The sequence below is a fragment of the Eschrichtius robustus genome, chromosome 12 (assembly GCF_028021215.1).
Source record: "Eschrichtius robustus isolate mEscRob2 chromosome 12, mEscRob2.pri, whole genome shotgun sequence".
Classification (NCBI taxonomy): domain Eukaryota; kingdom Metazoa; phylum Chordata; class Mammalia; order Artiodactyla; family Eschrichtiidae; genus Eschrichtius; species Eschrichtius robustus.
Window position 1 is genome coordinate 81,014,799 of NC_090835.1, and position 144,179 is coordinate 81,158,977.

The 144,179-nt window shown below is 37.9% G+C and overlaps 3 protein-coding genes and 1 non-coding gene across 4 annotated transcripts; all 4 read right to left on the reverse strand.

The window, feature by feature from the left end:
- Positions 1–24,767: 24,767 nt before the first annotated feature.
- LOC137774380 (U6 spliceosomal RNA) lies at positions 24,768–24,875 on the reverse strand. Its single transcript, XR_011075900.1, has one exon. It is a non-coding gene; the product is annotated as a U6 spliceosomal RNA (small nuclear RNA).
- Positions 24,876–26,749: 1,874 nt separating this feature from the next.
- RHAG (Rh associated glycoprotein) lies at positions 26,750–47,339 on the reverse strand. Its single transcript, XM_068559197.1, has 10 exons — positions 47,177–47,339; positions 37,713–37,896; positions 36,983–37,133; positions 35,116–35,263; positions 34,760–34,926; positions 32,490–32,627; positions 31,823–31,944; positions 27,830–27,903; positions 27,548–27,621; positions 26,750–26,830 (listed from the first exon to the last, which is right to left on the reverse strand). Exons 1-10 carry the CDS (start codon positions 47,337–47,339, stop codon positions 26,750–26,752), a joined length of 1,302 nt encoding a protein of 433 aa, XP_068415298.1.
- A 13,807-nt stretch (positions 47,340–61,146) lies between these two features.
- CRISP2 (cysteine rich secretory protein 2) lies at positions 61,147–77,918 on the reverse strand. The gene is made up of 7 exons (XM_068558094.1): positions 77,850–77,918; positions 73,355–73,471; positions 72,476–72,563; positions 68,548–68,693; positions 67,721–67,818; positions 63,409–63,497; positions 61,147–61,157 (listed from the first exon to the last, which is right to left on the reverse strand). The coding sequence occupies exons 1-7, from the start codon at positions 77,916–77,918 to the stop codon at positions 61,147–61,149; spliced, it is 618 nt and encodes a 205-aa protein (XP_068414195.1).
- A 34,420-nt stretch (positions 77,919–112,338) lies between these two features.
- PGK2 (phosphoglycerate kinase 2) lies at positions 112,339–113,592 on the reverse strand. The gene has a single exon (XM_068558341.1). It carries the CDS (start codon positions 113,590–113,592, stop codon positions 112,339–112,341), a length of 1,254 nt encoding a protein of 417 aa, XP_068414442.1.
- Positions 113,593–144,179: the final 30,587 nt, after the last annotated feature.

The following is a 144,179-nucleotide window of genomic DNA, read 5'->3' on the forward strand; positions in this document are numbered from 1 at the left end:
CCTTATTTTCAGTTTAGAGCTTGACAGGCCCTCAAATATCATCTGATCCACCTCTTGCCTCTTGGCAGACAAGATAGGTAAGATATGTCCCTATTTTACAGTTGAGCCAACCTAGGCCTAGAAGCCATGTGGCTTATGTAGGTCACAAAGCTAGTTACTGCATATGCTTATTAAGTAGATAAGAATATGATCATCTCCCTCCTAAAAGTTTGGGGATGCCTTTAGGACTTACTTCTAGGGAGTCAAAAGATGAGTGAGGGCAGCCTAGGTTTTCTGACTCAGTCAGTTATGAGAAATACTAAGATCACCTTGATGTCCCTGAGTCTGGCCAGACCTGTGGGCTTGAGATTCACCACTAGCAGTTCTCAGGCCAGTGTGATCCTCACTTGAGAGAGGAATTCAGCACCTGAGCTCATCTGTGCTCAAAACTGCTTGGTAGGTAGAAAAGGTAATACAGGCTCCATGAAATGAATGATCTTTTCATCCAACAACGCTGCCTGGCTCCAGTGTGAGGTTAAACTTCTTGGCAGACAAATTTCAGACCTGACTCAATAAGTTCGGTTGTTGTGAGTCAACATATGCCCCATGTGATAGAGCTTTGAATAGAGACAAGAAAAGCCTCTTTAAAGTTGACCAAAAACAGTAGGGGCATTCTGTTGCCCTCCCTATGGAGCAAACTCAGGACTTGAGCTACTTGGGTTCACAAGCACTCCACCTCTTACTACTGTGTGACATTGGGCAAGTGTTTCACCTCTCTGTGCCTCTGTATCCTTATTTGTTAAATAGGGATAATAAATAGTATCAATCTTACAGGGTTTTTCCTAGGATTAAGTTAGATGAAAGATATTTAGATCAGTGCTTGGCATATAATAAATGCTCAAAGTGAGCGATTAGTATTATTAGTATTATCGTTATTGTTTAGTTCACTTTCATCCTAACTAGGCTTTAGGGCTTTATTTAATAAAAAGCAGCAGAAGGCATACAACACAAGAAATCTTATAGAACCCAAACCAGTGGTTTTTATGGACTTTTTTCTGCATTCTTGAAACAAAAGTCTTATTTCTAGCTTTTCCCAACATTTAATGGATCAATAAATTTAAATTCCTTAGATTCCTTAGTAATGACACTGCCCCCCCCCCCCCCCCCAGCTTGTGATAGGATTCATCCTAAGTTTAAGAGGCCTAAGGTACACCATGTTTGACAATCTTTGAAGAGGTTTCTCATACTGCTTTGTTCCCCTTGGCAGGTAGGAGCTTGGAGTACTTTCTTTAGGACCTGTCAGGTTAGTTTGTTTGCCCTCTGGGATTTTAAATCTGATGCCCTTGTCATCTCAGAAAAGCAGAATAGGCACAATTAATTTTCATTTCATCTCCTTTCTGTCAAAAAAGTATTCAAGTCAGCTGGACTCCTTTAATCCAAATACGTTTGGGTTAATTTTCTTTCCTTTAAGTAAAAATTATTTTTAAAGCACTTAACACCCCTGCTAACTGCCTATAATGTGCTTATACATGTTCTATAAACAGATGTCTCCCCGATGCAAAAAGTAATAAGTTGAAGTCTACTGAATTTGCTTCACAAATTTTCCCAATCCAAGCAGAACCCTGCTGTGGGAGGAAGCTGAGGAATCTTTTCCCAATTAACAGTGTCCTGGGGGCTTCCCTGGTGGTGCAGTGGTCAAGAATCCGCCTGCCAGTGCAGGGGACACGGGTTCGAGCCCTGGTCTGGGAAGATCCCACATGCTGCAGAGCAACTAAGCCCATGCACCACAGCTACTGAGCCTGTGCTGTAGAGCCCGCGAGCCACAACTACTGAGCCCGTGTGCCACAACTACTGAAGCTTGCACGCCTAGAACCCGTGCTCTGCAACAAGAGAAGCCACCGCAATGAGAAGCCCACGCACTGCACTGAAGAGTAGCCCCTGCTCACCGCGACTAGAGAAAGCCCATGCATAGCAACGAAGACCCAATGCAGCCAAAATAAATAAATAAATAAATTTAAAAAACAAAAAGAAACCAAACAAACAGTGTCCTGGGAGTGAATCTGAAGGGAAGCCTGGGCATCCTCAATACCAAGAAGTCTCTGAGAATGACTGGGTCTTGGCTCTTTGGTCTTACCTCCACTTCACCAAAAGTGTGATCATCTACAATTGTCTTATGTGGATGAATCACAGCAAGGACTTTGGAAGCCAGCTGACCACTCAAGTGACCATAAGACACATATTATAGTCACATAACTGCCATGGATCAAGCAAGTGTCAACCTCTCTTAACCTTTGTCCACAGCCTCCATCACCTTTGAGAGTCATTACATTTGACTCGCTGACCTTATTCTTGTTGGTCATCACCAGCACTTGATGTGCCTTTCTGCTTAAAAACAAAAAAGAAAGAAAGAAAAAAGGGGAAAGAGAAAAGGCTTTCTGTTAACAGAAAAAGTTATATTCATTGCAAAAAAATTTGAGGAAATGTTATTTTGTGAGGAAAAAGAAAAATGGAATAAAAGAAAACAAAAACTCGCCCATGACCCCAAATCTCTTTTAGTAATTGGTATGTTTCCAGTCTGGCTTTATTTATTTGATTTTTTAATGTGTATATACATACACTTTTCTGATCATAAACTGTATATAAAATCTGAGTATTGTCTTTATGTAAACTAACGTATACTGATGCTATTCAAGGTGGGGTCTGTGAACCAGAAGCTTGGGCATCTCCAAGAATGGTTTTTTAAGAAATGCAGAATTCCAAGCCCCACTCTAAATCTGTTGAATTGGAATTCACATTTTGACCAGATCCCTGGGTGATTCACATTAAAGTTTGAGAAGCATTGACATATATGCTATATTTAGTTCTGTATCCTACTTTGTCACTTACAAAAACTTAAAAGTTTTTCTTTTTCTATATGGAAAACAGTGCCATGGTAATAACACTTTGTAGAATTATGAAAACATTTAGAGATCACAAGAGTGAAACATATATTGATTTGTGAATTGGCAAAGAGATCTCTAAAAAGCTTCGCAGTGTTTTTTTAAAGAGCCTTATTATTCTAAAGTTTTCCTAATGAAAGGTTGATTGGTTATTGGAGTTCAAACTATGTCAGAAATGTGGTTCTTTTATTGTGTAAGAATGTGAAACAATACTTACTTAAAAATCCCCTTAAGGGAAGAGGGCAGGAAGTCAATAAAGAAAGCCCGATTACAACACTTGCCGGCTGAGTCGAGACTCGCCAGCCACTTGTAATGAATTGCCAGGGGTTGGGGAGAAAGGTGAATTTCTGAATTTGAATCAACAGATTCAGATAAGAAAGCAGGCCTTGACTCTTGAACACCCTGACATTCTTATAACTCTGGTCAGTACTTTGCTCTTTCATTAGGGAGGGCAAATCTTTGTAACTTTTTTTCTGTAGATGAAGATAAGAAACAGTCCAATTTACTTTGGAAAGAATAAGGAATTATAATCATTTATTAGGCACAATGTAGCTAATAGTTAACAAAACATACGACTTGGTTAGCTTTAAAGCAAGGAATAAATTTAAATTCAAACTCAGATTTCTAAGTATAAGATAGAATGACTACTTTTAGGAGGCTGCAGGCTTCACAAAAATAGGACAAACAGATGCTGTTTATTCAGAGCTTGGTTATAGAAGGGGAGTCAGCCAGCATCACTTGCACTGGGCAAGGGAGCAAAGGCAGGCAGGGCAGTGGGAAAGTTTTATAGTGACCAAGATGATCTTAACTTTATTCTCAGCTCAACTAAACCTTAGGTTTCTTCCTGACAATAGCTCCTGAGCTCCTTAGAGCATTACTTGAGAAAACTTGCAATTGTAAATTTATTTCTCTATCCCTTTGAGATATAAATCTCCCAACGTCTTGCCAGTTTTACAACCCAGGAACAGGACCTTCTTTCTCAAGGATCTGGAAGCCATCCCTTTGAAATGTAATCTAGAAAGATGGGGGCTCCTGACTCCTAGTCTCTGCAAGGGTGGGACAGAACCCAACTTCATAAGCCTTAGCTAGCAAACACGGATGGCTTAATGGCTTTGACCAACCTCCCCGCTAAGGTCCTCTAGTACTTCTCCACTAGATCACCCCAGTGCTTAAAAGCTGTCCCACCTTTTGTTTCAAAGGAGTTGAGTTCAGTCTCTCTCCCCTATTGCAACAGACTTGAATAAGGTCTTCCTTGCCTCTTTAACTCGGTCTAGTACAATTTTTGTTTGTCAACAGTGAAGAAAGGAGGGGTTTCATGTATGCTCTGATTGGAAGCTACTAGCATGGGAAAGCTAGAGGTGGGCTATCAAGAGGGGCTTCTTATATAATGGTTTAGGGCTGTCTCTGGTAGGTCCTGAGTTGGAAGGTGCAAAAAAAAAAGAAAAAAGAAAAATAGGGAAGCTGGCAGTCATTGACCAAGTAAGTCCTGGTCTTTCTGGGCTGATTGCAGCAGAGGCTGTGGTTTGCCTTCCCAGGCTAGTTGCTCCAGGGGTTGTAGATTCAAGTTTTACAACCTGGTAAATAGTATCAGCCTCAGGATTTTTTTCTAGGAGTAAGTTTAAACTACTTAGAACAGTGCCTGGTATACAATAAATACTCAAAATTATTATTATTGTTACTATTGTTGTTATTGTCTATTTTAATTTTTATCCTAACCAGCTTTAGTTTTGTTTGTTTGTTTGTTTTTAAGAGCAAAAGGCATACAACACAAGAAACCATATCAAACCCAAACCAGTGGTTTTTACTAAGACTTTTTTTCTGTTAGAAACTAGAAGTTAGAAACTAGAAGACCCAGTCACAGAATTCTGGAAGGTCCAGTCACAGAATTCTTTTTTGGAGAAAATCACGTTATAATTATTTCTTAAAAACATTCAGAATGCAGCACTGCAAGTAGTTTCTTCATGGGGTGAAATATGCTTTGGCATAGTTCAGCCCTGACTGTTGGCACCCAAAATGCTATGTAATGGACTAGTGCTACCTTACTGAGAGAAAAGTAAGGGTTCACCTAGGAATTACCCAGTGATCACTGAGGTTGGTTAGTGCACAAGCCTAATCTTAAGGCTGGTTTGTTGGACAACCTGCCCCAGGCTTGGAACCATGAGTGTTAAAGCTGATTTGTGTGCCTGTTGGATCATCCTTAGGCACATGTCTTACTTCTAAAAAATCTTGTGACTTTGAGCTTATTTTGAAAGCCTGCTTTTCCATGGAAAAACGGGTACAATTGAATAACCGGAATTCAACTTACTTGGGAGAGGGACAGGGAGGTATACGGGGCACCAGGTAATTTTTACCAAATCAAAAGAACTTGAAGGGGAGGGCTTGTGAACACAGTCACCTTGTGTAAGGATTCTCTGACCACTGATGTCCATGTTTCAGAGAGAAACCCTGTGCAAGCCTATGGACTTCCCAAGCCAGCCTCAATATTGACCCAGATTTCTGAGGTTATAGGTTCAGGGTTTACAGTCTTTTCATCCCAACATAACTGGATGGGAAAATGTGCAAACTTACAAGTGAAATAATATTAAATCAAAATACGGGAGTAGAAGAAAGGAGGTTCTGTGACCTGTATTCAGTGGCAGGGTTATATTTAGGCAATGGGCAGGGTTTGCCCCAAGAGTGAAAAATAAGCAGTACAACATCTTCAGAGATTAAAAAAAAATGATAATGCTGGACTAAAAGCCTGTCTGCTTTTTATCATCACCATGGACTTAGTAATAAAATAATAAAATAATAAAATACTTGTCTCTGAAAAAAATCTATTGTTGATCTAAATTCTAAAAAATTCCTGTGATTACTGTTTGAACTTTAATAATACAGAGGTAAGCCTCCAATGAGCACATTTTCATTTTCCTTTATTATTTTTTTTCTGTGTGGAAGATAATTTAAAGAACTCTCAGTGTTGCCCCGCAAGCCAATCTCTCTCTCCCTCTCACTCTCTCTCTCTCTCTCTCTCTCTGTCACACACACACACACACACACACACACACACACACACACACAGAATCAGTTACATGCATTCATTTAGAGAGTAAATTCCTAAGAGTTCAGAACCTTTCTTACTCACTTGGAATGCACTTTGTGTCTCCGACCCCTATATATTCCTGCATTTTAAGAGTAGATTCAGGGACTTCCTTGGTGGCGCAGTCGTTAAGACTCTGTGCTCTCAATGCAGGGGGCCTGGGTTCAATCCCTGGTCAGGGAACTAGATCCCACACACAAAGCGCAACTAACAGTTTGCATGTAGCAACTAAGAGGTTTGCATGCCACAACTAAGGAGCCCACCTGCCGCAACTAAGACCCAGCGCAACCAAATAAATTAATTAATTAAAAAAAAAAAGAGTAGACTCAATATAAACTGTAACCCAGTGGTTGTAGTGATTTAGAAAAAGAACTCGAGTTACTTCAATTCTGACATTATATGTGACATGTATAAAATTTTAAATAGGGAAACAGCGAAATGTAATATTTTTTGTTCAATAATTTAGTAACTTACAATTAATATTTATATGACTTAAAATAAGTTCTATGTATCCAGAGTATTTTGCACATTATACCTGTGGTCATAGATATATGTACTTAGAGGTTAGATGAGACATAAAAACAATTTGGCTTTATAGTCAGAGCTATCAATCTAAGTGTTTTGCTTGCAAAATCCCAGGTGATTCCAGGTCAAACTAATCTGGTTCAATGTAGTATACTAAATTTACTACTAACGTTTCCTTGTAGCATCAGAATAATTCTGTTTTAAATTTTTAAAAGGCTGACTGTCCATAGGTCTCACAGAGCAGTACCACTTAAATCCAATATTCCCTGACCATTAAAAAGTTCACTGTGTGCTAAATTTAGTGTGTTTGTCAGTGTATTCATTTTCTGAGAGACACGCTTTATGTTTTTGGTCAGATTCACAAAGGGGTTCCTAACCGACCCCACCCCAGATGACTTAATAAATACCAGAGATAAAAGACCATGCTTAAAATTAGTCATCATAGGGACATCCCTGGTGGCGCAGTGGTTAAGAATCTGCCTGCCAATGGGAGGGACACAGTTTCGAGCCCTGGTCTGGGAAGATCCCACATGCTGTGAAGCAACTAAGCCCCTGCACCACAACTACTGAGCCTGCGCCCTAGAACCCACGAGCCACAATGGCTGAGCCCGCGTGCCACAACTATTGAAGCCCTCGCGCCCAAGAGAAGCCACTGCAATGAGAAGCCTGAGCATCACAATGAAGAGTAGCCCCCGCTCACCGCAACTAGAGAAAGCCCGCGCGCAGCAACGAGGACGCAACGCAGCCAAATAAATTAAAAACAAAATTTTTTAATTAGTCGTCATAGTTGTCCGACCTAGTGTTCTCTAGCACGTGTATTTAGAGTAAACCTGCGGTTTTATGCTAACAGAGTCCAAAGTGAAATAATATGGTCGATTGTCTGTAGTATTATTGAAAAATGGGAATTGACAAGGCTCCTTTTTCTTACATTCTAGAAGATAGCAACTTCACTTGCAAATGTAAAAAATTGAATTGCAGCACTATTGTGCATTGACATGGCTCAGAATAAATACTAAGGTTTTATTTAGTGCTTTATAATTTTTGTGATAACTGACAGTCCTCTTTTGTTAAAATTCAATTTCCTAAGTGGATTCCTCTGAGCACCCCTTGCTCACTCATGGCTTATCCACATTGCGTGCATAACAAGTGGAACAGGTGAAAGATGAGAAAGATGGTAAGAATCTACTAAAGCCATATAATGAACTATTTACTGGTGTGATTCACAATCCCTGCATTGTAAGATACTTGATGCAGTAATCTGTGATGGGAGAATGATCAGATCTCTTAACCAAGCAGACTCGTCACGTCTCTAATACTAAGAATGTTCCAGAAAGTGTACGTTTTTAAAAAAAAGAGTCCTCTTTTTTTTAAAAAAGTCCTCTTTTTTTTAAATTATTTTTTTAATTAATTTATTTTTTGGCTGCCTTGGGTCTTCATTGCTGCATGCGGGCTTTCCCTAGTTGCGGCGATCGGGGGCTACTCTTCGTTGCAGTGCGAGGGCTTCTCATTGTGGTGGCTTCTCTTGTTGTGGAGCATGGGCTCTAGCCGCGCAGGCTCCAGTAGTTGTGGCACTTGGGTTCTAGGGCGAGTGGGCTCAGTAGTTGTGGTACACGGGCTTAGTTGCTCCGCGGCATGTGGGATCTTCCCGGACCAGGGCTCGAACCCGTGTCCCCTGCATTGGCAGGCGGATTCTTAACCACTGTGCCACCAGGGAAGTCCCGGGAGGTAAATTTTAAAGAAGAAAAATGGTAGACAGAGCTTAGGGAGAAGTGGGGAGAACACATTTCATAGGTGAAATTAGCACAGAACAATAGTACAGAGGTGGGAATGAGACAAAAAAATGAATGACTAAGTAGTAAAGAGATTAGGCAGGTTAATATATAAGCAAAGGACAGAAATATTGAGGAAACAAACACACATGATTGGGGCATATGGAATTAGATGAAGGACAGTATTGAAAGAAAGTGTTCTTCTGAGGAATTAACCTTTGTGTTTTGTGACTTTTGAATGTAGGAAAAAAAGCCATAAAGTAGTTTCAGAAGATCAGAAAACTCAAGTCCTGGTTTTTTAGTTATTAAATAAGTCAATCGCTTTGAGTCGCACTTATATGTAAAATTGAGATAAAAATATCATCCCTATTTTCCTCCTAGGGTGGCTGTGAGAAGTAAGTGGAATCCTAGCAGCCCTTTGTAAAATAAAGACTACAATACAAATATGAAATGTTATTATTATTATGTTGCCCATTGAGGTAAAGTACTGGTCTTCTCTTCAGTATATCTCCTGCTAGGCTTTTCAAACTAGGAAGTTATAGAATATAGCAGAACTCAATTTAAAGTATCTGCCCTTTAGAACTTAAAAATTGAAATTTACAGCCAAATCCCAAATATAAATTTCTCCTCCCCCTCCCTCTTCCCTTCTTCCCTTCCTTCCTTCCTTCCATCTTACCCTACAGTCAGGAACTCTAAAATCTTTGAAGTGGAAATTGGAGAAAAATTGGTCTAGTACGTTGTCTACCACTTTCATTTTACAGATAAGAAAACAGAGACCAACTATTTACATAAATTCACACAGCTAATTAATGGCAAGCTCAAAACTAAATTCTGGGTCTCAGTTTCTGGGGCCATGCTATCAGTTGTGACATTTGAACACACTGTTTTGAGTTTAACTAAAAATTTCTAGAGTAAGACTATGATCACAGCTCAGTTCCTTCATAGTCGGGTGTATATGAAATATGTAGATTGAAATAGTTGAGACAAAGTTCGCAAGTCATAAATACGTTAGGATAAAAATACCACTTTAAATAATAGAAATAGATTTACTAGTATTTTATATATACAAATTTTAAAAAGTAAAAATTAAATTTTAAGCAGCTCTATTAATTTTGAATCTTATCTAATTACCTCATTATATATACTGTATATGAAGCAGTTTTAAATACATACATGCTAATAAACCCACTAGGGTAAAAATGATTTAGGAAATTATAAACATGAATTAAATGAAAAGTTATTTATTTGTTTACCTCCAGCATGGTTTGATATGGCCTCTTCAGATTAAGGATGTGCAGATTTCCAATAATTGTTAAAGGTCTGGGTCCTGGAGGAAAATGTCGCTTGGAAGCTTTGGTCATGAAGATTTTTTTTTTTTTTTCCATGAAGATTTTAATATTTAAGATAAAAATAAGAATCAGGCTCAGAATTGGAAGTATGAAAGAAGATTCAGGTCCACTCATTATCTTTAAGTAGAAGTATTATTTAAAAAAATAGAAATCTTTGTGACTGCAACCAGACAAAACCAGCAGTTTTCAATGCAAATCACAAACGTGAAAGTGTTGCTAATAGTATTTGTTCTGTGCTATAGCCAACCACCTATTTTTATAATTAACATGAATTAAGCCCTACACTTTAAGCTTGCCTTATGTGAGCTTCCTTCCCTTTTCTCCCTTTCGCTTATCAGTTCCATCTGTTTTATTCAATAAAGGCTGGAGGGATTTTCTTTTCATGTAAAACAGGGATTAGTCTTAAAATTTCAGAGAAATACAACATGTTTAATCCTCAATGTGAAATCTACACTTTTACAATACAACTACTGGTATTTGGTAAGATACACCATGATCTGTGTCTGGTTGGTCACATAACAGTGTCACACCAAGAATTTCAAGGTTCTTATACAATGATGAGCTCATACTTTTCCACTCTCTTAAAAGAGTTTCAGGGAAAGAGCACTGATTCTTAACTTAATGAGAACTGCGTGCAGATCCTAGCACAGACCTTCAGCATGTTACTCAACCTCTTTGAGCCTTCATTTCTTTATTTTAAACTGAGGAAAATAGTAATAATACATAAATGGTTGACTTGTGACGAGTTAAGAATGAACAGATACACAGCTCCTGAAATATACTTAGAATTATACCTGGCATTTCTCATTTTTTTCCCCTCTTTTGTTCCCTGACGAGCATTTTCATTTGTTTATGTCCCTATCCCCTTCTGTCAGAGCTGACTCTTTCATTTTGCTGTCACTAAATTTTCTACCTTTTTATGCTACTGACTTTTGACCATGCATCTGGGAGATAGCTCATTCTAGCTGACTTGATCAAGAAAGAAATATCTTTCCCTTTTGTGTTAGAATGACTATGAAAAAGGAACTATATTAATAGCCTGGATTGAACAATCTTTTACATATTGCCTTCTTGATAACAATATTTCCTCAAGTTTTTACTGGTTGCCGTTATATTATATATTTACCTTTTAGTGTATCATTCTTTTTCTCCAAGGAATTAAAAATTCTTGAAAGCAAGGACTCTTCCCCTGACCATTCCTACCCGCTGCCCCCAGCTATGGAATCCCCAATGTCTAGAACAGAACAGCTCCTGGCACTTACTGAATTGAAACTGGTCAATAAATGCAGGAGTAAATGAATGATTGAAGTCTTCTGAACATTTTGTTTCTAGAGAGTCATTCCTAGTAACATAGAATTTGCGGAAACTGAGTGACCATGAGTATCAAATTCTGTCATTTCATGGGTAATGCAATTTAGACCCAGAGAGTTCAGGTTTGGTAAGGGTCATGCACTTCTTCCTAATAGAGCTACGATTAGGACTTAGGTCTGCTCCTGCTGCAGTGTTCTTTACAACACGTGGCTTCATGCCATGATACTAAATATACACAACTACTTGACTCCTCTGCTTGGCATGACTTTGGCTTGCTGGAACACAATCCCAGATAATCCTGTCTGGCAGGCACTAACAAAAACCTTCTTGAGCCAAGTCTAAAAGAGGCAGCTGCAGGCACAGAACAAAGGGCTGTATTTCTTTGCATAGAAAATGATATCCTTTCCGTGATATCCACACTTAACAGTGTTCCCATCAACTAAACTCTTTTTCTAAAACAAAGGACGGAGGGAGAGACAAAAAAGAGATTCCAATCAGACCAAATGGAGTGTGTCAGGGATTAAAATGACTTGTATCTGATTCAAATTGTTACATAATAATAGGTAATGCAATATGTAATAGATCCTAGTGATGCTGTTATTATCCCAATATTACAAATGAAAAAAATGAGGCTTTAAGAAGTTAACCAATCTGCCCAAGGTCATGTATTTATTAAGTGAGAGAATTCAAGTTTCCCTGATTCCTGGGCTATTAATTTCTTTAATATATTGCTACTTCCCAGTATTGATTCACACATCTGGCTCTGATTAATATAGCACCTGGAAATGATGATAGCTGACCAGCAATCAAATGTTTCTTGATTGCTCTGATTCTGACTGTATAAAGAAAATTGCTGGATGTACTCAACCTTATCTCCTAAGATCTGAGTGAAGAAAGCTGGGGATTTTCTGTCTATAGCTGTTAACTATTGAGAGAGGAGTAATGATTTTTCTGACCATAATTGTGGATTTACCTATATCTCTTTGCAGTTCTATCCAATTTTGCTTCATGTATTTTGAAGTTTTGTTATTAGGGGCATAAATATTTAGAATTGTTATGTCCTCTTGATTAATTGTTTTATTATTATGAAATTACCTTTTTTATAACTAGTTATATTCTTTTTTCTTAAATCTACTTTGTCCAATATTAATACAGCTCTCCCAGCTTTCTCATGACTAGTGTTAGTATGGAATATCTTTTCCTCATCCTTTTACTTTTAAGCCTATTCTTGTCTTTATATTTAAAGTGTATTTCTTGAAGGCAGCATATATTTGGGTTTTGTATTGTTTATTTAATCTGACAAGGATAAGTCTTTTAATTTGAGCCCTTAGCCCATTTATATTTGTTTGTTTTTTTTTTAAATATCTTTATTGAAGTATAATTGCCTTACAATGGTGTGTTAGCTTCTGCTTTATAACAAAGTGAATCAGTTATACATATATAATATGTTCCCATTTCTCTTCCCTCTTGCATCTCCCTCCCTCCCACCCTCCCCATCCCACCCCTCTAGGTGGTCACAAAGCACCGAGCTGATCTCCCTGTGCTATGCGGCTGCTTCCCACTAGTTATCTATTTTACATTTGGTAGTGTATATATGTCCATGACACTCTCTTACCCTGTCACATCTCACCCCACCCCCTCCCCATATCCTCAAGTCCATTCTCTAGTAGGTCTGTGTCTTTATTCCCGTCTTGCCACTAGGTTCTTCATGGCCTTTTTTTTTTCCCTTAGATTCCGTATATATGTGTTAGCATACTGTATTTGTTTTTCTCTTTCTGACTTACTTCACTCTGTATGACAGACTCTAACTCCATCCACCTCATTACAAATACCTCCATTTCATTTCTTTTTATGGCTGAGTAATATTCCATTGTATATATGTGCCACATCTTCTTTATCCATTCATCTGTCGATGGACATTTAGGTTGCTTCCATGTCCTGGCTATTGTAAATAGAGCTGCAATGAACATTTTGGGACATGACTCTTTTTGAATTATGGTTTTCTCAGGGTATATGCCCAGTAGTGGGATTGCTGGGTCGTATGGTAGTTCTACTCTTAGTTTTTTAAGGAACCTCCATACTGTTCTCCATAGTGGCTGTATCAATTTACATTCCCACCAACAGTGCAAGAGTGTTCCCTTTCCTCCACACCCTCTCCAGCATTTATTATTTCTAGATTTTTTGATGATGGCCATTCTGACTGGTGTGAGATGATATCTCATTGTAGTTTTGATTTGCATTTCTCTAATGATTAATGATGTTGAGCATTCTTTCATGTGTCTGTAGGCCATCTGTACATCTTCTTTGGAGAAATGTCTATTTAGGTCTTCTGCCCATTTTTGGATTGGGTTGTTGGTTTTTTTGTTATTGAGCTGCATGAGCTGCTTGTAAATCTTGGAGATTAATCCTTTGTCAGTTGCTTCATTTGCAAATATTTTCTCCCATTCTGATGGTTGTCTTTTGGTCTTGTTTATGGTTTCCTTTGCTGTGCAAAAGCTTTTAAGTTTTATTAGGTCCCATTTGTTTATTTGTGTTCTTATTTCCATTTCTCTGGGAGCTGGGTCAAAAAGAATCTTGCTGTGATGTATGTCATAGAGTGTTCTGCCTATGTTTTCCTCTAAGAGTTTGATAGTGTCTGCCCTTACACTTAGGTCTTTAATCCATTTTGAGTTTATTTTTGTGCATGGTGTCAGGGAGTGTTCTAATTTCATACTTTTACATGTACCTGTCCAATTTTCCCAGCACCACTTATTGAAGAGGCTGTCTTTTCTCCACTGTATATGCTTGCCTCCTTTATCAAAGATAAGGTGACCATAGGTGCGTGGGTTTATCTCTGGGCTTTCTATCCTGTTCCATTGATCTATATTTCTGTTTTTGTGCCAATACCAAACTGTCTTGATTACTGAAGCTTTGTAATATAGTCTGAAGTCAGGGAGCCTGATTCCCCCAGCTCCATTTTTCATTCTCAAGATTGCTTTGGCTATTTGGGGTCTTTTGTGTTTCCATACAAATTGTGAAATTTTTTGTTCTAGTTCTGTGAAAAATGCCAGTGGTAGTTTGATAGGGATTGCACTGAATCTGTAGATTGCTTTGGGTAGTAGAGTCATTTTCACAATGTTGATTCTTCCAATCCAGGAACATGGTATATCTCTCCATCTATTTGTATCATCTTTAATTTCTTTCATCAGTGTCTTATAATTTTCTGCATACAGGTCTTTTGTCTCCTTAGGCAGGTTTATTCCTAGATATTTTATTCTTTTTGTTGCAATGGTAAATGGGAGTGTTTTCTTAATTTCACTTTCAGATTTTTCGTCATTAGTGTATAGAAATGCAAGAGATTTCTGTGCATTTATTTTGTATCCTGCTACTTTACCAAATTCATTGATTAGCTCTAGGAGTTTTCTGGTAGCATCTTTAGGATTCTCTATGTATAGTATCATGTCATCTGCAAATAGTGACAGCTTTACTTCTTCTTTTCCGATTTGGACTCCTTTTATTTCTTTGTCTTCTCTGATTGCTGTGGCTAACACTTCCAAAACTATCTTGAATAATAGTGGTGAGAGTGGGCAACCTTGTCTTGTTCCTGATCTTAGTGGAAATGGTTTTAGTTTTTCACCATTGAGGACAATGTTGGCTGTGGGTTTGTCATATATGGCCTTTATTATGTTGAGGAAAGTTCCCTCTATGCCTACTTTCTGCAGGGCTTTTATCATAAATGGGTGTTGAATTTTGTCGAAAGCTTTCTCTGCATCTATTGAGATGATCATATGGTTTTTCTCCTTCAATTTGTTAATATGGTGTATCACATTGATTGATTTGCGTATATTGAAGAATCCTTGCATTCCTGGGATAAACCCCACTTGATCATGGTGTATGATCCTTTTAATGTGCTGTTGGATTCTGTTTGCTAGTATTTTGTTGAGGATTTTTGCATCTATGTTCATCAGTGATATTGGCCTGTAGTTTTCTTTCTTTGTGACATCTTTGTCTGGTTTTGGTATCAGGGTGATGGTGGCCTCGTAGAATGAGTTTGGGAGTGTTCCTCCCTCTGCAATATTTTGGAAGAGTTTGAGAAGGATAGGTGTTAGCTCATCTCTAAATGTTTGATAGAATTCACCTGTGAAGCCATCTGGTCCTGGGCTTTTGTTTGTTGGAAGGTTTTTAATCACAGTTTCAATTTCAGTGCTTGTGATTGGTCTGTTCATATTTTCTATTTCTTCCTGGTTCAGTCTCGGCAGTTTGTGCATTTCTAAGAATCTGTCCATTTCTTCCAGGTTGTCCATTTTATTGGCATAGAGTTGCTTGTAGTAATCTCTCATGATCTTTTGTATATCTGCAGTGTCAGTGGTTACTTCTCCTTTTTCATTTCTAATTCTATTGATCTGAGTCTTCTCCCTTTTTCTCTTGATGAGTCTGGCTAATGGTTTATCAATTTTGTTTATCTTCTCAAAGAACCAGCTTTTAGTTTCATTGATTTTTGCTATTGTTTCCTTCATTTCTTTTTCATTTATTTCTGACCTGATCTTTATAATTTCTTTCCTTCTGCTGGCTTTGGGGTTTTTTTGTTCTTCTTTCTCTAATTGCTTCAGGTGCAAGGTTAGGTTGTTTATTCGAGATGTTTCCTGTTTCTTGAGGTAGGCTTGTATTGCTATAAACTTCCCTCTTAGCACTGCTTTTGCTGCGTCCCATAGGTTTTGGGTCGTCGTATCTCCATTGTCATTTGTTTCTAGGTATTTTTTGATTTCCCCTTTGATTTCTTCAGTAATCACTTCGTTATTAAGTAATGTATTGTGTAGCCTCCATGTGTTTGTATTTTTTACAGATCTTTTCCTGTAATTGATATCTAGTCTCATAGCGTTGTGGTCGGAAAAGATACTTGATACGATTTCAATTTTCTTAAATTTACCAAGGCTTGATTTGTGACCCAAGATATGATCTATCCTGGAGAATGTTCCATGAGCACTTGAGAAAAATGTGTATTCTGTTGTTTTTGGGTGGAATGTCCTATAAATATCAATTAAGTCCATCTTGTTTAATGTATCATTTAAAGCTTGTGTTTCCTTATTTATTTTCATTTTGGATGATCTGTCCATTGGTGAAAGTGGGGTGTTAAAGTCCCCTACTATGATTGTGTTGCTGTCGATTTCCCCTTTTATGGCTTTTAGTATTTGCCTTATGTATTGAGGTGCTCCTATGTTGGGTGCATAAATATTTACAATTGTTATACCTTCCTCTTGGATTGACTCCTTGATCATTATGTAGTGTCCTACTTTGTCCCTTGTAATAGTCTTTATTTTAAAGTCTATTTTGTCTGATATGAGAATTGCTACTCCAGCTTTCTTTTGATTTCCATTTGCATGGAATATCTTTTTCCATCCCCTCACTTTCAGTCTGTATGTGTCTCTAGGTCTGAAGTGGGTCTCTTGTAGACAGCATATATATGGGTCTTGTTTTTGTATCCATTCATCCAGCCTGTGTCTTTTGGTGGGAGCATTTAATCCATTTACATTCAAGGTAATTATCGATATGTATGTTCCTATTCCCATTTTCTTAAATGTTTTGGGTTTGTTATTGTAGGTGTTTTCCTTCTCTTGTGTTTCTTGCCTAGAGAAGTTCCTTTAGCATTTGTTGTAAAGCTGGTTTGGTGGTGCTGAACTCTCTCAGCTTTTGCTTGTCTGTAAAGGTTTTAATTTCTCCATCGAATCTGAATGAGATCCTTGCTGGGTAGAGTAATCTTGGTTGTAGGTTTTTCTCCTTCATCACTTTAAGTATATCCTGCCACTCCCTTCTGGCTTGCAGAGTTTCTGCTGAAAGATCAGATGTTAACCTTATGGGGATTCCCTTGTGTGTTATTTGTTTTTTTTCCCTTGCTGCCTTTAATATGTTTTCCTTATATTTAATTTTTGACAGTTTGATTGATATGTGTCTTGGCGTGTTTCTCCTTGGGTTTATCCTGTATGGGACTCTCTGTGCTTCCAGGACTTGATTAACTATTTCCTTTCCCATATTAGGGAAGTTTTCAACTATAATCTCTTCAAATATTTTCAGTCCCTTTCTTTTTCTCTTCTTCTTCTGGGACCCCTATAATTCGAATGTTGGTGCGTTTAATGTTGTCCCAGAGGTCTCTGAGACTGTCCTCAGTTCTTTTCATTCTTTTTTCTTTATCCTGCTCTGTAGTAGTTATTTCCACCATTTTATCTTCCAGGTCACTTATCCTTTCTTCTGCCTCAGTTATTCTGCTATTGATCCCATCTAGAGTATTTTTAATTTCATTTATTGTGTTTTTCATCATTGCTTGGTTCCTCTTTAGTTCTTCTACATCCTTGTTAAATGTTTCTTGCATTTTGTCTATTCTATTTCCAAGATTTTGGATCATCCTTACTATCATTATTCTGAATTCTTTTTCAGGTAGACTACCTATTTCCTCTTCATTTGTTAAGTCTGGTGTGCTTTGACCCTGCTCCTTCATCTGCTGTGTGTTTTTCTGTCGTCTCATTTTGCTTATCTTACTGTGTTTGGGGTCTCCTTTTCACAGACTGCAGGTTTGTAGTTCCCGTTGTTTTTGGTATCTGTCCCCAGTGGCTAAGGTTGGTTCAGTGGGTTGTGTAGGCTTCCTGGTGTAGGGAACTAGTGCCTGAGCTCTGGTGGATGAGGCTGGATCTTGTCTTTCTGGTGGGCACATCCACATCTGGTGGTGTATTTTGGGGTGTCTGTGGCCTTATTATGATTTTAGGCAGCCTCTCTGCTAATGGATGGGGCTGTGTTCCTGTCTTGCTAGTTGTTTGGCATAGGGTGTTCAGCACTGTAGCTTGCTGGTCATTGAGTGATGCTGGGTCTTGATGTTGAGATGGAGATCTCTGAGAGATTTTTGCCGTTTGGTATTACGTGGAGCTGGGAGGTCTCTTGTGGACCAGTGTCCTGAAGTTGGCTCTCCCACCTCAGAGGCACGGCCCTGATGCCTGGCTGGAGCACCAAGAGCCTTTCGTCCACACGGCTCAGAGTAAAAGGGAGAAAAAATAGAAAGAAAGAAAGAAAGAAAGAGGCTATAATATAGTGAAGTAAAATAAAGCTATTGTAAAGCAAAGCTATACAGACAAAATCTCACCCAGAAGCATATACATATACACTCACAAAAAAAAAAGGAACAGGGGAAAAATTAATATATCCTGCTCCCAAAGTCCACCTCCTGAATTTGGGATGATTCGTTGTCTATTCAGGTATTCAACAGATGCAGGCACATCAAGTTGTTTGTGGAGTTTTAATCCGCTGCTTCTGAGGCTGCTGGGAGAGATTTCCCCTTCTCTTCCCTGTTCGCACAGCTCCTGGGGTTCAGCTTTGGATTTGGACCCGCCTCTGCGTGTAGGTTGCCTGAGGGCGTCTATTCCCCGCCCAGACAGAACGGGGTTAAAGGAGCCGCTGCTTCGGGGGCGCTGGCTCACTCAGGCCGCGGGGAGAGAGGGGTACAGAGGAGGCGGGGCGAGCCTGCGGCGTCAGAGGCCGGCGTGATGTTGCACCAGCCTGAGGCGCGCAGTGCGTTCTCCCGGGGAATTTGTCGCTGGATCATGGGACCCTGGCAGTGGCGGGCTGCACCAGCTCCCGGGAGGGGCGGTGTGGAGAGTGACCTGTGCTCACACACAGGCTTTTTGGAGGCGGCAGCAGCAGCCCCAGCGTCTCACGCCCGTCTCTGGGGTCCGCGCTGATCGCCGCGGCTCGCGCCCTTCTCTGGAGTTCGTTTAGGCGGCGCTCTGAATCCCCTCTCCTTGCGCGCAGCGAAACAAAGAGGCAAGAAAGAGTCTCTTGCCTCTTCCGCAGCTGCAGACTTTTTCCCGGTCTCCCTCCCAGCCAGCTGTGGTGCGCTAACCCCTTCAGGCTGTGTTCACGCCGCCAACCCCAGTCCTCTCCCTGCGATCCGACCGAAGCCCGAGCCTCAGCTCCCAGCCCCGCCCGCCCCGGCGGGGGAGCAGACAAGCCTCTCGGGCTGGTGAGTGCTGGTCGGCACCGCTCCTCCGTGCGGGAGCCTCTCCGCTTTGCCCTCCGCACCCCTGTGGCTGCGCTCTCCTCCGTGGCTCCGAAGCTTCCCCCCTCTGCCACCCGCAGTCTCTGCCCGCGAAGGGGCTTCCTAGTGTGTGGAAATCTTTCCTCCTTCACAGCTCCCTTCCACTGTTGCAGATGCCGTCCCTATTCTTTTGTCTCTGTTATTTCTTTTTTCTTTTGCCCTACCCAAGTACGGGAGGAGTTTCTTGACTTTTTGGAGGTCGGACGTTTTCTGCCAGCGTTCAGTGGGTGTTCTGTAGGAGCAGTTCCACGTGTAGATGTATTTCTACTGTATCTGTGGGAAGGAAGGTGATCTCCGCGTCTTACTCTTCCGCCATCTTCTCTCCTCCCCCTAGCCCATTTATATTTGATGTCATATTGTTAAGCTATTTGTTTTCTATTTATGTTACGTGTGTTTTGCTCTTTTTTCCTGTTTTTCTCTGTTCTTTTGGATTATCTTTTTTTTTAATATAAATTGATTTTATTGCCTTTGTTGGCTTATTAGCTATAAAACTGTTTTGTTATTTTAGTAGTTGCTTTAGGGTTTTAGTACACACCTTTAATTTATCATTCTCTATCTTCTAGTGATATTACACCACTCCTTATGGTATAAAAACTTATAATAGTATATGTCCATTCCTTTTTCTCTGGTCTTTATGCTACTGTTCTTACACATTTTACTTTACATATATTATAAATACCAGAGTACATTGTTATTTTGTTGTTGTTGTTTAAGCATTTAATTATCTTTTAAAGCACTTAAATAGTAAGAAAATTTTTAAAAGTTGTATATTTATCCAAATAATCACCATTTCAAGTGCTCTTCATTCCTTTGTGTATTATGTTTCCATCTGGTATAATTTTCTTTCTGCCTGAAAGACTTCCTTTAACATTTTTTGTAGTACGGACCTTCTGGTGATGAACTCTTCTAACTTTTATTCTTTTCAATTTATCTAAACTAAAAATACCAAGAAAAAAAAAAACAAACCAAAAAAACCCACCCAAAAAATAGTTCACCTATTTCTCCTACTCTCTACTCCCTGCTTCTGGCAATCACCAGTCTGTTCTCTGTATCTATGAACATAGTTTTTTGGGGGTTTTTTTTGGTATATATATTTTTAGATTCTACACAAGGAGAGATAATATGTTATTTGTCTTTCTCTATCTATTTTCACTTAGCATAATGCCTTCGAGTTCTGTCTATGTTGTTGCAAATTACAAGATTTCTTCCTTTTTTAAGTCTCAACAATATTCCATTGTATACATATACCACAATTTCTTTAGTCAATAATTAAAAACTAATCTCTCAGATTTAAGACATGAACCAGAAATAGAAAGAATTCCAGAAATAGGCCATCTGAGTAGAGTTTGAGATTTTTAATCAAATTGTCCAATCAATCTAAATGGTGTTATTTACTACTTTAAGTGATTTTGGAATGGATAAGGTGTAAACACACCAAAAGCATTCAGTGCCTCAGAGCTGGGCTATGTTTTAGGGGTGGACCTCAGGGAGAGGGGCTTTGTGCCCTGTGCCCAAGCCTGAGATTAAAAGGGCATGGAAAGCATGAAAGGGGGGCAAGGAAGGGCAGCATTTGGCTGACAACTGGGTAGTGACTCAAAAAAAGCAGTAGAGGGGAGAGAGGCCTTCTAGTCTGTAAAAGAGGAAAAGAAAGAGAAATAAGGAAGAAAATTAGAAAGAAATAAAGAACAGACAGAAGGAAAGAAAGAAAAAATATTTTAGGTTCATAGATAGACATACTATATATATAAAATATATACATATAACATTTTTAGATTTAAGAATATTCACATGACAAAAACATATATTTATATACATATTCAGCTAAAAATCCCCTGAGAATCTTTAAAGCAAATGAGTGGGTCCCTAACTTCATTTTCATATTCACTCTTGAACTTTACCTTATTTTTCTTGCCTCAGTGTGAATTTTAACCTAGTTTCCCTTACATAAATGTAACCTATAATCTATATAGCCCCAACATTTAGTCACATCTGTCAAATAAAAAACCAACTGAGAAAGCGGAGACTTAGTTCAAAAGGATTATTGCAAGGCAGGGAAAGGGACTATTGTAGTAGGGTGAATGCTGCGATCATAATGAAGTCCGCAAGCATCTTAGGAGTACAGAGAGGGGTGAACAAGGCCAGGAAGGACAGGGTGCGTGGAAGCGGGGTGACAGGTGGGATAGTGTCAGAGAATGTTCACACCTCCCACCCTAAGCCAGCCTATTCTGAGCAGGGTTGTCTGCTGGCTCATGCTGGGTGTGGGCCAAAGTTCAGGGCTCTGGAGGAAGGAGAGAAGCTTAACCAGTCTGTCTAACAAGCGTTTTGTTCTGATTGGTCAGTGAAATGAGTAGTTTAGGAAATAAGTTATGAGGCAAAGCATAGGAATTTGTGCCTGGCCTTGTCACAGGTAAACAAGGGGTTTTGTGAGTCTTATCTAATCATATGCGGAAAGGCTTTTTTTTTTTCTTTTTCTTTTTTTCAGTGAACTGTGAGGTTCCTTTAAACTTCCCTGTTCCCAGAAGCACAGGGCTTAGGTAAAATTCAACACTGTCAAATCCCTATTATCTAATGTTTGACATATTATTGAAAAAAATTGCTAAAAACTGAAAAAAAAGGATTAGAGAATAAAGATCCACACACATGCATTCATTCACCAACTTTTTGTGGTAAAGTCAAGGGCTTACCCTCGGGTCTGCTGATTGAAATTTCCTATCTTCTTCCTGGCATAAATTACACAAAAAGTGCATTGTCTAAGATATTCAGCTTCAGATTCTTTAAATAACAGAAAGAAACTAGACAAGCAATCTGAATGAAGAATCTTTCTAGATTTTTGTGTTGTTTACTTCCCAGTCTTGATTGTTGTCTTGTTTATTTTATTTTATATGTTGCTCTTGTCTGATGCAATAGCAATTTCTTTGTTTCTTTTTGTTGTTGTTGTTTTAGCAACTTGTCTTTATAGTCTTTCTAATTTAGCCAATCTAGAAATGACCACTTTCATTCATTGCACTTATAAAACAAGTGAACATTGAGTTGGATGTTTTTGAAAGGTCCTATATAGGCAAGTTACTAAAAATGCGTCATTCAAATAAGGATTAAGTAAACTGATAACATATAATTGTTTGAGGTCTGGCCTTTGCTCTGAGCTTCTGGGTGGTAATCCCTGAACCTTGGAATATCCTGCTTGATAAAGTGTATTTGTTTACCTGGGAACCTTGGGCCACCTGGATGGTCTCTGGTAATAATATGGTTTATGGTGTGGTCTTTGGCTGTGTGGTAATAGCTGGTCTCTGGAGGGTAAACACTAAGGTCAGACACGTGGGTGACCAGCCAAGTGTATGTGACAAAGCCCAAATAAAAACCCTGGGAACCAAGGCTGGGTGATCTTTCTTGTTGCCAGTACTTCATGCACATTGCCACACATCATTGCTGCTAGTAAGCCCAGTCTGCTTGACTCCACTGGGAGCGGACCACTGGAAGACTGTGTCTGGAACTTTCTTAGACCCTGTCTTATGTGCTGCTTCTTTCACCTGATTTTAATCTGTATCCTTTTGCTATTATAAACTGGAACTGCAGGCATAATAGCTTTTCTGAATTGTGTAAATCTTTCTAACAAATTATTGAAACTGAGTGTGGTCTTGGGAACTCCCAAACTTTGCACTTTCTGATAAAGTCAGCATAGAAATTACCACTCACATTAAGTGCACTTGTAAAACATGAATAAGTATTGAACTGGGTGTTTCAGAAAGACTCCATATTGGCAAACTGCTAAAATTGCATCATTCAATTATTAAGTAAACTGGTAACATATACTTGTTTGAATAATATGATTACAGTAATAGAACAGACAGTTTGCTTAATTCCATGAGTTGAGTAAAATGGATGTCAGTAAATAGAACTACTGTATGTTAGTTAAGGAAATGATGGCGGCCACTGGCCTTCCTATTTTTTTATTTATTTTATTTTTTTATTTTTGGCTGCGTTGGGTCTTCGTTGCTGCGCACGGGCTTTTCTCTGGTTGCGGCGAGCAGGGGCTACTCTTCGTTGCGGTGCGTGGGCTTCTCAATGCGGTGGCTTCTCTTGTTGTGGAGCACGGGCTCTAGGTATGTGCTTCAGTAGTTGTGGCCCACGGACTCTAGAGCGCAGGCTCAGTAGTTGTGGCGCACGGGCTTTGTTGCTGCACGGCATGTGGGATCTTCCTGGACCAGGGCTCGAACCCGTGTCCCCTTCATTGGCAGGCGGATTCTTAACCACTACACCACCAGGGAAGCCCCTGACCTTCCTATTTTATTCTACAAAATAACTGGCCTATAATCTTCAAAAGTGTCAAGGTCATAAAAGTCAAAGACAGACTGAGGAACTGTTACAGACTAAGGGACTAGAGAGAAATGACAACTAAAGGCAAAAATGTGATTCTGAACTGGATCCTTTTGCTGTTTAGGGCATCATTGGGACATTTGGTGAAACTTTAATTGGGTCTCAGGATTTGATAGTTGCTATGGACTGAATTGTGTTTCTCAAATTCATGTTGAAGCCCTAACCCCCCAGTGTGACTGTATTTAGAGACAGAGATTTTAGGAAGTAATTAAAGTTAAAGGAAGTCATAAACGTGAGGTCCTAATCTGACAGGATTGGTTTCCTTATAAGAAGGCAAAGAGCTTTCTCTTGTTTCTCTGTGCTCACACAATTAGGAAAGGCCATGTGAGCACACAAAGAGAAGGCAGACATCTACAGCCCAGGAAGAGGGTTCTCACCAGAAACCAAATTGACCAACACCTTGATCTTGGACTTCCAGCTTCCAGAGCTATGGGAAAATAAATTTCTGTTGGTTAAGCTTCCCAAACTATGGTATTTTGTTATGGCAGCCCGAGCTAACAATGGTCATAGTTTAGCAATGTTAATTTCCAGATTTTGATGATTATATTCTGGTTGAGAGAATATTTGTTAATAGGAAATACATACTAACATATTCAGGGATAATGAGGCCAGAAACTTAAAAGGTTCAGGAAACAAACAGTTCCTTGTACTCTACTTCTAACTTTTTCTGAAAGCTTGAGATTGTTTCAAAATAAAAACTTGTGGAAAGTCTAGTTATTTCAAAGAGGCATTGAGCAAAATATCCAAGTATTTTCTGAGGACATTTGGTCATACTTTAATAGGTTTCATTTTAGGAGGATACCAATAAAATATGCAGAAAGCTGACATTTGAATTTATGTTGATGAAACAATTTACAAAAATATCAAGGAGCCGCTTTATTGAAGTATAGTTGATGTACAGTATTATATGTCACAGGTGTACAATATAGTGATTCATAATTTTTAAAGGTTATACTCCATTTTTAGTTATTATAAAATATTGGCTGTATTCCCTGTATTGTACAATATATCCGTGTAGCTTATTTTATACATAATAGTTTGTATCTTTTTTTTAATGTAATTTTTTTTTGGCCACACCACAGAGCTTGTGGGATCTTAGTTCCCCAGCCAGGGATCGAACCCGTGCCCCCTGAAGCATTGGGAGCACGGAGTCTAAACCATAGGACCGCCCAGGAAGCTCCATGCATCTTTTTTTTTTTTTTTTTGTATTTTGGCTCTGCCAGGTCTTAGTTGTGGCACGTGGGATCTTCATTGAGGCATGCAGGATCTTTAGTTGAGGCATGTGGGATCTAGTTCCTTGACCAGGGATCGAACCCGGACCCCCAGCTTTGGGAGCACAGAGTCGTAGCCACTGGACCACCAGGGAAGTGCCCGCCCCCCTTTTTATAAAATAGGGAATGTTTCATGAATTTGAGTGTCATCCTTGTGCAGGGGCCATTGCTAATCTTCACTATATCATTCTAATTTTAGTATACGTGCTGCCCAGTCGAGCATTCAAGTAGCCACTTTAGAATAAATGTTTTTTTTGAAACCTATTGACCTGCATATCCAAATGAACTCTCTGGAGACCCTCTGAATGTTGCCTTATGATCAGAGGAACAAGGAGGACTTGGGACATCCTGGTGTCGAAAATGATTCTTTGTGATGATCAGCAAGAGTGGGGACAGTGGACTTTTATAGGTGAACTTTTTCAAAAAGCCCATTTGAAAGAGAAACTGATGCAGGTTTGAAAGAAGTCACCTATTTATCTAGTAAAATATTTAGGATCTACAAATAAATTACACTATTTTCCCAGAGCAATAACATATTAAATAATTAATTGTTATTATAATTTTTCAGTTCTAGCATCTAGGAATTGAAGTCCTGTTAATTATGGCAGGGCCTCACTGATACTTAAGCGCATCCTGGCAAGAGACCAGGACTCCAGAAATAGAAGAAAAATCTTCAGCATTAACAGAGAGAAAAAAATTTTATGTTATTTCCCTAGAAATGGTTTTGTATGACTATGTCAGTTACCTTTTTCTAAAACTGAGTTCTTCAAAACGTACCCTATAACATGAGACATTAACTTGATTATTTTTGCAGTGAATACATAGTAAAAATTTATTTGAATTGAGTATGGACTAAGTATGAGGAATGTGTGTGTACGTGTGTGTAATGTGTGTGTGTGTGCTTGTTACTAAAATGAATTCTAACCACCAAAGAAAAAAGACAAATGCTTTATTTTATAATAAGATTTAATCCACTGAAATTTTATACAAAACAGACATTGGTCAGATAGCATTTGAGCTCTTGTTGCAAATAGTAAACATGCAAAAGAAGTTAAGCATAAGAATATTCAAACTGTGAATGAAACATGTCGCCTGCCATATCAGTAAACAAAGGATGTTGCAGCCATTAGCCACTACCTGTTCTCTTGAGGGTGAGCCCTGAAGGAGCTCAGGATGCAAACAGCAGGATGCCTACCAGCAAGCCCTCAGGCACTGCAGCCACCCCCAGCGGTGCACCTGAGGGGACTCAGGATGGGGAAGAACAGGCTACTGGCCCCAGATAGCTGAGGTGCACATCAAAGGAATGATTTCAGTGAGCCCAGACTCTTGCATCTTCCCATACATAGAAAAGTGCTAAATTCATTAACTTGAGATGCCTGGTTTTCTTTCATTAACAGAAATCTTTTGATGTTTGCAAAACTCCTGTATATCCTGGTTCCTCCCTTACCTCTTCCAAGCAGTCCCTCAGAACTCTCTGAGAGGCTGTCTCCCGGGCTTATGTCCTCGGAAAGTCTACCAAATAGAACACGATTCTCAACTTTTAGGTTGTGCATTTTTTTTTAGCCGACAAAACAAAGACATAACATTACTAACTAGACCATTTTTAAAATCAAGAGAGCTTAGTCAAAAAACAATCATATTACTGCTTTACATACATACATTTCTTCCTTATTTCTTATATAGATTTCTTACATAAATTATTGTTTCATTGGCTTCGGTTTTATAATCTTTGGGATTGAAGACATAGTACGTACATTAAGACATGATTAGAAAATGTTGGTCTCTTTGTAAATTTTCCTCTATGTGGAAAAAAAAAGATACTAGAAAATACATGGAACGTTCACCCTGTACCTACCCACTGGCAAGAGTAATCTGGGAGTCCTGAATAGAATCCATTTGACCATCTGTTGTATGTCACATTTCTTCAACTAAACGATCATTGATGCCAAGAGACAGCACCAGATTATGTTAAAACATTTTCACACTGGACATTTGGGGCTCAGGATCTATCCATTCTGGTCCGTATTCTCACTGGATGCTGCCATTTTATTTCAAGTCTAGACAATGGGAAAAGAGGCGGAGGCACAGGAATGGTTTTTAGGCTTCAGGTTCTAACTGGTTGTGGTTGCCGTGTTCATGGAAACGACTGAACATGTCCAGTTCTGTCCTCCTAGGGACCTTAAAAAAAAGAAGAGATTAGGGCACTTTTGTTAGTTTCTTTCACTGGGCTTGTCAGAGGTTAGTATTGAAACAAAGATTTTCTGTAATTATTATTCAAGCTTAGAAAAAACTGGAAATAAAAATTGTTTGAGTTGGGAAAAAATAATAAAACAAAAATATTTATCCCACCCACCCTGACTACATTCGCTTTCCCAAACCTGTTCTCTTTGAAAATCCCATGGAACACATCCAAATATCTATCAGTCTTAAGCTTTGCAGGAAATAATTTCGGAGAAAATGTCAATGAAATAAAGAGGTAGAAACCGGAGGATGGAAAGAAGCTGATGTTTTGTTAGTCCTAGAACCTCTTGTGTACTCACTGAAATTCTTCAACCTTGCGTGCTCCACCTGTTTCGTCTACTTTTATATGTGGGGTAAAATCTCACACCACTGCCCAGGATTCTTATAGTTTTATGAGGAGCTTTTTTATTGCTCTCGGAGGAGTGAAAGGGCACTTGCCAACTAAAGTCTGTCTTTTCTTCATCTAGTTTCTGCTTTGGAAAATATCATAGCTTCTGATTTTATCTTTCTGGGCACATTTTCTCAATTTCTCTCTATAAATAGGGAGTTCAACCAATTTCATCATAGGGACGCCACACAGACATCTAGACATGAGGTGAGCAAAACTTTCCCTGGTGTAGTCATCATGTACATCCTTAGAACGCTATATAGTACCTCCCAATAAACAGAATCATCGTAGCAGTCCTGGTCAGCTGGTTGTCCCCAGATAGGTATCTTTAGAATCAGACCTGTGAAAGTGGGGAGAAAATAAGTCATGTTATGATGCTGAAGAGGAAAATCAATTTGCAAAGTAATTAAAATACTGTTGTAAAGTCATCCCCTTGAGCTTACATGATTACTGTCAGAAGTTTAGAAAAATTTTAAATTTACCAATGTTTATTATCATCTATTATGCTGAGAGCATGAGATATAAACATGTTTACTTTTTATGCTCACCTGTGACTAGCCCTCCAACAAGTGCTGTTCCGATGGAAGAACCTAGCGCAGCTGCCTGCATGGCCATGGCAGACCTAGGAGGCCAAAAAAATTCCATTGTTTTTCCAAGCCAGCAAACAAAGCTCATCTCCTGAGGGCATGCATGCCTGCCCCTTTCAGGCCAGAGTGCATCATTACATACCAGCAAACAAACATTTGTTACAATTTTTCTTTTATCTCATATATTTATTTTCTTTGAAACTCTTGATCAACGTTCACAAATTCTTATAAGCACTTAAACAGGAACTACCTTTTTCTTCAGGAATGATGAAAAGATCTTCCTCAGATTCCATATATATGTGTTAGCACACGGTATTTGTTTTTCTCTTTCTGACTTATTTCACTCTGTATGACAGACTCTAGGTCCATCCACCTCACTACAAGTAACTCAATTTCACTTCTTTTTATGGCTGAGTAATATTCCATTGTATATATGTGCCACATCTTCTTTATCCATCCATCTGTCGATGGACACTTAGTTTGCTTCTGTGTCCTGGCTATTGTAAATAGTGCTGCAATGAGCATTGTGGTACATGACTCTTTTTGAATTATGGTTTTCTCAGGGCATATGCCCAGTAGTGGGATTGCTGGGTCATATGATAGTTCTATTTTTAGTTTTTTAAGGAACCTCCATATTATTCTCCATAGTGGCTGTAGAGAATGGACGTGAGGACACAGGGAGGGGGAAGGGTAAGCTGAGACGAAGTGAGAGAGTGGCATGGACATATATACACTACCACATGTAAAATAGATAGCTAGTGGGAAGCAGCCCCATAGCGCAGGGAGATCAGCTCGGTGCTTTGTGACCACCTAGAGGGGCGGGATAGGGAGTGTTGGGAGGGAGACGCAAGAGGGAGGGAATATGGGGATATATGTATACATATAGCTGATTCACTTTGTTATACAGCAGAAACTAGCACAGTGTAAAGCAATTATACTCCAATAAAGATGTTTAAAAAAAAAAAAAGATCTTCCTTAGAGGGTTTAGTATTTTCTAAAAATGTGGTACAAGGTTCTGACTGGCAATCTGATTCATTCAACAACTACTTATTGGGTACTTGCTCTGTGCCAGCTTCCCTTCTAGGCACTGAGGATGGAGCAATATACAAAACAAATGTGAGCAGCCATCTCTCCTTACTTCATCCCCCCAAAAAACAATTGTGATGAAATTAAAAATCAGGAAAGCTAATTTTAACATGTATTGTAGGGACAACTCACTGAAAATATTAAAGTGTATCTATATCTTAGAAGTAGTTACCTTAAAATGAAATGAGTGAAAAATTCCTTATAATTTGGGGAATAGAAGAATGTGATAAAAAGCTATAGAAATGCATAAGGGTATCAAATGAATTAGGAGTGTGGGAATCTCCTTAGCACAGTGCCTCACTCTTAACAGGCAATTAACAAATAGTTGAGTTATTGCAGGAAAGCAAACCATTGAACTAGGAGAATGTGTTGTTTCTTCCTCATCCTTCAGGGAAAAGAATGTACTTAACTCAGATTCCTTTTTTTCTCTTTATTTGAAGGGTTTATGATTTTTTTTCTACTAAAGAAAGAATTGTACGAGTAATATGTGATCATTGTAAAAATTTCAAAATCACTAATTAAGAAAAGAAGGGAAAAAGTTTAATTTCCCTCCAATCTTATCAGTATAAACATGTAAAATATAAGCAAGTATTTTTATAAAAATACAATCATGTCATGATACTGATTTTCCCATTAAACCTTAATGTTTTTTCATGTCAGTAAATGGAGATCTGGATCATAATTTTAATTGCTAGAGTATTACACTGTGCAAATATACTGTAATTATAGTTCTATAGGTTGGATATTTAGGTTGCTTCTGATGTTTCATATTTTTAAATATGCTGTGAGAATATATCCTCTTAGGAACATGCTTATGGACTTGTCCAATAATTTCCCTAAAATAAAACCTATCTAGAAATAGGATTATCAGTAAAGGTTTATATTCTTCTTAAGGGCGTTTCCAAATAGGACCTTGTACAATTTATATCCCCATTTTTCCACTTTAGCCACCATTCAATATTATAATTTATTAAATCTTTATCAATTTGATAACTGAAAAATGGATAACTTGTTTTAATTTGCATTTCTTTGATTACTAGCAAGGTTGAATATTTAATATGTATTTACTCATCTGATTTTCTTCTTTTGTAAGCTGCCTGTTAATTTTACTAGAATTTGCCAAGATCTTTTACAAGGTATTAAAAGATGTTTTTGATGAAAGTTATTCCATGATAAAATAGGCTTGGAAAACACTGAGTTAGACAAAATTAACAGCACTATTAGAGTAAAGCTGCCATAACTTGAAAAAATGTCCCTTAAGTATATTAACTTCTCCTTGTTCTATGCGTACCAAGAAACTCGATTTGCATTTTAATATTCTGAATAGACACATGTGAGTAAATAGATTTGGCTCTTGTACAAAGGTATTTTATCTGCTGTGTGAAATATGTGTGAATTTTACCCACACATGTGAATGGGCCTTCCAAGGCTTGCCCCCCTCAACGCCTCCTGAGTAAATTAAGAAGTTGCTAAGCCTGTATACCCAAGGACTAGACTCTTAACCATGAAACCTACCCCGAATCTGGCCACCCAGCAAGACCCAGCCTTTGAGAGCCAGACAGACTAGTTTTATTGCATCTATGGAACTGATCCAGGCATGATGCTCAAGAATTCCTCTATTTCTAATCCTGAGACACCTCTTAAGTGTGTGTGCAGAACATTTACACACTATAATACTTAGGAGTTGAACTCTTTAACTCAAACTTTTGTCACGCTTGATTTGCATTAAAATACATTAGTGTTTGGTCTCAACACTCTGTTGGGTCCTGGAAAGAACTAAAAGAAGATGTGATATCTCTAGGGTTGTCCTCCAAATTTACAAAAGTAGTAAAAAACAAAAAAAATACAGAAGAAATGGGTCACCTATACACATGAAGAGGAAGCAAATTTTCTATTCAGTAGAAAATACGATGAAGCAGGTTTTTCAAATATTTATCATTACTGGTCTTAAAATGGTAATACTTTAATCTGCTAAAATGGAAGAGAAACACTTTCTTTTCATATTATATAACTCCAGCCAGTGGTTTGTTGAGACATCATCAAACACATTCACCTTTTCCTCATGTTTTCAATCAAAAATTGAGCATTTTGTTTCCTCCTTTCTTACTCCCTGAGTGATCTGAACTCTACAATTTTCCTAGCGGTTTTGCATGGATGACATTCATATCAAATTGTTCCAATCTTGTTGCATAAAATTACGACTGATGGCTTATGGCATCACTTCCATTCTCCTAAATTTGACTGATGGCTGTTCTTTCTCTGGCCACTTGGGGAAGAATCTAGGTCTGTTATAGCCTAGAAGGGATTTCAGAGAATAAATAGTACAAGTCTCTCATTTTACAGATGAGAAGACTTAGAACCAGACATGCTGAGTGACTTGTCAAAAGCTACTTAACTAGGTAGCAAAGTTGGAACCATACGCCAGTCTTTCTGATTCCCCAGATCCAAATGCTCTCCACATTATGCTAACTCATTCTTCTTTGTGTGGATTGGATGCAGAGGTTGCCAGTTCATCACATATGCCCCATATGCTTGATTTTGGTAGGCCTAAGTAAAAGAGTAAGCCTACTGTAATCTGAATGTGATGATCAAATTGTCCTATCTGCAATGAGACAGTTGCCTATGGTAGAGAAATTTGAATTAACACGTTAATTAAACAAAAAAAACCATTAATAATGCTGGTTAAGAAACATCTTCCAATACAATTCTTTTATCTTGGTTGTGTCTCTTTGGCTTCAGTAAGAACAGTACTTACGAACTGTGGTCTGGACTGCTAAAGAAAAAGCTCTCTCATCACTGGGTTTCTCTAAGAGTAAGAGAAAACAGCACTTGACCTTGGGGAACAGGAAAACCCATTCTTTCACTCACCTGTCAGCTGTCTCCAAGGCTATGAACACAATGCTGGCGAGGCCTCCTATCACACCAGGTAAGCCGTGTAGGTTATGGACCCCACATGTATCGTGGATCCTCAGTTTAGTAGTGAAAAATGGCTAAAATTGTAAAAAGAGGAAGCTTTATTATTTTGTTAGCTATAGAGAGCTGTGTGACTGAAGTCAATGACCATGCAGGAAAATTTTTATCTGCAGGCCAGTTCCCCATCTTCATCTGAAACCTGCTTACATCAAAGAATCTGAATACACTGATGGCAAAACTGCTCATTTCAGTCTTAGGTAGATAGATTTGAAGGTGAGTGACTTTAACTCCTACTCATTCTTACCCACTGATGGTATCCTAAATCCCCCGAATAGGGCTCAGAGTCCTTAATTATACAAAACAAACATCAACAACAACAAAACCTTTAATGGAACTGCCCTGAGGAAAGTAATACAAGTATGTTCAGTTCATACTGTTATAAGTAACTGATATAAACAAAAGAAAGCAAGAAAGAGTAGAAACCACTGGAACACTGACATGTTGAATGACCGAAGGAGAGGTGCTTAGGAAAGGACTTTTCATAGCTTTTTTCTGCTGGTGGGATGTGAGAAGATGATGCAGCAGATCCAAAGTTTGACTCAGAGTATCTGTTAATACTTACAGTCAGAAACTTGAACCCAAACACGGAGACCATTCCTGCAATGCTCCCAATGATCATAGCATAGTATGGGGTATTTGCCATGTCTGCACTAGTGCCTATAGCCACTCCTCCAGCAAGGGTTGCATTCTGAATGTGAACCTGTGTAGGGCACAGAAATGTGAGTGAGGTGAGAGGAAGGAGGAGGAGTTCAGAAGGACTGTAGCAGTCGTGGATTCAGTGGATTCCACACACCACACATTCTTCAGTTGGAAGGGTTATGGATTCGTTCTTTATTTTTTTTTAATATTATTGGGGAATGGACTTTTTATTTATTTTTAAAATTTTTATTTATTTATTTATTTGGTTGCACTCAGTCTTAGTTGCAGCAGGCAGGCTCCTTAGTTGCGACTCAAGGGCTCCTTAATTGTGGCATGCGAACTCTTAGTTGTGGCATGCATGTGGGATCTAGTTCCCTGACCAGGGATCGAACCCAGGCCCCCTGCACTGGGATCGTGGCGTCTTAACCACTGTGCCACCAGGGAAGTCCCAGGATTCCTTTTTAAGAAGAAGGTTCTTTGTAATTTCAGAAGGCCTTTCCTCCCAGCAGTTGACACTTGGTATCCTTGTTGTAGGGTTCTTTGGTCGTGCATGAGAGATCAAGTTAGTAAGACCAGTGTGGAGAGGGATGTGAGGAAATCAAAAGAAGTTGTAGTAGGAGGGTGGGAATATACAGCAGTTATTCTGGCAGTGTTCTGCCTCTTTATGCAGCTTTGGAATGCATTTGTGGTTACCGTGAACTGAAAGAGGCCTGTGGCCACTGTGTGCTTTTGCAGAGTCCATGATATTCCGATAATCAAAGAGAGGATTTAGAGACATTGAAATGTACACATTACACATCAAAGACAACAGCTTTTGCAAGTGTCACTCTCCTGAGAACATTTGAGGATGGAGGAAAGAGTAACCAGTTTCCATTTACCAGAATTCCTCAGAAAAATCATATCCTGGCTGTTCTGCCAGAGGAAGACAGGTTATCAATACTTTTGAAAAAAAACCACTGAGCTGTACATGTACGATTGCTTCTTTTTATTGTTTCCAATTTTTTCTCATGAAACAATTTGTAGAGAACTGAAATACATGTCCTTAGCTACGCTTAGAAATATTTTAGTGGGACTTCCCTGGTGGTGCAGTGGTTAAGAATCCACCTGCCAATGCAGGGGACACGGGTTCAAGCCCTGGTCTGGGAAGATCCCACATGCCGTGGAGCAGCTAAGCCCGTGCGCCACAACTACTGAGCCTGTGCTCTAGAGCCTGCGAGCCACAACTACTGAGCCCGTGTGTTACGACTAGTGAAACGTCTAGAGCCTGTGCTCTGCACCAAGAGAAGCCACTGCAATGAGAAGTCCGCGTGCCGCAATGAAGAGTAGCCCCCGCTCGAGGCAACTAGAGAAAGCTCGCACACAGCAACGAACACCCAACGCAGCCAAAATAAATAAATAAATAAATAAAAATTAAAAAAAAGAAAGTAATATCTTGGTACAATATCTTTTTTCTCCCTCAGCTTAGAAAAGAAGAGTGGCTGATCTGAGGATTATTCCTTCACTGATATTTCTTTAAGCTCTTAGGCAAGAAACTCAAAAGACTATTTTGGGGGAGATATAAAAAAAGTTTGATTTTGAAATAATTTTAGACATGTAGCAGTTACAAAAATATTGCAGAGGGTTTCCATATATACCACACCCAGTTTCCCCCAATGTTAACGTCTTACATCACTGTAGAACTAGGAAATTAGCATTGGTGTAATATTATTAAATACCTTTTTGAATTTCACCAGTATTCCCACTAATATTCCTTTTCTTTTCCAGAATCCTATTCAGGATCCCACATTACATTTAGTTGTTATTTCTCTGAGAGAAATATCTGCTGTTAGAAAAATAAAATCAACTTGCATTCTCCCACTCTCTTTTTCTACTCTTGTAGAAATTCCTGTTTCTAAGAAAGATTTTCTAAGAACTTGGGGACAGTTAGCTCTATCATTAAAGAAATATGCTTCAGATCTTTGATTTTTGCATGATTATATTCCCTACTGGACTGTAAATTCCTTGATAACACTTTTAATTTGCCAGAGTACACTTTTGAAGAATAAAGGAATGTTATTTTCAGATTATTCTCCAAGGTCTGCAGTGTTATGATTTGTTCAGGCAGCTCAGCAGTGATGCAGAAATGAACTAGTCATCAGAGCAGCCATCAGGGTCGCTTAGCGAAAGTTCCATGGGGGTTAACATGGCACTTACCATATGGAGCTTGCCTCGGCTCTCAAGAAGGCTGGAGCATGCATAGGCTGTAACCACGCAGGCGGCAAGAGAGAAGTATGTGTTTACGATGGCCATGTACTGGTTCTTTCCAGCATTAGCGATGGCCGAATTAAAGCTGGGCCAAAATATCCATAAAAAAAGAGTCCCTGTAGTAAATCACAAAAAGGGATATTAGTTCTGAGTATGGAAGACAGTCCAGGGGAAGCCGTTTGCCTTGGGCACTGACAAGATGTTTTTACTTTTAGGCTTTGTTATCTAAGAGTTAGGGGAAAATAGGGGTATTCCCTTGCGTCTGACCAAATAGACAAGAATCAGGCAAGTTCATCCCAACTCACCAATCATTGCAAACAAGTCTGAGTGGTACACAGACTCTTCATTGCGATGCCCTTCTTTCAGGCTTGATCGATACAAGACGCCTGCTACAGCCAAACCAAAGTAGGCCCCAAAGGCATGGATGGTCATTGATGCTCCAATATCAGAGGCCTGAGGGTGGCAAAACATTCACGTAAATAGAGGTGAAGCTCACTACAGGAGGGAGGTCAATGAAAGAACTGCTTCATGGGTTAAAGAAAAAAAGATCAAGAGAGAGAAAAAATGTGTCAGAGAAAGGGAATAAAACAGGGTCGTGAAAAACAAAAAAGTGCAAGCATTGGAGCCACACAGAACTGACTTTCAATCCTAGGTCAGGTACTTCTCTGATGTGACTTTAGACAAATTACTCTGCTTCTTTGAATCTCCAGTTCTGTAAAATGGGGAAATGTTACCCAGCTAATACAGTTTGTGGTAAGATTTAGATGGGACCATGTTTTTCAACTGTTAGGTCCTTAGTGGGCACTCAATACATTTTAGGTTACTTTTCCAGGTTAGGGAGATTCTCAGTGAAATATTATGCATTGCACTTGATACAAAACAAACATGATTTTTGCATTCACTTGACATTGCAGTAAAAGCTCACTTCATTGTAACTCAAAGACTTGAAGTTTCAAGAAGCTTCACCCTGCAATGATGATATGAAAACCAGCTGAGGGACTTCCCTGGCAGTCCAGTGGTTAAGACTCTGCGCTTCCACTGCAGGGGGCACGGATTCGATCCCTGGTCTGGGAACTAAGATCCCACGTGCTGCTCAGTGCCGCCACAAAAAAAAAAAAAAAAACCAAAGAAAAAGAAAACCAGCTGAGGTCCAAGATTCATTTGAAGAAGTGCATGTTAGGTCCCTCTTTAGGACACAATGGATTTGATCCAGTTTTCTACATTTCTTGTCTCTAGATGGAAAGTTCAGTGTGCCAAACCCAAGGCATTGCTCTGTACTTATTAAAGTAGGAAAATGATACAAATTTATTTAAATTTTCATGCTTGATAAACTCCTATGTACCTTTCAGGTCCAGCTTAGCTGTCACTTCCTCAGACAAGTCTTCCTTGATTCCACAGTCTAAATTAAGTCTTTTAGGTATACTCCTTCAGAGCCGCTCCATTTATTTTTTCAAAGCATGTGGTGCAATTTATAATAATATTTTTGTGTGTGTGTGCGTGATTCTATAGGTAGATGGTTGAATGTATGATCATTTGTTGGATGTCTATCTCCCCCACTAGATTGTAAACCCTATGAAAACAGAGACCTTAACTATTTGTTTGTCACTGAATCACCAACACATGACACCTAGAAAGTTACCAAAAGTATTTGCTATTGAATTACATGTTCAATAGAGGCATAAATAAAATACTGGAGAGTACCCAGAAATATTCTGTTTATTTTCCTTGGGGGAATCAATGAGATTTTCATGGAGGAGAAGAAATTTCATCTAAGCTTTAATAAAAGGCTTTGAAAGAGCTATTCAATGAGTAGTTGAAATATAAATAGGAATTGATCATTGATAGAAAATGTATTTTAATAAAAAGAGTTGTAGAGCTAGAAAATTCTGGATTTGAATCCAGATTCAGGCAAGTAAGTCGTTTAGCATCTGTGATCATCAGTTTTATCGTGTATAAATAGTAACATCATAATACCTGCTTTACACTGTTGTGGTGATAGTGCAATTAAATAATGTTTATCAAACTCCTGGTTTACAGTAGGCACTCAAATGATTACTATGATTACTATTTGCTGTGGTGTCACTGTCACCAAGGTTTGTCCCTGAATATAGTGGGCATCCAGTACATGTGTTGTGATGTTCAAAGCTAGGTAAGTATCACTAGAACACTTACCCCAAATATCTCGACAACCAGATATTCATTGACAGCAAAGACAGCAATTTCTAAAATTGTCATGGTCAGCATTTGGATTGGGCTTGTTTTTCCCAGGACAGCTCCAAAAGAAATCAGAACTGTGGCTGTACTGAAGTCTGCATTTATCATGCTGAGGGAAGAAGAAAGAAGACACTGAAGAATGATGCACACCCCACATACGTGGGTTGTAATGAACTATAGCACCACCATGTCCAGAGTTCAAGGGCCCTCTCCCCACCTGTCCCCATCAGGTGCTTCTCCCAGGCCTACTTTTATCCTCTCCCACGTCCTTGCCCACCCCCACCTCCAATTACCATACAATCTTTAGTTGCTCTCACATTTCCTTTAACCTACCTGTTCTTTACCTCATTTAGGGTTTTACCTTAATAAGGTAAAGGAATAATAATTATTATTATTACCTTAATAAGGAAGGAATAATAATTATTATTATTACCTTAATAAGGAAGGAATAATAATTTTGTGGAAGGAGATTTCTCATACCCTTAAGGTCAAATCATAGTGGATATAGACATGAATGTATGGTCCAGCTCAGTTGAGCAAGGCATTGATTTAGATCCTTGGATCCCAACGATCTTCTATCATGGAAAGGAAACAATTTGCATGCTAGTTCAGAGGCTGACTGTCAAGAGACTAAGCAGAGAAACAATTGCTCTGAAAACACAATGGTTGGAAAATAAGGGGTGCTCACTTTTTGATTTCAATGTGGAATTTCTCTCCATGGCTCTGCAGGATCCCCTGTGCAATAGTGCCCCACTGGAGGCCCAAAGCAGCAATGAGTAGGTTGATGCCCACACTACTGAAGCCATATTTTCTCAAGAAGGTCATGAGGAAGCCAAACCCAGCAAATACCATAACATGCACATCTTGGAAGACTGCAAAAGAACAGAGGGAAAAAAATCTGCATAAGGGGACCACTGAGAAAGTGTTACATCATAGCATATTCCATTTACTAAGTGCTACATCCTTTTCAGAAAACACTACAAAGGGAACGTTAACTGGGCTGCCAAGGGCTGGGTTCAAGTGCCTGCTTGGTTACTTACCAGCCAGGAGACCTTGGGCAAATTATTCAGTGTTTGAGCCTTTTCTTGGAAGACTATGCACTATCATACCAGTGTGTCTTTCATCCTCTCCCTGAAGAGTTTTCCATTACTTTCCACCTGAGGAAAACTTTGCAAAACACAGTGCGAGTATCACCCGCTCTTGCAGACTTTCCCAATATTTCCAGGGAAAATTAATATTTCCTCTTGTCTTTCCCAAACCTCAGCTTTAGCATTTGTCACATTGCATTACCATTTATTTAGCACGTATCACACTGTAATAGTTATTTTGTGAGGTGCCCATTGCCTGCACTAGATTGTGAGTTTCCTGATTGAAGGGATTAGGGCATACCCATCCTTTGCTTCCCTGAATCTGTCATAAAAGCGTGTGTAGAGGAAAAGAGGCAACATTGACTAAATGAATGAGCTGCTGTCTTTATCTATCAAATGTGTATAGTAGGACCAGCGCTGGAAATCTTACTAGGTCATTATTCAAGTCATATGGAATAACGTCTTTGTTAACACTTTCTAAGCCAATGGAAGGAAGGCTGTATCCTCTTGAGGAACAGATACTTGACTTGGTTCTGAAGATGTAGGCTGATATCCCCCAATTGCATCACGTGACCGTGAGACCTTGGGCAAGTCACTTATTCTCTGGGAGCTTCCGTGTTCTCATCTGCAATACTGCAAAAGCTATATTTCACATTTCCTGGGGCTGTAGGGAGTGCTGCCAGGTGACAGCTCTCCCTTCCCTCTGGGAAACACTCTTGTCTTATACAGGTCACAGGCCTTCCCTCGGGAAGCCTGAGCCCAATGACTGGTTCACATGAGCGTCCCCTTGCCTCGGGAGAGGGCCACCTGAAGCTAGGCAATCCCAGTCTCAGAGTTTCTGGTGGGGTCAGCTGAGGCTTCTGTCTCTGCCCAAACACTTCTGCTGCAGGTGTTGATCATAAGACACTCCCCAATAACCTTCTTTCAGGCTAATGTCACTCTTAGAGTCTGTAGCACCTTCCCTTTGGGCTCCCCTCGTCTCTGTAGAACTGTCCTGACTCTCTCCCCAACACAGCTTGCATACTACATTTTTTTTCAAACTTTTCCAATTAAATCCGATCAACTAATCTGTGGCAGTGATCACAAACCCGGAAGTGGATGAAGGTGCTGTCTTTCCAAAGATTCCCAGTATTTGAAAAGGGCTGGTTGGAGCCGTGGGGACTTACCCTACCATCTTACTCTATGACAAACACCAGGACAGACAGAAGTTGGCATCATAGACTGAATTATGAGGGTCCTTTGGTGGTCTAGAAGCTAGTCTCACTTGTATATGAGTGCTGCAAATGTAATAAAGAGAATGAGAAAACCAGAACAAACTTGCTGATTCAGGCACACACAGGGTCATCATTCTTTCGACCCCATCCATGCAGTGAGCCTTTTGGTCATTTTATTGTTTGTTGGTGCAAGCTCCCAAGACAGTCAGTCTGAGGAGGGTGAAAAAGGAAAAAATAGATTTCTGAAGATTCCCTCTCCTTAGCAGCTTTGAGGGAGGTCTCAGAGAGGAGAATGCTGCAGTCTTTTTGTTTTCCTAGTGAGATAATGCCTATTGGCAATAATCTGACTTATACCCATTCTGGCATTCTGGATGCCCACCCTCATCTCATATCTTCCCAGAGAACTTCAGAATTGGGATTTTACCTGACCTGCCAATGGGCAACTGTCAACTAACATCAACCTGTTTGATTTTGGAAATATAGGTGACCACATACATTCATCTATTTTTACAGATTGTTTTACCACCATTTAAATTTTTTACGTAAACATCTGATTTAGATTGTAGACTAAGTTGGAGTGGAGCTCAGAGAGTATGCGTGACGTACTGTTTATGATTTTCCTAGACCTTTCTGCAACTCAGTTTTCTCCTCTTTAAAGAACAGTTTGGATTAGATGAAGCCCAAAGTCTCTCCTAGCTCTATAAGTTGTTTCATTTATTTTATTTTGTTTTTAGGTCAGGACTCTAAGATCCAGAGAAGTTAGGTGAGTTGTTTATAATCACAAAACTAAAATAAAAATAAGAACCCAGTCTTACTGTCTTCACTGTGTTTTTTTTTTTCTTCATTACGCCAAGTTATTTTTCTAAACATTCTTTTCTTTTTTCCGAGAGTACTCTTGTTCCTCCTGTCATCAGCTGATTTTAAAGTGTGCAGTAACCAACTAATTTAAAAATTGTTTTAACTAATTTTGTAATGTCTCACACTGGGAGTAATAATTATTCAGATTCTATCCCTCTCTCCCTTTGTTGGAAAACCAGACATTATACAGAGGGAGGAATTTCTTGTATTAACAGTGCTCCACTGTTTCCCACCGCTCCCCCAAATCTAATTCTTGTTACTGCTTTTCGCCACAAGGGGGCGTAAAGAACCTCACTTAAGAGAGCTTACAAAGTTGAGAAGGCTCTTGACAAATAATGATTCTGTATGAAAGGTATGGATAAAAAGGTTTGTAAACAGTTAGGATTATGTATTGTCTTTCATCCTGCACTAGGAATTTTTTTTTGCAGGTGGGGTCAAAGGAGAGGGTCATGAGTTTAGTTTTATGGTGCAAGACTCTGCCATTAAAGGAATTAAGTATCCTCTTCATAGAAGGAAAAAGGGATTTCTTTAGTGATTGGTACTTTTGTGAAGTCTTCTGACGGGTTTTAAGGGCTGCCAAGACTTGTCTAAATCAGATATTCTCAGTAGCAGGCAATTTTTAAAAATTGAAGTATAGTAGATTTACAATACTGTGTTAGTTTCAGGTATAAGGCATAGTGATTTGCCTTTTTTTTTTTTTTTTTTCAGATTATGTCCCATTATAGGCTATTACAAGATATTGGGTAAAATTCCCTGTGCTATATAGTAAATCCTTGTTGCTTATTTACTTTATGTATAGTAGTTTATATCTGTTAATCCCATACCCCTAATTTGTCCATCCCTGTTCCCTTTCCCCTCTGGTAACCATAAGTTTGTTTTCTATGTCTGTGAGTCTGTATTCAAGCATTGTATCACTTAGGATAGCAGAAAACAATTTCCTAGGAATCATTTACCCTGCACTTTTAGTAACCTTTTGCCTGTCACGTATATCTAGATTTGCTGAATCTTTTGTAGTAAATGAACTGAATGAGGAACTCTGTGGTGGTCCAGTGGTTAGAACTCGGTGCTTTCACTGCCCTGGCCTGGGTTCAGTCCCTGGTCAGAGAACTAAGATCCTGCAAGCTGCGTGGCACAGCCAAAATAAATAAATAAATAAATAAATAAACGAACCGAATGATATCTGAATAAATATAGGAGCATATTCTTAAATTGAGATTTAAAAAATAAATCATCATACTAATCTGTTGCTGGTATTGAAATTCATAAAATAATTTCTAGTGCTGTGTACATTCGTTGCCAGTTTACCTATATCTTCAGTAATTCTTCAAGTGTGATCTGCAGACATCTTGGGCATCTTGGAAACACTTTCAGGGAATATGAGGTTAAAATTATTTTTATGATAATTCTAATTCAAGATGTTATTTGACTTTTTCACTGTGTTGATATTTCCGCAGATGATGAAAAACAATGGTATAGAAAACTACTTGTACTTTAACATGAATGAAAGCAGTGGTACCAAACTGAACTAGTAGTCTGGTATTCTTCATGACCACACACTTGCAGTAAAAAAAACCAGTTTTACTTACAAATTCCTTGATGAATCAGTAAAAATTATTAATTGTAACTATTGACCCTCTCATACATGTCTTTTCACATAAAACACTACTGGAACATGATGGTCGTCTCAGAAAAGAAAAAGCACGTTTGTTATTGTTTGAGTTATGAACTGAGTGAGCAACTTTTCCACAGAACTCCATTTTTTTTTTTTTTTTGGAAAACAGATAGATATAAACTATGGTTTTTCAAATGGGTATAAACTTTTTCTGAAAAATGAACGAAGTGATGTTGTGATTTCAATGAAAAGAACTCACAGTATTTGTTGCCAGTAATACATTTTGAGTTTAAAAAAAACTTAGAATTCCACCAGAAACTAACACAACATTGTGAATCAACTATACTTAATTAAGTAAGAAGTAAATTAAAAAATTAGAAGTAAATTAAAAAATTGGAATTTCAGAAAATTTATGTCTGCCACTACAAGCTTGTCAGCTTTCTGAAACTTCTTGGGGTTTCTGGTGAGATTGTTGGTGATATTAACAAGTATCCTTTTTTGATATTATATAATGAAATATGTCAACATTTGGAGTGTCTGCATAACTGTGAATCAGTATTTTTCAAATGATCAATGTGCAATGTAACAAGATCACACATGGGATCCACTCAAAGTTCAAGATAGACTAATGTATTCTAATGTTTAACAGAGGTCATAAAGTTCATTGATGTGGTTTTAATGTCCTGTAGGCATTAAAGACCTTGTGTTTGTAGAATCTCTGATAACATGTTAACAGCCTTCAAGGAGCCTTCTCCTTAAACTCTACTTTTCTCTAGTCTTGCTACGTGTTAGCAAGGATTAGTTGACAGTCACAGCCAAACGTCATTCCTTTTCAAATTATTTGCCTCAACAAAGTGGCCAACACTTTGCTGGGTGCCATGAAGGCCAAAATCCGTAGAGTGTATCTAGTTCCTCAAATGAGTTTTCTCTGGGGTCCGTCATGACATGCAATGTGATATTCAGGTGTGTTGCCCACTTCCGTAGTTGTGCCCTGGGATGGGAGCAGATGCCAGGATTGTGTGATATCATCCCTTTCTCTGCATTGCGTAATGAGGAATGCAAGTGAGGAGAGAGATGAATAAACTTATATCCTATTGAATTTATTTTAAATATAAATTAAGGTCCTACTTTATTTATTTGTGGAAAATTTCATAGCTTTCACCACACTGCAACTGAGAACTGGTGAAACTCCCTGTGGGCTTCTTAGGCAGGAAATGAGCCTCTTCTGTGCTTGAACCCCTGAACCTGGCACAGTCCATGACACTAGGTAGGTGCCCCCAAATGGTTGTTGACTTGACTTGAACTTTGCTTCTTAGTGAGTGAATATTTAATAATCTTCTCTCCAGTGACTTACGCTGTTGCATAAGTTTGATGTACATCAATTGTTTGAAATGTAGGAAAAAATATATAGGTATAATTAGTATAATTGTGTGGTTTCTAGGGCTGTTCTACAAAATATTTTAACCAGTGATAACATAGCTGAACTGGAAGATTAGTACTAACCAGAATTTTAGATCTTGGGAGCCACCTTACAGAAGAGAGAACTTTTAATTGTGTATAGACTTGAGTTATGGGGAGCATTTTGAATGAGTGAAGACTGCCTTCCATGTAAAATTTCACTTTGTGTTCTGCTTAATGTCCTTCTTCTGGGCCCCCAGGGGCCTCTATTGCTTAAATTCTTCTTCCCTTATCCTGCCCCCTGCCTATGTTCTGGCTTCACTGCTCTTATAGTGAGGAAGATGCTGTGGTTTGTGTGTGTGTGTGTGTGTGTCTGTGTGTGTGTGTGTCTGTGTGTTGGCTGTTGATTGTTAATCATTATTATTATTGGCAACTGTGATTTGATGTTTCCTTAAAGAAGTGAAAAAGAATCCTGCCCTAGATATCATCTTTTGATCCCTCTCTTGTTTTCATGTTTGATACAGCTGGTATAACAGAAAATCCTTTTAGCGATACTTTCAAGTTATAGCCAGAATTTGACCATTTCTCGGAACTTCCTCCATTATGACCTTGGCCCAGCCTACTTTCATATCTCTTCAGGATTACTGGATGGTTCTCGTATATGACTTCCTAGTTGTTCCCCTGACCCCCTACAAACTCTTTTCTACTTAACATCCAGAAGAATGTCTTTAAAACTTAAGTCATATCATACTCCTCCTCTCAAAGTCCTCCAATTGTTTCTCAACTCAAAATAAAAACAATTTGCTTACCATGGTCTACAAGGCTCTGTAGCACTCGAACTCTCACACTTCTGACTTTGTTTTCCCTGCTTGCTCACTGCATATACTAAATACCCCAGGGCCTTTGCGCTTGCTGTTTCTTCCATATAAAATGTCCTTGTTCCGTTTCCATATAGTTTATTCTCTTGCCTCTTTTCGTTCTGTTTAATGTCACTTCATATCAAAAAGACCTATCCAGACTCTACATTAACTGCCTTTCTCAATCAGATTTCTCATTTAAACCATGGAACAAGACAATGATTTAAGTAACTATTTTCTAGTTCTCTCAGAGATGGTACAGGATTGGTACCACTGTAGAAGTACAGAAGAGAAGTTAATTAATTGTATGCAGTGGATGCCTTGGGCTAGTAAGACTTAATTCATTCACATAACCCTGGTTGAGAAAGGCTGAAAGGATATCCCCCTTGTCCAGGTGCATCTATTTTTTAAATATTGCTTTGTTTATTGGTGTGGCATTTTATTACCATGTGAGTGTGTGTGTGTGAGTGTATGGCTGTGTGCTGTGTGTATGTATAACATACAGGCAAATATATACATGTATATATTTGCTTGTATTACACACAGATATGCATATGTATATGTGTATATATATATACACATATATACATATATGTATATATGTGTAAATGCTTTTCCCCTCCCGGCACAGTATACATGTGAATATGAATATATATATACGTATTGAATATATATCTATTCATATATATATATGTGTATATATATATATGGTCTGGGTTTTCCCATTGGAATGTAAACTTCATAATGAAATAGAGCAGGACCCTATGGTCCTCCCCCTGTCCATGCCCTCCACCTGCCTTTTGTGTGTGGAAAAACTCTAGCCAAAGAATAGGTTTAATAGAAGTGAGAAAATGCAGAAGCAAAGAATAGCAGTCCAAAAAGACTAAATAATAATAGTTTAGTCATTAACCAAAGTCAAGGACCTGTAGTTCCTCCTCATGGGCTGTAGGTAATATCCTGAGGCACACCCTGTGAGCTGCCTTATAGACACTGAAACCCCCGCCAGGTGGAAGAAGTGAACTACATGATGACCAGACTGTAGCCATGACATAAGCTGCCACAATTCTGAGAATTGGCCTCAAAGAAATGGGAACAAACCAACCCTGGAACTAAAGACTAACTGTACTTAAAACAGTCAATATGACACTGATCAGACCACTGATGACCAATATCGAGAGGACTGTCAGAGCTGACTGTGCTCTTTCTGCATGTAGCCCCCTCCCTCCGTCTATAAAAGCTCTTGCGCCCTGATTGTCGGGGGGCGGGGGGGAGTCGGCCTTTGGACAGGAGTCCGCCCTCCCCCTCAGTTGCAGCATCTATAATAAAGCAAACTTTCCTTTCCATCAAACTTGCTTCTTTATTGGCTTTTGAGCGGCGAGCAGCCAGACTCCACTTTCGGTAATAGTAAGGGCGTGGACTTTGCTTGTTTTGTTTGCTTTGCTTTATTCACTGCCTAGAGCCTAGGACCTTGAAGACTGCTTGGCGAGAATTGGGAGCTAAATAGATATTTTCTTAATGCATCATAAAATGAATGAATTTCTATGTTCCTTGCAAGCAGAGTATAAAGGTCATGTGATTGCTAGGCGCTTGAAAAAAATGACCATGTTTAGTAACTCTTCTCTCCAACTTGGCTTTTATCTCAAATTCTGAATTGAAGTTTTACCTACGAGTGTTGACACTGGAACTGAGAGAATTCAGCTTGAATTATGCAAATTATGAAGCTTTTGATCTCTTAAGATAACTTTATTTGAATAACACTAATCTTAGATTATATTTTTGGCATTTTGTTTCTATGCCATACTGCAGCTCTTCGTTTACATGTGCACCGAACAGTGGAGTCTTACAATAAAGAGATCTTACTTGTTTTATCTTTGAGTAAGTTTGCTGTAGCACATGCTTGGTGCATAGTAAAAATGTTTACTGGATGAAGAAACGAAATGTACAAAAGCATACAGAGTTGAACAGAATTCTTTTCTGTTTTGGTGTTCTTGAACTTGCAAATTATAAAATTCTTTAATCAAGAACTCTTTTGGATATCTATGTAAAGAGAACTAGATTTGGACCCTGAGTCTCTGACTTATGGTCCTAACTCTGCCCTTAACTTGTGAATGTGCATTTTGGCTGAGTCGCTTGGCAACTCTAGGTCACCTTTTCTACATGAGAATACTCCCCATTATATAAACTCCCTCAAAAATGTGTAGGAATGAGAGAACAAATGTCATATTTTTTTAAAAAAGCTTAGACATATGCTGTAGAACTATAATAAATATCGCTACAAAAATAATTTAATAAATTAATAAAATTTAACATTTAATAAATAATAAATACTAAAATTATTTGTGCCTCACTGAAAAAACAGTCTATATGACAGGATTATATTACAACCTCCCTCCCTGGTTAACAAGGTGATGAATATGCCTGGCTCATAGTAAGCAGTCAGTAAGTGGTAGTTATTATTTTTACACTAAGTGTTTCATAGCCTTCCTATCCAAACTTGAAACTAAATCCCTTCTTTCCTCCAGTCGCCATTCCCAGGGAAGGGTCCTGCTTTTAAAATATGTCAGGTGCTCACACGTTTCTTCTCATCTCAGAGGAACAAACGGTCTTCCTTTCAGAATATTATAAAACCTTAAGTACATAATTTACATCCTATATCATCCTTAATACCCCTTCTTATGCCTTAAGGCCCTTACATGAATTCCTTCTCAATATTCCATTTTGTTTCTACTCTTTCTCCTCCAAAGTTAACTTTGAGTCTTTTTTTTTGGGGGGAGGAGGCGGATATTTTTATACCTTGCAGAACTAGTGATGAAGGGAAAAATAAGGTCATTTAGCAGCATGTAGGCAACACAAAACATTGATCAATTATTTACATTTTCAGCTTCTTGTTCTGATATTTTAATAAACACATATTCTACCCAAACACATTAACTACAGAGACCAGATGCCCCAGCATAAACTTATAACAACCTTAGCGCTCAGAACTATCACATAATTCTATAAGGATCTCCCATGTAGAGTGCTAGGGGTTACAGTATTTACAGACCTCACATTCTGAGAACCTAAAATGGGTCCACATTCTGAGAACCCAAAAATGTACAATAAGAAGCAGATTGCTTACTCACGAGGATACAAGTCAAGGTATCTGTCCACATCCACGGTAGGTGACTTGGTGCTGTTGGGCTGCTGGGAAAAGTTCTGATCCGTTTCATACTGAACAAATAATCCAAATAAAACAATCATGGCAACTTCCAGGCCAATGGCCATGAGAGGGAATGTGAACCTCATGTTTGTGGCAAAGGACAGAGGCACACTGAGGGCTTCGCGGTCTGTGGGAGGTTGATAAGGACAGAGGGGCTGCTCTGTGTGTAGAATTAAGCTGCATGCTCAAGGCACTCCAGTGACATTGCAAGAAAAAAAATGGGCAAGACTGGTGAAAACGCCCCATCCACTGGAGTGAATTATGCTCTGTAATCAAACTGTTGTAAATGCTGGTTTGAAGAAAATACAACATAGATTGAAAGAAGCCAGCTGATGGAAATGATCTATTGCACACAAGTGTCTAGACTCTTTTTTCCCCCTTTTTATTACATTTTTAAATTAAAAAATTTTTAATTATTTTAAAGAATTTTTATTGGAATATAGTTGATTTGCAATGTTGTGCTGTACAACAAAGTGAATCAGCTATACATATATATATATCCACTTTTTTTTTTTTTTAAATGAAAGCTTCTTTATTTATTTATTTTTGGCTGTGTTGGGTCTTCGTTTCTGTGCGAGGGCTTTCTCTAGTTGCGGCGAGCGGGGTCCACTCTTCATCACGGTGCGCAGGCCTCTCACTATCGCGGCCTCTCCCGTTGCGGAGCACAGGCTCCAGACGCGCAGGCTCAGTAGTTGTGGCTCACGGGCCCAGTTGCTCCGCGGCATTTGGGATCCTCCCAGACCAGGGCTCGAACCCGTGTGCCCTGCGTTGGCAGGCAGACTCTCAACCACTGTGCCACCAGGGAAACCCTCCACTCTTTTTAAGATTCTATTCCTGTGTAGGTTATCACAGAGTACTGAGTAGAGTTCCCTGTGCTATACAGTAGGTTCTTATTAGTTATCTATTTTATATATAGTAGATTGTATATGTCAATCCCAATCTCCCAATTTATCCCTCCCCCCACTTTTCCCCTTGGTAACTGTAAGTTTGTTTTCTACATCTGTGACTCTATTTCAGTTTTGTAAATAGGTTCATTTGTACCATTTTTTAGATTCCACATATAAGCGATATCATATGATACTTGTATTTCTCTGTCTGACTTACTTCACTCAGTATGACAATCTCTAGGTCCGTCCATGTCGCTGCAAGTGGCATTATTCCTAGTGTCTAGACTCTAATGTAACTTTAATTCAGCAGAAACTTGGTGCTAATTGTATGACAGGCACTGAGCTGGGCTCTCTAGGAGACACAAAAGTAAGCAAAGTATAGAATGGGTCTATTAACTTCCTTGAGGAAGTTAATCTAGTTGGGAAGACAGAAATGTAAGCAAGTGATCATATAAAAACAGATAAGTAATATAACAGTGTTTGTAAAAGTATTGGGGAACATAAATAAGGCAGCAATTCATTTTGTCTTGGCCCAAGAACACTACTAGCACATGAAATGCTATGGATGGAGGCATTAAAAAAATAAATAGGCTTTACCAGTAAAACAGAAAGAGGGACTAGCATAAGGCTTGGAAGAACATGGCATATTTGAGGAATAGCAGTTTGTTAAGTAAAGCTGGGAGAAATGGGGAGGGACCAGGTGTGGGGTAGCTGGTGATAAAGTTGTAATGGTAGCTGGGCTGGATTATAAAGGGTCTTGCATTCAGTATTAAGAATGCTAAATAGGCTTCCCTGGTGGCGCAGTGGTTGAGAGTCAGCTTGCCAATGCAGGGGGCGCGGGTTCGAGCCCTGGCCTGGGAAGATCCCACATGCCGTGGAGCAACCGGGCCCATGAGCCACAGTTACTGAGCCTGCGCGTCTGGAGCCTGTGCTCTGCAACAAGAGAGGCCGCGATAGTGAGAGGCTCGCGCACCGCGATGAAAAGTGGCCCCCGCTTGCCACAACTAGAGAAAGCCCTCGCACAGAAACGAAGACCCAACACAGCCATAAAAATAAAATTAATTAATTAATTAATTTAAAAAAAAAGCATGCTGCATATATACAATGGAATATTACTCAGCCATAAAAAAGAACAAAATAATGCCATTTGCAGTGACACGGAAGGACCTAGAAATTATCATACTGAGTGAAAGATGGCACCACAGGAGTGGGTTCAGATGGTTAACTTCGGGGACACACGTGTACGTCCCCCACTTTGATTTCTGGTTTTGCAGTGGCCCAAAGGGTGCTTGTGATAACTCCAACAGATCATAAAGGCAAAGTACTTACGCTGATAAACTCTACACAAGGTTGTAAAAAACCAAGTAACAGGGAATTCCCTGGCAGTCCAGTGGTTAGGACTCTGAGCTTCCACTGCAGAGGGCCTGAATTCCAAGTTTGATCCTTGGTCGGGGAACTAGGATCCCATATGTATCTAGTGAAGAAAAGAAAAAGTTTTCCTGTCCCCAAAAAGGCTCTTTCCACCTCTCAGGGCTATAGCTGGGGGGCCCTGTGTTTCCTCATCATCCTACATGGCTGTGGAATTATTTCCCAGAATATTACCACCGAGCTGGGTTACAGGACCAGAGTGAGCACCAGCACACCCAAAGCAGCTGTCTGAGGTGTAGGCTCTTGTCTTAAGCCAAGGGTTCTTAACATTTCTGTGCTATGGACACTTTTGGCAGTTTGTTGAAGCCTATGAATTTCTTCTCGAAATATTTCTTAAATGTACAAAATAACATGCATAGAATTATCAAGGTAACCAGTTGCATTGAAATTCATTGATCAAAATACAATAAAATCCAAAAGTCTGATGTAGATGCTTCTTCATAATATAGAAAATAACAAGATCTAGTGGCATTTCTAATAACTAGCATAACTTCAAAGTAGGAGTAGGAGTATAAACAATTATTACTCATTATTTTAAGATATTTGGAACAAGAATAATATGAGAGAAAATTATTTGGGATGTCTATTGGTGACAAAGTCATAAAACTACTAATGGAAATACTGAATTTCAATTAAATGCACTTTTTTCTCTGCTCAAGTACATGGACCACCTGCACTCTATCCATGGAACCCTGGTTAAAAATGTCTGTTTTGGGGACTTCCCTGGTGGCACAGTGGTTAAGAATCTGCCTGCCAATGCTGGAGGACACAGGTTCGAGCCCTGGTCCGGGAAGATCCCACATGCCATGGAGCAACTAAGCCCGTGCATCACAACTACTGAGCCTGCGCTCTAGAGCCCACGAACCACAACTACTGAGCCCGCATGCCACAACTACTGAAGCACGCGCCTAGAGCCCATGCTCTGTAACAAGAGAAGCCACCGCAATGAGAAGCCCGTGCACCACAATGAAGAGCAACTCCTGCTCGCCACATCTAGAGAAAGCCCGCGCGCCGCAACAAAGACCCAAAGCAGCCAAAAAAAAAAAAAGTCCGTTTTAAATTTGGCCTTACTTCCCCTTTGTTTCAATGTAATTTTACCTCAGGAATCTCCTCATCATTTCTTGTCCTTGGTAATTCTCATGGACACCTTAGTTTATAGCAATAAATCTCCTTAACTCTACATCCCAGGGACAATTAGAGGAATATTAGTCAAAATCTTCCTAGGAGATACTGTGCACCTTAGAAAAGTTAATTCAACATCCCTCATATGATCGGTGTTGCATAAGAAGAGCTAGAGGACCTGTGAAGTGATCCTTAACAAAGACAGTAAAACTAACTTTGCCAAGTAGAAGAGAACTCTATAGATAGATAATAAACTTGAGGCTCAGAGAGTTTAAGCAACTTGCTCAAGGTTGCACAGCAGGTAGAAGGCAGAGCTTGGCCAGACATGTCTGTCCAATTTCCTAAATTTAACTTCTTTCAGCTATACCATTTCATTTTCTATGTAAGATAATTTAGGTTCCTGCTGATCTCAAGGTACTGAAAAATGTCAAAGAATCTTCTGAAATATTAAAGGAAGACATTTCCAGTTTTAGCTCTGTCTTCTGTTTATTATATTTTATTTTACTTTAATTTGGAAGGTACTATCAAATTAAGATAGATGTCAACTTTCTTACTTGGGGCACTCTTTTTCCCAGTGAGGACATCTAGATAATAGAGACTATTTTATGTTTGCATATAGTTATTCGACAGATGTCCCCAAACTTTGTCCCTGATACATAATGGTTTTATTACAGAATACTAAAAATTGCTATGAACTTCAAACTTTGCACTGAGAAAAAAAAATATGCCCTATGTACTTTTCAAATCAAAAGATATGAAAACTACATTTCTATCCTGTTGAGGACTGTTATACACTTATATATTATATATTTAAAATATAATTCTATATTTATTTAAATGTAGTTTTTACTATGGAAAGAGTGGGGATCACTAACATGTATTTACCCCTGCCTGTTAAATGGATGAATCTCATCAACCAATGATCAGGTACAAAGAATCTTCAAATCTGATCATTACTATGGGTTAAGTGTTGAGCCACAGTTGACATTCTATAAAAACATCCCCTTTTTAAGGAGGTCACTCCTTGCTGCCTCAAAAATTTTCAGTCTAGCTTTTGGCTATTATGAGAAATGCTGCAATGAACATTTACATACAAGTTTTTGTTGTAGATATACTTTTTTTTCTTTTGGGGATATATTGAGGAGTGGGATTTCTAGGTCTAAGACTAATCATTTGAAGAACTGCCAGGCAATTTTCCAAAGTGGCTGCACCATTTTATGTTCCCACCAGAAGTGTATGAGGAGTCTGATTTCTCCACATCCTCATCCACAGTTGCTGTTGTCTGATTTTTTGACCCAGCCATTCATTCTAGTGCTATGACCTCGTGGCTTTGATTTGCATTTCCCTGATGACTAATGATGTTGAATATCTTTTCATGTGCTTTGACTATTTGTATATCTTAAAGAAATGTCTATTCATATCCTTTGCTCATAATTTTTTTTAAAGTGTTGTTGAATTGCACCAGTCCAGGTTCTTGACAAAACTCTGTTGCTAACTCATAGACCATAAAGTGAATCTCAAACTGCCTTTGTCACCATTTTGCTCATCTTTAATGTGGCAGTGAGGACTCCTTTCCATCTCAAGAAGTTGTAAAGACTAGATGAGAGAGAATATACTGCAGGTACTTTATCAATCAAAAAGAGATGTGAAATCTAGGTTATTAAACAGCTAACGAAGTGGCAAATGTATGGGGCAGTTTGGGGGAAAAATTTGAAACCTTGGTATAAGGACAATAAATTGGAAAAATGAAGGCATACTATTTAACTAATAAAGCCACTAAAGTGTTTATATCCTATCAACATTAGGAATCAGAAGAGATTTTTAAATTTTTTATTTTGAATAATTTTAGGTTTAGAATAATAACTTAAGATTTATCTCTATTGCAAAGATAACAGAGAGTTCATTATGACCCTCCATTCAGTTTTTTTCTAATGTTGACATCTAACATCATCATAGTACAATGATCAAAACCAGGAAATTAACATTGGTACAATACTATTAGCTCCAGACTTTTTTGCTAGTGTCCTTTTTCTGTTCCAGGGTTCAATCCGCGGTCCCATATTGCATTTAGTCATCGTGCCTTCTTAGACTCTGATGTTTTCGAAGAGTACTGCTCAGATATTTTGCAGAATGTTCCTCAAGTTGGGTTTGCCTGATGTTTTCTCATGATTAGACTGGGGTTATGGATTTTAGGGTTAACTACTCCAGAGGTGAACTGCCCTTCTCCTCCTATCATATCACGGAGTATGAGATATGGATATGTTTTATCACTGGTGATGTTAACCTTGGTTACTTGGTTAAGGTGAAGAAGAGTTTTAATGTTGAAAAATATTCATTCTCCACAGTCTTGCCAAGAAAGGATTAGGTCCCAAACATGTTTCCCTAAATTCACGCATAATAAAATGCAGTAGCTGCAATTCCACTGTACAAAATTAAAATAAAGAACAAAAGAGAAGGAGGTGATAGTAGAGGAGAAGGGTGGGGACAGAAACTTGTATCTGGGTTCCAGGGAGATCCCGCCTGATTAGGGTCCTGGCCGTTAGGCCCAAGGGAGGGTACAGCTAAAATGAAAGGGAAGTCGTGTAAACCAGGCACGGTCTTGAGCAAGCTGCTTTCCAAAGATAAGGTTAGAACTGAAGGGCCTCCCAGAAAGTATGGCAGAACTTTTTTTTTTTCCTCCCGGAACTTGGTTCTTTCCCCATTGCGTTTTATCAAGGTACATCAGCGTACTGGGCTTCAGGCACTAATGTGTCTTTCCAGTAAGCATTTAGTGACCTTTTAAACGTCCACTGGCACCTGATAGCTGCCAGGGTGTTTACACAGGTTAATTATTATCCTTGAAACAGTCCATCAAGGTAGGTTTGTTTCTTATTGTCATTGTACAAATGGGAAAACCAAGAAACTAAATCACTCCTAAAATCTAACAGCACCTAGAAAAGTTCCAGGACTCAATTAAAATGCAAGTCTGTCTGACTCTGACACTGTTGTTCTTTTTCTTCGGCTAATTGTCTTTGGCGCTCTTTTACTAAGTCTTTCAGGTATTACTTACCCTAATGAGAATGATTTTAGAGGCCTAGAGGAGATGAAAGCTGGAATGGAGTGGGTTGAGGAGAAAAATGGGAAAGTCTAAATGAAGGAATTAACAAAGACAACAATGTGAAATTTTCCTGTGAAGAAAAAAAAAAAAAAAAAAAGCTTTTCGTGTGAGCAAAAGAAATTGGGCTCCAGAGCATGGGTGCCATGGTTGGCTTTGGATGGAGCAAGGACAGTTTTCCCATTTGAACAGGAGGGAAAAAGGTAAATATATGTACATATGCCTGATGGATACCATTTTTTCCAGTATTATAAGAAAGAAGGTCTTTAGATAAAGAAAACACGTTTTGTTCTTTTTGGTTTTGCCAAACAATATTTCACATGACTTTTCCTTCTTTGTACATGAATGATTTTTATTGGCCATGGTATCCCATTCTCTAGATCAGAAGTCTGTGCCAATACTATATTAAAGAAAAAAAATGAAGACTATGTGACAGAGATCTTATGTGGCTCACAAATCCTAAAAATTTTACTATCTTGACCTTTACAAAAAGAGTTCGTCAAACAGAGAACAGCCTTGTGGTTGCCAAGGGGGAGGTGGGGGAGGGGAGGATTGGGAGCTTGGGATTAGCAGATGCAAACTATTATATAGAGAATGGACAAACAACAAGATTCTACCTTATAGCGCAGGGAACTATATTCAATATCCTGTGATAAACCAAAATGGTAAAGAATATGAAAAAAGTATATATATATGTATAACTGAGTCACTTTGCTGTACAGCAGAAATTGACACAACATTGTAAATCAGCTAGACTTCAATAAAATTAAAAAAAAATGTGTTGACTCCTCCTGTAGACATCCCATAAGGTCTTTACTCAGTTCCTTCCTGATGTAGATTTAAGCAGGTAGGCTGTTTTCAGCCTTTTTAAAATTTTTTACGATTCCACGCAATACTGCAATCAAATCATTTTGTTTGGACATTTTCACACACATAAAGTAAATATAGTTATTGAAGAATTTCCCAGAAGTGAAGTTGCTGATCAAAGAATATGTGCATTTAAAAAATCGTCAAATTATTCTCAAATTTGCATTAATGTGTACTCCCATAAGAAAGTGATTGCTTTCTTCCCTTACCCTGGGTACTATTAAACTTTAAATTCTCATCAATGTGATACATGAAAAATGTTAAGTTTTCTTTCTCTATATCTATATATAAAGCCAGGCCTCCTTACATATGTTATTGGTGATTGTATTTATTTTTTTATCATCTGATAAGGACTTCTGCCTATCTTTCTATTGGTTTTTCTTATTTATGTTGTTTTGCAGTAAGACTTGGCAAGTTGCAGAAATTATCCCTCTGATGGTCACATAATTTTTTTAGGTATCCCTTGTCTTTTCTCATATTATTTTTTTTATTATTGAGTTATGCAATTAATGTTCCTTCTTCCTTCCTTTCTTCCTTCTTTCCTTCCTTTCTTTTTGTACATTGGTTTGACTTCACCCCACAGATGACTTTCATGTTGCCTTTGAGTTTGTTATCCTCTCCAGCTCTAGTTCGACCTAAAACTTGGCAAGTCAGCATCCTAACTCACAACTCCTAGTTGCCAATAAAAAAGCTGAATCAAATGTGCATCCCTGATAATAATGATGACCTCCTGTCCTGGAGTTCTTTATATTTAGAAAACATTATAAAACCTGCCCACATTGTTTTAAGATGTTGAGGAGATCCATACCTTCCATAAAGTCAGGCTTTCCCAATGCAACTAATCAGTACATATGGGACATAGTAGATCCTCAATATATATTTAATATATTTTTGAATGAAAGACTATCCTTTTTTTTTTTTTTAACCAGAGATATGCATAATGGTGTTGGATATTCAGTTGGATATTCAATTATAAATATAATGATGTATATCAATGCTCAGAGTTGCCTTTTAACTTCAATGTTCTTGTTCCATCAAATAAATATATTGTGGTATGTTCCTTTATGCTACATTTTTAGACACTGTTACTTTCTCTTTCAATTTTATCGGCACCAAACAACCAATATATCAACTTAACATTTTAAAACAATAAACATCGTATTAAGGAGAGAGAGAGGACTTGGGAATCAACTAAACTTTCAGTATTCCTTTATGTATGATTCTTCCTTGTATTTACTATGTTTCAAAGGGAAGCTGGCTCTTATTTCCTCTTCCCCACAGAAACAGTAGTGATGGTCCATGTTTACCAAAAAGGTGGAGCCGACACTATTCTCTTTTTTTTTGTTAAATTAGAGAGCAGGTAGTGTTCTTTCACGTACAATTTTAGCAAGAAGTACATTAAGGAATTCTTTGGCAACACATCCTTCTGGTAAAGAACCCTTTGGATTCTGAAAAAATCTGTGTCAGTCTCACAAAATACATTCCTGTAGCAATTAATGAGTTATTTTTTCATTCATTTACTTATTTGTTCATGTATCCATTTATTAAATTGCTACTCGGTAGCTAATGTTGAGCAGAGTACTGGGTGTGGGTTACTGAACAGAGTTCTAGTTAAACATAGACCAAATTTAACAATGAATAAAGATATACTTGGGGAAATGCCAAAAAATCAAAGCAGATAATCTTTTGAGGGATTGATACTGAATAAGGAAATAGGTAATGAAGGCAAATATGATTATGGTAGAGAGGTAAGCAATGATGATATTTAAGAATAAGTGTAGTTTTAGTGAAACACTTACTGAAATTGGACTCAGGGGACCTGGGTTTAGAATCAATGTTAGACTTGTAACTTGCACTAATTACTTCTGTAACCTCTTTCAGGGTTTCAGTGTTCTCATCTCTAAAAAGAGAGTAGGCCATAGAACCTCTGAAGGTCCTTTTAAGCTCTGGTTCTTCATATTTGCAGGGTTGAATATACCAAAAAATCCATCTGGAATTTAAAAATAAAAATAATAACATAAGAAATAGAAAAGGAGTTTAGAAACAACTCAACACAACAAACATCCCCTGAACATTAAATATTGTTCTACAGGGTGCTGAGTGTTTAGGGGACATAAGAGAAAAGTCGTCCATAACTCCAAGGAGCTTGTATAACCTGATTGGGTTGATAAGTCAAATATTTTAAATATAAGAAGATAAGAAAAATATTTTAAATCATAGGAATTTCCCACAGGTTAATATCAAGCTTTCCAGATTTTCTGGTTCCTTCCATTTGTCATGTCAGTCACCTTATATGGCTCTCCTTCCTCATCATTTTTCAAGATTAACTGATAGCTATCAACTGACAGTAATTTCATGATCATTTTCAAAAGGTTTTCAGTATTCCCCAAGCATCTGGATGATCCATTTTTGTCTCCTTAGAGATTGAATTATTCCTTTCCTCCTTCAGGTAATTGCACAGGCATAGAGAATTTAAAGATTCATTTCTTTGATTGAAAAAAATGATAGGAGTTACACAGTAATCTCTCTCTGACATTCATTTACATTATACTCTTCAGTCCTTTCCACTTCTTCTCCTGTTTTGACACTTTTGGTGAACCTTTATATCTTATTTTCCAAGCTTCAGCATATTCTGGGATTTAGCACATTCCTTCAATCACTTCCTAGGAATCTAATCTAATATCATGACTGTAGGTATCAACTATACAGAGATGATTTCCAAATTTTTATTTCCATTCTAGACTGAATCCTAGACTCATATATTCAACTGCCACTCCATACCTCCACTCATAATATGCACCAAACAAAAACCAGATTTTCTTCCCAAACCTGTGCTCTTTGCCATATCATAGTAACCTATTTTCTTTTATTTTTTTTGCCTTTTCCTTTTTTTTCCTTCCTTCCTTCCTCCCTCCCTCCCTCCCTCCCTGCATCTTTTTTTAAAAAATTGAAGCATAACTAATATACAATAAATGCACAAAATCTTAAGGGTATATAGCCACTTTAATTTTTACATATGTGTATAGCTATGAAACCAGCTATACTAATTCCAGAAGTCTCCTTCATGCTCTCACCCAGCCTAATTAGTTCTCTTCAAGTTTTAATTTATTTCTTGTCACCTTTTTTATAACTATAGAACAGGTTTTTAAGATAATAGAAATGGAAGTCAATAGGCTTGAGTCATGATGTAATTTTATAAAATTCTAAGGAGGTATTCCATGCCTGACTACCATTGAACTATTAATACAAGTCTTAAATGTCACATTGTCCAAAGTAAACACATCTCCATGAATATAGAACAAAGAACCTAAGAACTTTGTATAAAACTTTATTTCATTTCCCATTAAATCCTCCGTCTGAATGCATTTTTCATCCAAACTGTCAATTAATTTCAGTCTAGATCAGGTAACAGCATTGTGTATTCCCTAAAAGCGTGAGGGTTGAGTCTGTGCTCTGATGTTGGGTGGCAGTCCCTATCAGAACAAAATACTTCACCCTACTGTCCCTGTTCACTCACCTGCAAAACGCAGACAAAAGGACTATTGCGAGGATAAAGTGCAAAAAATGAACGTAAAAAAATCAGCATATCACCTGGAATGTAGAATGTTTTCTAATTAACTTTGGTAGCACTAAGGTGAAACAGAGAAGTAAATTAGAATTTACTGAGCACCATTAGTCTCTCTTACTCCTAAATATCTTACATGCGTTATTTCACTTACAAAAGAGAAACATGATCTCAATGTGAAATGGCGAAATCAGTACCTGATGACATTTAAATACTCTATACATAGATCCAGAGTACATTTTATAATCGTATTTCCCAGTACTAGGGGGTTTGGTTTTAAGACAGTTTCCATCAGTTGTTTTCATGTATGTGTGTGCATGTATGTGACAGGGAAGAGAGCTTTCCCTTCTGCCTGCTATTGAAAGAGCCATAAACCCTACACTTTTCACCCAACTGCTACTGGGTGCCCCCAGGGATTTTCTCACGTGTGCTAACAGATCCTGTTACCTCCCCCATAGCATCTGCTCTTTGTCTACTCTTCTACCCCACCTTCTTTCACAGATCTGGGACTCTAAGGATTCTGATGCTTGGGGACTCTCAGTGAACATGTTTCCAATAGCTCCAGATCTCAAAGATGAGTTTGTCTTCTGGACGCCACTGAAGTGACTGCTCGCCAGCTACTACCGTCTTTGTTGCTGGCTGCCAACCTTGCCGGGATAAGGATTAATACCTCATGGGGCCAACGTGAAACCGTTTTTTTCTGGAACTTTTTTTTTAAAATTTCTAATTAGCATCACATCGATTTAAATTTATTTATTTATGTATTTTATATTTTGGCTGCATTGGGTCTCCATTGCTGCACACGGGCTTTCTCTAGTTGCGGCGAGCGGGGGCTGCTCTTCGGTGCGGTGCGTGGGCTTCTCATTGCGGTGGCTTCTCTTGTTGCGGAGCACGGGCTCTAGGTGCGCGGGCTTCAGTAGTTGTGGCACGTGGGCTCAGTAGTTCTGGTTCGCAGGCTCGGTAGTTGTAGCGCCTGGGCTTACCCATGTCCCCTGCATAGGCAGGCGGATTCTTAACCACTGCGCCACCAGGGAAGTCCCTGGAACTTTCTTTAACTCAAAGCCACTATGTGTTTCATTTAAAAGTGGTTAAGACTACATTTTGTTGTTACATTTTACGAATCATTTTTATCATCCCAAAGAATGGTTTGTGTCCCTAGTGACTCTGGGAAACCTTATGTTCTTATCCTCCAGTTTCAAAAATTATCCATGCAGGAGGGCAGGAATTCCTTCTGTTCTGTTCACTATTTCTCTAACACCTCTATGTATATGTGAAAAACTACAAATTCACACTAATACCTCCAATTCCAATGCAACAACACAGGGTTTAATCCTGTATTCCTTCTTTCCATGTATGTAAAGCCTTTCTCCAACAGTGAGAATCCTGGCTCCATTATTTATATTTATTTGTGTGTTTGTAGGATACATAGTAGTTTCAGAATTACTAATCCATGTGTCTATGTTAAAAACAAACAAAACAAAATCTTATTGACTAGAGTTGAACATTTGTTTATATAAATATAGAAGACATACAGTCCAAATATGACATTCAAACAGTTGAATTGATTCTTTTTTCCCACCCTTTATGGTGATTATTTGATCTATGTGCAATACAGTTTATTTTATTCTTGTTTTTATTTCATTTTGGATTTTTCTCCCCACCCTTGTTGATGATATTTTATTTTAAAGAGTATGTGAAACAAAATTCACAAGCTAAAACTATATAAAAGTAAATAGAGAAGTGTCACACCCCACCCATTTTCTCCTAGCCTTCTGACACCCTCCATCCTGCCCAACCCGTTCTCACCCACCCACTCTATATAACCAATCTCATTAGTTTCTGGTATATATTTCCCATGTTTCATGTACATTTTGCATAAATGTGAAATTGCATGTGTATTTCTGTATTTACTATTCTTTTTATACAAAAGGTAGGATATCAAACCAGTGCGGAAGGGAGCAAAATGTCAAAAAGCAAAAAGCAAAATGAGAATACAACTGATTCCTTTTTGTTATTGTTAAAATTTAATTTTTAAATTTTTAAATTTTTTTTTTTTTTGGCCGTACCACACAGTTTGTAGGATCTTAGTTCCCTGACCAGGGATCGAACCCTGGCCCCCTGCAGTGGCAGTGCAGAGTCCTAACCAATGGATTGCCAGGGAATTCCCAAAATTTAATTTTATAGGCAAATGTTTTCGGAAATTTTGCTCTGTCTAATCATATATTGGGCTAGTCTAGCTGGGGTTATATATTAATATCATAAAATATGACTCAAGAATCACATCCATGTGTTTGCTTAGATAAATTCTTTATTTTAAAAGCTGTTTGCTTTTATTTAAAGAGGATGTCATAAGACAAAGGTAGATGTCAATCTTTGAATTCATTCTTTAAACATGTAAAAAGTCTTGGAGTAGGAATGACAATGTTACAGTCTTTTTTTTTTTTTTTGGCATGTTGTTTCAGGAAACATGTAATTCTTTATTTTAATCCAAAGTTCTAGTGACTAAGTCCTGTGGTTGTACAACTTTAAAAATTCTCAACTTTATTCAGTTAATTAAATGTAAGGTGACAAATTTGTATCAGTCCAAAGTTGTTGTCATAAACTAGCTTACTTTTGTAAATCGTTGTATGAAAGACATCTCTGTAAACATCCTGGAGAAAAAGGTTCGTTACTGTTTGGAATCAAATTTGTAACTAACATGCCTACAATTTCCCTCTTGGTATGTGTCAACTAAATGATGCAGATTTTCTCCACTTAGTCCTGCACAATGAAAATTGGGCATTTCAGTAAATTTTGCCTTCACATAGGCAAGTAGCCTTGCACTTTTTTTTTTTTTTTTTTTTTGCCTTGCACTTTTCCTTGAGCAATTCCTGTTCACAGCCAGCTGTTTTCTTCAAGGAATCACAGTTACTAAGGAGATCTTCATACTCTCAAGAATTGGCTGTAACAAAAACAGATGTTACCTCATTATCATTTTTCTCAGTAGCGAAAAAACAATCCACATATTCAAAGTGTATGAGTGGGTAAGATTGGACAAACAAGTCAGCGTCACTTACACCACAAGGGGCCTTTCACTTCTTGAGGAACATATGAGGTGCCTTAGTTGAGCTCACTGATTAATCCATCACTTTTTATTTTGAACTTGGTGACATGTTTCTAAAATGAATTGACCTATTTTTCTCCCTTAGCAAAGAGAGTAAAATGAAAATACCTACAGAATCTAATATGGAAGGAGTTACTAGACACATAGAGCTATTTAAACTTAAATTATTTTAAATTAGGCGAAATTAAAAATTTAGTTCCTTAATCTTACCAGCCACAGTGTTCAATGGCCACGTGTGACTAGTGGCTACTTGTAAGATACATGCTGATAGAGAACATCCTTGTCATTTCATCCTATTGGACACACTACCTCAGACACCAATGCTTTCTTTCAGGAGAAAGTAATTCCAGTGGGAAGATAGAGATGTAAAACAATGATAATATGCCTTCTTTCTTTCTAATGTTTCTTTTTTGGATGTTCTCCAGGGACCCCAAACCCAACAAATCTCAAACTAAACTCATCCTCCTACCCACAATGGATCCAAGGTGACTATTCTCCTCCCACAATCCCAGGGGAATGGCTCCCTGACTACTCAGTCATTCAGGCCAGGAACTGAATCAATCTGAACTCCTTCTTTTCTACTTCTGACCAGCACCAACCAGCACTGGTAACAAACACTGGCTATTTTACTTCTTGTCTCTCAGCCCTGTCCATTGTTCTTCATTCATTTTCCCAGTAATGAGGTTAAGACATTCAATTTCTTTTTAACCCATGTTTTTCAATAGTTTTCTTGCTGACTTCCATCCAATAGTTTCTACATACCATTGCTAGAAAGCTCTTTATCAAACATGATTCTGACCTTGTCACTCTTTTGCTGAAAACCTTTCAGTTGAGTGTTTATTGCTAATAGGATAAATTCCAAGCTCCTTAGCTAATATAGCATTCAGCAGAGGTAGAAATATTCCATGTTTTTTTAGCTGATTTTTTTCCTTTAGTTAATTTATAGTTTTGACATCATCAATAGTCTGAATTATAGTTCTATAATTCAGTAAGAAAGAATGTTGACTAAAGGTGAATGCATTTGAAAGGTAAAAATCTCAGGGAATGAGTCAACTCTATTGTTCATAATAATTTTAATAAAAGTATCCCAACTATTAAAAACCAACAGCTATTTTTACTTCAGATCGTGACAACTTTAGAAATGACACATATGACATTTATTTTATTCCCTCCTTTTGCAACAATATCTTTATGGATTCTATGAACCCATATCATATACAGGTTGGATTTTGTCATTAAAAATGTGCACAAAACCATGATTAATTTATAGGGCAAATGATCATTTATTATGTTAATCACCATGCTTCCAATTATACTATAGAAAAAAATGCAGTAATCAGCATGAGGAACTCATTTGCACAAAAGAAACATTCAGTTTGCCTGTACAGACTGAGACACAATGTGGTCTCACATCCTTAGATTTATACATTTTTATTCTTTCAAAATACTACTTTTGGTGTAATGATACTAACGCTGATGAAATTATTTATCAGAAGCATGAATGTATAGTTATTAATAAGCTCTGTGAGGTCACAGAGACAAATGGATGCTAGATGTTTCATTATCTTATATATGGTAATATAGGCATACCTCATTGTATTGCATTTCACTTTATGGTACTTTGCAGATATTGTGTTTTTTACAATTGAAGGTTTGTGGCAACCCTGCATTGAGCAAGCTTATTGGTGCACTTTTTCCAAAAGCATTATTTTTAATTTAATGTACATTGGTTTTTTTTAGACATAATACTATTGCACACTTCATAGACTACAGTATAGTGTAAACATAGCTTTTATGTGCACTGGGAAACCAAAAAATTTGTGTGACTCGCTTAATAGCCCTATTTTCTTTCTTGCAGTGATCTGGAACAACGTCTCTGAGGTATGCCTGTATTCTTTTCATTACAGAGAATATGTAGGTTATTGAAACGTGTAAAATGTTTACTTAAACACACTCTGTTGGGTAATCTTTTTGTCTTGGCATAAAGATGTTATTTAAATTGGTTACTTTGGGAGATTTCTTTATCCATAAAAAGAAAATTAAACATCAATTCTTGATTATAATAGCAAGTTAATCACTTTAAACTTACTGCATAGTCCACTGTCACAGTTACCAGGGCAACTGGCACAAGGTGTTCCTTGTTGGTAAGGGGTATTCTTTTCACGCACATTATTACCACTGTAATGTAAAATACACACTGTCAAATATTTTTCACTTTACTGTTTAGTTGCCAAGGGCAACATCATCACTAAATATATATAAGTATATAAGTAATGTTTTTAGTTCTGTTGACAAAACTGAGGGGAATTCCCTGGCGGTCCAATGGCTAGGATTCTGCACTTTCACTGCTGTGGTCCCAGGTTCGACCCCGGTCGGGGAACTAAGATCCCACAAGCTGCACCGCCGGGCCAAAAAAAAAAAAAAAAACCAACAAAACCAAACTGAAAAATTACAATTCCCAACATGTAATTTACATAACATCCAAATTAAGAAAATACTTCACACACATCAACCCATCTCCTTGACTCTAATTCTTCAGGCTGGGCAGCTACATTGGCATAACTAGTCTAAAGCATTCAGATAACTTTTTTGCAGCAATACACTTTTCATCTCCCAGTAGACTTGGTCAGATTGGTAAGGCCGTGCCCCGCAAAGAGCTAGCTAGGGATAAATATATCCCTTTGAGAGACAGGGAAAGATCCTGGGGCCAGGAGGTTGCAGTATGAAAAAGAATACTCAATATTGCAATATAATTTTATATTTGAAAAAGGATAAATACCCTAATTCCTCTAATATGAACTGGGGGCAGTAAAGCTCCAATATATATATTTTTAATTTCGAGATGGCATTGTACTATTTAAGTAGTTTGTGGTGTGTGTGTTTGTGGGTCAGGGAGAGCTGGGGAAGGTTTGTGAGTTTCCAGAGGTAGTGCGTGAGAGATTTTTATGTTTACCGAAAAAGGAACGTTAGATTAAAAAGTTTTGATAAATGCCAGTAGCCTGGGTGTAGTCAATTACAGTGACTAACTTGTAACTCATTGATGATGATTATCCTATTGGCTGTTAAATTTATCTAATTCATCGGAAAACACATGGGAATGCAAATCTCAGTAGTGTCAAGGGAGCCAAGGGCCCAAAGTGATGTATTTGAATCTGTCTTCCTGCACAGAACATGGCTGTCCATGTGGTAGCCCTTGGAAAAATTGTGACATAGACACAAAAGTGTTCTGGAGGTTCTCTCACTCCCGCTTTCCTCATTATTCACTTCAGCTCTCACTTCAGATACCTGGTTCCCGATGCCTCCCCTCTCACAGCCAGGCAGTGAGTTTGGATGCATTCTCCAAGGATCTATCAATTTTTTTATTAAGTTATACTTGACACACAATATTCTATTAGTTTCACGTGTACAACATAGTGGTTTGATATTTTTATACATTATGAAATCACCACAATAATTCCAGTTACCATCTGTACATCACATGTGGTTTGATGGATTCCTTTAGTGTTATCTTTGGACTTCTTTTTCATTATTTTTTGTGTTTCCATTGTAGGTTTTTGTTTTGTACTTAACGTGAGGTTCATATATATCAGCCTGTATCTATAGCTGTCTGTTTTAAGCTGATAGTCACTTAAGTTCGAAGGCTTTCTAAAAGCACTAAATTTTTACTACCCCCAACTGTTTTATGATTTTTGTGTCATATTTTACATCTTTTTACCTTGTGTAGCCCTTCGCTACTTGTTGCAGTTACAATTGATAGTAGCACTTTTGTCTTTTAAACTTCATACTAGCTTTTTAAGTGGCTAATCCACTGCCATTACTATATATTTGCCTTTATCAGTGAGATTTTTTCTTTCATATGTATTTTCTGTTTCTAGTTGTGGCCTTTTCTTTTCTGCTTAAAGAAGACCCTATAACATTTCTTGTAAGGCCAGTTTAGTGATGATGAACTTCTTCAGTTTTGCTTGTCTGGGAAACTCTTTATCTATCCTTCAATTCTGAATGATAACCTTGCTGAACAGAATATTCTAGGTTGTAAGCTTTTTTTGTTTTTGTTTTTTCAGAACTTTAAATATATCCTACCACTCCCTTCCAGCCTATAAAGTTTCTCCTGGAAATCAGCTGATAGTCTTATGGGGTTTCTCTTTTGTGTGATTAGTTGTTTTTCTCTTGTTGCCTTAGAAATTTCTGCTTTAACTTTTGCCATTTTAATTATGTCTTGGTGTAACTCTAGGTTCATCTTGTTTGGGACTCTCTTAGCTTCCTGTACCTGGATGTCTGTTTCCTTTTTCAGGCTAGGGAAGATTTCAGGCATTATTTTTTTTAAATGTTTTCTGTTCCTTTCTCTCTTTCTTATCTTTCTGGGACCCCTAGATGTTGGTAGCTTGCTGTTGTCCCAGAGGTACCTTAAACTCTCCTCATTTAAAAAAAAATTCTTTCTTCTTTTTGCTCTTCTGATTGGGTGATTTTTCACTATTCTATCTTCCAGATCGCTTATCTGTTCTTCTGTATCATATAATATGCTATTGATTCTCTCTAGTGTATTTTTTATTTCAGTTCCTATATTCTTCATTTCTGATTGGTTCTTTTATTTTCTAAGTCTTTGCTGAAATTCTTATTGTGTTTTTCCATTATTCTCCCTAGTTCAGTGAACATCCTATAACCATTTCTTTGAACCCTATCAGGTAAATTACTTATCTCCATTTCATTAGAGTTTTTTCCTGGGGTTATATTCTGTTCTTTCATTTGGAACATATTCCTGTCTCCTCATTTTGTTTGAATTTTGTTTTCATTATTATTAAAAAAAATTTTTTATTGGAGTATAGTTGCTAAATTTTGGGTTTTTTTCTATGATTTAGGCTAAACAGCTACTGCTCTTGGTCTTGAAGGAGTGGCCTTGTGTAAGAGCATCCCCTGTGACTGCTTGTGACTGGTGGCTTTAGCAGACCAGCTTGAACTGGAATGGGCCAGGCTAGAGGAAGTCCCTGGGGAGCACTGTGCTTAAGGCTGCCTTGGTGGGATGGCTAGGGCTGCAGCTGGGGAAGGTGTGGACTGGGGGAGTCCCAGGGGGACCAAACAATGGTGCTCACTGGTGTCTCCGACTCTGGAGAGGGCTCCAGCAGTTCCCTGTTCATTTGGAAGAAGCTCTCAGGATAGTAGATGGATTTTCCTTCTGTATAGTCTGAGCGCTTTTTAAATTGCTGGGTTTTTTTTTGCTGTGTCCCAGGGCAGGTGACTCTTTTCTCAAGCCCCTCAGCTATACCCCTCCTATTTCAGATCACTGAAATGGGGGTGGGGTTCCCATGGATACAGTGTCTCCATCTTTCCTACTAATTTCTATGTGGTCCTTCTATCTACAGAAGCTGCTAAATCAGCCTTCAGGTCTTCAGGAGCAATTTCTTTATATGTGTAGGTGTAGATTCAGTGTGTGCATGGGAGGAGGTGAGCTCAGGGTCTTCCTAGGCCCGTGTTGTCCTTCCCCAAATGACCTATCTATTCTTTCTACTAAACTCTAATAGCTGTTTTCAGGAAAATGACTTTGGAGGTCATATTTCTCAAACTGGAGACCCATACCCCTGGGTCATCTATAGTATCAAATAAATCCTGTATGAGGCTTGGTTTGGGGCCTCCCTGCCTGTAGTGGTCAAGAACTTCAAATTTTAAAAGAAATTAAGACTAGCAGATATGTTGAGGTTAGGTCTTCAGTTTATCCATAGGATTTGTTGTGGAGAACTTCAAACATTTTGCTTAATGAAAGAGCATGTTTCCTGTTATAAATAAAGACTGTAAGGAATTGTTCATTATGGAGTTTTTTGTGAAAACTTCTGAGAAACAAAAGCTTAAGATGTTTCCTTTTTCTGGACTCTGAAATATATTAAAGATCTCTTGAAAAACCTTTGAGACCCAGAAGAATGAATCATTTCTAATGATAATAACATATGTGGTTTTCAAGATAAGTAAGAATAGGAACGTTTCAGCAGAAAGGGCTGAAATCACAATTTACTATCCCTTATTTTTCACTCCACTACTGCCTCTTGCTTAATCATCAGGCTTCCACCCACCTAGGGTGTGAAATTAGTGAGAACTGATGACATCAAATCTAGAGAAATGCATACTACACGTGCCCAGAGAATAACCTTGAGCCCTGGGGAAAGGCAATTGAGAGAAAAGACATGACTTCATAATTGAGGAAAGAGAGTTTCAGCTTTTACTCTTGGAAATGAGAACTTGGTCTCTTCTCTGATAAGTTGAATGTATCTTACCTTAAGCGGTATTTCCAAAGGTTTATCCTTTCTCTTTATTAAAATATGCTTTTTTATTTTGGTTGGTTAAATGTAAGAGTATTTTAAAATATTAAATTGCTGATGGAATTATTGGCATTAGACTTTAAAGTATATACTTACGCAGGACAGTATTGGCAAATATAGAAGTATTTTAGACTCTTCTGATTGAGACAGTAGGCAATTCCACATCCAACACGGAAAGATGAGTACCAAACAAGCTACAAATGCATAAGGGAATACATGAGAGTACATTAAAGAAGAGGGGAAAATACTGAGAAAACAAATAATAGCAAATGTAAAACAAAAAAGTGATTCTTGGGACCTCTTGGTGGTGCAGTGGTTAGGAATCCGTCAGCCAATGCAGGGGACACGGGTTCCATCCCTGGTCCGGGAAGATCCCACATGCCTCGGGGCAACTAAGCCCACGTGCCACAACTACTGAGCCCGCATGCTACAACTACTGAAGCCCGCGTGCCTAGAGCCTGTGATCCACAACAAGAGAATCCACTGCAATGAGAAGCCCACGCACCACAACGAAGAGTAGCCCCCGCTCACGGCAACTAGAGAAAGCCTGCGCGCACCAATGAAGACCCAACGCAGCCAAATATTTGAAAAAAAAGTGACTCTTATAGTTTGGAGCCGTACACCTTATGGAAATATTTAAATTACTGAAACAAAGTCACAGACTTTAAAAATATTAAATTTCATGTACATTCACTACTTTATCCATTTATAATGTTGGAAAAGTACAGAGTGTACTTCCTTGCCAAGAATTTTGCAGCCCATGGGAAAAAAAATGACAGTTCTAGATGAAATACCAGCCAAATGCCAGGACTCTATTATACTCAAGCCCTTCCCCCAGATTGAACATTGGAGTTGGTCATCATTAGGAGAAACTTTCTCTGTTAGAGCATTTGTGGCGGAAATTTTTCATTTGTTCTGGTTACCTGGGTATAATGTCCAACAATTGCACTGGAGCTCTTCGGTCCTTCACCATAGACAAAATTGTGGTGCTCTTCAAACCAGTTTTGGATTACATCTGACCAGGCAGTAGGGTTACTTGACATGTAGAGATTCTCACCACAATCTGTACCTAAGTGTGAACAGATCACTCATGAAGAAAACAAAAAAGCATGCCGTGGCAAGAGAAGTCAACTATATGAACACAAGGATGTTGCCCTTCAAACTCAGTGCCTGTATTTGCTAACTGTTAATACATGAAAAAGATGCTTCCATTCCTTTTCAACTGTAAAGCTGAATAGAAGACAGATCTACCTAGCCCACTGAGGCTGGCCACAATATGCAAACTTTGAATAGGTTGAGAAGACTTTATTCTAACAAGGACCTACTGTATAGCACAGGGAACTATACTCAATATCTTGTAATAACCTATAATGGAAGTGAATGTAAAAAAATATATATATATGTATATTTGAATCACTTTGCTGTACACCTGAAACTAACACAACATTGTAAATTAACTATATTTCAATAAAAATTAAAACCAAACCAAACCAAACAAAATCCTTCTCCTTCTGGATTGTCAAAGATGCATTCTTTTTCATGCTAAATTCTTTACAGGTATAATGTGTGTGCTCTCAGCTTTGTATTGTAAGCTTATGAAAGGCAACAACCAAATTTTATTTTTTCTCTCCTCTTACCCACCCTCAGCAGAGATTTTTCACATATAGGACCCAGAATAAATATTTATGATTATGAATCTGCATAAACTCTGAAAAAAAAAGGTTTATGGGCAGTCTTTAAGAGTCCCAATCAAGAGGCAACTGACATCAGGAAGGTGTTCAAAACTTGTAGATCTTTCCTTAATCCGAGAATCATAATGTCACAAGGCCAAATTCCCCTCAGAGAGTTAGGCAGGAAGGACCTTGCAGAGGGTGACATCAGCAGAATGGTGAGGTAGGAAGCCCTGGACTCTTCTTTCCCCAATACACACACTGATTCAGCAACAATTCATGAACAAATTGCCCTTGTCAGAAATCCAAAAACAAAACTAAAGGCTTCCTTACCCTGAGGGATATGAAACCAGACTCACTGAAGCCTCTAGAAGATTGGAAAACCCTCTTGCGAGAATCCCTACCCTCAGCAGAGTGTTATACAATCAGGAAGAGACCCTCTAACTCCCAGCTTCTCCCAGGGGAGGGCAAGAGTTGGCTCATGTGTCCAGCAACCCAACGTTTCCAAGGGGACGCCCCAGAAGGCTGGCTTCTGTCTTGCTAGTCTTGGAGGTCAGACAGTCGGCTAAGAATGGAGATGGTGGTTGGGCTGGTAGACACCATAACTCCTCCCTCTGGCTCAGCACAGAGCAAGCAAATGAAAAAATCCTTTCATTTTTTCCTTTCTTCCCTGGGAGGCAGAGTTGATCAATGTGTCCAGTGCTCCAGTTTCTCTGGGGCTACCCAAAGAACTGGCATCTTTCTTGCCAGTCCTGGAGCACAATCTTGTTCCCTGGGGGAGAACAGAGATGGCAGTTTGGATTGGTAGATGCCATAGCCCTTCTCCCCAGCTCAGCACAGAGCAAGCCGACAAAAACCGCAGCTGCCTGCTTCTCCCTGGGGAGGGAAGAAGCTGGTTTGGTCATCTGATGCCACACATTTTCCAGAGGCTGCCTGAAGGACTGGCTCCTGACTTGCCTGTTTTGGAATACTATCAAGACCTAGCATAAACTCGCTGCCTGCGGCTAGTGAGAACAGAGACAGATACTTGGGCTGGCAGTTGCCATAGCCTCCCTTCCTGGTTCAGCACAGAGTGAACAAACAAAATACTCCAGCTCTTAGCCTCTCCCTGGGGAGGGAGAGAGTTGGATGGACTGTCAGAGATCCATCTTTTCTGGGGGCTGCCTGAGGAAATGACTAAGAATCTTTCTTGAGCAAAATGGACTTGAACAGCATTTCTCCAAAAAAGACGTACAAATGACCAACAGGTATATGAAAAGATGCTCAATGTCACTAATCATCAGAAAAATGCAGATCAAAACCACAATGAGATATAACCTTACACCTGTCAGGATGTCTGTTATCAAAAAACAAAAGAGAGCAAGTGATGGTGAGGACGTGGAGAAATTGGAATTCTTGTATGCTGTTGGTGAGAATAAAACATGGTGTAGCTGTTGTAGGCAACAGTAGGGAGGTTCCTCAAAAAATTAAAAGTAGAGCTACCAAATGATCCAGCAATCCCACTTCTGAGTATTTATCCAAAAGAATTGAAATCAGGATCTTGAAGAGATATTTGCATTCTCATGTTCACTGCAGCACTATTCACGATAGCCAAGATGTGGAAATGGCCTAAATGTCCATCAGCAGATGAATGGATAAACAAAATGTGGTATATACACACAATGGAATATCATTCATCCTTAGAAAAGAAGGAAATTCTGCAACATGCAGCAACATGAATGAACCTTGAGGATATTTTGCTAAGTGAAATAAGCTAGTCACAGAAAGAAAACTAGTGCCTGATTCTATCAATATGAAGTATCTCAAATAGTCAGATTCATAGAATCAAAGAGTGGAATGGTGGTTGCTGGGCTGGGGGGAAGGAGGAATGGGGAGTTACTAATCAATGGGCATAAACTTTCTGGTAAGCAAGATAATTTCTAGATATCTGATGGACAGCATGGCACCTACAATCAACAATATTGTATCATACACTTAAACATTTCTTGAGAGGGTAGATTTCATGTTAAGTGTTCTTAGCAGCATAAAATTTTTTAAAAACTAAAAAAAAAAAAAAAAAAAAGATAGGTGTTCTTACCACAGTAAAATTAATTTAAAGAAGAAAGAAGTGACTTGCAGTCCAGAAACTTTTCTCTACCCTTTTCAGCCCTCTCTTAATATTTGCATTTTGGTGACTTGAAATATAATGTTTATGTGCTGCTTAAAGAGAGTATAAAATATTTTTGGATATCTCCTTTAATAGAGAAAGACAGAAACTAAGAAACTAACAGTAGACTTGGATCTTTAAGACCATTTGTTCCAATGTTCTACTGAACACAGTCGCCTCCTGTTGTAATTTCATCATAATGTTTGCATCAACAATATAAACAAGAATAATTCTACTGAAATAACAGGTAAGTTATTCACTACCTTTAAATTGGGCTTACCTATGTGTATATCATGCTTGATAATGTGAAACATTTTATGTAAGGTTTGTGAATACAAGTTTTTTTTCTCTCATGGCTTTTATGATCATTGGTAAGATACGTCTTAAAGTTTTTTTGAGTCTAGTATATTACTCTATGCATTATAGGCACACAGTCTATACAAAATACTTGACAATTTGTTATCAAAACTTTAAAAAATGAATCAACACACCCAAAATATTCATCCTGATTAAAAAAAGCTTAAATATTTTTAGAGTAAAATTCAGGAACAGTTCAACATATTTTAACACATTTTGTGAATGCAAAATAATCTGATTTCAAAACACCATACAGCTACACAATATCACAAAAAGGGCAAAGGGTGAGAAATAAGGAAGCCTGGTTAACTTTCCAGTATATGATACTCCTTCCAGTTGTGTTCTTGCATAATTCATTCCTTCCTCATCCTTATTTTTTAATCTTTAAAATCGGGAAAATGATTATGCATGACCTGTTCACCATGAGCTGATCAAGAGGAGCAAATGAGATGCTGCTTAAGAAATAATTTGTATAATGTAAATAATCAACTTATAGTTGAAATAGTACTTACCGTATCTCTCTATATACAGATACTTTAATTTTAAAAATACAGCCATATAAGCAACATTTATTCACAAAGTCTTCTGAATACAATGCCCCAGAATGGTCTATTCTATTTTATTTATCTAATATTTTATTTGCTCATTTATTCAACAAACATTGACTCATTTACATACTGGTTTTCCGGTCACCAGGATTACTGTGTTCTAAAGTGCACTTGTTTGCCCACTTCTGGGCATTTGCTGCTGCTTCTCTGCTCCATTCCTAAAGGTCACAAGAAAAACAAAATACACAAAGATTCAACTCCAGTGAAGTATATGCTTTAAAGTCTAATTGGTAGGCTGATTTGCATTACTTTAAAACTTCTGTAGATGTATTATCTAATTATCATTGGTATGAAAGTAACTTTTTGTTTGTGTGTATGTGTGTGTGTGTGTCTTTATCTGTCCCAGTGCCAGTTTCCGCACAAAGACAAGTCCACAGGTATGTCTACCGAGAGAAATACCTAATACAATATTATCTGACTATGATAGCATAGCAGCCACACCTAAGATTTTTAATAATGGTGCTGCTCTAAATACTAATTAACATGTGAGATAGTCTGACTACATTTCAATAGTAATAAGCTGACCTAGTTTATAGCCAATTCCATTTGTAGCCCGCTGTGTCCACATGGGAGATATCTAGCTTTTATGGACTATTCCCTGGGAAATGGGCTGTTATTTACCCTAAATGACATTGATCCTGAAGGATAGGAGATTTCTTATTTTCGACTAGGGAAGATAGTGAACCAAAAATGTAACACCTTCACATTTGATGTCTGAAGATTGGGCTTCCAAATTCTGCCTTCCCAACTTAAGAGCCCTGTAATCTTGACAAGTTCTTTAACCATTATAAAGGAAAATTCATTTCTGCCCTGCCCATGACAGAGCTAAATGAAACAGAAAAATAGAGACAGAACTTTGTAAGCCACAAAAGTCTTAAGAGATGCCAGTTAGCTGCCTGCTCTTACCACTGCTGGTTCACACCACTTTATTTATACTCTTGCTTCTTACCATCTTTAGCATGTTGCTGGCAGGTGGAGAGACTGATTTCCTTAGTTCATTGTGTTTATTTACAATCTCTCTTTGGACTTGCGTTTGAGTGGTTAACAGAGCAGTAAAGGTTGGATCCTACAGGGAAATAAAATTAGGGTTATTTTTTAAACATTTTTGAAAATTGCATTTAAGGGTGAATAAGTTAATTCAAGGGCTCTGAGATGACTTTACAAAGTGCTCAGTTCAAGCCACTATGAGTTGTTAAGCACTGCCAATGAACTGAACCAAGGCAATGACAAATAGGGAAGAAGTAGTTTGAAGTTTTGAGAATGGGAATGGAATTCATGGCATGACAAATTAAAAACTCCTCTGAGGCCGCAAATGCCAATTTCTAGTTTCAAGGGAACCCTCAGTGTGATTTTTCTAGACATACAAGTGATAATGTTTTATAATATTTTATAATATTGTGTACAAAGGTATACAATAAGAACATGAAGACAGATTCATCCACATTCAATCAGGCTGCAGCAGTGGGGTAAGAGTGGACATCAAGACTCATCCTAGACTTTAAGGGGAACTTTGACCTGACATGGTGTCTGTTTTTAGAGAAAGAATATATTTAGAATGTATTTAGAGAAGGAATGTTGAGGTTCAGTCGAAGTGCATTCAGTATTCTAGTAAAATGATTCTACCTGTTTTCTTTTTTTAACATCTTTATTGGAATATAATTGCTTTACATTGTTGTGTTAGTTGCTGCTGTATAACAAAGTGAATCAGCTATATGTATACATATATCCCCATATCCCCTCCCTCTTGCATCTCCCTCCCACCCTCCCTATCCCACCCCTCTAGGTGGTCACAAAGCACCGAGCTGATCTCCCTGTGCTATGCAGCTGCTTCCCACTAGCTATCTATTTCACATTTGGTAGTGTATATATGTCAATGCCACTCTGTCACTTCGTCCCAGCTTACCCTTCCCTTTCCCTGTGTCCTCAAGTCCATTCTCTATGTCTGTGACTTTATTCCTGTCCTGCCCCTAGGTTCTTCAGAACCATTTTTTTTTAGATTCCATATATATATGTGTTAGCATATGGTATTTGTTTTTCTCTTTCTGACTCACTTCACTCTGTATGACAGACTCTAGGTCCATCAACCTCACTACAAATAACTGAATTTTGTTTCTTTTATGGGTGAGTAATATTCCATTGTATATATGTGCCACATCTTCTTTATCCATTCATCTGTTGATGGACACTTAGGTTGCTTCCATGTCCTGGCTATTGTAAATAGAGCTGCAATGAACATTGTGGTACATGACTCTTTTTGAATTATGGTTTTCTTAGGGTATATGCCCACGAGTGGGATTGCTGGGTCATATGGTAGTTGTATTTTTAGTTTTTTAAGGAACCTCCATACTGTTCTCCATAGTGGCTGTATCAATTTACATTCCCACTCCATAGTGGCTGTATCAATTTACATTCCCACCAACAGTGCATAGTGGCTGTATCAATTTACATTCCCACCAACAGTGCAAGAGGGTTCCCTTTTCTCCACACTCTCTCCAGCATTTATTGTTTGTAGATTTTTTGATGATGGCCATTCTGACTGGTGTGAGGTGATACCTCATTGTAGTTTTGATTTGCATTTCTCTAATGATTAGTGATGTTGAGCATCCTTTCAGGTGTTTGTTGGCAATCTGTATATCTTCTTTGGAGAAATGTCTATTTAGGTCTTCTGCCCATTTTTGGATTGGGTTGTTTGTTTTTTTGATATTGAGCTGCATGAGCTTCTTGTAAATTTTGGAGACTAATCCTTTGTTAGTTGCTTCATTTGCAAATATTTCTCCCATTCTGAGGGTTGTCTTTTCGTCTTTTTTATGGTTTCCTTTGCTGTGCAAAAGCTTTTAAGTTTCATTAGGTCCCATTTGTTTATTTTTGTTTTCATTTCCATTTCTCTAGGAGGTGGGTCAAAAAGGATCTTGCTGTGATTTATGTCACAGAGTGTTCTGCCTATGTTTTCCTCTAAGAGTTTTATAGTGCCTGGCCTTACACTTAGGTCTTTAATCCATTTTGAGTTTATTTTTGTGTATGGTGTTAGGGAGTGTTCTAATTTCTTTCTTTTACATGTAGCTGTCCAGTTTTCCCAGCACCACTTATTGAAGAGGCTGTCTTTTCTGCATTGTATATTCTTGCCTCTTTTATCAAAGATAAGGGGACCATATATGTGTGGGTTTATCTCTGGGCTTTCTATTCTGTTCCATTGATCTATATTTCTGTTTTTGTGCCAGTACCATACTGTCTTGATTACTGTAGCTTTGTAGTATAGTCTGAAGTCAGGGGGCTTGATTCCTCCAGCTCTGTTTTTCTTTCTCAAGATTGCTTTGGCTATTTGGGGTCTTTTGTGTTTCCATACAAATTGTGCAATTTTTGTTCTAGTTCTGTGAAAAATGCCATTGGTAGTTTGATAGGGCTTGCATTGAATCTGTAGATTGCTTTGCGTAGTATAGTCATTTTCACAGTGTTGATTCTTCCAATCTAAGAACATGGTATATCTCTCCATTTGTTTGTATCATCTCTAATTTCTTTCATCAGTGTCCTACAGTTTTCTCCATACAGGTCTTTTGTCTCCTTAGGTAGGTTTATTCCTAGATATTTTATTCTTTTTGTTGCAATGGTAAATGGGAGTGTTTCCTTAATTTCTCTCTCAGATTTTTCATCATTAGTGTATAGGAATGCAGGAGATTTCTGTGCATTAATTTTGTATCCTGCTACTTTACCAAATTCATTGATTAGCTCTAGTAGTTTTCTGGTAGCATCTTTAGGATTCTCTATGTATAGTATCATGTCATCTGCAAACAGTGACAGTTTTACTTATTTTCCGATTTGGATTCCTTTTGTTTCTTTTTCTTCTCTGACTGCTATAGCTAAAACTTCCAAAACTATGTTGAATAACAGTGATGAGAGAGGGCAACCTGTCTTGTTCCTGATCTTAGTGGAAATGGTTTCAGTTTTTCACCATTGAGAACGATGTTGACTATGGGTGATTCTACCTGTTATAGGTAGATTTTATAGGGTCACTCAAAAGACCCCATTAAAAAAATCTCCAAGGCCATTTGGAGGGAGCAAAGCCATCCAGTAAATGGACTATTGCTGACTTTGTTCCTTTTAGAAACAGCAATATAACTGATAAGGTATTAAATCAGGTGCTGATATTTTTGGTGTATCTTTGTGTGTGTGTGTGTGTGTGTGTGTGTGTGTGTTGGAGGGGATGGGTCCTAAACCTGGTGGTGGAGTAGGGTGTGTGAATTGCTCCCACAAGGTATAGCAATTTGATAGCCTAAATTTACACAAAAGGCTGATGTTACATGAGGATGAGTAAGATTTTTTTTAAAAATAAATTTATTATTTATTTATTTATAATTTTTGGCTGTATTGGGTCTTTGTTGCAGTGTGCAGGCTTCTCATTGTGGTGGCTTCTCTTGTTGCCGAGCACGGGCTCTAGGCATGCAGGCTTCAGTAGTTGTGGCACGTGGGCTTAGTTTCTCTGCAGCATGTGGGATCTTCCCGGACTAGGGCTTGAACCTGTGTCCCCTGCATTGGCAGGTGGATTCTTAACCACTGTGCCACGAGGGAAGTCCCAGCATGAGTAAACTTTTGAAGTGTAAGTCTGAATAGACAGGGTCCTTGGTTGATCTTCCCCTGACACCCTGGGATAAGTTATTCTCTGCTCCCCCAATACTGAGTCCCCTTCAAAGCTCTGCAAATACTGTGAACATGGGTCTGACCACATTTTATCTCCATGATCTCATTGTGCGTCCATTTCTCCTGCCTACTTGTACGTTCCTAAGGACAGGGATCAATACTGAATGAAAAATAAATCCAATGGCACATGTCTTTATAAGAGGCACAAGAGGAGAAGGTGATGTGAAGATGGAGGCAGAGATTTCAGTGATGTAGCCACAAGCCAAGGATTGGTGGAAGCCACCAGAAGCTGGGAGAGAGACATGGAACAGACTCCCTCCTAGATCCTCCAGAGGGAGCATGGCCCTGCTGATACCTTGATTTCAGACTTCTGGTCTCCAGAACTGTGAGAGAATAAATTTCTATTGGGCTAAGCCACCAAACTTGTGTTAATTTCTTACAACAGCCCTAAGGACCTAATGCATTAATTTTGTAAAATATCATTCCATCATACACTCCATATAAAAATAATGCAATATTTTTCTTTTTTTGTACTAAATCTTTGAAATCTGGTGTGTAATTTATACCTACAGTACATCTTGTTTTGGAAAAGCCACATTTCAAGTCTTCAATAGCCATGTGTGACAGGTGGCTGCTGTACTGGACTGCTCATCCTTAAACTTTCATCTAGATAATTGCGTTAAGTGCTCTGAGCTACCAATGAGTACTCTGTGATGTATTAGACACTCTCATTACTTCCGCTCTCAAAGTGCCTTGCCATCCCACAGAGCTGCCTTCATAGCTCTGGAAAGATTTTTCCACTTTAACCTTACCTTTGCTTCGGTGGGGAAAGATGGTAGCAGCACAGCAGCCAGAAACAGCACAACTGGGAGTAAAGCCATTGCTAGGAAGTAAGTCAAAGAGAACAATAGTCTACATTGAAACATGTAGTACATGGACCTCTAACTAGGAGGGAAGAACTAACGTAATGATCTTGGTTATCTCAAAGGAGCCGTGATTCCCAAATTTATAAGTAATGTAACAAGAGAGGACTGTCATATGGTGCCAGTAGAATCATAATAGAACCAACCTTGTCTCTGATAGGGACAATAAAAAATAAGCTGAAGAACTTGACTGTTGCACTTGAATTATACCTATAAAGGCGAGGGACATACCACTTCTTTCTGCCCACTTCTATTGCTCCTAAGCCCATCAGAAAAAAAATATGGAAAAAAACAGATTTCGACACAGTTAATTATGATCTTGCATCGATTATTCATTTCAATTTTAGGGCAAAGTTTATTTTTAGTGTATACCATTTCTTAGTTTTTTTCTTCTTGTCTATGAAAAGTAGATCTTTCTGTCCTTTTATTTATACACAACTCTAATCAAGATTTCAGGGTTGTGATTACACAGAAATGTACAAATACTTTAGTAGTAGTTATTTCTCCAATGGAGGCATTAGAAGTTATATTTATTTTATTCCTTACACTTGTCTATATTTTCAAATTTCCCAGTATAGAAAAAATACAAATAGAACTAATATATTGAAAATCTAGCCTGTTCGAATTTGCTGAATCCATGATTGGGTACAAAGGTTATTTAATATCTTCATTAACTTTTTAAAAGACACTCAGCATTGGGTTGCCCACATTGTGCTTTCTCAATGTGTCAAAAAATCCTTGGTCCTTTAGATGAAGCAACAAGAATATGAAGTTTAGGAAGCATTCATATTCTCTTCCCCACCATTCATCATATAAAAATTACTCACTTTGTAAATTAAAGGAATATTGCTTAGATTAACTGTCTTCCTGTGCAATTGCTACTCCCAAATTCTTGGAGGAAAAGAAAATTCTAAACTATTTATCTGCAGTACTTCTCAGGCCTTATTGATTTGTAAATAGTGGACAGTTGGTACCTCTTCCATGTATTGCCTTTCTTCTCAGTAGTGTGATTATCAAAGGGAGAGGAATGAACATTATTGACAGTGTGGGGCAAAATACAATGTCTAATTTCATTCTCATACCTTCGCAGGTGTGGTGGTGTTTTACCGATGAAGGAATTGAGGCTTATAAGAGTTAATTAACCTATGCCAATGGTAAATTCTTTTATCTATTTATTTTTATTTATTTATTTATTTTGGCTGTGTTGGGTCTTCGCTGCTGCGTGCGGGCTTTCTCTGGTGGCCTCGAGTGGGGTCTACTCTTTATTGCGGTGCACGGACTTCTCATTACGATGGCTTCTCTTGTTGTGGAGCACGGGCTCTAGGTGTTTCAATAGTTGTAGCACACAGGCTCAGTAGTTGTGGCTCGCGGGCTCTAGAGCGCAGGCTCAGTAGTTGTGGCGCATGGGCTTGGCTGCTCCACAGCATTTGGGATCTTCCCGGACCAGGGATCGAACCCGTGTCCCCTGCATTGGCAGGTGGATTCTTAACCACTGCGCCACCAGGGAAGTCCCAAGATATGAGTTTTTTTTTTTTTTTTAATTTCTGAAACATTTATATTAACATATTTCCATACAAATAACCCAATGAAAGTTTAGTATTAGTTGTTTTGTTTGTTTGTTTTTTTATACTGCAGATTCTTATTAGGCATCAATTTTATACACATCAGTGTATACATGTCAATCCCAATCGCCCAATTCAGCACACCACTATCCCCGCCCCACCGCAGTTTTCCCCCCTTGGTGTCCATATGTCCGTTCTCTACATCTGTGTCTCAACTTCTGCCCTGCAAACCGGCTCATCTGTACCATTTTTCTAGGTTCCACATACATGCATTAATATACGATATTTGTTTTTCTCTTTCTGACTTACTTCACTCTGTATGGCAGTCTCTAGATCCATCCACGTCTCAACAAATGACTCAATTTCGTTCCTTTTTATGGCTGAGTAATATTCCATTGTATATATGTACCACATCTTCTTTATCCATTCGTCTGTTGATGGGCATTTAGGTTGCTTCCATGACCTGGCTATTGTAAATAGTGCTGCAATGAACATTCGGGTGCATGTGTCTTTTTCAATTACGGTTTTCTCTGGGTATATGCCCAGTAGTGGGATTGCTGGGTCATATGGTAATCCTATTTTTAGTTTTTTAAGGAACCTCCATATTGTTCTCCATAGTGACTGTATCAATTTACATTCCCACCAACAGTGCAAGAGGGTTCCCTTTTCTCCACACCCTCTCCAGCATTTGTTGTTTGTAGATTTTCTGATGATGCCCATTCTAACAGGAGTGAGGTGATACCTCATTGTAGTTTTGATTTGCATTTCTCTAATAATTAGTGATGTTGAGCATCTTTTCGTGTGCTTCGTGGCCGTCTGTATGTCTTCTTTGGAGAAATGTCTATTTAGGTCTTCTGCCCATTTTTGGATTGGGTTGTTTGTTTCTTTAATATTGAGCTGAATGAGCTGTTTATATATTTTGGAGATTAATCCTTTGTCTGTTGATTCGTTTGCAAATATTTTCTCCCATTCTGAGGGTTGTCTTTTCGTCTTGTTTATGGTTTCCTTTGCTGTGCAAAAGCTTTGAAGATTCATTAGGTCCCATTTGTTTATTTTTGTTTTTATTTCCATTACTCTAGGAAGTGGATCAAAAAAGATCTTGCTGTGATTGATGTCAAAGACTGTTCTTCCTATGTTTTCCTCTAAGAGTTTTATAGTGTCCAGTCTTACATTTAGGTCTCTAATCCATTTTGAGTTTATTTTTGTGTATGGTGTTAGGGAGTATTCTAATTTCATTCTTTTACATGTAGCTGTCCAGTTTTCCCAGCACCACTTATTGAAGAGACTGTCTTTTCTCCATTGTATATCTTTGCCTCCTTTGTCATAGATTAGTTGACCATAGGTGCGTGGGTTTATCTCTGGGCTTTCTATCTTGTTCCACTGATCTATGTTTCTGTTTTTGTGCCAGTACCGTATTGTCTTGATTACTGTAGCTTTGTAGTATAGTCTGAAGTCAGGGAGTCTGATTCCTCCAGCTCCGTTTTTTTCCCTCAAGACTGCTTTGGCTATTCGGGGTCTTTTGTGTCTCCATACAAATTTTAAGATGATTTGTTCTAGTTCCGTAAAAAATGCCATTGGTAATTTGATAGGAATTGCATTGAATCTGTACATTGCTATGGGTAGTATAGTCATTTTCACAATGTTGATTCTTCCAATCCAAGAACATGGTATATCTCTCCATCTGTTGGTATCATCTTTAATTTCTTTCATCAGTGTCTTATAGTTTTCTGCATACAGGTCTTTTGTCTCCTTAGGTACGTTTATTCCTAGGTATTTTATTCTTTTTGTTGCAATGGTAAATGGGAGTGTTTCCATAATTTCTCTTTCAGATTTTTCATCATTAGTGTATAGGAATGCAAGAGATTTCTGTGCATTAATTTTGTACCCTGCAACTTTACCATATTCATTAATTAGCTCTAGCAGTTTTCTGGTGGCATCTTTAGGATTCTCTATGTATAATATCATGTCATCCGCAAACAGTGACAGTTTTATTTCTTCTTTTCCAATTTGGATTCCTTTTATTTCTTTTTCTTCTCTGATTGCCATGGCTAGGACTTCCAGAACTATGTTGAATAATAGTGGTGAGAATGGACATCCTTGTCTCCTTCCTGATCTTAGAGGAAATACTTTCAGTTTTTCACCATTGAGAATGATGTTTGCTGTGGGTTTGTCATATATGGCCTTTATTATGATGAGGTAGGTTCCCTCTATGCCCACTTTCTGGAGAGTTTTTATCATAAATGGGTGTTGAATTTTGTCAAAAGCTTTTTCTGCATCTATTGAGATGATCATATGGTTTTTATTCTTCAATTTGTTAATATGGTGTATCACATTGATTGATTTGCGTATATTGAAGAATCCTTGCATCCTTGGGATAAATCCCACTTGATCATGGTGTATGATCCTTTTAAAGTGTTGTTGGATTCTGTTTGCTAGTATTTTGTTGAGGATTTTTGCATCTATATTCATCAGTGATATTGGTCTGTAATTTTCCTTTTTTGTAGTGTCTTTGTCTGGTTTTGGTATCAGGGTGACGGTGGCCTCATAGAATGAGTTTGGGAGTGTTCCTTCCTCTGCAGTTTTTTGGAAGAGTTTGAGAAGGATAGGTGTTAGCTCTTCTCTAAATGTTTGATAGAATTCACCTGTGAAGCCATCTGGTCCTGGACTTTTGTTTGTTGGAAGATTTTTAATCACAGTTTCAATTTCATTACTTGTGATTGGTCTGTTCATATGTTCTGTTTCTTCCTGGTTCAGTCTTGGAAGGTTATACCTTTCTAAGAATTTGTCCATTTCTTCCAGGTTGTCCATTTTATTGGCATAAAGTTGCTTGTAGTAGTCTCTTAGGATGCTTTGTATTTCTGCAGTGTCTGTTGTAACTTCTTTTTCATTTCTGATTTTATTGATTTGAGTCCTCTCCCTCTTTTTCTTGATGAGTCTGGCTAATGGCTTATCAATTTTGTTTATCTTCTCAAAGAACCAGCTTTTAGTTTTATTGATCTTTGCTATTGTTTTCTTTATTTCTATTTCATTTATTTCTGCTCTGATCTTTATGATTTCTTTCCTTGTGCTAACTTTGGGTTTTGTTTTTTCTTCTTTCTCTAGTTCCTTTAGGTGTAAGGTTAGATTGTTTACTTGAGATTTTTCTTGTTTCTTGAGGTAGGCTTGTATAGCTATAAACTTCCCTCTTAGAACTGCTTTTGCTGCATCCCATAGGTTTTGGGTCGTCGTGTTTTCATTGTCATTTGTCTCTAGGTATTTTTTGATTTCCTCTTTGATTTCTTCAGTGATCTCTTGGTTATTTAGTAACGTATTGTTTAGCCTACATGTGTTTGTCTTTTTTACGTTTTTTTCCCTGTAATTGATTTCTAATCTCATAGCATTGTGGTCAGAAAAGATGCTTGATATGATTTCAACTTTCTTAAATTTACTGAGGCTTGATTTGTGACCCAAAATGTGATCTATCCTGGAGAATGTTCCGTGCGCACTTGAGAAGAACGTGTAATCTGCTGTTTTTGGATGGAATGTCCTATAAATATCCATTAAATCTATCTGGTCTATTGTGTCATTTAAAGCTTCTGTTTCCTTATTTATTTTCATTTTGGATGATCTGTCCATTGGTGTAAGTGAGGTGTTAAAGTCCCCCACTATTATTGTGTTACTGTCAATTTCCTCTTTTATGGCTGTTAGCAGTTGCCTTATGTATTGAGGTGCTCCTATGCTGGGTGCATATATATTTATAATTGTTATATCTTCTTCTTGGATTGATCCCTTGATCATTATGTAGTGTCCTTCTTTGTCTCTTGTAACATTCTTTTATTTTAAAGTCTATTTTATCTGATATGAGTATAGCTACTCCAGCTTTCTTTTGATTTCCATTTGCATGGAATATCGTTTTCCATCCCCTCACTTTCAGTCTGTATGTGTCCCTAGGTCTAAAGTGGGTCTCTTGTAGACAGCATATATATGGGTCTTGTTTTTGTATCCATTCAGCAAGCCTGTGTCTTTTGGTTGGAGCATTTAATCCATTCACATTTAAGGTAATTATCAATATGTATGTTCCTATGACCATTTTCTTAATTGTTTTGGGTTTGTTTTTGTAGGTCCTTTTCTTCTCTTGTGTTTCCCACTTAGAGAAGTTCCTTTAGCATTTGTTGTAGAGCTGGTTTGGTGGTGCTGAATTCTCTTAGCTTTTGCTTGTCTGTAAAGCTTTTGATTTCTCCATCAAATCTAAATGAGATCCTTGCCGGGTAGAGTAATCTTGGTTGTAGGTTCTTCCCTTTCATCACTTTAAGTATATCATGCCACTCCCTTCTGGCTTGTAGAGTTTCTGCTGAGTAATCAGCTGTTAACCTTATGGGAGTTCCCTTGTATGTTATTTGTCGTTTTTCCCTTTCTGCTTTCAATAATTTTTCTTTGTCTTTAATTTTTGCCACTTTGATTACTATGTGTCTCGGCGTGTTTCTCCTTGGGTTTGTCCTGTATGGGACTCTCTGCGCTTCCTGGACTTAGGTGGCTATTTCCTTTCCCATGTTAGGGAAGTTTTCGACTATAATCTCTTCAAATATTTTCTCTGGTCCTTTCTCTCTCTCTTCTCCTTCTGGGACCCCTATAATGCGAATGTTGTTGCGTTTAATGTTGTCTCAGAGGTCTTTTAGGCTGTCTTCATTTCTTTTCATTCTTTTTTCTTTAGTCTGTTCTGCAGCAGTGAATTCCACCATTCTGTCTTCCAGGTCACTTATCCGTTCTTCTGCCTCAGTTATTCTGCTATTGATTCCTTCTAGTGTAGTTTTCATTTCAGTTATTGTATTGGTCATCTCTGTTTGTTTCTTCTTTAATTCTTCTAGGTCTTTGTTAATCATTTCTTGCATCTTCTCGATCTTTGCCTTCATTCTTATTCCGAGGTCCTGGATCATCTTCACTATCATTATTCTGAATTTTTTTTCTGGAAGGTTGCCTATCTCCACTTCATTTAGTTGTTTTTCTGGGGTTTTTTCTTGTTCCTTCATCTGGTACATAGCCCTCTGCCTTTTCATCTTGTCTATCTTTCTGTAGCTGTGGTTTTTGGTCCTCAGGCTGCAGGATTGTAGTTTTTCTTGCTTCTGCTGTCTGTCCTCTGGTGGTTGAGGCTATCTAAGAGGCTTGATGGGAGGCTCTGGTGGTGGGTAGAGCTGACTGTTGCTGTGGCAGTCAGAGCTCTGTAAAACTTTAATCCACTTGCCTGTTGATGGGTGGGGCTGGGTTCCCTCCCTGTTGGTTGTTTTGCCTGAGGCAAGCCAACACTGGAGCCTACCTGGGCTCTTTGATGGGGTTAATGGCAGACTCTGGGAGGGCTCATGCCAAGGAGCACTTCCCAGAACCTCTGCCGCCAGTGTCCTTGTCCCCACGGTGAAACAGAGCCACCCCCTGCCTCTGCAGGAGACCCCCCAACACCAGCAGGTCTGGTTCAGTCTCCCCCAGGGTCACTGCTCCTTCCCCTGGGTCCCGATACGCACACTACTTTGTGTGTGCCCTCCAAGAGCGGGGTCTCTGTTTCCCCCAGTCCTGTCGAAGTCCTGCAATCAATTCCCACTAGGCTTCAAAGTCTGATTCTCTAGGAATTCCTTCTCCCGTTGCTGGACCCCCAGGTTGGGAAGCCTGATGTGGGGCTCAGAAGCTTCACTCCAGTGGGTGGACTTCTGTGGTATAAGTGTTCGCCAGCCTGTGAGTCACCCACCCAGCAGTTATGGGATTTGATTTTACTCTGATTGCGCCCCTCCTACCGTCTCACTGTGGCTTCTCCTCTGTCCTTGGACGTGGGGTATCCTCCTTGGTGAAGTCCAGTGTCTTCCTGTCGATGATTGTCCAGCAGCCAGTTGTGATTCTGGTGCTCTCGCAAGAGGGAGTGAGAGCACGTCCTTCTACTCCCGATATGAGCTTCTTAAAGAAGCTCAGTTAACTGTTGGTTGACCAACTTCCTTGGAATATCACAGCACACTTTCAAGACTCTCAACTCCTTATCTAGGCCTCCAACCCATACACTCTTTAGAAGGTAATTTCTGTAAATAGCCAGGCGTGTATTGAGTGGATTTAGGGGGTCCTACCTATATCTCTTCATGTCTTTTCCTGGAAGCCAGCAGATTACATAAAGTCCAGAAGAGTCCTCAGTCACAATTCTAATTGTTTGTAATATACAGTTTCTAATAACTGTTCGTTCAAAACATAAATAAGAAACTAAAACTTAGTTTGATCTCATGAAAAACCAGAGTTAGAAATGACTTCAGGTTTCTGCTATGACTCAGTGTTTCACATAAATAGAATGATTTGTCTTTTACAATGTAACGAGTTTCAATAGGATATCTTAGACAGGATGTTGAGTCTTTGGTGGCTAGGTGCTGAGCAACAAAACTGACCACTCTGTCGTCTGTCTGAACCGAATCAGGCCATGTACCAACCTGAGTGCCTGAAGAGGCATGGAGGATCAGAAGACCCCTCACCCCACAGATCTTTCTCTCCCCTGTTTTCACCCACCTACCTCCCCACCCCCATCCCCGGGCTGGGCATTTCCAGTTTCCTAGCCTGCTCTAATTCTTTTTTTTTTTTTTTTTTCTATGAAAGAGTATTTAATGGCATTGCTTTTCTTGGTTTTCCATGCAGGCTTTATGATCACATATTAATCCAGATTCCTTAAGCACTGTTTCTTAAAATTGGAATGGATGTATAGAATATGGAAAATAGATTAGCATATTCAGTAATAAGTAGGTTATTTGATCCTGGCAGATTAGCCATAGTGTAATCGTACTGCAAAGTTTTCCCCACAACTTTCCAACCGTCACCATTTCCATCTAGAAGGAATGTAGAATTAGGCAAAGCCACAAGTGAAGCATTCCCTGTAGATTCTTACTCTTACTAAGCCTTCAGCAAAATCTTCTCTGGAATCAGAAGGTAAAGGAAATTAAGAAGCAATAATATATGGCTTGACTTGGAGTTTTTTTTTTTCCTTTGATCTGGAAGACACAACTACTCTGTCTGATAACTGTGTGATACAAATCAAACCTAGTGTGTTCCCCATTTGAAGGCTAAAACCAGCGCTTTAGAACAAACATCAACAATGTTTTCCTTTTAATTCTGATACCAGTTTATTTATGACACTTTGAGATTAAATTCTTAAGTGATAAAATCTGATATGCCAATTTGACATCAGAAGATAACATCTATTATTTCTTAAATGTAATTTTGACTCAGGTAAGTTTTCCAACGTATTTAAGAGTTGACCTTTATCATGATTTTTTTTCAAAAGCAAAAAAAGAAAATATCACCAAAATATAAAATAAAGCTAGCCTTCATAAAGCAGAGCATGGACTTTTCAAACAGTAATTCTCTCTTTTTCCTATTAACACCAATGACATTGCAAACCAGACATGTAACAAAAAAGAGAAATACAATATACCCTGAAAGTAAAAAACAAGGTCAGAGGTGAGGCTTTAGCTAAAAGACTTTCTTTAGGCAACAGAGACAGCAGATCAAGCTTATGCTTTTTTCTGTTCGAATCCTCATAAAAAAAAGCCGTAATAGCTCAGGTTTTTATTTTTAATTTTCCTTCCATGAAGTGCTATGTTAACACTTTCCTGCATTGCTATTTCCAAACATATTATGCATAACCCAGCATTGAAAAAGACTGTTAATTTTTTAAAAAGGAAGGAAAGAAAGAAGAGGGGGCAAGAGAGCTAACAGGAGGGAGATGGGAAAGAAGAGGGAAAGGGAGGGAGACATAGGGAAAAAGATAAGGAAAGGAGAGGGAGGGAGGCAGGTAGAGAGATAGAGACAGAGAGAAAGAAGAAAAGAAAACGGAAGGGAAGAGAAATTGGAGGGATGGAGAGACATGTTTTTATGTCAATCTGGTACATCTGATTTAGGTAAGCAAATTAACAAAGAAATCTAACACTATTAACAGAGAAATCTAAAAGTGTTTCATGGCATGAGGACACTTTAAATAAGTCTACCAGGTATGAGACCGGATTTCTATATTTCTTATACTTTATCTACTTTATAATTTCCAAATTTATTTATTTTTTTCCCTTTTATTAGATAATTCTTATAAACGTACATCTACCAGATTCCTCCCTATGATTTTTATTTGTTTATCCTTCTGAAATATTCAACTCCTGGTGACTTATTTCTACTTCCCTTAATGTATTTGTTATTTGTTCCTCTTTGCCTAATTGCTTTCTCTTCCTAAGTTTAAAACATCATCTTATCAGAGGGATACACGTAGTATTATTGTTTTTTTTTTTTAAGTCTGTTCCTAAAGAATGGACCAAAAGCAAAGTGGAGCCATTAGAGTAATAATCTATTTCAATGCCCTAAACTGGCTTTATTCAAAGCTCACCTGCAAAGGGTAGATTGTTGTTTTTGTAAAGAAATTATACTCCAATAAAGATGTTAAAAAAAAAAGTACTTATTTACAATCAGTAATTGTTTAAACACTTTACAATTTATCAAAGCTAATACAGAGAGAATATAAAGAATTTTGTCTTTGATCTGGTAGTCTATTAAATGATGAATTATTTCAGTCATTCATTATATTATTATTCATTTATGCAATTGCATCTGACTTTCACTTATTTTATCCTATCCTAAAACGTCCTTAGCCAATAACAAAGGTGTCTATTGTGTAGTAGAAATCTTTGCAGTGAGCATTATATTTGTAAGTGTATCTAAGAAATAGAGTGAAGGGATTGTGACTAAATTCGTAGTAGGGGGAGGGGAATAAATGGTTCTCTTTGTAAAGAAGAGGGGCACAGAACACTGTACAACAAGTCTCCCTGAAACATTTGAGAATTGATCTCAGTTTGAGCTGAAGTCCTTACCAACCTCACCTCAACAAAGTGCCCAAATGACTTTTTAAAAGGGTACAGCGCAAACCAGGGGAGAATGAGGGAAAGGGCAGGTTTGAAACTTAACAGTGTTTCTATAATCAATACTCTGCTCCTGAACCAAAGTGTAAAGAGGCGCACAAATGTGCTAAACTGCATTTCAAAAATGACATCGTAATTGCTGGCACTGCCCAGCCTACCCTGGCCTCAGCATTGCCTGGTTTTAAATGTATTTCAAACTGTTCTTCCAAAGTCTGCCTAATTTTTTTTTTGTCCAAATAGCAGCAACTCGCAGTTAGTGAACAAAGCTTCAGGATTTTTTTTTTCCTTACAGCTAAATTTAACTTTACCTATCCAATAAAAAAGAAATAAGGGAGACTTTATTATCTCCCTGGATTTCTGTGTATGATACCACATCATAGAGAAGTGGTTATTAGAGACAATGGCCTACCAAGGTGAAGTTTGTAGTAAAGCCTATTATGTGGTTTCACCATTGACACTAATGGAATGTAACAGTGATTTAGAATGATTTAATGGCTCCCAGCTTGTGCTCTAACAGTGCTCTTTATATTATGATGTATATCACAAAACCTAATGTGGCCCTTGTGATATATTGACAGTATTCATGCTGTTTTTTTTTTTTTAACATCTTTATTGGAGTATAATTGCTTTACAATGGTGTGTTAGTTTCTGCTTTATAACAAAGTGAATCAGTTATATATATACATATGTTCCCATATCTCTTCCCTCTTGCGTCTCCCTCCCTCCTACCCTCCCTATTCCACCCCTCTAGGTGGTCACAAAGCACAGAGCTGATCTCCCTGTGCTATGCGGTTGCTTCCCACTAGCTATCTATTTTACGTCTGGTAGTGTATATATGTCCATGCCACTCTCTCACTTTGTCACAGCTTACCCTTCCCCCTCCCCATATCCTCAAGTCCATTCTCTAGTAGGTCTGTGTCTTTATTCCCATCTTGCCACTAGGTTCTTCATGACTTTTTTTTTTTTTTCCTTAGATTCCATATATATGTGTTAGCATACTGTATTTGTTTTTCTCTTTCTGACTTACTTCACTCTGTATGACAGACTCTAACTCCATCCACCTCACTACAAATAACTCAATTTCGTTTCTTCTGTTTCATTTTTTACGAGGAATTTAAAAAACTGTCAGAGGAAAATTAATAGCTGCAACTGCTTTATTTTCAAGGGTTCTGCTATCTAAATGTATGTGCATAAATTTCCATTTGGTGCCACTCTTAGGCTAATAAATTCATTTGCATTTTCATTCTGAGGTAATAAAGAAGTGTGCATGTGTGTACGTTTGTGGGTGTATTTATGCATTGTATAGCTATACGTATATATTTGAGCTTGAAATCCAACTTAGAGAAGACTGCACTGTCATTTCATATGTTTGCAAAATGGTTCTATTAGATTAAAATGTACCTGAAGGAATAGTACAGGAGAAATCATAGTTTTATGGTGTAAGATAAAATTATTTACTTTGAACAGTGAAGCAGAAGGCTAGGGTTTTACTACTAGTTCACTAAAGAAAAAACAAAAACAAAATCCCTTGGGTAGCTGTCATGTGAGCTCTTAGATTTCTGAGTTAAAGGAGAATAGAATTAGTCTAAACCAGCCTGCTCCAATTCTTACCTTGCCTTAGAGCCCAGATCTTTCTGCTGCAGGGCGACGGCCAGGGACCTGCTGCTGCTCACCGCTCCGGCCATGGCTGTTAAATACCCTGCCAGCCACGTGCGGGCGACGTCACCGGGCTTTATGCCATCAGCGCGGTCCTGAGCCAACTGAATTATTCACGCAACTCCCCCATCTCCCTCCAGGGATGCACCGTGAAAACCCTACACATTTTCTCATTACCGTCATTACCATCACTTGAGGAAGAAAATTAATGTCTGCTCACATACGTGAACAGAACAGTACGAGCCGGTTGGAGATAATATCAGGATTCAAAATGCCCAGGGCATAATATCAGGATTCAAAATGCCCAGGGCGTGGCTGAAAAAAGGAGGGCCTCCTTTCCCAACACGATCTCCTGAATTAACAATTTAAAGAGCTGATTGGAAAAGTCCATAGATACTTGGGTTTGACGCCCAATACCAGTGTGGTGTCAACAATGCACTCAGAGAAAGTTGGCATTTTGAAGGTTTGCTCACAAACACGCGTGTTCTTGCCCCTCCTCCTCCCTTCCACGACAGTTTTGTGGTCAGGAAATTCAAGAAGGGTAACAGGGACAAGTTTCAGAAAAATGCCCAGAATTCCTGATCCCAGGCTGCTGGCTTCAAGTTCAGCAGGCATTGGTTGAAGACATGTTGCCTGTCTTCATACTGGTCAGATGAGTACTAGATGATTTTCTCCTATGCTTAGTTGTTTTCAAGATTTAAAGGAATGAATTAACCTATTACCTAAGAGGATGGGTTGGGTCAAAAGATGTCAAACCAAAGATTAAGGTCCATCACAAAGTAGTTCTCTGTACCCCATGCAAAGAGGCTTGACATTTCTCATTCCAGCTCTTAGATGCATGAAGGCAATGGTAACTATAGCTGCCATGTTTCCTGAGACTGAGTGCTGTTTTCCCTTGGCAACGTTAAAATTCCAAGTGACCAAAGCACAGACGTTATTTTCGTTTTCCTTTACTGCTATTTTAGTTCAAGTTCCAGTACCGCTGACTAAAACTATCTTGTAATTTAGAAGTTATCCTAGACTGCTTTACTTTTATGGTTACATTCAATCAAATTTAACTCCTGACAGTTTGTCCTTCTGAATGTTTTTGAAATCCATCCCCGGATCTCTATGTCTCACTACTGTATTCATATTTTCATCGTATCTTGCTTAAATTATTAATTTAACATTTTAAATACTTACATCCACAGAATTGCTGCTCAACTTTTAATAAATGAAATTGCTTTGTACATTGGTTCTTTATTTTAGTGCAAAACAATTCATTGCTGTCTAGCAATAGTCTATAATTACTGTGACTAGCATATTTTTCATTCTTGGACACACCATACATATAATTATCACTTGTTCCCATAGATTATGTCAGAATGAGAGCAACTTGAGTGTTGCAATGATAGATACTGTCAGTGAGCATGTATTTGAGCCACTGACTATGTCTTTCTTGGTTATTGCTGTATTACCAAAGCCTAGCACCGACCAGTTACATAGGTGGCAACTTGGAAATATTTGTGGAGTGAATAAGTACTGACCTGGCCTAGATTCTTAGGGAGTGCAGAGAGAAAGACACATCACATCTTTTTTTCTAAGACTTATAGTACTGAGGGAAAGATACATGTATATGAACATTACCAGGTAGTGTAGTTTACTGCTAAGTAGTTGGAACAGAGAATATATATTGTAATTGGGAGTTCTGTGCGTTGATTTTATCTGGGTAAAAATTAGATGGTAGGGTGACATTTTGAACTGCTTTGAAAAATATATATGACTTGATCAGAAAGAAAAAAAGAGTTTGTAAGACTTGGTTGGAAGAACACAAACTTAAATATGCATCAAAAGGCATATTTAAGTCAGAATGATAGGCTGTTGAAAATGTTGGGGAAACTTTGTATAGAAGTCTAACGAGATTTGCTTCCTTGTATAACATGGCAAAGTTGATGTTTAGAGGTAGTTAGGAAATTACATGAGCAAATATTATTTTGTGAAAACTACCTGATATCACTATGCCAGGTGATTTACAGAGCTGAGAATTTGGTGATGGGAAAGAGAGGAGTGTGGTGACAATTTCCCTTTTAATTTTAGAGCAGTAGAAATAGGACAAAAGGTTGGGATGTGAAGAGATAATAAAGCAGTGTTGATGATGAATTTGGTATGGAGGGCAAGTCCAGAACGGAAAAAAGCTTCCAGGTGTTAAGTCTCCACTTGTAGAACATTTGGAAAGCACATCTCCATTACTGAGAGAAATGGTACAGGCACTTCTAAATATTCCTGTAAAACCAGAAGTTAGCAATGTGCTGAGCTGATAGGAGCAGTGTTGAAAATGCCTGAGCATTGGGAGGACTCAGTTCTTGCATGGATTCTGATGGGAAATCCACTGCAATTCTTACCCTGTTCCTCTCTATATAAGATGCACCCCCCCCCCCCGTTATCATGTGACCTTGCTAAACTTTGTTATTAATTCTTTTTAATAGAGTCCTTTGGATCTTTACCAAAAAAGTATTATTTTAATCTGCAAAGAAAGCTTCTACCTTTCTAACCTTAATATGCCTTTAATTTTTTTCCCATTATTTTATTGCATTAGCTGTAAACTTAATACATGGACAAACTGGTGCAAGCTGACATCCTTGCCTTTTTCTTGACAGTGGATCCCAGATTGAAAAGTACTACATGATGTTTTCACCTGTAAAATAATACAATGAGAAAGCATTCAGTCATCCACTACTCAGTATAAAGTTAGCTGGAGGACTTCATAAGATGTTCCTCATTAAGGTGAGGAAGTTACCTTCTAATTCCTGGTTTTCTGAAAATTGTTTTCATTAAAGGTGTTGAATTGTGTCAATTGCATTTTGGGGCATCTTCTGTGAAGATCATATGATGTATTTATTTTATTAATATGGTATATTACATTAATTGACTTTTGAATGTTGAAACAGCCTTTTATTCTTGGGATAACCTCACTTTCTCATGGTGAATAATCTTTTTTTCTTTTCTATGAAATTACATTATTTATTTTAATGAATTAGATTTATTTTAACATTTTTTTTATGGTGAATAATCTTATATGTTACGTCTATGTTCATGAAGAATAATAGTCTGTAGTTTTCTTTTCTTGTGTTGTCTTTGGCTTTGGCATAGGGTAATACTAGCCTGAGTTGGGAAATAGTTCCCTTGTTTCTGTCATGATATAAAGAAACATATCTTGAAATTGTACAATATACATGGTAGACATATATGGATGTGTAATATACATCTATAATCTAGCACAATTTAACTTAATCTCATTTATAGTCAACAATCTCTTAACTCATTTCTTGTTTCCACTCCTGTCTTTTTACAACATGTATCTCATCATCTCAATCTCTTCTTCAGTGGTGTGTTTTGGGGTGTCTGTGACCTTATTATGATTTTAGGCAGCCTCTCTGCTAATGGGTGGGCTTGTGTTCCTGTCTTGACAGTTGTTTGGCATAGGGTGTCCAGCACTGTAGCTTGCTGGTCGTTGAGTGGAGCTGGGTCTTAGCATTGAGACGGAGATCTCTGGGAGAGCTTTTGTTGTTTGATATTACTTGGAGCTGGGAGGTCTCTCGTGGACCAATGTCCTGAACTCGGCTCTCCCACCTCAGAGACACAGGCTGGACACCCGGCCGGAGCCCCAAGACCCTGTCAGCCACACGGCTCAGAAGAAATGGGAGAAAAAAAGGAAGAAGAAAAAAATAAATTAAAAAAAAATTATTAAAATAAAAAATTTTTTAAATTATTAAAAATAAAATAAATTAAAAAGTAATAAAAAAAAGAAAGAAAGAAGAGAGCAACCAAACCAAAACACAAATCCACCAATGATAACAAGTGCTAAAAACTATACTAAAACAAACAAATTTAAAAAAAGGACAGACAGATCCCTAGGACAAATGGTAAAAGCAAAGCTATACAGACAAATTCACACAAAGAAGCATACACATACACACTCACAAAAAGAGAAAAAGGAAAAAAAAATATGTATCTATATATAAAAAAAAAAGGAAGAGAGCAACCAAATCAGTAAACAAATCTACCAATGATAATAAACTCTAAATACTAAGCTAAGAGAAACTTAAAAACAAAAACAAATTAGATGCAGAAAGCAAACCCCAAGTCTACAGTTGCTCCCAAAGTCCACCGCCTCAGTTTTGGGATGATTTGTTGTCTATTCAGGTATTCCAGAGATACAGGGTACATCAAGTTGATTGTGGAGATTTACTCCGCTGCTCCTGAGGCTGCTGGGAGAGATTTCCCTTTCTCTCTTGTGTTCGCACAGCTCCTGGGGTTCAGCTTTGGATTTGGTTCTGCCTCTGCGTGTAGGTCGCCTGAGGGCGTCTGTTCCCCTCCAGACAGGAGGGGTTTAAAGGAGAGTCTGATTAGGGGGCTCTGGCTCACTCAGGCCGGGGGGAGGGAGGGGTACGGATGCAGGGCGAGCCTGCGGCGGCAGAGGCCAGTGTGACGTTACACAGCCTGAGGCGTGCCGTGTGTTCTCCCGGGGAAGTTGTTCCTGGATCACGGGAGCCTGGCAGTGGCAGGCTGCACAGGCTCCCTGGAGGGGAGGTGTGGATAGTGACCTGTGCTTGCACACAGGCTTCTTGGTGGCGGCAGCAGCAGCCTTAGCGTCTCATGCCCGTCTCTGGGGTCCACGCTGATAGCTGCGGCTCGCGCCTGTCTCTGGAGCTCGTTTAGGCGGTGCTCTGAATCCTCTCTCCTTGTGCATCCTGAAACAATGGTCTCTTGCCTCTTAGGCAGGTTGAGACTTTTTCCCGGACTCCCTGGCTAGCTGTGGTGCACTAGCCCCCTTCAGGCTGTGTTCACGCAGCCAACCCCAGTCCTCTCCCTGGGATCCGACCTCCGAAGCCTGAGCCTCAGCTCTCAGCCCCCACTGGCCCCAGCGGGTGAGCAGACAAGCTTCTCAGGCTGGTGAGTGCTGGTCGACACCGATCCTCTGTGCGGGAATCTCTCTGCTTTGCCCTCTGCACCCCTATTGCTGCGCTCTCCTCCATGGCTCTGAAGCTTCCCCCCACCCACCCCCTATTTCCACCAGTGAAGGGGCTTCCTAGTGTGTGGAAACTTTTCCTCCTTCACAGCTCCCTCCCAGAGGTGCAGGGACCATCCCTATTCTTTGTCTCTGTTTTTTCTTTTGCCCTACCCAGGTACGTGGGTAGTTTCTTGCTTTTTGGGGAGTCTGAGGTCTTCTGCCAGCGTTCAGTAGGTGTTCTGTAGGAGTTGTTCCACATGTAGATGTATTTCTGATGTATTTGTGGGGAGGAAGGTGATCTCCACGTCTTACTCCTCCGCCATCTTCAGGATGACTTTTAAAATCTCCCCAGATTGTTATCATTGAAGTCAAGGTCGAGAACCACTGTTCTAAAGAATAGAATCACTAGAAAACTGGATCAGTTACTCAACGATTATTCATTCATTATGTATGATATACCCAATATATAAAGTTAGTGCTAAGTGGAATGTGAAAAGTTGTCCCTGAGTTGTGGAAGGGATAAGATTGGCATTTGAAAAAAATACAGACCAGTATGGTAGTGCACATGATCGGTGACAATATGTGCAGTGCTCATTGCAGTGGTTGTAAGAATTCAAGAAAAGAAGTATACTTTGTGGGTAAATAAAACATATATAAATGGAGAAATTTGAAGGTGAGGTGGCATTAAAGAATGGATAAGCTTTTGAGCACTAATGAAGTTACCAAATCCAAGCTGGATTTTTAAAAAAAATAGCTTTACTGAGGTATAGTTGATATACAAAGAAGGGCACATAGTTAATGTATAGGATTTAATGAGTTTCGACAGATGCAAACATCTGTAGTACCACCATCACAATCAAGGCAACAGGCATATCAAAACAAAACAAAACAAAACAACTTGGATTTGATATGTTAATTTTCCCTGGAGAGATGTGTCTTTATTACTATAGAAAATTTACTTGTGTTCAGCTTCCTTATGACAGAATATGATATTACCTACATTATTAATAAATTTCAGCATACTTTAAGCTAGTAGAAACACCATATCTCTTGGCTTTCTTTTATATTGCATAATTCAGTTTATATGTTTATTGGGTTTAATCAAGCAGTCTGTGACAATTTCCTTCTTATATAAAATATTAATTTAAAATGGACTTGATGTTACTTACTTTGTATAGGACCATGCGTGACCCCATCATTTTATAAATTAGAGTTATGTTTATGCTCAATGCTCTAGACCAAAGTTTTAAAATCTGAGCACTGAATACTTGCTAGAAATAGTAGATTCTTAAGAACTAAGGAATCTGAAGGGCAATATTAAACTGAAGTCTTAATTTCTGACAAGTTAAAATTAATTTGATCACCCTTTGTAAATTTTGACACGTGTGATGGGACTGTGCCCATAATCTGGGTATGGATATAGCATTCATTAGAATTTGTTTTGCAGCAAGTGGTTAGATATACAGAAATTACTTTCACATACGGTGTTATCTTCAAATATGGAGGTAATTATATTTGTGTGTATATGCAACTTGTGGGTAGAGATTAAAATCTTCATTGTTGTTGAAAAACTATGAGGAAGGAAAATATATCTTTTGTTACCTAAGAGGAAGTTTATAGGCTGAGAATCTTGTGAGTAGTTAAAAGATGAGTGGCATGATTTGTAATGATGACACATCGTACCTTTAGAAATTAAGGGCGAATAATTTTCAAAGAAACTTCCTGTTGATGCTCTTTTGAGAATCTTAGCAATATTTTCCAATAAAGATGGCTATCTGTACAGCCAACTTGTACAGGTGTTTGTATTGCTGTTCTCCCTAGGGCCATGTGTAAATTTATTCATGCAGTCTTTGATTATTGTTACCTAACAAGACAGGCTGAATATCCTTGACTGTGAAAAAGCATTGTATCCTACAAGTGACAAGAATGCTTTAATAGCTGTTACTTTCTGGTCTCATTCATCTTTCCCTCTTCAGTCAACATTCCAAGATACATTTATCATAAAAAAGTTAATTTCACCCTCAACTTTTGTATTGGTAGCACCAGTTTAACTCCTGACCGTTGATTTCTATAAATTGAAATGTTTATAGTTATCAGTAGTATCATTTGTGTATTCTCATGTGCTTGATCCTTTAATGATGCTCAAAGTACTTGTTCTATCCATTCAAATGGTGATAATTTTTTTCTTTTAGTGGTCAATATATATACATGACACACGATGGTGTGGTGAGTTATCCTGTCTTCTATATTCACTAAAAGTCACAATATCTTTTGTTACCACACCTTTTAAAGAGAAGTACAACTAAAATTTAAATTGATATATATTATTAACTTAATTCATTTGGTAATTTTCTGTCAGCAGTATTAATAAACTATAAAAACTCGTTTAGAATATAATATATGAACTTTTGAATAAACTGCTTTTTCCTGGTAAGGAGGGGAAACTCTTGGCTTGTTTATTGAGATCATATTAGAAGAATAAATTAACTTCGGAAACATTGACAGGTTTATGCTATTGAGATTTCCTATACAAGACCATGTTGTGTCTTTCCATTTATTTATTTCTCCTGAAGTATTTGAATGTTTCTGGCTAAGTTTATTCCAATGTTTTACGCTTTTGGTTGTCACTGTATATGGTATCCTTTCTTTCCATCTGCCATTTTAAATACCTATGACGGCACTTCTAGCCTGTCTTTGTAACCTAGGAAATGAACCGTGTTGAAGCCAAAAAGATAATAAAGAAATGTCACCACCGATATTACAGACTATTGATGAATTCTCCCCCTAAAATCCATCTATGATTTGTCTTGCCTAACCCAAGTATTAAGTAATGATGATTGTTGTATTAGTTTTCTGTGACTGCTGTAATAAATTATCACAGATTTTGTGGCCTAAAACAGCAGAAATTTATGACCTCACAGTTCTGGAGACCAGAAGTCCAAAATCAGTATCACTGGTCTGACATCAAGTTGTCAGCAGGGCTGTGCTTTTTTCTAGAGGCTCTAGGGAGGAATCCATTCCTTGACTCTTCCAGCTTTTTGGGGCTGCTAACATTCTTTGAACCAACTTACACATTGTATAAGAAAACAAGAGCATTCTTTGGCAAAATATTCAAGGTATTTTACAGGAATAAATTTTTATGTCTGGTAACTATGGGACACTGAAAACCATTAGGCATTCAGAAATTATGATTAAGTAGTTAATCTTCTATTAGCCCTGAAAATTGTATTCGAATCACTTAGAAAAAAAGAAAATATATTGATATCATTGAATACTTGGTATTGAGCCGTCAAAAAACATCATGGGAAATTTACTGGTAAATGAAGGGCCATGTCACACAGTTGGTGCTGTAGAAACAATTACTATTAATATATTTCAGGGATCACCAGTAACTAAAAAGCCAGGCACAATCTAATCTGAATTTGAACCAACTTATACATTGTACAGTCAAACAAGGTAAATATATTGAAAAACATCTGTAGAAGGAGAGTAGCAAGATTTAATAAATTTTAATGAACTCCACAGAGGTAGTCAGAGTAATTAAAATTTAAACCTGGTTATAGAAAAATAATAAATTCCAAGGAACAGCAATGAAAGGAAGATGAATGAAATTTAATAGTGATGGTCGTCTTAGGTATGTAAAAGCCAGGAAAATAAAACTAAATTATTGTAAGTTTCTTCACAATTATCATTAATATACAAAACACAAAAAATCATTTTCTGAGCAAGAGAGAAGATTATATCCAAAGACTAAATTCTCATTGCCATGTTGGAATCCAAATGGCTTGCTTAATCCATGGCATAAGTTATATTAGAAACTGAATCATTATAATCTTTAGACAAAAAAATGACCATTTTTAATCCCACAGACAAACTCCAATGAAAACAAATGATACTGTTTATGCAAACTCTGCTGGGAGTTTCCTGGCGGTCTAGTGGTTAGGATTCAGAGCTTTCACTGCTGTGGCCTGGGTTCAATCCCTGGTCAGGGAACTGAGATCCCACAAGGTGCATGACGTGGCCAAAACAAACAAATAAACAAACAAACAAGCTATGCTAAGATTGTAGAATTTTAGGGCAAAGAAAGTGCCTTAGATACTTGGATCAGAAGTCAGAGGAGTCTCAGAACAGGAGCAGAGCTACCCTGAGCTGGGCCTTTCATCCATAAAGTGGCCAATTTGTACGGAGACTTCTGGTTTTCTGGTTTCTTTGGGGGGGTTTGGGTGGGTAGATGGAGAAAAATACATCTTTTATGCTAGCAAAAACTAGCATTTTTTGTTGTTGTTGTTGTTAAAAGCAATATGCTTCCTGTTCTTCAAGGATCAAGGAATGTGACAGTTTCTTTAGTTATTAGCAATTCCATGAAGAAGTGTCCCTGCACATCCTAAAGGGGGGAGGATTTGCCACATATTAAAGTACTGCCTGATCTATCAGGTTTAACTGAAACAGTTTCCAAAAACCTATGCTCACAGGAAAAACATGGAAATATCCTAATAGATTTAAGTATACCTTTAAAGACCAGATTCTTAGTCTAAAGAAGCTGAGTATGAAATTTAAAATTCTATTTCTCCATTAAAAAACATCAGTAAGTAAATATGCTTAAAACAGTGGGAAGAATTTCTATGCCATGTTTTACCTGTTTCCTCTTCCTTTTCAGAGTATGTGTTGTTTGAACGTTTGATTTTGGTAGACTGTTTGGACCTTGAGGTTGGTTTTCAGTGGGAGGGGTGTTAGCATGTGAAGTGGAATTGAATAGCAGGCTTTGTTCGCAGGAGCATTGAGAATTCTGTCACGTGACTAATACGCGGCATTGGCCATTGAAATATTAATAGGAACAGGATAACATGGCTGCTGTAGTGAATTCTTTTTTAAATTGAGATAGTTTATAATGAATCAAGAATGCTTATTTGAAAAAGTTCATACATGAAAAAAGGAAGTTGGTTAAGATTAGTCAGAGAGGGGCTCACGAATGTTGATACCTTTTGAGCTGAACTTTGAAGGAGTAATAAATGTGGTGGAATGGGGATGAAGGAATTCCCATTCCTACTGAGGCCAATAAAGCAAGAGAGAAATGGGTACATAGGTGAGTGGAGAAGGGCAATTTTGGATGAGTAAGTGAATGATACAGAAGTAAGAAATTTATCCCAATACGTTTTATGCCAGTTTGAGGAGTTCAGAGCTGCATTACTGGAACTGGTAAATCCAAGCTTTATCTCCTCACAATAGCCTTGGGTTTGTTACAACTGGCAGTTTGTGCTTCCCTGAGGCTTGGTTCCAACTCCATACAATATCACCTTTTGTGTCCCAGAAAGATGCAAATCCATGTGAAGCATTAACTAATCTTCCTGTGCATGTACCTTCCCTGAGCACGTCGTGTTCTCCTTTCAAAAGTCAGCCGATGGCTGCTTGGGCCTTGCTGGCTCATTGTCCTTTAAGCATGTGGTTCTTTGTCAAATCTTAATCCCCCTTGAATTAAGGCACAAGGAATAAAGAAATCAATTTAGTGATTTATGCCCCAGCACTGGTTCCGTACTCTTTGGCATCTGACTTTTTTATGTTAGTTTTACTAACTCACTGATGTTTGAAGACTCAAAAGAAGCCAATCTTGTGGCTGTGAAACTGTATTTCTTATTTCTTACTCAGGAAAACACCTCATCTGCCTTTAATATAGAGTGTGTAGATTAACTACAGTTGTCTATTATTATTTCTAACTTTTTAAGATGAATAATTATCCCTAAAATACTCATAGTCAGAGTAAAAGCAATCTAGCCTCCATCAGGTTAAATCAGTTCTACCCTGGGATTTTATTATTTCCTCCAAGTTACACAAAATTGAAAGTGACCTATGTTCATTTCATTTTAATCTTAAGCAAAAGCAAGAGTTTTTACAACATCGGGATCCTGGCCTGGGAATAGAAAACAGGCAATAATTATAGATTTGTGCGTATGAACAACTAGGGCTAGTCCCTTTGTGTGGTGTGAGAGCCTGTTCTTTACTCAAGTGATATTGCCCTTGGCAAATTTCTTTCCTATATTGGGTAAAGAAACTTCTCTTCTGCCTGCTGGAAAACTTTTTAGATGTGATTACCACTGCTGTCCTCCAGTTTTCAAAATTTTCCTCTGTCTTGAGTTGGGTCTCCAGCTATTCTAGGTTGTTTATCCATGTATTTCTACTGCTTGAAGGGTACCCTTCCCTCAGGAAACATTTGAAAGCAGGATACTATTTCTATAGGCATGACTCTCAAGATTAGTTCTGAGCCAGCTGTGAACTCACCCATTATTTTATTTTATTGCCTCCTTATTTTATTGCCTAATCTGTTTTTTTGACTTTCCCTCTGTCAGCTCCAAACTCAGAAGTGTTCTCTTCTGCTAATAGCACCTGTGCTTCCCTTAAAGGTCACATCCTTCCTTCCTGGCGATGCTCTATCCACACAGAAGTTCTTAATGAAAGCTCTGTTATAGAAAACTATGACTATTTTCATTTCACAAGGATGGAGGCTTAGAAAAGTTAAACATCTCAAGATCATATAGCTAATAAACAGGAAGAGTTGAAAGTTAAACTATATTCTTATTTCCAAATTTAATATTTTGTTCTCCATGACATGTGGGAGTCTCCCGACTAAAATTTGAGATTTGTGAGAATAGAGTTTTTAGGCAAAATATCAACATTAGGTAAATGACAATTATCCCAAGTTGGACACTTTTACAGATATGCAAATACCTTTCCAACTGCAGAAAAAACTCCTGTGCAGCCCTGTTTGCTGACTCCAGCTTAGCCTCTTCCTAGTTGTATCACCAACTGTTAATTCTGTGCTTTAGTTTTTTCTTCTAAAATGGGGATAAATACTCCCTGGGGTGGTTGTGAAAATTAAGTTGTTTACTTATATGTAAAGCTTTAGAATATTGCTTGTCACAGAATGCTTAATACATGAAAACTGTCATTATGATTTTTGTCATTGTTATTAAAATTATCTTACATCTTTCCTAAAGATTTTCTCTCCTCTCAATAGAACACTAAAAGCATAAAATACATGACCATCTTATTTGTAATTAATTTTGTAGGACTTCCATCATTAATTGCGTGGAAGAAGAGTTCTTTATTTTTTATCTTTAGACCCTTAATGAAAGTGGCTTGATCCCTGACCCTTTTCTTCTGGGGTTCCAGCCAGCCTTAAACAGGAAATACTAGAATGGGTGTATCTAACTGTTTCTGGATTTGATCTGTAACTATAACTTACAAAAGAGTAGGATCAGAACTTAAGTAGAATCATAATATATCAGTGATTGAAAGCATATTAAATTTCATCTGCTTTCTAACCCAACATCTAGCATGGGTGAACACACTGTCTTTGTGTCCCTTTACAGTAAACACAGAGACACTAGAAATTTCCTGCTCTTGGAATTATTTGATACAGTGTAGGTTTTGTAACTCTTCATAATTTGTTTTAGTGGGGGTATGTTTGCTTTTTTTCTCTTGACATTGTTCCAAAGTTGATGTTGCTCATGAATTTTACTAATATGCAAATTATATTTTGAATATAGAGGTCCCCAACCAGGAGATTAGTGTCTCCTGGGAGATGTCAGTGAGGTACTTAGTAAATAGACCTCTTGGTCCATTTCCACGACTTGACTCCATTTGCAAGGGAATTGCTAGTATTCCTGGTAAGAAGGGAAGAACAGTGATTATGTTCTTCTTCTTAGAGACTTTGCACTCAGAAACTTCTTTAGTCTCTGACCTCTCCTGAAATCCTTAATAAGACTGCAGAAATAAGAAGTAATACCTCCCTACAAAAATTTCAGCAATGCTTAGTCTAATATAGTGGTTCTCAACCCTATCAAATATGATGCTTCCTTTTTTTATTGGACATTGCAATCCCCATGACTCCTTTCTTTTATAACTGGAAGTTTGTACCTTTTGTTCCAATGCTTCCTTTTTATCACAAATATTTTTAACGCCTCGTTTACTATCATGAAAATAAATTCAGGGAATAATATATCTAGGACCTCTCCTAGGGTATACAAAACCCTGAGAAAATACATTTTATGGAACTCCTTTCTACGTAAACCATTTAACTCAACTAAAATCAGCATGTAAACACCATTCTGGTGGCCCAATATCATTTGATCCTGTCAAAAAAAATACCACACAGATCAGTGGGAGCAATCCATTTACCAGGCAGCACACCTGTGGAACTAAGGCCTTGCCATGGGGCCCGACACACCCTATAGTTTCAGTTGTGACGCTTTTGGGGGCATCTAGACACCATTTATGGGGTAGAGGGTTGAGAGCAGCCCATAGGGGAGTAACTGGAACTGAGACCCACATATGTAGAGTTAGGATACACTTCAGGGGGACTTAGATATTTTCAAGGACCTTCCCCAAAACACAGGAGCCCCCTGAGACCCAGATATGGGGCAGGGACCCCTGCTTGCCCATGTCAAAGAACGGTATTGAACATAACATATCTGCATATAATTTTAAAAAATTGATATTAATAATGCCATGCATAATGTCATAGGGAAATAAAATGAAGCTGATTCATAACAAATTACATATATTTCAATACAAAAGTTTTGGTGCACAATAATGCCAGAAGACTTGGTGAAGTTGTCAGATGATTGCAGCTTCTTTTAATGAATACATTTGTACTGAAAAGAATAAGAATGTCACAAACCATTCTGTACCAGAAGCACAGAGAAATGAAAGGACAGAGATGTGGATGGACACCAGAAAACATAGGATTAAGATAGTTAAAGACCAGACAAGAGAAATGGGGAAATAACCTTAAATAGGATTACAAGGCAAGACAAATGAAAGACTGACAAACTGAACAAATAAGAAAGTAAGGATTCCTTGTAAATGAGCTCAGCATTATTATAAATCCATTGTTAAAATAATTCCTTGTGCTATGATATGGATCTCAGGGGGCCACTGTGCTTTGGAGTGAAAATTTCTAAGGCCCCTTCCTGTGTCTGGGATGGAAAAGAGTCCACAGTACCATCCAGGAAGAGTGCTCAAGCCAGCCCAGTATCTGTGTGGGCCCCAGTGCTTATTTCCCTTCCTTGCGTTGCTCTCCGATCCTCTACATATGGAGTGATAAGACACAGCAGTGAAGCAGAAAAGAGAAACCAAGACTTTTTTGTCTTCAGGATATGATTATCTTCATGATACTAATTATTCTACTGATTTGATAAGTATAATTTCTAGCTATTGAAAATTCTGTGGGGAAATAAATGAAATATAGGGTAATTTGTGTATGTCACTGTAAAGAGCTGGACAAATGATTGCCTGATTTGTTTCCCTATTTAGGGCATATATAGCCTGAGTCTAATTCTTGTCCCACTTGTTGAGGATGACCTTCAGCATTCAAGACTTATAATTCTTTGGACCACAAATCACTAATTACTGACCATGCATAACAGTTTGTCATATTCTTGAAAAAAATGTAATTTTGTAAGTCTTTCTGGCTTTTCTCATGTGTAAGTGAATCTAGAGGGATTTTACAGGTGTTTTGGGACTGTTCAAATTTCATATGTCCTCTCAAAATAACTATTGGCATGAGTTTTGTAGATTATTTCTGTTGGGTTAGAAATAAGGAGAATACAGTTGTAAGTAAGCTGCATTTCTGCAGACATAAATGTTGGTTCAAACTATGAAGTGGACATTACACCATCTAGTTCATTCCAGCCTTGGGTATGTAAGGTAGATCACACAAAAAGAAGGAAAGGAGGTATAAATGGCATTTCCTTGTTTAGCATAATTGCATTTTCAGATTTGGGTAATATTGTGGTTCTGCAAAATCATCGTGCAAGTACTTAAACTGTTTGGTTGATTCAGGAAGGGAAACACTGTTTTCTTTAGTTAGTTCCACTTGGATTCTACTTCTGAAGTGTAGACTATCTCCATACCTAAGAAGTGGGATGAAATCACACCAGTAAAAATTGACTTTACATGTATGTAGTACTGTCATTAGAGAGTAAAGGATATGTATGTATCAAGAGTTTGGAATTCAAACTAAGAAGCAATTGCTTATATTATTGTAAGTTACTGCAAGAATAGGTTCCAAAACACCACTGGGTGCCTCCAAGGTATTCCCACCTCAGATACTGGACAATTAGGAGTAAATGCTCTGACTTCATTGTTAGCCATATCATTCAAGTTTGCCAGATATTTTTTATACTTTTTCCACTGACATCTTTGCTCTGTCTGTAGTATCCCAGTATATCTAAAGAAGTTTGATTCCCTTTCTCAGTTTGACCATTCTTGCTGAGTGGGGTAAGTATGGATTTTTGTTTGGAATATTTTATGCAAAGCACTAATTCTAGATCACATTTCTTCAAGCTATTTCTGTCTCATTGGCAAAGTTTTCTGCTAAGTCTCACCTTCAGATTTGAAATTCTCAGCTCCCTTAACTCTCTAGCCAAGCCTGTGTTAGCACTAGTGTTCTTTCCTATCCAGGAAACCTCAATCCTAACATTCTCAGGACCACAGAAGAGTACTCTTAAGAGACCTTTTTGCATTGGTCCTTTTAGCACTCTTCAAAAAAATTTAAGTAGCAATAGTTTATGTCAGTTTTTAGGAAATAATTCTAATTTCTCAGGCCAATTTCACCTTCTTCTCTGAGAAGACTTGTGCTTTTTCTCCAATTGTCACTTTTAGGCCAGTTCTACTAAAAGTGCTTCCTCCAATCCTTTGCTTTGTTAGAAGCATAATTTGAAGAAGGAACACAATGCTTTATTATATGTCCCATATAGTTGTTAAATATATATTGTTTCCTGTAAATACTTCCTCTTTTATGATCTTGTGAAAATATTCTTAACCCTAAGAGTGGTATGACAGATAAACCATTCTCCTACTATTAATAATATAAGAACTTACATATTTAGAACTTTCTGCCAAACACTGTGGTGAGTGCTTTAGAAATATTGTCTCCTATGATCTTCACACAAACACACACAACTAATACCTTAATATCATTTCCATTTTGTAGACAAGAAATTAAAGATGCATGTGTCTTCCCACTAGTAAAATATGAAGAATATTTATTATTGAATATTAATATCAACTTCTTGTGACTTTCAATAATGAGTTCTCAATGGTCATACACGAATTCCACTTCCTGTGTTTCTCTAGTAATTGATCATTCTGTATCCTAGCCAGCTTGCTTTCTTTCCTGTAGCATCCTAAATGGAATATTCAGTTTCTTTTGAAAGTAAAAGAAACTTCCTGATTGTGAGAATGAAGTTCCTGTTATGTGGCACTGGGAACATTGTTACACTTCTGCTTTCATTGGGCAACTTGTGTTTTACCACTTATTTTCAAACATCATGTGAGCTATATACTTTTAATTTATAAAACACAACATTATCAACAGAAACCTTCTATGTGCTAAATACTGTACTAGACCCTGGAGTAAAACCTTTGAATAAGATGTAGTCTCTGACCATCAAGAGCTGGGGGAGATGGATATGCAAACAAAAAAGGTCCTAATAATCTTAAAGAGTGAAATAACAGTTTTGCATAAAGAACAAAAAGCCCCAAAGGTGTGATTCCTTCCTCTGGATGTGTGTCTTGGGCAGGGGGAAGTTAAAGTAAGGCTTCTTCCAGGGGTAATAACTGGGCCTGTCCAGTTAAATCCATTTTCTTCTCAATTGTATATGATTTTTCCTAATTGAAAAGATGATCCATGCACCAATTTAAACTATAGAAGAGAACATTCAATGAAAACTAAGCCTCTTCCTACTATATATTTCTGCTATCTTCACAAGCAACCAAATCACAGCTTTAAACAACCACCGAAAACACACAAGCAAACAAAAACAAAGCAAACCCTAAAAGGTACAGGTATCCTCTGAACAATCAGTTTTCTCCTACAGACATGAAACTTGGACTCACCTTCTCTTTATCTAAATGACTCTAATAAGGCAAAGAGTAATTGGATATATTTCACTATATTTTATTCTATCTGTACTTCTTTAAGTTCTCAGATACTGTAGTTTGGGGGAAATTTGCTTCCATGTATACAGAGTTACAGTCAAGTTGCAAAGGAATTTATATTGGAGAGCCAGATTAGACCTCTATGTCTTGTGTCTATTAGCTTTTGGCCCTTTTTCCCTATTTGTCAAGAGTCTTAGGTAAAAATTGCAGCCAGTGGTTTCAAATATACCAATAAGGGTTTCAGGGTCATATCATTTGGGAACTAGAAGAAACCTCAGATAACATATGGCTAATATAACATTTTTTTCAGATATAGGCACTCAGAGAAGTGAGATGATTTGCCTCAATTAAAACGTCAAGACAGTGCCATGACTGTCACTAGAACTAATTCCTGTTTCCCTTTAAAGTGATCCTTATTCCATACCAGTGGTTCTCAGAATAGCTGAAATAGGAGCACTGGAGAGCTTGTTAAAACACAGATTGCTGGATTCGACTCTGAGTTTGTGATTCAGTAGGTTTGCTGGATGGCCCAGTAATCTGCATTTCTAACAAGTCTCTGGGTGCTGTTTCTGTTGGCCTGGGAAGAACACACTGAGAACCTTGTTCTACGGCTTGCATTTTGAGTCCTTTAGTCTGTTTGGGGTAAGTATTCTCAATCCCAAGCCACTGAGAATTTACTACTAAGCATTTCTCACTGGGCAAGTCTATGTCATCTTTTCCCTCCAGTAAGATATCATCTCTCTGCAGTGCACTTAAAAGGCTTTATTTGGTAATGGCTTATCCTAAGACCTGAAGGTTTTCTGAGCAATTACTTATTTATCTAATTTAAAACCAGTTAATGTATGCATGCTTCTTAAAATACTGAACACTAAAATACTTTTTTATCATATAACCCTCAATTTAATTGATCAAAATTATTCTCCATCACTATTCATGTCTGTCTAACTGGTCTAACCTTGCAGCAAGGTTTGTGAATTATTCTGTCCAATTTCTAATCTCCTCCTGACCTCTTCCCACTGCTTCCATCTTCCCTCCCCTCCCTGCTTCAGTACCTGTGTCCAGATGGCCATACCAGAGGTAGGCCATCAACCTGCGATAATTATACTTTTTCTTTTCTCTTGTTTCACAGACACAAACCAACAAAAATCATGCTTCTTCTAAAGAACTCATAATGTCTAAAAGAATTCCAAGGGTTTTTTTGGAATATATAAGAAAACAAATATTAAATGCTTCAAGCAAATGTAACTGCCTTATTTAAAAAAAAAAATAGTTTTTAACATTTTAAGGTCTGTTTTGCTTTTCTAAAAATGTGATTTTTTTAATCAACCACTATAAATAACACATTTAACTTATGCCAGTTGCTTTCTATGAAAAAAATTATGTATGTTTTCAGAGGAAAAAAACTAACATTTACAGAATTTAACTAGGATTATTGACGGAAATATTCTCAATCAACTACCTGTTCTGCTCACCTCTGGGCAGACGTGAAGATCCTCAGAGAAAATGAAGAATGATAGTGAGACAGGATAGTGCCTCATCTTGGGGACACTGAAGGGCATCCTGTCCTCTTTAATCTCTCTTTTCTTCCTTTTTTTGGTAGAGAGTGCAAAGAACCACAGGAACATATTTTAATGCAAGAGTGGAGCCATTATGGAAGCTAAAGTTGATTTTTTTGTGTGTGTGTGCATTTAAACACCTACACATTCAGAGACCATATTTGGGTAGAGATTTGTTTTCAAATGAGATTTATTTTCAGATGATGAGCGGTTGCATCTTCTGAAGCATTTTATGAGCCTTAATTCTTTTTTAAAAATTTTATTGGAGTATAGTTGATTTACAATGTTGTGTTAGTTTCAGGTGTATGACATGGTGATTCAGTTATACATATACATATATTCATTCTTTTTCAGGTTCTTTTCCCATATAGGTTATTACTGAGTACTGAGTAGAGTTCCTTGTGCTTATGCGCTTTAATTCTTCAGAGAACCTTTAGGAGGGCTTCTGTATGGTTCCTGCTCCTAGAGATTCAGGCCAAGTGCAGGTGATGGCAGAGCCATGTCGCTAGCCTGGGTCCTGGGATGAGCTCAAGAAGTGTCTACTTACCCATAACCACCCTGGAATGTCACAGGAGGAAGAAAGAAATTTCTACGTTGACATTTTGGGCTGGATAGTTCTTTGTTGTGAGGGATGTCCTGTGTTCTGCAGGATGTTTTGTAGCATCCTTGGTTGCAACTTCAAGATGCCCCCAGCATTACTACCTGTCCCGGTCGTGACAAACAAAAATGTCTCCATTCTTTGGCAAATGTCTCCTATGGGGAAAAGCTGTCCCCGGTTGAGAACCACTCGTCTATAGACTGACTAGTATAGAAATTGCCACTGGTAAGTGGGACACTGCCTTAATAAAACTCATGAAATATGGCATTCACTTAGGGGTCAGGTAAAGGAAAGTGAGTAAAGCAACATGGAGGGCTGGAAGGTGGTGATCATTTTTCTGCCGTGGCATTTGATAAAACTGTTGCCTACGTTATGGAGTAGACAGAACACTTCCTTACAGAGCCTAAAAGGATAGGAAAAGTGTTTAGAAAGAGGCAGAATGTCAGTGTGTTTTGGCTGTTACATGTGGTTTTAAGCAAACAATGAGCACAGTCAGGATATATTGGACAATCTCCCTGTTGCCTGCAATCTAGATTGGCCAATAGACCAGGAAAAGTGAGGAAGGCCAGGAAAGTCTGAGAGCAGAGTTGAAAAAGCAAACTGTCTCAATACCACAAACAGCAAGAGAAAGACTGTCACTCGTAGTTTTTTCTCAAAGGTCTCCCATTTGGCTTTTCAGACAAAAATATGAAGAAGCCACAGGCAAAGATGTGATTATAGGTGTTGCCCTCCCCCGCTCCCCACAATCCCTGCCTACATTTTCAGGGGGCCACAAGTTAACCACTCTTAAAATGAGGAAGAGGAAAGTGGACCCAGCAAAGAAGCCAATTAATTAAAAGCAAGAGTCAAAGGATTAAGAGTTACAGAGAGAAGAGATTTTTGGGTGAGGTTCTTTCACAGGGAATTAAGTAGACCAGAAATCTTGATTCTGGAGAAAGTTGAAAAATCACTAGTCTGGCCTTCAAAGGCTTTTTAATTGTGTGATACATGAAGAAATCCTTGGTTTCTTAAACTGCACCAGCAAGGAGGAAGCCAGGAAAGCCGTACAGTGGTCTAATGTGGCCCAACTCTCCAATATCTCAGAAGATGGCATGGAAGATTAGGAAATAAGAAAATTTCCCAGATGACCAAACTTGGGGCCAAGAAAGGACAATGAATAAGAAACTTCCTCCCAAAGAAGAAAACCAGAGTCTAACCAAGGAAATTCTTCTACTATCAGGTCAAGGAGTTCTTAAAATTTCCATCCAGCATGATTTATTTCAGGATTGTAATGAACTGATGATTTTTTTAGGTGGGGAATGTTATTGCAGTTTTTCTAGTTCTTTTCCACTTTTGTATATTGGGTGTGTGTGGAGAGGAGTTTCGGAGGTATAAGAAAAATAAATGACTGTAGTTTTTTGGCTCACGAGACTGTTGGACTCCCTACTGGATCACATAGAAAAGACTGTGTATCACCCAGAGATACCCAGTTTTGAGTGGACTGCAGTAACTGAACAAGACATTTGATTGTACCTCTTGGAGAAGGCATGTTTTCTACATATAGGAAGAAGGATACACGGATACTTGTACTTGGATATTTGGGTGGCCAGAGTCCCAGTCTATCAGAAGCCATTACTTTTCCCCTGGTATTTATTCCCACCCCCTACTTTCTTTTAGTAATAGAATCTATTGATTTGTAGTTGAATATGAGTTATTCATCCAGAGAGAATACATTCCCAAGCCTCCCTTGCAGAAAAGGACGTATCACACAACTAATAGCCAATAGAATAAGTAAAAACAATCCTGAAATTTTGGGATCCTGTATTTAAAAGAAATACATTGCTCTGCACTAACTTCCCCTTTGGACTGGCTATCAAGTAATAAAAACTCCGACAGACAGCTCAGGCACGTGGAACCCCCTTATTGGGATTAGCAAGTTTGTTTCACAAGTTTGGTTGCTTAGATGACCTCGTGGAGAAGAGACCACCTATTTGCCCCAGACTTTTATGCAAGAGAGTAATATGCTATCTGCTTGTTTCAACTACTCTAATTTTCGGTTTCTTCTATATTGATTTTAAGTCTATATCTTAACTCCTTCATCTTCCCTAGAGTTACCATGGCATTAATATTGTCCTTAGGAATATGCCAAAATTTCAGGTATATTAAGATTGAATTTTAAGCTTAATTATTCAGGATGTTGAATATATAGAATTGATCAGAGGCTTTGGGACATAGGCCATTACAGCTGGGATAAATTGCTCTTCACTTTCACTCTTAATTTGTTAACAGCATTTTGGACCAGCTCTTTGTCTACAGAATTTGGCGAAATATACTCCAATAAGTATTTTCATTTCTTCTACATTTCTCAGTATTTTATTATTCTATTTTCTAATATGGAAGAGTTTTCCTATCTTTACTTTTCCCATAACTAAACTATATATATATATATATATATATATGTATTTTTGTCTCAAAACGTCAGTTTTAAGATTTAGCAGTTATATTATCTATTTATTAAATAATATCTGCTTTAAAAATAAAACAATTATTTCTTTATTTGAAACCTGGATTTAATTTGTAGCCCCCATTCTAACAGGCATATATGTGTACTCTTGTACATCCACACCCACAGATATAATTCCTTCCTTGGGTTTAATTTCTTTCCCTTTTTAACTTCTCAGGTTTAATATGTATCTTTTATTTCTCTTCTTTCTTATTTAGTAAAAATTTCCTCTTAGCAGAGCTTTAATGGTACCCACGAGTTCTTAAATTTAATTATTTTTCTCAATTTATTTGGGCACTTTCATTGTTTAATAATTTGTCAGCTTCTACCCCACCCTTCCTCAGCAACTTTTGTTTTGTCTTGTTTCCATGTTTCAAGCAGTGAAACAATAATAAATCTGGTCTAAAATTAAAAGAGAGAGAGATTCAGCTTATTCAACTCACTTTAATAGGCAACTCGCTTTCTATGAATCACAACAGTGAAGTTCAAATGAGATCTTGAAGAGAGTAGGCAAATGCACGACAGAACTAAAATGAGTTGTGTTGCTGTGCTGATGTTAAGAGATCCTGATGGCCCATCCCTTGGTGACAGCCTTAGTCTTGATTTAGGGGTCAATTTTAGCAAAAGTCAAGTTGAGATGTAAAAGCACTAAGTTGGCTTAAAGGCTGTGGACAGAAAACAGTAGGAAGGGACACTTTGGCAACTACAGGTTGCTGAGGGCATCCACTCCAGGAAGGACTTTACCTTCCAGAAGCTCTAGACTGGCACCTCCTCCAGTGCTCACGTGACTGACTTTATCTTCAGTGTTCCATTTGGCACAGCAAGTAGCAGTGTCTCCACCTCCTATAATGGTGATGCAGCCCTTGGAAGTGGCTTTCACAATTTCATCCATGAGGGCTTTGGTACCCTTAGCAAAAGCATCCCATTCAAATACCCCTAAAGGTCCGTTCCACACAATTAGCTTGGCCCGGGCCACCACTTGCGCATACTTCCTGTTTGTCTCAGGACCACAGTCCAAAGCCATCCAGCCAGCAGGTATCCCTGATTCTATGGTGGCTTGGCCAACCTTAGCGTTCTCTTCAAACGTGTCAGCAGTGACAAAGTCAACAGGAAAGGTAATGTTCACACCATTCTTTTCAGCTTTGGCCATAATCTCTTTGACAATCTTCGCTCCCTCTTCATCGAACAGGGAAGCACCAATCTCCATGTTGTTGAGTACCTTAAGGAAGGTATAAGCCATTCCACCACCAATAATCATCTCATTGACCTTGTCCAGCATATTTTTGATGAGTTGGATCTTGTCTGTCACTTTGGCTCCACCAAGTATAGCCAGAAAGGGTCTCTCTGGGTTTTCCAAGGCTTTGGCAAAGTAATCCAGCTCCTTTTTCATCAGGAATCCAGATGCCTTCTGGGGCAGATTCACTCCCACCATGGAACTGTGGGCCCGGTGAGCCGTGCCAAAAGCATCATTGACATACACATCACCTAGCTTGGAGAGGGATGCTCGGAAGGTTTCTATTTTACCTGGCTCAGCTTTAAGCTTATTTCCGGAAGGATCTTGGCCCTTCCCTTCTTCTTCCACATGAAAGCGCAGGTTCTCCAGCAAGATGACTGTACCGGTAGCTGGGCTAGCACAAGCTGTCTCCACTTCTGGGCCCACACAGTCCTTTAGGAACAGAACGTCCTTGCCCAGCAAGGATTTGAGTTCAGCAGCAACAGGCTCTAAGGAGTATTTATCAGGCATCGGAACACCATCAGGTCTACCTAAATGACTCATGAGAACCACCGACCTGGCTCCGTTATCCAGGCAGTATTTGATGCTTGGGAGGGAGGCCTTGATTCTTTGGTTGTTTGTAATCTGGTTCTTCTTCATGGGGACATTGAAGTCTGCTCTCATGATGACTCGTTTCCCTTTCACATCCAGTGTGTCCAAAGTTAACTTCTTAGAAAGAGACATCTTGACAGTACCAAGACAGGCTAACACAGATCCCAATGTTGAAGAGAACCCCTTTATTGCTGCTGAGATGGTGGGCGGGTGGTGTTTTCTAACGCCCTTCGCTTTGGCCCGCCCCTTTCTTCCCTGCGCTGTCTCCCACATGGCAGCCATGATTGGACTGGGGAAAGGAAACCTGGCTCTGCGGTTGGTCAATGGTCCTGTCAATCTGAATTTGGAGTGTGTTGCAGGGTGCAGATTTTAACTGCCAGGGCTGAAGCGGAACCCGGAGTGGTGGTAATTGGCGGCTTGGGGTGACAGTTGGAGAGGTCAAGAAACCCTGGAATTAGAACGGCCCTGAGGTCTAAGCCTACTGCTGGTTCTTTTCCAGATCCCTTTTAACGATTGCTTTTATTCTTTTAAAACAAAACACATACCCCCTCACCCATGTCAAATCCTGATTATATTGAGGTGTAAAAACTTGTGCAATGCCACGTTAAAGGAAAGATTTGAAATAATGGGTCTATGAAACCTTGTTTATTCAAGGCAACATAATATGCTTCTGTTTTTTTTCTTTGTCTTGACAAATATTTCTGTTAAGAGCATAGCGTGGTGTTAGCCTTTGGCTTTAGATACATTCTAGGGTGGGGTGGGAATAGCATATTTTAATTACGTTGCTTCTTCCATTCTCAGTCTACTGTGAGAGAATGCTTGGTGGCTTCTTCAGGAGAATCCCATAACATCATAGCAAAGAGAGTATGAGTAAAGCACTCAAGGTAATGGTGACATTTCTTTCAGGCTACGAAATTATGATGAGGCTGCTTACCTTATTCTCTCCTCTTTCTCTGTTTCACTACCTGCATAACTTTAAAATTTATCTGAAAAGAGGCATGGTTTCATGAGGATGAAAACATCTACTTCAACTGAAAATGAGTGAGAGTTTTTATTTTTGGAGAAATTATATATGGCTGATTGGCTTAGGAATGAAAACTGTGTAACTTTTTACGCAGTGCAGAATTAGTTAGAAATTAACTCGTGCAATAACTTTATGTACAGATTAGCCAATGAACACATTTTAATGTATATCCCTGTTTTTTTTGCATATTATCCTATTTGTCCCTCCATCTGTTCATCAGTCCTTTTAACATAGTTCTGTTACATGACTATTAGGTAAAATTTACTATTTCATATTTTGTTTTTATAATCTTATTTTTTAAAATAGAACATACAAAGAGCACACACAAATATGGCCCGAAATAAATGGCTTAAGTTGTCCAAATCACAAATAGGTAATTTCTTTAGGACACAATGGATTCTTATAGATCTTTGTTACTGATTATTAATTGAGGTAAACACTTCATAGGACAAACCCTTGATGTGAGAGCTAAGATGGGAATTTTAATTTCACTACAGTGAGATTAATAAGACATTATAAATATTACATTATAAAATAAGACAAATCATTGCCAGTTCAAACTAATGCTAGGAGAGGATGGATGTATTGTTAAAGTTAGGTTTTGATTGGTTTCCCCTAAGGAGTCCAGACTGCAGATGCTGTCACCCTGAGTAACAAGGAAATGTGTTCTGAATGTTATGTTTTAAAAAGGTGTTGCAAACGGGAACACATTAATTAAAAATTTCATAAAAGACATTTGAAGTTAAAGAGTTTAAATTCACAGTAACGTGTTATTTTTAACTTACTAATAACTTTGGAGTCATATTTATAAGGATATTTCAGTAACTTTTAAGCATATAGCTTTAAGTATATTTTGTTATTCTACAATAAAATAATGAATTATTTCATCAAAATGAAAAAATAATTCTAGGCTTATTTGTCCATCTAACACAGAAGATTCAGTTTATTAGATGAATTTTTATGACTACAGAGCTCAAAAATTTCAATAGAAAATAAAAATATATGACATCTCTTGAGCAACCATCCACTGAATTTTCATAAAACAAATCATTTTATTTCTTAAGGCAATTACTTTATCATAGTTGTAATATCTCTGATAGTGGTCTGCATAATACAAAAAATACTTACTAATTTTAAACAATTGTATCCAGTTGATTAGCTTTGATATTGTCAAAACGTTTGCCTTGTACTGATAATACTTCTTGAGGCTTTATTCATTATAATATGTTGAAGATACACTGCCATAGAGAAGGGGTGCAGGTGGGAAGGAGAATTGTAGTCTGTGTAAGCTCTAGGCAAAGGAAAGACCAATAATAAGAATGTATCTTTGTGTCTCCAGCATGAACTAGGGAAATTGGGAGAGTTATTAGAGAGACCTATTGCAGGGGACAAGGATGACTGATTTTGAGAACTTAGCATAAGAAAAGTATTGTTGAAGAATATATATATATATATATTCAACATATGGCCAGACATCCGTAATTTCTGTAAGATTAAGATTATTGAGCTTTTGCACTTCCTGGGGTGGGGAGGGGGGCAGAAAGCAGTAGCCTTCAGTGGAAGTCCAAAGCCCAAGGAGAGCAGTTGGACTGCTGTCAAGGATTTTTGTTGCACTCTTTCTCTCTCCCTTGTGTCCTGTTGAGATCAAGTTGGCCAGTGTGGCCAGGAGGGACTTAATTGGAGCAGCACTAAAGGGGTACAACTTGTGAACTTTGACGTGTAAGTTCTGGCCTCACAACTCAGCAAAATAGAGTGTCAAGTGAGAAAGAAACAAAAAAACAAAAAGAAAAAACAAAAGACAAGAAAAAAGAGGGAAAAGGAAACCCACACAAGAAACAATAAACCAGTGCCTTGGGACTGGTTCTAATTATCTCTCTTACTGTGCCAGCTGTAGAGTAATGTGAGGACCATGCTAAGGTTAGACTGAAGTGAGAACCCAAGAACAGTTATGCTTAGGTCTGGAAGGCTTTCCTCTCAACTGATGATCTGGGGATAGAAGTTACTGCAGTGGATGAACTGTAATATTTCCTGGAGGACAAATGACACCCATGGTGGAAATAGGAATAAGGAAAAGGGAATCATCCACTTCAGCGTAAGAGGCTTTCTTGTTTGATATTTCCTTCCAATTTTAACACACACAAACAAACACAAAACACACACACACACACACACACACACAAAATTAGTGCCTGAGTTTGGCTCACCTTGCCAACATTAGTAACCAAGGCAAAAAAATATTTACAGGGGAAAAATTTCAATATATCTGAGCGCTCCCACATTATAGGAGAAAGGCAACATATAGCACAATATACCAAAGAAGCCAAATTCATGGGAATTCAACACAAAATTAAAATAAATGGGAAAATAATCCTAGAGAAATAAAGATAATGGAAATAGCAGGGATGATGAAGCAGTTGGAAGCATAACCACTCGAACACACTGGACATAAAAGAAGTTGGAATGTATAACTCAAAGGGATACGTTGCATAGTAAAATAGATATAAAAGTAACTAAAGGATGAATTAATGATCAGCTAATTTGTGGAGGAACATTTACATAATGCATTAGAAAAGGACCAAGAGGAGGAGAGTAAAGACAAACCCAAGGTGTGCGGAAACTAACTATAGTTTCTCCATCACAGAGATGTCACAAAGCGAGAGAATAATATGAAGGTGATAAAACATTTGAAAAAAATGATATCCTTTAAGTGAATAAAGACATAAGATCTCAGGTTAAAAGAGTCCATAACATAATACACGATCGAGCCAAGACTTGAAACAAAAACACACACTCTGGAAACAATACAATGAGTTTTAGGAACGTTTATATAAAAAAATGTTTTTCATAGTTTTATTTATTTGTTTATATTAAGACATAATTGGCATATAACATTATGTTAGTTTCATGGGGGACAACATAATGATTCAATATACGTGTATATTGCAAAGCGATCACCACAATGTCTAGTTAACACTCATCACCACACATAGTTACAAGTGTTGTTCACTTGTGATGAGTTTTTAAGATCTACTCTCCTAGCAACTTCCAAATATAGAGTGGATAAAGAAGAGGTGGTACATATGTACAATGGAATATTATTCATATGCAAAAAAAAAGGAGATTCTGCCGTTTGCTACAATGTGGATGAAATGAGGGCATTATGCTAAGGGAATTAAGTCAGACAGAGAAAGACAACATTTTTTTTGAACTTTCCAGAATGGAAAAGCAGATCACACGCGAGGAAGAAGTTTCAGATTGAGAGTCCACTTATCAAAATAAGCAAAAGACAACTTTTTACCAAAATCTTTGTATCTAGCTAACATATAATTTAAATAGGAGAGTTAAATAAAGGTATTTTAGGCTCTAAAAAAATCAGAATGTTAATTTCACTGAGGCTGTCTTTTTGTGAAAAAAGTAAAACAACTCTGGGTAGGTTTATTCTACCAGAATATTTAAATTTAAATCCAGAATAAAGCAATGAGTTTGGGGAACGAAATATGATTTAAAATCTTAGTGACACTTACTGTCTAAATAAGTAATGATCACAATTTCTAGAGTTTTTAATGTTGCTGTCAATGGTAACTTGATTTTTATATTATTCTGTAGTTATTGCCAATATAGAGAAACACTGTTTATGTTGGTAGGTTGATCTTATATTGGACTTCTTTTTAAAATTTTTATAATTTATTTATTTGGTTGCACCGGGTCTTAGTTGCGGCAGGCAGGCTCCTTAGTTGTGCCTCTTGGGCTCCTTAGTTGCAGCACGTGGGCTCCTTAGTTGCAGCATGCATTTGGAATCTAGTTCCCTGACCAGGGATTGAACCTGGGCCCCCTGCATTGGCAGCGCGGAGTCTTATCCACTGCACCACCAGGGAAGTCCCTTATATTGGACTTCTGTACTGAAGCTTCTTAGTTTAAGCGGAAAACTCAAAAGAAGCAACAAATGATTGACTTAAGTGATTATTTAATCTCCAAATAATTAAATCAGTTTCTCTTTCCTTCTTATTACCCTTATACGTATCACATGTCTTAATTGAATTGCTTTGACAAGTGTTTCTAGTAATATTTTGCACACTTGTTATAATATCAGGCATATTTCAGATACTCTTTGCTTTTTTCACAATTTAACTTCTTTGAAATCAGGATACTCCTGGCATTGAAGACGTTTCATAGTATTTATTTTTTTTCTTTTTCCTTTTTAGTGGCTTATACAGTAATTATGTATCATACAATTGATGACATCGCCTCCTAGACGAAATATACTAAAACACTAACATTCACTCCCAAGTTGCCATGCTTTATCAGCCAATATATTGAAAAACTTGATTTCTCATTATAATATTAGCAGAAGAGGTTGACACTGTATAGCAAGAAGTGTAGGGGCGAGCATGATGCTTAGTAGCTGTTGTTATGGGTGAAAAGTCTGAACAGGGGAGGCCTCCCTGCCACTTTCACCACTTTTACTCACGTTACCCCACGGCTAGGTCAACCCCAAATGTGTATTTTTTTTTTTTTAATAAATTTATTTATTTATTTATTTTAAATTTTTTATTTATTTATTTATGGCTGTGTTGGGTCTTCGTTTCTGTGCGAGGGCCTTCTCTAGTTGTGGCAAGCGGGGGCCACTCTTCATCGCTGTGCGCGGGCCTCTCACTATCGCGGCCTCCCGCTGCGGAGCACAGGCTCCAGACGCGCAGGCTCAGCAATTGTGGCTCACGGGCCCAGTTGCTCTGCGGCATGCGGGATCCTCCCAGACCAGGGCTCCAACCCGCATCCCCCGCATTGGCAGGCAGACTCTCAACCACTGCGCCACCAGGGAAGCCCTCCATCTTAAACAAATCCTAGGAGAGGATTGGTGTCTTGCTGAAGTCAAATTGTGTTTTATTTTCCCCATTGGGACCAAATTGTAGTTAACTTCTAAAACAAGAAAATTGTGTTATAAAAAATATTTGTTTCAAAATAATATTTCAGAAGTGATCCCTACAATTAAAATTTTAACTAGATTACTGTGTAGAAGCCAAAGGGTTCAAACTCATTAACAGATTTATTTTTCTAAAGATCCATTTACAATATTTTTAAAATGTTGCTTTAAGAGTATTTTTATTGTAAGATAAAGTAAGGAATTTGTTAATCAAAAGTGGAGAACAACTCCGTAAGCCTGCATAATTGTCTTACAATACACAGGAGCCTCATTTTCTTGTGTGACTTTTTATTTTTGCAGAGTTCACAACTTTCAGTAGGAAATAAGAGAATGTGACTAGGGCAACCAATCAATAAGTGTTCCTAAAATGAAATTTTTCATCATCCCAGGGCTGATGTTTAATCACAGTTGTGTTATAGTCAACAAGTCTCCATAATAAAAATCATGTTATATAATTTTTATAATGTGTTTATATATAAAAATATTTTATAATGTTTTATAGTTAATAATTATATTCAATGTCTTCAAAAATTTTGCACTGTAATATACCATGTGGTTTCATGCATCACAACAAAGCAAACACAGAGTTCAGTCTCATTAATTGCAAGGTAAATATTACTTAATTGGGAGTGATTCCATATATTAATTGTAATTTCTATACACGTATGAGAAGCAGGAATTAATTTATAAATATTTACCCAGAGTTGACTATAGACAAATGGTAATTTAAAATATTTATGATATATAAATACAATGTATACAAAGCTATATTAATTGAAACAGTATAGTACTGGCACCGAAACAGACACATAGATCAGTGGAACAGAATAGAGAGTCCAAAAATAATTACAGTCAATTAAACTATGACAAAAGTGGTAAGAATATATACAGTGAAGAAAAGATAGTCTCTTCAATAAGTAGTGCTGGGAAAACTGGACATCTACATGTAAAAGAATGAAATTAGAACCTTTTCTCACACCATATACAAAAATAAACTCAAATTGATTAAAGAGCTAAATGTAAGACTGGAAACCATAAAACTCCTAGGAGAAAACATGGGCAGAACACTCTATGGCATAAATCATAACAATATTTTTTTGGATCTGTCACCTAAAGCAAAGGAAACAAAAGCAAAAATAAACAAACGGGATCTAACTAGACTTAAAAACTTTTGCACAGCGAAGGAAACAATCAACAAAACTAAAAGACAACCTATGGATATTTGCAAATGACCAATTAGAGGTTAATATCCAAAATATACAAACAGCTCATTCAACTCAATATAGAAAAAGACCAAACAACCTGATTAAAAAATGGGCAGAAGACCTGAAAAGACATTTTGACAAAGAAGATGTACACATGGCCAACAGGCACAGGAAAAGATGCTCAACATCACTAATCATCAGAGAAATCAAAACCACAACAAGATATCACCTCACACCTGTCAGAATGGTTATCACCAAAAAGACTACGATAACAAATGTTGGCGAGGATATGGAGAAAAGGGACCCCTTGTACACTGCTGGTGGGAACTGTCAGCTGAATAAAGAATGCACAACATAAGAGCTATGAGTTCAGTTTTATTTGGGGCTTACTGAGGACTTTAGCCCGGAGACAGCCTCTCAGGTAGCTCTGAGGAACTGCTCCAAAGGGGTGGTGTGGGAGGTCAGTGTATATATATAACTTTGGCACAGATCTCGGTGGAAGATTGCTGCTAGTCACAAGGAGCGGATGTCTCCGTTAATGATTCTGATGCTTTTCTAGGTATGAGAAGATGCAAGAAATTGGGTTCATAAAATTTTCTCCTGAAAATATCTCACTATCTGAAAGCTTGTTCTGCCAGTTTTCTGGAGCACAGAGTGCCTCATCCCTGATCTCCACCCTGAACTCCTTTCAGGGTGTGTTGAAAGTCAGTGACTGTAGTGGCTAGTGACACAATTCTTATAGAACCAGATGACAAGTGACATTTTTTAGTTGTCAGGATGTAAATTGGTGCAGCCACTGTGGAAAACAGTATGCAGTTTCCTATAAAAATAGAAATGCCATCTGATCCAGTAATTCCACTCCTACATATATATCTGAAGGAAACAAAAACACTCATTTGAAAAGTTACATGCAACCCAGTATTCATAGCAGCATTATTTACAATAGCCAAGATATGGAAGCAAACTAAGGATCCATCAACAGATGAATGGGTAAAGAAGATGTGGTACATATATACAATGGAATAATAGTCAACCATAAAGAGAATGAAATTTCACCATTTGCAGCAACATGGGTGGACCTGGAGTGTATTATGCTTAGTGAAATAAGTCAGAGAAAGATAAATGCTGTATGATATCACTTATATGTGGAATCTAAAAAATACAACAAACTGATGAATATAGCAGAAAAGAAACAGACTCACAGATATAGAGAACAAACTACTGTTTACCAGTCAGGAGAGGGAAAGGCAGAGGGACAAGATAGAGTAGGGGAGTAAGAGGTACAAACTACTATGTAAAAAATAAACTGCAAGGATATATTGTACAGCTCAGGGAATATTGCCAATATTTTATAATAACTATAAATGAGGTAAAACATTTAAAAATTATGAATCACTATATTGTACACCTGAAACTAATATAATATTGTAAATCAACTATATCTCAATAAAAAAATAAAAGTTAATAAAAAATTTAAAAGTGGAGGAACCAGGATGGGTCAAAAAATAAAAATTAAAAAAAATAAAACCAATGTAGTATTAGCATAAAGACAGACACATAGTACAATGGAAAGCATAGAGAGCCCAGAAATAAACCTTCACATATATGGTAAAATGATTTTCAAAAAGGGTCCTAAAACCATTCAATGGGGAAAGGCAGTCTTTTCAACAAGTGGTGCTGGACAAACTGAATCGCCATGTGCCAAAGAATAAAACTATACCCCCACCTTATACCATATTAAAAATAAACTCAAAATGGATCAAAGATTAAATATAAGCGCTAAAACTGTAAAACTCTTAGAAGAAAACATAGGGGAAAAGTTTCATGACATTGGATTCGGCAGTGATTTCTTCTATGAGACCTGGAGTACAGGCAACACAAGAAAAATACATAAATTTGATGACATCAAATCAAAAATTTCTGTGCAAAAAGGACACAATAAACAGAGTGAAAATGCTGCTCATGGAATGGGAAACATTATTTGCAAGTCATATATCCGATAAGGTGTTAATATTCAGAGCATATAAAGAACTACTACAACACAGCAACAACAAAAACCAAACAACCTGATTAAAACATGGGCCAAGGACTTGAAGAGACATTATTTCAAGAATTTATAAAACTGGCCAATAGGCCCATGAAAAGATATTCACTATCACTAATCATTAGGGAGATGCAAATCAAAACCTTAATATGTATATATGTCAATCCCAATTTCCCAGTTCATCCCACCCTCCCTCCCCCGCTGGTATCCATACATCTGTTCTCTACATTTGTGTCTCTATTTCTGCTTTGCAAATAAGTTCATCTGTATCATTTTTCTAGATTCAGCATATAAGCAATATTATACGATATTTGTTTTTCTTTCTGACTTACTTCACTCTGTATGATATAAAATAGGTAACTCATGAGAACCCACTGTATAGCACAGGGAAATCTACTCAGTGCTCTGTGGTGACCTAAATGGGAAGGAAATCCAAAAAAGAGGGGATATATGTATACATATAGCTGATTCACTTTGCTGTACAGCAGAAACTAATACAACATTGTAAAGCAACTATACTCCAATAGAAATTAATTAAAAAAAAATAAAAATCATTATTAAAAAGAACCTTAATATGATGCCAGCTCATATCCATTAGAACACTTACTATAAAAAAAATATGACAGATGTTGGTGAGAATGTGTTGAAATTGAAAATTCTTTTGTGCACTGTGGGTGGAAATGTAAATCATGCAGCTGCTGTGGAAACAGTACGGTGGCTTCTCAAAAAATTAAAAAAAGAATTACCAATGATCCAGCAATTATACTTTTGCGTATATACCCAAAAGTATTGAAAACAGAAACTCAGAAATATTTGCTCACATGTGTTCATAGCAGCATAATGGCAAAGGTTGAAAGGTGTATACAAGCCAAATGGCCATTGGCAGTGAATGGATAAGCAAAAGGTGGTATATACATACAATGGAGTATAATTCTGCATTAAAAAGGAATGATATTCTGACATATGCTACAAAATGAATGAACACAGATTTGAATATATTTGCTATGTGAAATAAGCTAGTCACAAAAGGACCAACACTGTATGTTTCCACTTGTATAAGGAACTTAGCATAATCAAACTGATAAATACAGAAAGTAGAGTGTAGTTTCTGGGAGCTAGGGAAAGGGGGAAATGAAGAGTTATTGTTTCATGGGTACAGAGTTTGAGTTTAGGAAGATTAAAATGTTTTGGAGATGAATGGTGTTGATGGTTGTACAATGATGGGAATTCACTTTATGCCACTGAACATTAATGCCATATAATGGTAAAAATGGTATGTTTTATGGAATCTCTGTACTATAAAAGGGGTAGAAGCTATTATTTTCACTGTTTATAAGTATCACAAATGAGATTGATATTTTATGATTTTCTGACTTCCTGTAAAATCAAATGTGTAAAGAGAGGAACTAGGAAGTTAAGCATCTTCCCTAAGCCATATATTGAGGGAATCTCATTACACTGGATCCCAAATTATATGTAATTATAGTTATAGGTAACTCAGCAAGTGTAATTTACAATAAGATGGTAGAATGACTCTCAGTTGTTCTCACCTTTTTGTCACATATGCTTATAGTCGTTTAAGCATTGTGTACATTTTCCAGCACACAGGTTACCTGTTTATAATAGTTAGTCACTATGTTCTCAGCTGATGATGTCCATTCCTCATTCGGAAAATATGTAGACTCATAGTAACAGCCTTCAATTAATCTGACCATGAAATTGGATGTCAATTTCATACTTCCAAAAATATTCTCTGAAGAGGGGAAATAGGGCTGATCATACCCTACAAAAGTTGGAAATATCATTCAAGGATATTTCCTTGTTTTCATTTTTTAAGATGCATCGTTGATCCTATAAGTGACATCCTATAAGAGGAGGTAAATTCAGTTGTATCTCTGCTGGCAATATTCTCTCCCATCATGAATGAATTTGTGGAACTCATGTTTGGTGAGGCGTTGGTATGCAAACTTTGCAATCAGATCAATCAACGCTTTAGTCTCTGCCAACTGCAGGCTGAGCTGATGGAGAAGGTTGAAAGCAAACCAGAGAAGCCTATGAGTTGTAACAGGACCTGTGCCTTGAAAGCAACCACACGGAGGTGTTCATCATGCATGACCTTGATAGGAACATTTGTTCATTTAGCCATCCACTTGTGGTGTGGGCTCCTGAGCCAGCATGCTGTTCCAGGGTGGTCTGCCTTTCCCTGGGACGGGAAGACCTGCATTGCTCATTCACTGCTCCGAGTTCCACACCGTCTCTCTGGCCTACAGTTGTGTAGTTCCATTCCCCTCCCCCCACTTCAACCCCACCCCCCTCCTGCATCTCAGGTTCTCACAATAAAGTGGTCATGACTTCCGGTTCAGAGTGGCCCAAGGTATGTGCAATCAAATCTGGGGAGTCCACCCAGCAATTGTCCCCGCCTTCCTCTGCACAGTGTCTGTGTCCTTTCCCTCAAAAATACTCCAACTCTTAATCTGAACTCTCCACACCAAGGAAATAAATACAGCTAAGAAAAACACAGGAAAGTGTATCCATCTCTTGCCTTTAATACATTAAACATCAGCAGCGGCCAACTCAGGTCATAGACTTGCTTCTCCATGTCAGGCAATATAAGTCTTCAGTAATCCAGGCCATGTCATTTTCTGCCCCACATCAGGAGAATATAAATTTGAATAATTCAAAAGCCTGAGGTGAACACATTGTGTCACAAGGGATTGTGGAGAGAAGATGAGAAAGAGCAAGAAAGTTAAAAGTCAGACGTATTGTTTCCTGCTTTAATTGTTCATCCCCTGTCCCTGACTATACCCATCCTCAGTGAAGCAGTGAGCTTTAGAAATGTCGGGAAAGTATGCAGTGACCAGAAAATTGGGACTACTTGTAGGCTTTTCTGGGAGGACACTTGGGAGCTATCATACTTTGAGGGATGCCTTGAGTTAGTGGTCTTGCAATGTCGCCTTCATAAAGAGATCAAACTGCTGGAATATGTGACACAGATTAGTTAGTATGTTGTATGTTGTTAGTATGTTGCTGGGATCATTGAAGTTTCCAGATGCTCTAGGAATGGCACACAAATGTACTAAGAGTGCTCCAGGTGAACAAGAGGGAGGGGAAATCCAAGAGAACAGCATTTTATCTGAAGAGTGTATTTGCAAAAAGGGTCTTTCAAAAATACTGTATTTCATTAGACCACATTACTGGATTGAACTCAAATTTATTTTTGTTAATTTACTTGTTTGTTTTTGCAAAATTTTGTTTGTTCTACTACTTAGCAATAAGAGTAGTGAGGAAGTTTAGATAAATTCATAGAAAATTAATGAGTCAATATTTGCCCTTCACTTTTCAGTGTACACTTTGCAATTTTGTGACCTAGAGAGGTTTGTCATGTTGATAATTCAATGTTTTGCTGTTGCCCACAAAGGAAAGCTTCACCACCTGCTGCTTATAAAACCACCACCCAGTCTTCTTGGCTCCAGCACCAAAAGTTGCTTTTGAAACTCCATTAATAGTTACTTTTTCCTGCTATGTATTTTTAAGGCAGGTAAATGGGGAAGTGGGAAAGTCCTATATGTGCTTATACATATAGGACTTTTGGGAAATTAAAAAAAAAACTTGACAGAGGACATACGATAAAACATGCAATATGGGGAAATTCTTTTGTGAAAAGAGTTTTAGTGAATACTTAAAACATCTTAATTTTATTTAATTTGGCTGCTGAAAATTAATCTTTAATAACATTGAGCTAAGATACCTACTAATCTGAAGATGTGGAAATTACATTAGTAGTTTTGATTATGTTAAAAAATAGTCTTGCAAATATTTTCAGTGTTTTTTTTTGTGTGTGTGTAGGGAATACTAATGGCTTTTCTGGGAACTATAGCAGTGAACACCTCATTTATATGGTCAACATATTGCTATAGATGAGATCATTTTGAGCACCTAAAATTGCTCTTATGGACTACACGGTAAAGTTTCATATATCTCATTTCTCAACCACATTAGTGTTCCAAAGCTAAAGAAATCCCCACAACGAAGATGTGGTACATATATACAATGGACTATTACTCAGCCATAAAAAAGAATGAAATAATGCTATCTGTAGCAACATGGATGGACCTAGAGATTATCATACTACATGAAGTAAGTCAAACAGAGAAAGACAAATATCATATGATATCACACATGTGGAATCTAATTTTTAAAAAATGATATAAATGAACTTATTTACAAAAGAGAAGCAGACTCACAGATTTTGAAAAAAACTTGTGGTTTCCAAAGGAGAAACATGGGAAGGAGGGATAAATTAGGAGCTTGGAATTAACATATACACACTACTATATGTAAAATAGATAACCAACAAGGACCTGCCATATAGCACAGGGGACTCTACTCAATATTCTGTAATAATATATATGGGAAAAGAATCTGAAGAAGAACGGATATATGTATATGTATAACTGAATCACTTTGCTGTACACTTGAAATCAACACAACTTTGTAAATCAACTATACTCCAGTAAAATTAGAAAAAAAAAAATAAAGAAATCCCCATGGTGATATTGTCAGTAGCCAAGATAACTACATAGAGTGGAAAGCTTTGAGCTATCTTGCAGCCCATCCCTTCATCTTTGAATTACTCCACAAATCTGTAATTAGGAGAACTTTAATTATTTTTTCCTAATAATCAGAATCTGGAATCTGAAAATCAAATTAAAAATGGAAAAGATAAAACTGTGTGTTGTCACATTCATCGTCAGTACGGTTACAAATGCAAATGCAGACTGGATGACAACGTGCCCTTGTCAGATCACTTAACAATTCCTGAGGATTTTTGAGCACAAAGGTTGGTCATGGACACATATACCTACTAGTAATTTGCCACTCTTTGCACTGTCCACTGTCAATTCACATTGCTTTGACAACACTCTGACAATTTTTGCAGTGTCTTCACTCCAACTCTATAGTGGAAGAATAAAAACCAAGCCCGAGGTCTTATTAAAATTTCCATGACAAGATCCTAGTTTGTTTTCTGAAAATCCAAGTCTAGCAATATATTTAATCATGTAAGATAAAAAATTAAATAATGAGATTATTCTTAATTTTCTGGTAGGAAGAGAAAGACAAACATTTCAATATAATGTATCAGCCATTAAATTCACAAAATCAAAATTTTGTAATAACATTCAGATGTAGCTTCTTTTTCAAAGGTAGTAAGGAGTTAAAGGAAATGCCTCCCGTAAATCCAAATAGGATTAGGAACCCATTCCTGTCATTTATAAGCAGTTTTACTGTGGACATGTTTTTTAATCTCTTTGTATTTCAGTTTCTGCATCTGTAAATGTGACCCATTATTCATACCCCTAGTTTGCTCCAAAGATTTAATGATACCTCATGCAACACAATTGTGAAATGCTAAATATTATACTACACCCACAAGTAATAAATGGCAACTTGAATAAGAAACAAGTATAGTTTTATATGTCAGTTGACATGTGAAGAGTAAACATTAATAGCCAATACAATACACTGGGATCTGTTATGAATTCTGTATATATATCCCCTTAATTTTTCTTTGCAGCAACCCTACAAGGGAAGTACTATTATTATCCCCATTTCAAATGAGGAAACTGAGGCTCAGATATGTTATCAGGCAGATGTCAGCAACAACTATTATACAAAGTTACAACCTCTTTATCAGCAGGTGTGGGACAAATTATCTCCCTAACACTCCACTCTCATCCTCTCATTTGTGTACATCCACTTAAAGGACTGTCACTATATCTGTGTGCAGTGCATTGCCAACACAAAGTGGAAGTTTTTGGATAGACTTTTTTTTTTTTTAATTTTATTTATTTTTTATACAGCAGGTTCTTATTAGTTATCTATTTTATACATATTAGTGTATATATGTCAATCCCAATCTCCCAATTCATCCCACCACACCAACCCCCTGCCACTTTCCCCCATTGGTGTCCATATGTTTGTTCTCTACATCTGTGTCTCTATTCCTGCCCTGCAAACCGGTTCATCTGTACAATTTTTATAGGTTCCATATATATGTGTTAATATACAATATTTGTTTTTCTCTTTTTGACTTACTTCACTCTCTATGACAGTCTCTAGATCCATCCACATCTCAACAAATGACCCAATTTCGTTCCTTTTTATGGCTGAGTAATATTCCATTGTATATATGTACCACAACTTCTTTATCCATTCGTCTGTTGACGGGCATTTAGGTTGCATCCATGACCTGGCTATTGTAAATAGTGCTACAATGAACGTTGTGGTGCATGTGTCTTTTTGAATTATGGTTTTCTCTGGGTATATGCCCAGTAGTGGCATTGCTGGGTCATATGGTAATTCTATTTTTAGTTTTTTAAGGAACCTCCGTACTGTTCTCCATAGTGGCTGTATCAATTTACATTCCCTCCAACAGGGCAAGAGGTACTACACAACAGGGCAAGAGGTAGATCTTTTCTCCACACCCTCTCCAGCATTTGTTGTTTGTAGATTTTCTGATGATGCCCATTCTAACTGGTGTGAGGTGATGACTCATTGTAGTTTTGATTTGCATTTCTCTAATGATTAGTGATGTTGAGCAACTTTTCATGTGCTTCCTGGCCATCTGTATGTCTTCTTTGGAGAAATGTCTATTTAGGTCTTCCGCCCATTTTTTTTTTTTTTAATATTGAGCTGCATGAGCTGTTTGTATACTTTGGAGATTAATCCTCTGTCCGTTGATTCATATGCAAATATTTTCTCCCATTCTGAGGGTTGTCTTTTCGTCTTGATTGTAGTTTCCTTTGCTTTGCAAAAGCTTTTAAGTGTCATTAGGTCCCATTTGTTTAGTTTTGTTTTTATTTCCATTACTCTAGGAGGTGGATCAAAAAAGATCTTGCTGTGATTGATGTCAAAGAGTGTTCTTCCTATGTTTTCCTCTAAGAGTTTTATAGTGTCCAGTCTTACATTTAGGTCTCTAATCCATTTTGAGTTTATTTTTGTGTATGGTGTTAAGGAGTGTTTTAATTTCATTCTTTTACATGTAGCTGTCCAGTTTTCCCAGCACCACTTATTGAAGAGACTGTCTTTTTTCCGTTGTATACCCTTGACTCCTTTGTCATAGATTAGTTGACCATAGGTGTGTGGGTTTAATCTCTGGACTTTCAATCCTGTTCCATTGAGCTATATTTCTGTTTTTGTGCCAGTATCATATTGCCTTGATTACTGTAGCTTTGTAGTATAGTCTGAAGTCAGGGAGTCTGATTCCTCCAGCTCCGTCTTTTTCCCTCAAGACTGCTTTGGCTATTTGGGGTCTTTTGTGTCTCCATACAAATTTTAAGATTTTTTTGTTCTAGTTCTGTAAAAAATGCAACTGGTAACTTGATAGGGATTGCATTGAATCTGTAGATTGCTTTGGATAGTATGGTCATTTTCACAATATTGATTCTTCCAATCCAAGAACATGGTATATCCCTCCAACAGTTTGTGTCATCTTTGATTTCTTTCATCAGTGTCTCATAGTTTTCAGGTCTTTTACCTCCTTAGGTAGGTTTATTCCTAGGTATTTTATTCTTTTTGTTGCAATGGTAAATGGGATCGTTTCCTTAATTTCTCTTTCGGATCTTTTGTTGTTAATGTATAGGAATGCAAGAGATTTCTGTGCATTAATTTTGTATCCTGCAATGTTACCAAATTCATTGATTAGTGCCAGTAGTTTTCTGGTGGCATTTATAGGATTCTCTATGTATAAGATCATGTCATCTGCAAACAGTGACAGTTTTACTTTTTTTCCAATTTGTATTCCTCTTATTTCTTTTTCTTCTCTTATTGCTGTGGCTAGGACTTCCAAAACCATGTTGAATAAAAGAGGCGAGAGTGGACATCCTTGTCTTGTTCCTGATCTTAGAGGAAGTGTTTTCAGTTTTTCGCTATTGAGAATGATGTTTGCTGTGGGTTTGTCGTATATGGCCTTTATTATGTTGAGGTAGGTTCCCTCTATGCCCACTTTCTGGAGAGTCTTTATCATAAATTGGTGTTGAATTTTGTCAAAAGCTTTTTCTGCATCTATTGAGATGATCATATGGTTTTTATTCTTCAGTTTGTTAATATGGTGTATCATATTGATTGATTTGCGTATAATGAAGAATCCTTGCATCCCTGGGATAAATCCCACCTGATCATGGTGTATGATCCTTTTAATGTGTTGTTGGATTCTGTTTGCTAGTATTTTGTTGAGGATTTTTGCATCTATATTCATCAGTGATATTGGTCTGTAGTTTTCTTTTTTTGTAGTATCTTTGTCTGGTTTTGGTATCAGGGTGATGGTGGCCTCATAGAATGAGTTTGGGAGTGTTCCTTCTTCTGCAATTTTTTGGAAGAGTTTGGGAAGGATGGATGTTAGCTCTTCTCTAAATGTTTGATAGAATTCACCTGTGAAGCCATCTGGTCCTGGACTTTTGTTTGTTTGGAAGATTTTTAATCACACTTTCAATTTCATCACTTGTGATTGGTCTGTTCATATTTTCTGTTTCTTCCTGGTTCAGTCTTGGAAGGTTATACCTTTCTAAGAATTTGTCCATTTCTTCCAGGTTGTCCATTTTATTGGCATAGAGTTGCTTATAGTAGTCTCTTAAGATGCTTTGTATTTCTGTGGTGTCTGTTGTAACTTCTCCTTTTTCATTTCTAATTTTATTGATTTGAGCCCTCTCCCTCTTTTTCTTGATGAGTCTGGCTAATGGTTTATGAATTTTGTTTATCTTTGCAAAGAACCAGCTTTTAGTTTTATTGATCTTTGCTATTATTTTCTTTGTTTCTCTTCCATTTATTTCTGCTCTGATCTTTATGATTTCTTTCCTTCTACTAACTTTGGGTTTTGTTCTTCTTTCTCTAGTTCCTTTAGGTGTAAGGTTAGATTGTTTATTTGAGATGTTTCTTGTTTTTTGAGGTAGGCTTGTATTGCTATAAACTTCCCTCTTAGAACTGCTTTTGCTGCATCCCATAGGTTTTGGATTGTCGTGTTTTCATTGTCATTTGTCTCTAAGTATTTTTTGATTTCCTCTTTGATTTCTTCAGTGATCTCTTGGTTATTTAGTAACATTTTGTTTAGCCTCCATGTGTTTGTGTTTTTAAAGTTTTTTCCCCTGTAATTGATTTCTCATCTCATAGTGTTGTGGTAGGAAAAGATGCTTGATATGATTTCAATTTTCTTAAATTTACTGAGGCTTGATTTGTGACCCAAGATGTGATCTATCCTGGAGAATGTTGTGTGTGCACTTGAGAAGAAAGTGTAATCTGCTGTTTTGGGAATGGAATGTCCTATAAATATCAATTAAATCTATCAGGTCTATTGTGTCATTTAAAGCTTGTGTTTCCTTATTAATTTTCTGTCTGGATGATCTGTCCATTGGTGTAAGTGAGGTGTTACAGTCCCCCACTATTATTGTGTTACTGTCGATTTCCTCTTTTATAGCTGTTAGCAGTTGCCTTATGTATTGAGGTGCTCCTATGTTGGGTGCATATATATTTATAATTGTTATATCTCCTTCTTGGATTGATCCCTTGATCATTATGTAGTGTTCTTCTTTGTCTCTTGTAACATTCTTTATTTTAAAGTCTATTTTATCTGATTTGAGTATTGCTACTCCAGCTTTCTTTTGATTTCCATTTGCATGGAATATCTTTTTCCATCCCCACACTTTCAGACTGTATGTGTCCCTAGGTCTGAAGTGGGTCTCTTGTAGACAGCATATATATGGATCTTGTTTTTGTATCCATTCAGCGAGCCTGTGTCTTTTGGTGGGAACATTTAATCCATTCACGTTTAAGGTAATTATCGATATGTATGTTCCTATCACCATTTTCTTAATTGTTATGGGTTTGTTTTTGTAGGTCCTTTTCTTCTCTTGTGTTTCCCACTTAGAGAAGTTCCTTTAGCATTTGCTGTAGAGCTGGTTTGGTGGTGCTGAATTCTTTTAGCTTTTGCTTGTCTGTAAAGCTTTTGATTTCTCCATCAAATCTGAATGAGATCCTTGCCAGGTACAGTAATCTTGGCTGTAGGTTCTTCCATTTCATCACTTTAAATATATCGTGCCACTCCTTTCTGGCTTGTAGAGTTTCTGCTGAGAAATCAGCTGTTAAACTTATGGGAGTTCCCTTGTATGTTATTTGTCATTTTTCCCTTGTTAAACACTTTCAACAATTTTTCTGTCTTTAATTTTTGCCAGTTTGATTACTATGTGTCTTGGTGTGTTTCTCCTTGAGTTTATCCTGCCTGGGACTCTCTGCACTTCCTGGACTTGGATGGCTATTTCCTTTCCCATGTTAGGGAAGTTTTCTACTATAATCTCTTCAAATGTTTTCTTGGGTTCTTTCTTTCTCTTCTCCTTCTGGAACCTCTATAACGCGAATGTTGTTGCATGTAATGGTGTCCCAGAGGTCTCTTAGGCTGTCTTCATTTCTTTTTTTTTTTTTCCAGGAGAATGAGGCACTTTAGTAATGGGAGCTGAAACTGAAAGCTCCATGATGACGAGGCAGTTGGGAGAGGCCATGGAGTACACTGTACAAACTGGTTTTAGGAAGCAGATACTAGGAACAGGCAGGAAGCCAGGGAATGAGAAGAAAGTAGGTCAAGTAGAGGAGAAAGGAAGAAATGAGCCACAAGGAACCAGACTCCATGATGGGAGACCATGTAGGTTTTTCTTCAGTTTCTTTTGTGGGTGCTTCTCCCTCTGGTGCACCTACAATATTATTGGCCCCAGCATTCTGTTCTTAGCTCTATTCTCCTCCCGTTCTACACATTCACTGAGGGCTCACTATACGTCATCAGCTTCCTAATCTATATCTCCTGCCTCAATTTCCCCTCTGCCTTTTGGCTGGTGCATCCAGCTACTTATTAGAAGTTCCATTTTGATTTCCCAGGGGTACCTTAAAGTCAGCATGTTCAAAACCAAAGTCATCATTTTCCCCTAAATCTGCATTCTAGCTGGTTGTTGAAGTCAGAAACTTGAGTTCACCCCTCTCCATTGGCCTCACATCCAACTTGAAAAGGCAGAATAAGGGTTCCCCTTATTAAAGAAGTCCACATTCTAATGCCCAGAGCCTATGAACATGCTACCTTCCACGGCAAAAGGGACTTTGCTGATGTGATTAAGGTTAAGGATCTGGAGATGGAAGATTACCTTGGATTATCTGGATGGACTCAATTTAATCTCAAGTCCTTTAAAGCAGAAAAGAGAGGCAGAAAGAAAGAAGAGGCAGGAGAGATTCAAAGTGTGAAAGGTGCTCTACTCGCCACTGTTGGCTTTGAAGATGGAGGAAGGGAGCCATGAGCTGAGGAATGCAGGTGGCCTCTGGAAGATGGGAATGGGCCTCAGCTAATACCCAGCAAGGAAAAAAGGACCTCAATTCTACAAATGCAAGAAACTGAATTCTGCTAATGACCTGAATGAACAAGGAAATCAGTTCTCCCCTAGAGCCTCCACAAAGGGGTACAGCCCTGCTGACACCCAGATTTTAGCCCAGTGAGATCCATGTCAGATTTCTAAGCTGCAGAACTGGAAGACAATAAATTTGTGCTGTTTTAAGATGTTAAATTTGTTAGAAAAGCAATAGAAAACTAATACATCAATCAAGCACCAACACCTATCAGTTCTATTTCCTAAATTCCTTTCTTATCACCCCATCCCCTCCTTCACAGCCGAGTTCAGTCACATCATCTCCATCAGCCTACTCCAGTAGCCTCCTTATTTTTCTCTTTCCCTCTATCCTCATCTCCTTCTAATCCATCTTGCACTTGGCAGCTAGAATTTCTTTATAACATACAAATCTGACCTTGTTATTTTCTTGCTCAAAATTCTTCAGTAGATCTACATTGCCAGCATGATAAAATGTCAACTATTTTGCATGATATACAGATGGCCCTGCCTGCCTATCTACCCAATCCCATCTCAAACCACCTGCCTATGCTCACCCAATGCTGCAGTACTGCACTATGCAGAACTTGCAGCTCTTTTTTTTTTTTTCACACACACACACTGTATTTTATTTTTACAAGAGATAAATAGACTGACACCAAGCATTGTACATGGATGACCACAACAAAAGCAACAATGATTGCAATTACCAAACATGAAACACACTCATACTATGTCATAATATTGACATTCAGTCCAGTAATCCTCCACTGTAACAGCTCCTTTACTTTGCAGTGAAAATTGATTTGTATATTCTTTGCCTCTGAGCCCTTGTGGGATTTTTTTTTTTTTTTAATTCAGACAGAAAGTCACAAAAATTATACTCATCCTCATCAGTTCACTCAGTCCCATGTAATTAATTTTTTTTTTCATCTTGATCTTTTGTTAGCACTTTTATGAGTTCATCAGTTTTTCATTAGAGTTCTGAAAATGCTTATTCATTCAGTTCAGCAGTCCAGTCAGTTACCAGAAACCTGTACTTGTCAGAGTCTTTTCCATGAATTTCTTGAAGATGAAACCCTTTTATAGGAACATATTTGCAAAATCATCAGAGTACACCCAGAACTGTCTGTAAATGACAAAAGACTTAAAAATGACCACGGTTAAAGATTTGATGAAAGTTCATAATAATGCAGTTGACAAGAAAATTAGTTATTTCTGAGATATACATTTTAAAGTAATAACTAGGATTATTACTTATAACATTATACCAGAACATATAAGATTTTTAGAAATTTCATGTAATGTCTGAAACATTTATATTAACATATTTCCATACAAATACAAATATAAGATTTTTAGAAATTTCATGTAATGTCTGAAACATTTATATTAACATATTTCCATACATATTTCCATACAAATACAAATATAAGATTTTTAGAAATTTCATGTAATGTCTGAAACATTTATATTAACATATTTCCATACAAATAACCCAATGAAAGTTTAGTATTAGTTGTTTTGTTTGTTTTTTTATACTGCAGGTTCTTATTAGGCATCAATTTTATACACATCAGTGTATACATGTCAATCCCAATCGCCCAATTCAGCACACCACCATCCCCACCTCACCGCAGTTTTCCCCCCTTGGTGTCCATATGTCCATTCTCTACATCTGTGTCTCAACTTCTGCCCTGCAAACTGGCTCATCTGTACCATTTTTCTAGGTTCCACATACATGCATTAATATACGATATTTGTTTTTCTCTTTCTGACTTACTTCACTCTGTATGACAGTCTCTAGATCCATCCACGTCTCAACAAATGACTCAATTTCGTTCCTTTTTATGGCTGAGTAATATTCCATTGTATATATGTACCACATCTTCTTTATCCATTCGTCTGCTGATGGGCATTTAGGTTGCATCCATGACCTGGCTATTGTAAATAGTGCTACAATGAACGTTGTGGTGCATGTGTCTTTTTGAATTATGGTTTTCTCTGGGTATATGCCCAGTAGTGGCATTGCTGGGTCATATGGTAATTCTATTTTTAGTTTTTTAAGGAACCTCCATACTGTTCTCCATAGTGGCTGTATCAATTTACATTCCCTCCAACAGTGCATAGTGGCTGTATCAATTTACATTCCCACCAACAGTGCAAGAGGGTTCCCTTTTCTCCACACCCTCTCCAGCATTTGTTGTTTGTAGATTTTCTGATGATGCCCATTCTAACAGGAGTGAGGTGATACCTCATTGTAGTTTTGATTTGCATTTCTCTAATAATTAGTGATGTTGAGCATCTTTTCATGTGCTTCGTGGCCGTCTGTATGTCTTCTTTGGAGAAATGTCTATTTAGGTCTTCTGCCCATTTTTGGATTGGGGTGTTTGTTTCTTTGATATTGAGCTGAATGAGCTGTTTATATATTTTGGAGATTAATCCTTTGTCCGTTGATTCATTTGCAAATATTTTCTCCCATTCTGAGGGTTGTCTTTTCGTCTTGTTTATGGTTTCCTTTGCTGTGCAAAAGCTTTGAAGTTTCATTAGGTCCCACTTGTTTATTTTTGTTTTTATTTCCATTACTCTAGGAGGTGGATCAAAAAAGATCTTGCTGTGATTGATGTCAAAGACTGTTCTTCCTATGTTTTCCTCTAAGAGTTTTATAGTGTCCAGTCTTATATTTAGGTCTCTAATCCATTTTGAGTTTATTTTTGTGTATGGTGTTAGGGAGTATTCTAATTTCATTCTTTTACATGTAGCTGTCCAGTTTTCCCAGCACCACTTATTGAAGAGACTGTCTTTTCTCCATTGTATATCTTTGCCTCCTTTGTCATAGATTAGTTGACCATAGGTGCGTGGGTTTATCTCTGGGCTTTCTATCTTGTTCCATTGATCTATGTTTCTGTTTTTGTGCCAGTACCATATTGTCTTGATTACTGTAGCTTTGTAGTATAGTCTGAAGTCAGGGAGTCTGATTCCTCCAGCTCCGTTTTTTTCCCTCAAGACTGCTTTGGCTATTCGGGGTCTTTTGTGTCTCCATACAAATTTTAAGATGATTTGTTCTAGCTCCGTAAAAAATGCCATTGGTAATTTGATAGGGATTGCATTGAATCTGTAGATTGCTTTGGGTAGTATTCTCATTTTCACAATGTTGATTCTTCCAATCCAAGAACATGGTATATCTCTCCATCTGTTGGTATCATCTTTAATTTCTTTCATCAGTGTCTTATAGTTTTCTGCATACAGGTCTTTTGTCTCCCTAGGTAGGTTTATTCCTAAGTATTTTATTCTTTTTGTTGCAATGGTAAATGGGAGTGTTTCCATAATTTCTCTTTCAGATTTTTCATCATTAGTGTATAGGAAAGCAAGAGATTTCTGTGCATTAATTTTGTACCCTGCAACTTTACCATATTCATTAATTAGCTCTAGCAGTTTTCTGGTGGCAGTTTTAGGATTCTCTATGTATAGTATCATGTCATCCGCAAACAGTGACAGTTTTACATCTTCTTTTCCAATTTGTATTCCTTTTATTTCTTTTTCTTCTCTGATTGCCGTGGCTAGGACTTCCAGAACTATGTTGAATAATAGTTGTCTTCATTTCTTTTCATTCTTTTTTCTTTATTCTCTTCTGTGGCAGTGAATTCCACCATTCTGTCTTCCAGGTCACTTATCCATTCTTCTGCCTCAGCTATTCTGCTATTGATTCCTTCTAGTGTATTTTTCATTTCAGTTATTGTGTTGTTCATCTCTGTTTGTTTGTTCTTTAATTCTTCTATGTGTTTGTTCTTTAATTCTTCTAGGTCTTTGTTAAACATTTCTTACATCTTCTTGATATTTGCCTCCATTCTTTTTCCAAGGTCCTGGATCATCTTCACTATCATTATTCTGAATTCTTTTTCTGGAAAGTTGCCTATCACCACTTCATTTAGTTGTTTCTCTGGGGTTTTATTTTGTTCCTTCATCTGGTACAAAGTCCTCTGCCTTTTCATTTTGTCTATCTTTCTGTGAATATGGTTTTCATTCCACAGGCTGCAGAATTGTAGTTCTTGCTTCTGCTGTCTGCCCTCTGGTGGATGAGGCTATCTAAGAGGTTTGTGCAAGCTTCCTGATGGGAGGGATTTGGATAGACTTTTATGTAAATCATTTAGCTACTCCTTAGAACAACTTTTCGAAGGCAAACTAGCTTAGATTTTCAGTACTCTCCTTGGCTGCCAAAGAAATTTAACGATCATGTGTATACGCTGCCATCATTTGGTTTTTTCCTAGAATTACCCTTCATGTTAATGAGTTAACTGAGCTAAGTGATGAATTAAGTAACTCATCAGTCTGGCCCAGAGTAAGAACATGGTTTGCAGGTTTTAGTTTCTTCATACACGAAAATACACAATTTTGGCATGGCTTCATCTAACTGAATGAATGGATGTTACATAACACACTGCTTTAGGGTATAGGAGCGCCCAGCTGTGGGAATATCATTATAATCATTAGTAAAGAAGTCTTGCTTATTGTGAGCAGGTGACCAAATAAATAGGACTGGAACTTAACTGCCTAACTTGCAGATGATTGCTTGAGTGGATGCTGTGATGCACTACCCGATCCTTTTCTGCAATGCAGGATGTATTCCCCCAGCAGCTGGGAGTCCCTCCCAACAGGCAGTCCTACTGCCTACCCTCTCTAACAATCGCTTACACCCATGAGCAGACTCTCTTCTCTGGGGCAGCCCACATATAAGAACTCATAGCTGTGGGAATTTTAACTACCAGCCACCTCTCTCCATGTTGGGACAACTCAGAAGGGCCATCCCAATTTTATAGCTTCCTTGGTATTAGCTGAGTCCTCTGTTGTGACTACCTTACAACCCAACTTCTCCATGTGTACAATCCTGTTTCTCTCCCTATGTCCACAGGTAGGTGTAAATCTGGAGATTTTCCCCAATAAACATCCTGCCTAGGAATCTCCATCTCACACTGCCTATCTACCTGCAACACTCAATATATACAGTTTGCAGTTCAGACCTCTTTGAGGGAGCTCTCCAGGACATTACCTCTGATTAATGTTGGTAAGATATTCCTTTTTTTGTGGTATATCCCTGATTAAAATCACCAAAGTGTATTCGCTATTTTTGTAACAAAGCTATGAATTCTGGCTTGAACAAATAATTCTATTTAATCAGGTGCTAACCCTCTATATTGATTTTTTTTGTTTTTCTTTTCTGGGGGTACTTCTTTGCCTGGCAGTTGTGTTTGTCTCTTCACTTCCATTCTTGTTCCGTAAATGTGTTGCTGCTAATTCTATCAGTTCCTTCCCATACATGTCTTATGCACTTTTATAGGACAGCTCAGCTCCTATATTCCCTTTGACATGTTACTTAGTTATAAGAGCGTATTTAATCTATCATCTTGTTGATCTCTCATACCTTCGCAACTTAGCACTTTGTTTTATATACCTAGTCTGCTCACACAGCAAGTTTAGAGTGGAAAGACAAGTTCTCTCTTTCTTTGGAGAAAAAATGGGATGCAAGGCAACTGGGAAGTAGATTTCCCAGTGTTTGTCTGGCTGTACCAACTGTCTTAGAATCTGGACATCTTAATTCTCAGAGTGTCTTAGCCTCTGGGCTACTGCCCAATGAAGACAGCTATGAAATGCTTCTTGTTAAACAAAAGTAACTTGTTAAACAAAGTTTGCAATACTGACGATACTGACTGCATCAGCATTAACTGGGAGTCTGGTGTGGTCTCCACCCTAGATCTCTAAAATTGGGATCCCAGAGAATGGAGCCCAGGAACGTGTGCTATACCAAGTTCTTCAGCTGATTCTTAAGCACATTCAAATTTGATCAGCACTGTCTGAGGGTACATTAAGAATGAAATTAGACTGTCTCTGTTAGAATTATTGCTCTGTTACTTACTTACTAACTGTATGAAGTGGGGAAAGGTTAGTTACCTCCTCTGGGCCTATTTCTTCTTCTGCAATATCATAGACTTCTCTGAGAGGACCAGACTTTAGTACAGGCATACCTTGGAAATATTACAGGTTTGGTTCCAGACCATCACAGTAGACCAAATACAGCAATAAAGTGAGTCACATAAATTTTTTGGTTTCCCAGTGCATATAAAAGTTATGTTTACACTATGCTATAGTCTATTAAGTGTGCAATAATAGCCTTATGTCTAAAAAAGGTACATACCTGAATTAAAAAACACTTTATTGCTAAAAAATGCTAACCATCATCTGAGCCTTCAGTGAGTCATAGCAGTAATGATACCGATCAGGGTTCTCGGCCTTCCCCAATCAATAGAAATTGATAAGAAGCTAGACAAGAAATTCAAGCAAGTCTTCATTGGGGCCCCTGTTAAAGCAGGGGGGAGCAGAAACAAGTAACAGTTTCCCTCGCTCTCTCCCCGAGGGGGGCAAGCTAGTTCCTTATATGGGGTGAGGGTAGGGTTTTGTCCAGGGGTCGGGCTGGAGGGGTGACTTAGGTGGTCTGCCCATCCGTTTGGTGGTGTTGAGTGCGGGGGGCATGCTCAGCACCCTGCTTTTGCTCCCGACAACCTGTTTTTCCTCCTGGCTCTTCAGAAGTGGCAGTTGGGTTTTTTTTTGGTCTTTCTGTATCTCGTTGTCTGTAATTTGCCCTAACTGCCCATGCACAAAGTTATTTTTAGTCCCTCATAGTTTCTTTATATTTTGTTGCTCAAGGAGATGTTTGTTCAGGTGCAAGCACTGCAGCAGAGGGTCCCAGGTTCCAGGTCCCAGCCTGTCTCAGTAACATCTCCTAGGCCTGGTTGTGTCTGCTGCACATGTGTTGGTAGGAAGGGTGAGTCCCCAGGAAGGCTGGCTGTGAGGCCAGGTCATGAGTTCTGCAAGTCTGTTGGCCAGGGTTGGCCCCTGGCGTAGCTGGCTTCCAGGTCCAACCATAACTGCTGTGAGTGCCCTGGTGGGCTGGACTTGCCCCCCCCTGGGGTCAGAGCTGCTTTGGGGGGCACGCTGGTTCAGGCTGAGGCCACCCACTGGAAAGTCAGTCCCAGTCAAGGTTGCCCACCGGGTGTGGCAGGGCAATAGCTGCTTTGGAAGAGGGCTGGCCAGGGAGGGTGGGTTGGGTGGGGCATATATGCAGGGAAACACCTGGGCAAGGCAAGCGACACTAGCAAGGTAGATGACAAATGTCAGAAAGGTACCCCCCAGAGCCCAGCTGGCTAGGTAGAGGGAGAGTAAAAATAAATGGTGCCTGCCCAGCACTTCAGTCCCTGAAGAAAGCTCCAGCAGATCCACACCGCTTGGCACTTGCCCTAAAATTAGTCAATGAATTTCCTTCATGTATGGCCAAGATGCTTTTCAAACTGCTGCCTCTGTGCAGGGACTTGGAGAGAGTGAGTTTATGCCTGAGCCCTTTAAGAGCAGAGTCTCAGTTGCCTAGATCCCTCTCGGGCCCTTCTGGACATAAGCCCTGTTAGTTTTTTTTATTCTTTTCTTTTTTAAACTGAAAGAAGCTTTATTCAGGGAGATGCACACTCCAGAGACAGAGCATGGGCTATCTCAGAAGGCTAGAGGCCCTGAAATATGGGGTGGTTAGTTTTTTTTTTTTTTTAAACTTTTTATTTTATATTGGAGTGCAGTTGATTAACAATGTTGTGTTAGTTTCAGGTGTACAGCAGAGTGATTCAGTTATACATATACATGTATCTATTCTTTTTCAAATTCTTTTCCCATTTAGGTTGTTACACAATACTGAGCAGAGTTCCCTGTGTTATACAGTAGGTCCTTGTTAAGCCCTGTTAGTTTTCTTTTTTTTCTTTTTTTAACTTCAAACGGTTTATTTTTTCATTTATAAAGTAAAAATGAAAATAATTATAAGATGTTTAGAAATTCTCAAATTTTATACACACACACTCATTTTTTAAGCAACTTAAGTAAATAATATCACAAGGAGCGTTATCATATTCAAGAGAAGCAAAACATTTTTTGAAGTCACAAGTTCTCTTAAAAGGAAAACTCAAAGGAAGTATCAGGATTAATGGAATGAAAATAATTAAACAATAAATAGTATTGTATCATATTTCTCTGTTAATTTGATATGCTCTATCCATGATTGCTAAAGATTTGAAGAGCTTTTTAAAGGACCAAAGTGAAAAAATCTAAATTTAGCCCTGTTAGTTTTCAAAGCCAGTGTCAGAGGGGTTCATCTTCCCAGGGCAGGTCCTCAGGGCTGGGGTGCCTAATGTGGGGTGCAAACCCTTGCTCCTTAGGGAGGACCTCGGTACTTGTGATGTCCCCTCCTGTTTGTAGGTCGCCACACCGGGAGTAACTAGACTCAGTCTCTCCCCCTCTTACCTGTCTCAGCGTGGTTTTACTTTTTATATCCTTAGTGGTAGAAGAGCTGCTAGGTTTTTTTTTTTTGCTAGTTTTCAGGTTCTTCTCAGAGAGAGTTGTTCTCTATGGAGTTGTAGTTTTTGTGTGTCTGTGGGAGGAGGTGAGCTCTGGATCTTCCTACTCTGCCATCCTCCTGCTGGGATTTCTGAGGCCGATGTATTTACAGCGAAGATCAGTTTCCTTTCTACGTGGTTCACAACATAATTGTGTATTTTCCAATTAATGGCATCTTCATTAGATTAAATACCTTAAAATATTAATATTCACTCCTAGGTTACTATGCTTCATCAGCCAATACTTTGAAAACTTGATTTCACATAATATGAGAAGAACAAGTTGACAGTACATTCTAGGAAGTGTACATTTTTTTAGGGGCAAGTGTCATGACTCAGAAATATGTGTGTGGGACAAAATTTAATCAGCATGTGTAGGTTGGGGAGACCTCCTTGACATTTCTCCACATTTACCTCATTCATTCCTCACAAGTATGAATTTTGATGCCACACATAAGAGATCAACTTGAAATGTACATTTTATTGAAGCAAGTTTTCACCTATGTTTCATGTGTAGACAATGTTATATTCTGCTATATTTTGCAGTTGTTCTTGGGCAGGTTTCCCAGGGGTATTTTGTTTGTTTGTTTTTTTTAATGGCTATGTCCCCTAACTGCTTCTCTAACAAGTCCTTTAATAGCTTCTAGTCTAGGTCTATTTCCCCATAGTGATGAATGAACTCAAGAGGGGAAGATATTAGCAAAGGTTGTTAAATTCAGAGAATGGCATAAAAAAAATCAGCCTTGAAATAGTATACAAGAAATGAAAACAATTTATTATTTCTTCTACTAGTAAGTGGCTGAAAATTTATAGTACCTGTTTTATCTAGCTCTTTCATTGTTGATTTATCTATTCACCTATCCTTTTCACTAATATAGTACTATTACATAAATATTAAGACCAATTATTAAATATGAACACAATTTAATATTGTTTAAATTCTGTTTGTTAAGTATGGACTGTTTTTGGATTTTTACTAAATGCAAAAATCATCAGATAAATATACAGACAAAATGAAATGACTAAGCCACCCAAATGACAAATATATATATTCTGAAATGTCTTTGCATATTGACTTCCTGTGGAACTCTGTTATTAACTCAGATAAGCACAGGATAGGCTGAACCCAAGCTGTGAGGATTAAGATGGGAATTTTAATTTTATTAAACTAATGTAAATAAGAATCATTTAAAAATAAACAAGACCAATCATCTTCAGCTCAAATTAATCCTAAGAAAGGATTAGTGTGCTGCTGAAATTAGGTTGTGTTTCATATTCACTAGAGTCCAAAATGCAGCTTAGTCCCCCACAAATAATAAGGAAATTGTGTTCTAAAACTTTTTGATTTGAAAGTTTTTCAAAAGTGATCCCTTCAATTCAAATTTTAACAAAACAGTGATTAGGAGCTAGAGTATTCAAATTCATGGTAACAGAGTTATTTTTCTAATGATACTTAAACTGCTATGATTTTTTTTAAAATTAGCTTTAAGGTTTTTTTCATCATGAGATAAAGTAATATACCGGTTAATCAAAACTTGAAAACACCTTCTATATGCCTTCATAATTGTCTTCTAAAAAATGCATCCAGCGGTCTCATGCACTTAACACAAATTTTATTACTGCAGAGTTTACAATTTCCAATAGGAAACAGAAGAATGTGACTAGGGCAGTTAATCACTCAGTTTTCATAT

Coding starts and splice junctions, on each gene's coding strand:
- PGK2 (XM_068558341.1), bottom strand. CDS start 113,592: ATGTCTCTTTCTAAGAAGTTAACTTTGGACACACTGGATGTGAAAGGG.
- CRISP2 (XM_068558094.1), bottom strand. CDS start 77,918: ATGGCTTTACTCCCAGTTGTGCTGTTTCTGGCTGCTGTGCTGCTACCA. Junction 73,472..77,849: donor CTTTCCCCACCGAAGCAAAG/GTAAGGTTAAAG, acceptor ATTTCCCTGTAG/GATCCAACCTTTACTGCTCT. Junction 72,564..73,354: donor CCAGCAACATGCTAAAGATG/GTAAGAAGCAAG, acceptor TGTGACCTTTAG/GAATGGAGCAGAGAAGCAGC.
- RHAG (XM_068559197.1), bottom strand. CDS start 47,339: ATGAGGTTCACATTCCCTCTCATGGCCATTGGCCTGGAAGTTGCCATG. Junction 27,904..31,822: donor GCCTTGGAGACAGCTGACAG/GTGAGTGAAAGA, acceptor TTGGCCTCCTAG/GTCTGCCATGGCCATGCAGG. Junction 26,831..27,547: donor ATGATTCTGTTTATTGGGAG/GTACTATATAGC, acceptor CTTTTTTTTAAG/GTCCCTAGGAGGACAGAACT.